Genomic DNA, 144179 nt, shown 5'->3' with positions numbered 1-144179 from the left:
TTGAAGATGGATTAAAGTGGTGAAAATAAAATATGAAGTGTAAAAGGAAAAATGCAATTTGAATCAAGAAAAGTCAGGTTTTTGACAACTCTGACACGTTTTGACTATATCTGGAGCTACACAGATTGGATTGAGGTGATCATTATACCCTTTTGAAGCTAAGAGATGTATCTACATTTGGTATGAGGACATCAAAGTCCAATTTAGCTGTTTTCATAGTCCAAAAGTTGGAATACCGAAATTCAACTCAGCTGTCCAAAGTGGAAAACAGAGCTCTGACCAGTGTTTAGTATTTCGATCATATCTCAGGCTACAAAGCTCAGATTTGGATGATTCTTGAAGCATTGGAAAGCTAACTCAAAGGGTTACAACTTTGGTGTTTTACAAAAAATCCATTTCAGCCTTTATGATAGAGAAAATCGCAGCTGAAGTAAGGACAAAGTGAATACGCGAGTACACAAAACGTGACTTGTAACCGCGTTTTGTGTAGGCGCGTTTTCCGGCCGCAATTCTGCAATTTTGCTCAGTCAATTCTCTTGTGTTCTGACTACTTTCCAGCCCTACATCCTGCAAGAGAATGGTGCACATGCTAGAAGACAATAGGCAAGACAGTTGCATATTTTCAAGTCAAAAACAATGGCTATTGACTATCTTAACAATTTCAGATTTGGAATCAAATGCAGCAAGTTTGGACCAATGGAAAAGGAGCTTTTTGGAGCAGTTTTTATATAGGGAGCAACCAGGACATGCAGAAAATATACGGGAGAAGCTTGAAGAGTGCAGAAATGTAGTTCTTCCATTTCCTTAGTGTAGGATAGTGTAGTAAGTGTAGTTCATCCATTCTTGTATAATGACTAGATTAGGATGAAAATGGAGATGAAGAAAGAGAAGTTGAAGCTCAAGTGACATGGTTATCTCTTCTCCAACTCTTTATCTTTTGTATTGGATTCTTAAATATAGTTAATATGCAAGTTCTGGAATTTATGTCTATTTGTGTCTCTAAAGTTTATGCCTTGGTTTGGTTGAACTTTCTATGATTGTTAGTGTTTATCATTTGGCTATTTAACTGCTATGATTTGAGCAAGTTATTTAGCACTTTAGCTTTTAAATCATGATTAAATCTGGTACCATTAATTTGTGATTATCTAAGGTGTTATTTTCTGCAATGAAAATTGAGATTTAACATTTAGTTCAAAAGCTGCTAACATAGGGAGTACACTCACGAGAGTAGAGGTGCACCTATGTGGTTTTTAGTGATTCATTCATGTAATTTCACTGAAGAAATGAACCTTGTAGCTAATTTCATAACCATGAGAATAGGTATGGATTAGTTATAAGTATAATGATTCACTACGAAAGTAGGATTCAAATGCATTAGGAAATTACACCATAATTAGCCTAGATGTAGTACTCAATGATCCAAATATAACACTTGCATGAGTAGTTAGGGATACCACAACCTAAGGAGCTTTTATTTGTTAATTTCTTGTATAAGTGCAGTAGGTTAAATTTCTATTATTCATTGATAGTCTAAATAATAAAGAAACTTTAGTAATACCGGTAATTGTTCACTCTTCCTTGTGGGATCGACCCGATATATACCCTAAACTACTAGTTGATCTGTATACTTGCAGTGAACGGGTGTAATTCGGTATTTTTTAGCTTGCACGTATGTAAAATACCCGTCAACTATTTGGCCTTGGTTTTTTTTTTTCCTAAAAAACCCTTACTGATACATTATGAGGTTTCTTGGGGCTGAACTCAGTTTTTCTGGTCATTCCACCATGTAATAAAAAAAATTGCTGCAATTGATGCCAACGCCCACCAATGACCTTTACTGAATTTAAAGATATTTTGGCTATAAATTATGAGATTTTTGCTGTAAACGAACCATGAAGCATCGAGGTTTAAACTCCAACCCATAGATTAGCCTTCTAGTCATGATAGTAGAGAATAACCGTATCTTAAAATCAACAAAAATAAAAAGATAAAAGGTGTGGAGGCAACAAAGCCTTGCAAAAGAAATTATGTGTTTATGGTTGAAACCTGAAAAGAAAATTAAAAAAACTCAAAAAGCTCGAGCCCTTGGGCATTCGCCATATTGCACGGGCGAACATCCAATAGCCAATTTCATCCTATTCAATCTCACCCCTATAGGCTTTAGAAGAACACCCTATTCCAAGTCTCGCCTCAAAAATACCATCTAAACTACTAGGGAGGGATGCCAAAGAATAGCATCGATCAATTTATTTACAATATGATCCTGCCCTTTTTCTTTGAAAAATGCTCCTCTCTATGACAAACAACTCTACGAAATAGGAACAAAGTAAATGACAGTCTACCCCCTTTATTTTAGGTATTCTCATATTTATATTTATCATTTAGACATGTCGTTATTTTCAGTCATTTTTTTTGCATGTGAACTATTTTACTTTTTTATTTTTTTTGTGATACTGCAAAATAGGACAATAACACAATATACTTTGTTTAAGAACTAATTAATGGTAATTAATGGTAAATACAGATCAATCAGCAATTAATGGTAAATACAGATCAATCATTGACATAATATCAACGATTTGTTTAAGATATCAATCAATTAATCGTATAGATCACATATGACTCTAAGGTAGAAATTCTTACAAGAGAATGCTACTATAAAGATTGCAACTTATATGTAATACATTGCTTAATTAGATATTTCATGGATAGTATTTTTAAAGTTTCTCGAATTTGTTTTTTAGTCCTTAGGATAAATATTGAAAAGGCCTTTTTCTCATGCCCGTTGATTAGTTTTAAAATCACTTTCTAGTTAGAACCAAGGACCACACCAACAAAGTTTTCCCACACGCTTTTTGGCTCCGTAAGAAGGAATTTGGTGGAGAAGTTTCGAGTACCAAGTTATTTTTTATATGAAAATACCTCTTTTAATATATAAACGCACATATACAGTGGAGCTCTCAAACTCGAGATCTTTTACTTACATTTCCTTTGTCTGTATCACCCAATCTATCTTTTTCCCCTCTCTTCCACCCCTCCGCCCTTCTCTCTCTCTCTCTCACACACACACACAAACACACACAAACATGTATGTCAGAAATTTTTTAAATTGTATTATAGATGTTGTAATTTGTCATTTTTTACCTATAAAAGTTTTGAAGTTCCAGCTTCTATTAGACTAATCGGTTGAATAAGCAAGTAGCAGCAGCTTCTAAAGTAGCACTTCGAAGAAAGCGCATCATTGCTGATTGGAAAGCGTGCAACAAATCAATTTGAATTATACAAAAGGGTTAATTGCAAAGTACAGCCCCAAACTTTCTTCTAGTCGTAAAGTGCCCCCTAAGCAAATAATTTCATCAATATGCATCCTTAAACTTATAATTTTTGGTAATGTACTCTAATCAACTAACCCTTGGCAAATTGAAATATTGAAAGACAAAGCTACCCTACATCTCTAGTTAAACTTCCAAATATACCCCGCAAACCTAATCACCATGCTTGAAACGCCTCCCTCACGCCCCAACTAGACATCATCTTGGTTCTCAACTCTACTTCTTCATCTTTATCATCGAAGTCCACTTCATCAGACGACTCACACTAAACCCACCATCTCCTTCAATCAACAACTTTACCCATAGCCAACTCTGAACCTATTTGAGGTTGTAGTTACTTATTAAAAAAACACTTCATCAATGGAGATTTTAATAAAAGAACTTATTATGTGTTTAAATGTTTTTAGTATATTGTTTAGATGTATAGTTCAATAAGTACTTTAAATAGTGTATTGGATAATGTGTAATTTAAAAGTTTTTAAATGTCTTTATCTCTTTATTTAGTCCATAAAATACGATAATGACTAAATATAATGCTTTATTTTTTAAAATATGAAAGCTATTTTAAAAGCACTTTTGTTAAAATTTTAATTTTTGTTGAAAGTGCTTTTAGCATAAAAAATTTCACTTCTAATTTTATGGAATGATGTTCACCAAATGCCTCAAAAATACAAACTTATATGTATGTATGAAATGATGTTAATATATTGACTTATATATATGTATAGAATGATGTTATATTTTATGGAATGACTTATATACTGACTTATATTTTGTGGAATGATGTTAACCATGCATTTGACTAGTTTGATTAGAATCGACTGATTTGACTGAGCTGACCATATTTTGACTAGAGTTGATCAAAGTTGGCTTTGGTAAAAAAATTTTGTATAACTTTTGTAATTTTAAATTTGAATATTGGTATGATTATCTATATATATTTTGAAATAAATTAATTGAAACAATATACCACCAAAGTGACCTCTTTTTATGAAAATTAATTTATTCTAAAATATAACTAGTTGGATATTTGTAATTTTGCGAATATTGATCGACTCAAAGAAAGGTCAATGTTTAACAAAATTGTATGTGCACCAACTTTTAACATGAACAACTTTTAAATCCAATTAATGTGATCAATGGAAGTTTTTTGGATCGATGCGTGGGTTGGATCTCAATGTAGAACATGTACGAGTGTGTATAGGTAGTTGGTGGCTTAAGCCTGTCAAATCGGAGAGGCTTAAGTTTGTGTTCTGGCTCTTATCTAGTCTGATCTGTTGGCACATTTGGAAGGTTAGAAATAAAGCGGTCTTCCCCAGGATCATTCAGAACTCCGCTGTTGTATGCCAGGCATCATTCAGGATTTAAAGATGCTTATGGGCTTCAATTTGCGGAGTTGTAGCGAGTGTTGGAGTAGCCTACGTTCTTGGAAATGGTGGAGCATCGACCTAATGCCTTCCAAATGCGACAAATCCAGTGGCACTCTCCACGTTCTAAAGTTGTAAAGCTGAATATAGATGGCTGCTCGAAAGATAACCCAGGGGTGAGTGGTGGAGGGGGGATTCTTTGAAACTCTGCAGGAAATATGATATTTGTGTTCTCCGGGTATCTTGGAAAGTGTACCAGTTTGCAAGCGGAAGCCAAAGCATTGCTAATTGGGCTGCAGTTATGTGTGCAAAGAGGTTTCATTGAAAATTTGGTTGTTGAGTCGGGTTCTTTGATGTTAATACGAATTCTTTTGAAGATTTACCAGTGTCTGTGGTCCATCAGTGGGGAGGTGGAGAAGATTGTGCAAGTGGCTCAGGTTGGATTTTAGTTCACACACTGCTATAGGGAAGCAAACAAGGTGACGGATGTATTGTCAAATGAAGGTTATGCCTATCCTGATCAATTGGTTTGCGTTTATGAAAGTATTGCAGACTTGCCAACAATGGCCAGGGATGAATATCGCTTGGACAAGTTTGCATTTCCTTTCTTTCACAGATTTAGGATCACATGTAATATCTCCTAAATTTAATATCCTTCCTTTAAATTGAATAAAAGATCTAATTTCAGAAAAAAAAAAACAATCAAGTAAGACAAGCACGCGAATCATGTGTACTTGAACCATGTGCCAACTAATCATAACAAATAAAGTTAGTATGTGTGCTTGATTGTGCATCTTGTTTAATGATTTCGGCAAATCCATGTATTCATATGTAACCAAAAGCAATGAATTGGACTGTGCAAATTTACCAAATACATAAGCAAACAAATTACATTAAAATCACAATTCAAGATTGTCAACTGCCGCACAATCAAAACAAAAATAATTCTAGTTAAAAAAACTTAAAAACTATGAATTATCAAAAATAAATTATTTCATAATAATCAACTATATCCTGCTTTTATACCACTTGTTAGTGGTTGTTTGTATTAACCTTTGGTGAAAACCATTACCTATTAGACCCAAAATCTTTATGACAATTATTTAGAAATAAATTAACAGCAAAATTGCGGAAGCATACTTGGATTGATGTTGACAAACAAATACTTGAATCCTCAAAGATTTTTTAGGTGGTTTTCCAATGTCAGCACATATTTGCTATGCCCTTGAGAGATGCCATTAGTTTCTCTCTGGTATCTTTCTTGATAATGAGATATCAGGAAAGAATTATTTTGTGGTACTAAAACTACGACAATAACAATATGTGTGACCGGGGGACCATAACCCTATTTATAGATAACTTTCCTGTTATGTTTTGGATTCCTATTTCAATCCATCATAGAAATAGAAAGTACCTTTAAATTTCTACACATTAAGAACCCATATTCTATTAGCTATATTAAAGCCCAAACCGTAATTGATCACTTTAATTGAATTTAACATTATTTGACAGTTTGCAACACATAATAATTTACATATAAGTTCAACATTGGATTAAGAATCCAACAGTTTAGCCTCATCTATACCACTAGTCATAGACATATGGTAGGGTGGAGGAGGGTGGCGATTTTCGACGGCTGAAAAAGGTTCATGAGGGATCCAACAGATCGCACATTTCTACTCACTGTCACATGATAAAAATACTCCAAAACTTTCCAACAGCCATACTGATAATTCCTTAATATGTTCTATATTTTGTGGCTATTTTAGTGGTTTTGAGTAATTTTTTTTTATTAGAATTAAGGGTTGAAGAGGCACTTTTTTTTTAAGAATTTATGCTTGAGTGTGATTGATTAATATTACTATCTTTATCCCAGTTTACTTGTGTTGCGTGGTTGTTTCTGTACAGAATGGGGCAAGAAGTAGGAATATATTGAGTAACCGAATTGAAGATAGAAGCAAGAAGTGCTTAAGCAAGGTAATCATCGTGGCATAGAACAAGATAGAATCGACGCTCAAATCGCTTCTTAAGCTAGTTTTGAGAAGAAAACTGGCTAGGGTTTGGTGGTGCATTGCCGGTTCCTCAACTCGTACATGGACCAGTTTCTTAGCTAAAATTTTGAGTGCACAACTTGTGCAACTTAATTCCTTTTGAGCCACCATTCCTTGCTTGTATTTGAGGTTTGACAACACATTTTGGTGGCTAGAACAAAGTTCAAGCATCACCAAGAAAGTTCATTTTGTCACTTCAATTTTTTAAGATTCCGTTGGAGCAACAAATGTGAGATCCCGATTCGTTCTTAATTTTGAATAAGGATTATTAGTGCTAAATTTTGCTATAAAATTTGATTTTAAGGATGATGGTAATTTTTTACATGTGATTTTGCTTTTAGAATCGAAAAACCTTAATTTGGAATTTTATTAAAACCCTAATGGATTTACACCTTTGATATTTTTACACAAAACCCTAGTTTACGTATTAATCATAAGTTTATGTGGTAGTAAATATTATGCATGCTAATGTATGTTTTCGTATGAGTAGATACCGGATTCGATTTCTTTTATATAGGTTAAGTAGAATTAGAAAGCTACAAAGTCTTACACTAGTAAATTCCCTAGTGTTTTGCTAATTGAACAACCTTAAGTTGGGTTTAAAACCCTTAATTTAGCTAATGTAAAAAGATTGTGGTTTAGTTGCTCTTATGTGGAATAAGGAATAATTAAGGATGGGTGATTAAGATAATAAGGTGATTAGTGAAATGATTAAGTGTGACAAAGTATTTTGGATTAGAATAAGTTGTATCCTATGGAGTTAAGTGCAAGAGTTCCAAACATTTGTGGGCAAGAGTGTGAGAAAACAAAAAGGAAGTTGCAAGGACTAGGAAGTGAATAATCATCTTTTATGTGATTGGTTGGTGGAAAATATCTACTAATGGTCTTGACTAAGTATTAATTCTAGAACATCCAAGAGAACACAAGACATAAACCAAATCAAAAACTAAAGAGAGAGAGAGAGGGAAGGCCGAGAGAGCGAGAGAGCAAGAGAGGGGGGAGATTTCTTCCACAATTTTTCAAGTTTCACCATTAATCTTGAGCTTGGAGCCTAGAACAACAACTTTGGAACTTGATTGGAGTGGTTTGATCATCCACAAAGCTTATTTGAAAGGTAAATCATCTCTCTTTGAAAGGTAAAGTTGGGTGCTTGAGTTATGAAGCCATGAAAGTGATGTTTCTTGTTGAGGATATTAACTTGTATGGTTTGTATGGTGTTTATGGTGCGGTTTAATGGTTTATGTTGTTGATTTCTGGTTGCTTAAATTTCGGTTGAGCTATGTAGAATTAGGGCTTTTGGTCTCATGAGCAATTAAGTTGATTTGGTTGGTTTTGAGCTTGTAAATGGAATCCTTGATATCTTAAATGCACTTGTATGTTGGTTTTTAGCAAAAATCAGATTTGGTTATGAAACCCTAATGAAAAGAAAAATTAGTTTGGTTTAGTTGGAACATGGAAAGTTAAGGTTTGATTGATTAGGGTTTTGAAGTTAGTAAAGAACTAGTGGAATTGGAATCTAAATGGTGGTTAGTATTTGGTAATTTTATGATAATTTGCGGAGAAAATTTTGGACCATTGTTAGGTATTTTAGAATCTGATATATGTAATATTATTTGGTATGAAATTGGTTAGAAGACTTGTATAAGAATTAGAGAAACGGATCACACGGTTGCAATATACAAAACCGGCAAAACTGGAAACAGGGCAGTCCACAAATCCGAATTGGGCTCTATTTTTATTTATGCTGCGTGCTGATTTGGAAGCTGCTCAAAACACGAAAGTTGTAGCTTCTTAAGTCCTTGTTATTCCTGCAAAATTTCAGGTCAAACGGAGGTGTGTAGGCTGAGTTATATCCAAAACCCTCTCTCAGCTTTCAAATTCTTGTTTGGTCACATTTTGTAAATTAGCTTCTGACCATGCTCAGTTCGCATGGACAACGATGGAACTGGGTGTTGGTGTCTTCATAAGAAATGTAGAGCTCTGTTTCAGATTCAAAACGGTATAAAGTGCGTCCAAATCCGAGCTTCGTAGCTCCCGTTATAGCCAAAACAAGATCATGAGTCAGAACTGCCTTGAGCACTGGACAGTTCTGACAGGTAATTTGGCACTCATTTTTCGTTCTGTTCTGAATTGATCCAGTCTTGGCCAGAACATAAACATTTAGCCTTATGTCTTAGCTTTCCAATGCCTTTGAAATTTCTTGATTTGGGTTTGTGAGCTGTGAGTTATGGTCCGGCAAACATACCCTGTCTGTCACCCTAAAGTGCGAACTTCTGGCACTGTTTTCCATACTTTCGACCTATTTCTGTTCAGATCCGGATTTAGGTGTCTTCACGAAAGTTGTAGACTTTTCTTTTAGCTTCGAAATGGTATCTAATACACTTTAATCCGACATTCCTAGCCCAACTTATGGTCAAAACAGTTTGGGACAGTAACTATGCCCATTTCCGTTTGCCGGCCATTTCCATTTCCGTTTGCCGATTCCGCACATGCACGTGCCAATTTTGCCGTTTTGCTTAATTTACGCACTTTAGTAGTTGTTTGTGTGATAATATGGCTCAACCTTCTGCTACAGGCGGTGACGGGCTAGACGGAGCCGGTGGGGCCCACTAGCTGGCGACTTGAATTCATTTCCGTACTTTCTCTCGTTATACTTGCTCTTTAGGTGAGTAATCAGGGTTTCTGTGTAACTCAATACTAATATGAGTTTACTATGAAAAATGGGTACTTAGGCGAGGGTGTACTTTATCGCACTCGATCTAAACCCCAATAGTTGCTCTTGATACCTGTGAAATATGTTTTTGTGATTTGTTATGGAGCATCTATTGCTTGTGAAACATTTGCGGAGCATTTATTGCTTGTGACGCAATTTGGGAGCATTTATTGCTTGAACTACGATTTTAGAGCATTTATTGCTTGAAAAATATTTTAGAGCATTTATTGCTCGTGACTTGAGTTGAGGCTCATGGTCTCTCTATGTGGGACCCTTTAAGAGAAGCGAGCTGTGTGGCTCCGGATCTCAAGGGTCAACCAGTGATCAAGCTCGACAAATGAGTTGGCTTGGGAGCCACCCGTATCCTTACCATGTGGTGTTACTTTTCTGCTTTTGCTTTGCTCTCACTGTGCAAATGTTGACATGTAAAAATTACATTTTTACCCCTGGTTAGTCACTAAGCTTCTAGCTTACCCCCTTTTCTTTTGTTTTCTTTAGCAGGGCCGACGCGGGGAAATTTTGGCACCATCACTAGTATAGTTGGGTTTTGTTTGTAATCACTGAATAGTTAATATGTTTTTCCCTATTTTAGTGATCCGTGTAAGGGCCCTTCTTAGGGTCTACTCTTTGGTTTTGGTTATAATCATAAGGATGTAATGGTATGGGTAGTTACTTTTGGGGATGTAAATAGAACTCTTTTGCCGTGGGAATAGCTTTTATTTTCTTTTGCCTTCGAGTCCTGACGCGAGCTGGGCAAGCGACCCGCTAAGCCCTCTGGTTCGCCTTAAGGGGAGGTGGGGTCGTCACAACAAAAATTTTGATTGTTTGGAACTATGTTCACATTGCTGAAGAAAGAGACAAGTAAGAGGCTTTAAGACTTCTCGATAGAGGATAGTTTTGGGAGTTTGGCGGGAAGAAGAAAATCACTAAAATGTAGCTCTAAATCCATAAGCTCCTTGTATCTTGGGTAGTGTAGTCTGTATATATTCTTGTACTTGTAGCTATACTTGGAAAAAGAATTGAGGAGCAAATATGGAGAGTTTAAAATTTCATGTGACAAGAGTGACCTTTGTCGTACTATTTTCTCTCTTGTATTTAATTTCATGGTTTAGTTATAAAAGAAGTTTGGTATTTTCCTTAATTTTTTCTTATGTTGTTCTAAAGTTTCATACCTAAGTAGGTTTAGTCTCTTCTTTATTTAATGAAATAAACGTGGTGGTTGTGTTTATCTTTTGAGCAAGTATTTAGCACTTTTGTTTGTAAAATCATGATTAATTGGCCATTAATTATGATTATTTGAAGATGTTAGATCATCAACAAGGAAGTGTTAAATCTAATGAGTAAATGTGTTAATTATAATTATCTAAAGGTTTTAGATCATCACAAAAGGATAGAATCACCTTTGTAACTTTTTATCATGTAATTTCATAGAATCTATTAAGTTTATAACTAATTTCATAATTATGAGAGTATATATGTATTAGTTATAGGTATAGTTGATTCACTACCAGATTACGTTTTAGCCGTGCAAATTTGAGTGTAATTAAAACTATTCATTGCATGGTATAACCGGCCTAACATCGCTGCTAAGATTTCATAGCGACACCACTGTTAAGCCAAACATCACTGTTCATCATGGTATACTCTTCATCACTATTGGTTCTTCATAGAGACTTTTATGTAGTGATTTTTTTTTAGAGAAATTCAAGCCTAAACATTTTATTAAAAAAATGTTACAAGTACTAAGACAAAATAATTTACACCAACACAACCTGCAACGGCATTCCCGATCATGCATACAAAATGAGTTTGTTTGGATAGGTAGTTGTTTGAAATATTTATTTGAGAGAATTACTGTAATATTTTTTGTAATGTGATGTATGTGAGGTAAAAAGGTGATTAGAAATTGTATATATGATGTAAGCAAAATAAAATATGAAATTTTTTTAAAAAATCTTGAAATTACAACAAACAATATTCCCAGATGATGGTACCGAGTTGTATTACATTAATATGATTCTACGTCTGAAACTACGAAGTACATAATGAACTATTTGGTGATAAGATTGAAAACAAGATATGGACCCATGTAGGTTAGAGTAACGAAGCAATATGTGCACCACTATAGTTTATAGAGTCAAGATGACTATGCACACCATAACTTTCTTGTTTTCTTTTTTTTTTCCAACTATGATTTCTGCCTCAAAGAATCATACTTTTTTTTCAAAAAAAAAGAAAAGAAAAAAGTGCTTTGCCTTCTTTGGTGGTTACGCTCTTTTTGCAACCAAACATATCTTGAAGGCTATCAAACATGCTCAAAATAGAATTACCTTGACAACCAGAAGGCTATCGTAATTTACTGTTTAGCGTATGTCACGCTTATTCACTACAACGGACTTACGACTACTATATAAAGGCTAGGTTGAACAATTTTAGTTACCGAAACAGTTCTTAATTGCCAAAATGGGCTACACAAATAAAATCCTTTTTGGCATTCTTTTATGCTGATTTTGCTTTGCAAACATTAGCTCAGTTTCTGGCAGTATCATCCATGGTCCACATTATGAAGTTCATGTGGTTAATTTGATGCCAAATCAAGCATGGATACACTGCTTGATGTATTTTCTGTCATTAGTACAGATTTAATGTAACAAAGATATGATGTTTATATAGGAAAAACAACAAAAGGTTGAAATATTCCTTTTCCCCAATTACTTGGGCTTAATTTTCTACTATTACATTGAAATTCTATGTACGGCTGGTTTGGCAATATGGATTTTCACTCTTAACTGCCAAGGACACTCCAGAAATTGAATTTTATTTAGTTAGAGGAAAGATTACGATTTCTAATCTAGTTATATTTCTAAATTGTTCCTTCAATTTAAATGTGCTAGTTCTGAAATTTGTGTTTTCATTCATTCTTTTTGATAATGTGGAAAGCTATTAATAGTTAATAGAAGGAACATTGAAATTATGATTTTCATGAAACGTATATGTACTGCTCCACAAGTTGTGGCAAGTCTTCAAGAAGATAGTTCTTGTTTGATACATTTTGCTCATGCACTATTTGGCCTTGGTTTTTTTTTTTTCTTAAAAAACCCTTGCTGATACATTTTGAGGTTTCTTGGGGCTGGACTCAGTTTTTCTGGTCATTCCACCATGTAATAAAAAAAAATTGATGGAATTGATGCCAACGCCCACCAATGACCTTTACTAAATTTTAAGATATTTTGGCTATATATTATGAGATTTTTGCTGTAAACGAACCATGAAGCATCGAGTTTTAAACTCCAACCCATAGATTAGCCTTCTAGTCATGATAGTAGAGAATAACCGTCTCTTAAAATCAACAAAAATAAAAAGATAAAAGGTGTGGAGGCAACGAAGCCTTGCAAAAGAAATTATGTGTTTATGGTTGAAACCTGAAAAAAAATTAAAAAAAACTCAAAAAGCTCGAGCCCTTGGGCATTCGCCATATTGCACGGGCGAACATCTAATAGCCAATTTCTTCCTATTCAATCTCACCCCTATAGGCATTAGAAGAACACCCTATTCCAAGATTCGCCTCAAAAATACCATCTAAAATACTAGGGAGAGATGCCGAAGAAGAGCATCGAACAATTTATTTACAATATGATCTTGCCCTTTTTTCTTTGAAAAATGCTCCTCTCTATGACAAACAACTCTACGAAATAGGAACAAAGTAAAAGACAGTCTACTCCCTTGATTTTAGGTATTCTCATATTTATATTTATCATTTAGATATGTCGTAATTTTCAGTCATTTTTTTTGCATGTGAACTATTTTTCTTTTTTTCTTTTTTTTGTGATACTACAAAATAGGACAATAACACAATATACTTTGTTTAAGAACTAATTAATGGTAATTAATGGTAAATACAGATCAATCATTGACATAATATCAATGATTTGTTTAAGATATCAATCAATTAATCGTATAGATCACATATGACTCTAAGGTAGAATTCTTACAAGATAATGCTGCTATAAAGATTGCAACTTATATGTAATACATTGCTTAATTAGATATTTCATGGACAATATTTTTAATGTTTGTCGTACTTTTTTTTCAGTCCTTAGGATAGATATTGAAAAGGCCTTTTTCTCATGCCCATTGATTTGTTTTAAAATCACTTTCTAGTTAGAACCAAGGACCACACCAACAAAAGTTTTCCCACACGCTTTTTGGCACCGTAAGAAGGAATTTGGTGGAGAAGTTTCGTATACCAAGTTATTTTTTATATGAAAATACCTCTTTTAATATATAAACGCACATATATAGTGGAGCTCTCAAACTCGAGATCTTTTACTTACATTTCCTTTGTCTGTATCACCCAATCTATCTTTCTCTCCTCTCTTCCACCCCTCCGCCCTTCTCTCTCTCTCTCACACACACACACAAACACACACAAACATATATGTCAGCAATTTTTTAAATTGTATTATAGTTGTTGTCATTTGTCATTTTTTACCTAAAAAAGTTTCGAAGTTCCAGCTTCTATTAAACTAATCGGTTGAATAAGCAAGTAGCAGCAGCTTCTAAAGTAGCACTTCGAAGAAAGGGCATCATTGCTGATTGGAAAGCGTGCAACAGATCAATTTTAATTATACAAAAGGGTTAATTGCAAAGTACAGCCCCAAACTTTCTTCTAGTCGTAAAGTGCCCCCTAAGCAAATAATTTCATCAATATGCATCCTTAAACTTATAATTTTTGGTAATGTACTCTAATCAACTAACCCTTGGCAAATTGAAATATTGAAAGACAAAGCTACCCTACATCTCTAGTTAAACTTCCAAATATACCCCGCAAACCTAATCACCATGCTTGAAACGCCTCCCTCACGCCCCAACTAGACATCATCTTGGTTCTCAACTCTACTTCTTCATCTTTATGATTGAAGTCCTCTTCATCAGACGACTCATACTAAACCCACCATGTGACAGCCCCACCTTCCCTTAAGGCGAACCAAAGGGTTCGGCGGACCGCTTGTCCAGCTCTTGCCGGGACTCAGTCGTTCACTACAGTCCTCAATTCAAACCAGAATAAAACCACAGGAATAAGTATAATGACATTCCAGAACTTAAAGCGAAACTTATATACATTTCTATCTCAAAAGGGAGTACAAACATCGAATATACAAAAGTTCTCAATTCTTCATGCATCCAGCCCGTGCCAAGCGCTAGGGCGAGAACCATTACAAAAGAAATCAAAGAACTAGACTAGGCTAGTCTATACCGAGCTCTCGTCCTTACTCGCCTTCCCCTGTTAAGGAAAATAAAACTAAAGGAATGAGTTAAAACTCAGTGAGATTCCGAACACATAATCAAACAAGAAAGCCAATGCATTAACCATAGATAACCAATAATTCAAGAAACATTTACAATGGAAAGCGATAATAACACATTCATTAAAAGGATACGTGCGCACAGGGAGCCGTTCATTTATTCATTCTCCTTTCATTCTCTTATTCCTCCAATCATTTGAAAATGCATTTTTGATAAGTAAAACCCCTCATTTGCATTGACATTCGTTCGTTCATTTCGTTCACCCCCTCCTAGACGTTGGTCAGGCTCTACCCGACAACAAGGTAATACTCGAGTATACCAAATATTCACCCAGGATTACCAAATCGCCTGACCGAGTCCGCTTCTGGCTCGAGTCTATCAGTAACGACGGGCAGGGTCCAATTCAGCCAAAAGACTTACATACATGCACAAGTAACGTTTCAATTCTTAAATCATTGAAAATTTCACCTTCATTTAGGTCGAGTGCAATAAAGTACACACTCGCCTAGAAAACTCGTTTTGGAAATCATTGAGAGCACTTAACATATTGTCAAACAATTACAACAAGCCATGAAGTCAAGGAAAATATAACAAACAAGAAACACTCACCTATTTATGCAAAATAACGTCCAAAATATCCCTCCGAATAAAACCCTCAGTCACCGATGAAACCTAAGATTAAACGAGAAATAAGATTACAGTTTATCTAGCAAAACAATTAAATGAAATCAAAGAAACCCGACTAATTACGAGTAAAACGTATAAAGATGACTTTCAAGTGAAAAGAGGGTATTTGGATCTGTGGATGGAAATAACTAGGGTTTCATAAACCAAACGCAAAACTAAACTCGAAAGGGTTTTAAAATTTCCAACGGAAAACACTTGGGCCAAAGACAATCAGTATCCAAATAGATAGGCTAAGGAAATATTCTTTTTGAATCGTTTACGTGACTCAAAATCAACTTATAATCAAGTAAACATTATATACAAATGTCGTGATGAAAATCACGTGAGAAGGAGGACAAGATACCTTAATTTCACATTTAAAACCTCACTTGAAAGTAGTTTTCTCGTAGTCGAGAAAACCCTAATTCATACCTCTTTATTTTGGGAAGGAGTAAATAAACATTTGAAGTTTCAAATTGAAGAGGTATCATGTTTTAAAATGGTAAAACAGTCATGATATTCACCAAGCGGAAATATAGGAGTTCAAATAGAAAGTAGCTTCTCGAACACCCTTCGAGAGCACCAATGTAGTTTTCCATGAAATACGCCCAACTTGACACAAAACAGATTTCCAAAACCACTTTAACTCACTCACATTACAAGAAAATAAACGGACGGCATTTCCCCTTAAATTCTTCACTTTCACCCTACAATCCAAAAACCAATTCTCACAGCAATTTAACCACAATCACACATACGGTTAACAAGCAATAAAATACATCCAATTAGGCCACAATATCCTTCAATCAAAGCTAATTAGAAGCTTAAGAGCCAACCACAGGAAAACCCCCAAATTAAACCCTAAAACCAGAATTTATCCCCACAAGCGGAAATTTTCCGAAATCAATCGCAATTAACGCACAAAAGCTTCATCTAACACCATTTTAATCCATCAATCCAGGACCACCCCATGACTATCATATAAAATCAGAAAATCCCCTAAGAAATCAGAAATTCATCATAAACTCCTTCAACCCATGAAATTTTCCAACAAAACAACATATTTAACCACTGCGAAGCACTACTATACCATTATTAAAACAAAAGGGAACTTCCATAGCAACTCACCTTAGAACTCAAGAAAGATAGCACCTTAATGCTTCCCTTTCAAAAATGACTCCGTCAAAAGCTTTAAACCCACTTAGTACACACTTGTATGGAGTGGATTGAAAATCCAACAGTGAAATCTTAAGATTCAAGTAAAAATTGAAACTAGGAACTAAAGAGCTTTCTTTCTTCTCTCTATGGCACACGGTTGAGCAAGGGAAGAAATGAAGATATTTCGGGCCAAAAACAGTATAAAAAGGAAGGAAACAGGCGGGTCAAAGTTGGTGGCCGCCTGTGCCACGTCACAATCCGGCCGGAATCTAGCCGGATTTCCAGCCAGATTCCAGGCCGGATTCCGGGCAAAGGAGAATTAATTTTTTTTCAAAACCCTTCAACAATCCGGCCAGCAATCAGGCCAAGAACTGGCCGGATTTTCGGCCAGATTTGGCCCTTCCTCTTTTGCACAAAATTTTTTTTTCTTTCCAAGCCTAAACGTTGCGCTCATTCGTTCTACCAACAAAGATATATATATAAATACATATAATCTCACACAACTATACGTAATATACACAATCACACGTTCATATATATGCAATGAAACCCTCCTTAGAAATGGATAGCAAATTCTTTTCATTTTCAAAAGGAAAGTGAGAGTAAACCAAAATGCTGAAACAATTGTGAAAATTTTAGGGTTCTCACACTCTCTCCCACTTAAGAAATTTCGTCCTCGAAATTTTTTTACCTTCATTTGTCTCAGACGAGTCCGAAACTGTTTGGTTGTCTAACGCATAAACTTTTGCCGGTACACTTGTTCGGTTCCCTTTTTCATTCGCTTGTTTTGATTTGGCTCCCTCCAGTTGCGGAGTACTACTTTCACGTAACTGTCTCCTCGGACAGTTGCTAACTTGATGATCACCACTTCCGCAAATCAAACACTCTGCCCTTTCCGCCAACAATCATTCTCGATATGATTGGCCTATCCACAGTAGCCACAAGTTAAGGTTCTGGAAAAGGTTTAACTCCACTCTGCATTTTCAAACTTGTACCACTTTAACAAGGTTCCGAACATATACTCAGTAGATAAATTAATGTTGACTTTTGATTTTTTTGCATATAAATGGTTTAAATGAAATAGGATTGCATTTGAAAGAGTTAGGTAGAGCATAAAAAGTTTTAAAAGAGAATTAAACCTCAATGGGTGGCCACCTATCATCGTAGGTTAGTGTAGAATGGCGTGGTATACACGGCAGATATATCATTCAAAATTCATAATTAAGAATTTTTTTAGTGATGGTAATCTAGGAGGGTGCCCGCGGGCAAACGGGGCCGGTGGGGAGGGATAATTTTTTGCCCCATTAAAAAATGGGGTAGCCGGAGAGGGAGTTTGCCCCCACCCCATCCCCTGCCCCGTCACCCGTTAAAAACAATTAAATTTATATGTATATAATTATATATGTGATATTTAATTTAATTAGTTACAAATTTATAATAATGATATTATTAGTTATAAGTATTATATAATGTATATTAGTATTTATAATATAATTGATATTATCAAATTCTAATAATTATACATGTCTACTAATAGAAATTGTTAATTAGTTATATCAAATTTACTAATACATTTATACTAAATTCCTAATTATACTTAACACAATAACACTTTTTTTCTCAAAAAATCACACAACAATGATTTAGTGATTGTATTTGTATCAAAAGTGAAAACTTGACTACTTTAGTTGTGTTTGTTTCATCATATTGGATTGTATTTAAATAACATTTGTTTGATTGTTTTTATGACTTACAATTGTGGAATTACAATGGATAATGATTTGGTGATGTGTTGGCATTTAAGTATTTGATTCTTTGGTCAAATTTGACTACAATGAAGTTGTATGACAAATTTTTATTCACCCTGTGGGTGTGCCCATAGGGAAGCGGGGCAGGGGAGCAGTCCCCCGTCTAACCCCCGCCCCATTGCCATTCCTAATTTTGTTTGCTCTATAGTGTAATAATGGAAACCTTGAAAACTTGAAACAGATTTACCAAAAAAAAAAATGAAATACATTTAATAGGGCTCCGAAAAATGACTAACTCCACTTTGCACCTTCGAATTTGTACCGATTTAACAATGTTCCAAACTTATACACAGGAGATAAATCAAACTTGACTTAATGGTTCAAATGAAATAAGATTACTTTTCAAGGAGTTTGGTAGAGCATAAAAAGTTTTAAAAGAGAATTAAACCTCAATGGATGGCCACCTATCAAAGTAGCTTTGTGTAGAATGGTGTGGTATACATAGCAGATATATCATTCAAAGTTCAGAGTCAAGAATTTCTTTTGCTATATAAATAGTGAGATAATGGAAAGCCTTGAAATCTTGAAACACTTTTGCCTAAAAAACAAATTACAAAACAATGAAACACATTTCACAAGGTTCTGGAAAGAATTAACTCCGCTTTGCACCTTCGAACTTCTACCACTTTAATAAGGTTCCGAATTTACATTGAGTAGCTAAATCAATCTTGATTTTTGATTTTTCTCCATATAAATGGTTTGAATGAAATGTGATTACATTTGTAAGAGTTAGGTAGAGCGTAAAAAGTTTTAAGAGAGAATTCAATATAAATGGGTAGCCACCTATGAAAATAGGTTTGTATAGAATGGTGTACTTAGCAGATGTATCATTCAAAGTTGATAGTCAAGCATTTCTTCTGTTGTATTGTGGGATAATGGAAAAACTTAAAAACTTGAAACAAAATTACCTGAAAAAAAAAACAAGGAAACACATTTAATAAGGTTCTAGAAAAGGATTAACTTAACTTTGCATCTTCGAACTTATCCCACTTTTCATTTTATACTCTAAATTTTAATTTTGAACACTTTGCACCCTAAGTTTTACTTTCACCTTTTAGTCTAGGGCCATTCATGTTTGCAAATTGCATAAGAGCCGCTCATTTTCTTGTTAGTTACGTGTAGTAATAGGCTTTTAGCATCCTCTCATTAAAAAATTAATTTAAAAAATGTCCAAGCATAGGTTTCAATTTTGTAGTTGAAATTGAAAATGTTCACGCATGTTTGGCTATTTACACGCCATATAGGCTTTCAACCTCCTAACCCTAAAATTTAGGGGGTTTGGGGGGAAGGGGAGGGTTGGATGAAGAACAGAGATTGAAATAATAAATCTTTTGTAGCCTTCATTAAGACATTGATCGAATAAGAGAATGTCTGAAGAGAAATTGGAATGAAACAAATATCTTAATTGCACTAGAGAAGTGCAATTGAATATAGTTCTCGAGAATGTAATTTCCGTTGATTTCTATGTAGCAGATTGTTGTAAAATTTGTCTGAAGAGACAATCGAATACCCCCAAAACTCGCCAAATTCCTAACAGTTCACATATCTTTTGGAGTCGAATTACATGTCCACGTATGTTTCTCCCCTATTTAGCGGTAAAGATAATTAAAAAAAAAACTCAAACGTTGACTTTCCTGGTAATATGTTTTTGCTCCGTCCAATCCACATATGTTTATACACGATTCAGCAGTAAAATTGAAGAAAAGCGCGAAAGTTGACTTTCCTGATAACTAACCATTCTTCCCGTTTTATAAGGAATTAACTAAGCATTTTGTGGCCAAACCATTATCCATCTTCACCATCTAAATGGTGAATTGCACTTTAAGCTTAATGCTCAATAAAATAGAAGTTCTTAACCATGTTAAGAAAAAATAGATGAAAAGGTCTTTTGTCACCTTTTATTAGTTGTGGTAGTTATATAGGAGAAGGATTACCATTTGTTAAACTGAGTAAAAGATTATTTTTCATAAAGCAAGTTGGATGTACATCATATGTAAAACAAAAATTATGAAAAATAAAGACTACCTTACAATTAGACTTGGTGTACAATTATCAGTTCAAGCAAATTCCACAATTAGGTGTAGATTTTATCTAAGTTTCAATACACATCTTTATTAGCAAATGCACATATCTTAGTTTAACACATTCACAAGCTTACGTAATTGAAGAACACCAATAGTGTAATTCACAAGCTTACGTAATGCGAAGCCACGTGTAATTGAAGAACACCAATAGTGTTTTTATTAAGATGGACATATTGACGAAACAAGAAGTGCACGACGAAACATCATACATTGATCACCGAGTACATATAATTCCTCAACAAAGATAAAAATCTATACTTGGTTTCCTTAATTATTATTTTTCTTTTATTAGTTATTTTTTCCCATCCTCCTAGATGGATTTCTTAGTAAGATAGTCGAGTGAACAAGTAGTACATAAGAAACATAGACCACCAAGTACGTATATATATGGTCTGTAATTGGCTTTCTTTATTATTGGTTTTTCCTTTATTGTTCAAACTTTCCCTCCTCCTGGGCATTGGATTACGGTAATATCGCCCCTTATAACCGTTTTATTCTGTGCCGGATTTTGCAGAACTGTCTGAAAATATCCATATCCCCGAGCAAGCCTAAACGTTTTGGTGCCACCAACTATTGGAACTTCTCTCGCCGTACCACCTACTTGTAAGTTATATCCTGGTCCGTCGAATTCCAATGTGCTCCCGTTGTATTGGGGGTTGGAGAAAATGAGGGAAAATATGCCCAGTGAGCTTGATCCATCACGGGATGAAGCTATATAAATGCCTTGGGCCCGACCAATAGTTGGAGAATTGTTGCTGATGCCTTGTGTCATGTTAGCATCATTAACAATAATGGTTCCAAAATTGGTGGGAGTTCTCGGCATACCAGGGGCGCCGGCAACTGCAACACTGGTGGTTTTTGGTCCGCCCGTAAACACTTGAAGGTACACAGTAGTATTTGTTTCCTTTCCACGGCAGCAACCGTAAGGTCCAAGAAGATCAGCTTCTGAACAAACAAAGATTGCTAGTAATAGCACAAGGGAAATTTGGATGGATGCTAAAGCTGAACCTTTTGCCATTTTGTATGTTGAAAGGCTAGCTGAACAACAAAGAAGGAAGAAACAAATTAGTTAGATGGTGAAGATAATTTGTTCAATGACCGTATTTATAGGATGGAGGAGGTAGCAGTTGCAAATGGTTATAGTAGAACAATTAAATCAATCTTGACTTTTGATTTTTCCACATACAAATGGTTTAAATGAAATAATATTACATTACAAAGAGTTAGGTATAGCACAAAAAGTTTTAAAAGACAATTAAACATCAATGGGTGGCGACCTATCACAATAGGTATGTGCAAGAATTTCAGAGCCAAGAATTTCTTTTGATATATAGTGGGATAATGGAAAACATGAAACACAATTCCCTAAAAAAAAATGAAACACATTCAATAAGGTTCTGGAAAAGGTTTAACTCCACTCTGCATTTTCAAACTTGTACCACTTTAACAAGGTTCCGAACATATACTCAGTAGATAAATTAATGTTGACTTTTGATTTTTCTGCATATAAATGGTTTAAATGAAATAGGATTGCATTTGAAAGAGTTAGGTAGAGCATAAAAAGTTTTAAAAGAGAATTAAACCTCAATGGGTGGCCACCTATCATCGTAGGTTAGTGTAGAATGGCGTGGTATACACGGCAGATATATCATTCAAAATTCATAATTAAGAATTTTTTTAGTGATGGTAATCTAGGAGGGTGCCCGCGGGCAAACGGGGCCGGGGGGGAGGGATAATTTTTTGCCCCATTAAAAAATGGGGTAGCCGGAGAGGGAGTTTGCCCCCACCCCATCCCCTGCCCCGTCACCCGTTAAAAACAATTAAATTTATATGTATATAATTATATATGTGATATTTAATTTAATTAGTTACAAATTTATAATAATGATATTATTAGTTATAAGTATTATATAATGTATATTAGTATTTATAATATAATTGATATTATCAAATTCTAATAATTATACATGTCTACTAATAGAAATTGTTAATTAGTTATATCAAATTTACTAATACATTTATACTAAATTCCTAATTATACTTAACACAATAACACTTTTTTTCTCAAAAAATCACACAACAATGATTTAGTGATTGTATTTGTATCAAAAGTGAAAACTTGACTACTTTAGTTGTGTTTGTTTCATCATATTGGATTGTATTTAAATAACATTTGTTTGATTGTTTTTATGACTTACAATTGTGGAATTACAATGGATAATGATTTGGTGATGTGTTGGCATTTAAGTATTTGATTCTTTGGTCAAATTTGACTACAATGAAGTTGTATGACAAATTTTTATTCACCCTGTGGGTGTGCCCATAGGGAAGCGGGGCAAGGCGGGGACGGGGCAGGGGAGCAGTCCCCCGTCTAACCCCCGCCCCATTGCCATTCCTAATTTCGTTTGCTCTATAGTGTAATAATGGAAACCTTGAAAACTTGAAACAGATTTACCAAAAAAAAAAATGAAATACATTTAATAGGGCTCCGAAAAATGACTAACTCCACTTTGCACCTTCGAATTTGTACCGATTTAACAATGTTCCAAACTTATACACAGGAGATAAATCAAACTTGACTTAATGGTTCAAATGAAATAAGATTACTTTTCAAGGAGTTTGGTAGAGCATAAAAAGTTTTAAAAGAGAATTAAACCTCAATGGATGGCCACCTATCAAAGTAGCTTTGTGTAGAATGGTGTGGTATACATAGCAGATATATCATTCAAAGTTCAGAGTCAAGAATTTCTTTTGCTATATAAATAGTGAGATAATGGAAAGCCTTGAAATCTTGAAACACTTTTGCCTAAAAAACAAATTACAAAACAATGAAACACATTTCACAAGGTTCTGGAAAGAATTAACTCCGCTTTGCACCTTCGAACTTCTACCACTTTAATAAGGTTCCGAATTTACATTGAGTAGCTAAATCAATCTTGATTTTTGATTTTTCTCCATATAAATGGTTTGAATGAAATGTGATTACATTTGTAAGAGTTAGGTAGAGCGTAAAAAGTTTTAAGAGAGAATTCAATATAAATGGGTAGCCACCTATGAAAATAGGTTTGTATAGAATGGTGTACTTAGCAGATGTATCATTCAAAGTTGATAGTCAAGCATTTCTTCTGTTGTATTGTGGGATAATGGAAAAACTTAAAAACTTGAAACAAAATTACCTGAAAAAAAAAAACAAGGAAACACATTTAATAAGGTTCTAGAAAAGGATTAACTTAACTTTGCATCTTCGAACTTATCCCACTTTTCATTTTATACTCTAAATTTTAATTTTGAACACTTTGCACCCTAAGCTTTACTTTCACCTTTTAGTCTAGGGCCATTCATGTTTGCAAATTGCATAAGAGCCGCTCATTTTCTTGTTAGTTACGTGTAGTAATAGGCTTTTAGCATCCTCTCATTAAAAAATTAATTTAAAAAAATGTCCAAGCATAGGTTTCAATTTTGTAGTTGAAATTGAAAATGTTCACGCATGTTTGGCTATTTACACGCCATATAGGCTTTCAACCTCCTAACCCTAAAATTTAGGGGGTTTGGGGGGAAGGGGAGGGTTGGATGAAGAACAGAGATTGAAATAATAAATCTTTTGTAGCCTTCATTAAGACATTGATCGAATAAGAGAATGTCTGAAGAGAAATTGGAATGAAACAAATATCTTAATTGCACTAGAGAAGTGCAATTGAATATAGTTCTCGAGAATGTAATTTCCGTTGATTTCTATGTAGCAGATTGTTGTAAAATTTGTCTGAAGAGACAATCGAATACCCCCAAAACTCGCCAAATTCCTAACAGTTCACATATCTTTTGGAGTCGAATTACATGTCCACGTATGTTTCTCCCCTATTTAGCGGTAAAGATAATTAAAAAAAAAACTCAAACGTTGACTTTCCTGGTAATATGTTTTTGCTCCGTCCAATCCACATATGTTTATACACGATTCAGCAGTAAAATTGAAGAAAAGCGCGAAAGTTGACTTTCCTGATAACTAACCATTCTTCCCGTTTTATAAGGAATTAACTAAGCATTTTGTGGCCAAACCATTATCCATCTTCACCATCTAAATGGTGAATTGCACTTTAAGCTTAATGCTCAATAAAACAGAAGTTCTTAACCATGTTAAGAAAAAATAGATGAAAAGGTCTTTTGTCACCTTTTATTAGTTGTGGTAGTTATATAGGAGAAGGATTACCATTTGTTAAACTGAGTAAAAGATTATTTTTCATAAAGCAAGTTGGATGTACATCATATGTAAAACAAAAATTATGAAAAATAAAGACTACCTTACAATTAGACTTGGTGTACAATTATCAGTTCAAGCAAATTCCACAATTAGGTGTAGATTTTATCTAAGTTTCAATACACATCTTTATTAGCAAATGCACATATCTTAGTTTAACACATTCACAAGCTTACGTAATTGAAGAACACCAATAGTGTAATTCACAAGCTTACGTAATGCGAAGCCACGTGTAATTGAAGAACACCAATAGTGTTTTTATTAAGATGGACATATTGACGAAACAAGAAGTGCACGACGAAACATCATACATTGATCACCGAGTACATATAATTCCTCAACAAAGATAAAAATCTATACTTGGTTTCCTTAATTATTATTTTTCTTTTATTAGTTATTTTTTCCCATCCTCCTAGATGGATTTCTTAGTAAGATAGTCGAGTGAACAAGTAGTACATAAGAAACATAGACCACCAAGTACGTATATATATGGTCTGTAATTGGCTTTCTTTATTATTGGTTTTTCCTTTATTGTTCAAACTTTCCCTCCTCCTGGGCATTGGATTACGGTAATATCGCCCCTTATAACCGTTTTATTCTGTGCCGGATTTTGCAGAACTGTCTGAAAATATCCATATCCCCGAGCAAGCCTAAACGTTTTGGTGCCACCAACTATTGGAACTTCTCTCGCCGTACCACCTACTTGTAAGTTATATCCTGGTCCGTCGAATTCCAATGTGCTCCCGTTGTATTGGGGGTTGGAGAAAATGAGAGAAAATATGCCCAGTGAGCTTGATCCATCACGGGATGAAGCTATATAAATGCCTTGGGCCCGACCAATAGTTGGAGAATTGTTGCTGATGCCTTGTGTCATGTTAGCATCATTAACAATAATGGTTCCAAAATTGGTGGGAGTTCTCGGCATACCAGGGGCGCCGGCAACTGCAACACTGGTGGTTTTTGGTCCGCCCGTAAACACTTGAAGGTACACAGTAGTATTTGTTTCCTTTCCACGGCAGCAACCGTAAGGTCCAAGAAGATCAGCTTCTGAACAAACAAAGATTGCTAGTAATAGCACAAGGGAAATTTGGATGGATGCTAAAGCTGAACCTTTTGCCATTTTGTATGTTGAAAGGCTAGCTGAACAACAAAGAAGGAAGAAACAAATTAGTTAGATGGTGAAGATAATTTGTTCAATGACCGTATTTATAGGATGGAGGAGGTAGCAGTTGCAAATGGTTATAGTAGAACAATTAAATCAATCTTGACTTTTGATTTTTCCACATACAAATGGTTTAAATGAAATAATATTACATTACAAAGAGTTAGGTATAGCACAAAAAGTTTTAAAAGACAATTAAACATCAATGGGTGGCGACCTATCACAATAGGTATGTGCAAGAATTTCAGAGCCAAGAATTTCTTTTGATATATAGTGGGATAATGGAAAACATGAAACACAATTCCCTAAAAAAAAATGAAACACATTCAATAAGGTTCTGGAAAAGGTTTAACTCCACTCTGCATTTTCAAACTTGTACCACTTTAACAAGGTTCCGAACATATACTCAGTAGATAAATTAATGTTGACTTTTGATTTTTCTGCATATAAATGGTTTAAATGAAATAGGATTGCATTTGAAAGAGTTAGGTAGAGCATAAAAAGTTTTAAAAGAGAATTAAACCTCAATGGGTGGCCACCTATCATCGTAGGTTAGTGTAGAATGGCGTGGTATACACGGCAGATATATCATTCAAAATTCATAATTAAGAATTTTTTTAGTGATGGTAATCTAGGAGGGTGCCCGCGGGCAAACGGGGCCGGGGGGGAGGGATAATTTTTTGCCCCATTAAAAAATGGGGTAGCCGGAGAGGGAGTTTGCCCCCACCCCATCCCCTGCCCCGTCACCCGTTAAAAACAATTAAATTTATATGTATATAATTATATATGTGATATTTAATTTAATTAGTTACAAATTTATAATAATGATATTATTAGTTATAAGTATTATATAATGTATATTAGTATTTATAATATAATTGATATTATCAAATTCTAATAATTATACATGTCTACTAATAGAAATTGTTAATTAGTTATATCAAATTTACTAATACATTTATACTAAATTCCTAATTATACTTAACACAATAACACTTTTTTTCTCAAAAAATCACACAACAATGATTTAGTGATTGTATTTGTATCAAAAGTGAAAACTTGACTACTTTAGTTGTGTTTGTTTCATCATATTGGATTGTATTTAAATAACATTTGTTTGATTGTTTTTATGACTTACAATTGTGGAATTACAATGGATAATGATTTGGTGATGTGTTGGCATTTAAGTATTTGATTCTTTGGTCAAATTTGACTACAATGAAGTTGTATGACAAATTTTTATTCACCCTGTGGGTGTGCCCATAAGGAAGCGGGGCAAGGCGGGGACGGGGCAGGGGAGCAGTCCCCCGTCTAACCCCCGCCCCATTGCCATTCCTAATTTCGTTTGCTCTATAGTGTAATAATGGAAACCTTGAAAACTTGAAACAGATTTACCAAAAAAAAAAATGAAATACATTTAATAGGGCTCCGAAAAATGACTAACTCCACTTTGCACCTTCGAATTTGTACCGATTTAACAATGTTCCAAACTTATACACAGGAGATAAATCAAACTTGACTTAATGGTTCAAATGAAATAAGATTACTTTTCAAGGAGTTTGGTAGAGCATAAAAAGTTTTAAAAGAGAATTAAACCTCAATGGATGGCCACCTATCAAAGTAGCTTTGTGTAGAATGGTGTGGTATACATAGCAGATATATCATTCAAAGTTCAGAGTCAAGAATTTCTTTTGCTATATAAATAGTGAGATAATGGAAAGCCTTGAAATCTTGAAACACTTTTGCCTAAAAAACAAATTACAAAACAATGAAACACATTTCACAAGGTTCTGGAAAGAATTAACTCCGCTTTGCACCTTCGAACTTCTACCACTTTAATAAGGTTCCGAATTTACATTGAGTAGCTAAATCAATCTTGATTTTTGATTTTTCTCCATATAAATGGTTTGAATGAAATGTGATTACATTTGTAAGAGTTAGGTAGAGCGTAAAAAGTTTTAAGAGAGAATTCAATATAAATGGGTAGCCACCTATGAAAATAGGTTTGTATAGAATGGTGTACTTAGCAGATGTATCATTCAAAGTTGATAGTCAAGCATTTCTTCTGTTGTATTGTGGGATAATGGAAAAACTTAAAAACTTGAAACAAAATTACCTGAAAAAAAAAAACAAGGAAACACATTTAATAAGGTTCTAGAAAAGGATTAACTTAACTTTGCATCTTCGAACTTATCCCACTTTTCATTTTATACTCTAAATTTTAATTTTGAACACTTTGCACCCTAAGCTTTACTTTCACCTTTTAGTCTAGGGCCATTCATGTTTGCAAATTGCATAAGAGCCGCTCATTTTCTTGTTAGTTACGTGTAGTAATAGGCTTTTAGCATCCTCTCATTAAAAAATTAATTTAAAAAAATGTCCAAGCATAGGTTTCAATTTTGTAGTTGAAATTGAAAATGTTCACGCATGTTTGGCTATTTACACGCCATATAGGCTTTCAACCTCCTAACCCTAAAATTTAGGGGGTTTGGGGGGAAGGGGAGGGTTGGATGAAGAACAGAGATTGAAATAATAAATCTTTTGTAGCCTTCATTAAGACATTGATCGAATAAGAGAATGTCTGAAGAGAAATTGGAATGAAACAAATATCTTAATTGCACTAGAGAAGTGCAATTGAATATAGTTCTCGAGAATGTAATTTCCGTTGATTTCTATGTAGCAGATTGTTGTAAAATTTGTCTGAAGAGACAATCGAATACCCCCAAAACTCGCCAAATTCCTAACAGTTCACATATCTTTTGGAGTCGAATTACAAAAAGTCCGCGTATGTCCTCCTTACTTGTAGAGGTGAAAAATAAACAACAAAAAAACAACAAAAGTTGACTTTCCTGATAATATGTTTTTGCTCCGTCCAATCCACATATGTTTATATACGATTCAGCAGTAAAATTGAAGAAAAGCTCGAAAGTTGACTTTCCCGTTTTATAAGGAATTGACTAACTATTTTGTGGCCAAACCATTATCCATCTTGACCATCTAAATGGTGAATTGCACTTTAAGCTTAATGCTCAATAAAACAGAAGTTCTTAACCATGTTAAGAAAAAATAGATGGAAAGGTCTTTTGTCACCTTTTATTAGTTGTGGTAGTTATATAGCAGAAGGATTACCATTTGTTAAACTGAGTAAAAGATTATTTTTCATAAAGCAAGTTGGATGTACATCATATGTAAAACAAAAGTTATGAAAAATAAAGACTACCTTACAATTAGACTTGGTGTACAATTATCAGTTCAAGCGAATTCCACAATTAGGTGAAGATTTTATTTAAGTTTCAATACACATCTTTATTAGTAAACGCACATATCTTATTTTAACACATTCACGAGCATACGTAATTGAAGAACAGCAATAGTGTAATTCACAAGCTTATGTAATGCGAAGCCAAGTGTAATTGAGGAACATCGATAGTGTTTTTATTTAGATGGACATATTGACGAAACAAGAAGTGCACGAAGAAACGTCATACATTGATTACCAAGTACACATAAGTCCACAATAACGATAAAAATCTATACTTGGTTTTCTTATTTATTATTTTTCTTTTATTAGTTATTTTTTCCCATCCTCATAGATGGATTTCTTAGTAAGATAGTCGAGTGAACAAGTAGTTCATAAGAAACATATATCACCAAGTACGTATATGGTCTGTAATTGGCTTTCCTTATTATTAGCTTTTCCTTTATTATTCAAACTTTCCCTCCTCCTGGGCATGGGGTTACGATAATATCGCCCCTTATAACGGTATTATTCCGTGCCGGCCTTTGTAGAACTGTCTGAAAAAATGCATATCCCCGAGCAAACCTAAATGTTTTGGTGCCACCAAATATTGGAACTTCTCTCGCCGTACCACCAACTTGTAAGTTATATCCTGGTCCTTGGAATTCCAATGTGCTACCGTTGTATTGTGAGTTGGAGAAAAGGAGGGAAAATATGCCCTGTGAGGTTGATCCATCACGGGATGAAGCTATATAAATGCCTTAGGCCCGGCCAATAGTTGGAGAATTGTTGCTGATGCCTTGTGTCATGTTAGCATCATTAACAATAATGGTTCCAAAATTGGAGAGAGTTCTCGGCATACCAGGGGCGCCGGCAACTGCAACACTGGTGGTATTTGGTCCGCCCGTAAACACTTGAAGGTACACAGTAATATTTGTTTCCTTTCCACGGCAGCAACCGTAAGGTCCAAGAAGATCAGCTTCTAAACAAACAAAGATTGCTAGTAATAGCACAAGGGTAATTTGGATGGATGCTAAAGCTGAACCTTTTGCCATTTTGTATGTTGAAAGGCTAGCTGAAAAACAAAGAAGGAAGAAACAAAATAGTTAGATGGTGAAGATAATTTGTTCAATGACCGTATTTATAGGATGGAGGAGGTAGCAGTTGCAAATGGTTATAGTAGAACAATTAAATCAATCTTGACTTTTGATTTTTCCACATACAAATGGTTTAAATGAAATAATATTACATTACAAAGAGTTAGGTATAGCACAAAAAGTTTTAAAAGACAATTAAACATCAATGGGTCGCCACCTATCACAATAGGTTTGTGTAATGGTGTGGTGTACTCAGCAGATATATCATTTAAAGTTCAGAGCCAAGAATTTCTTTTGATATATAGTGGGATAATGGAGAACCTTGAAAACATGAAACACATTTCCCTAAAAAAAAATGAAACACATTCAATAAGATTCTGGAAAAGGATTAACTCCACTCTGCATTTTCAAACCTGTACCACTTTAACAAGGTTCCAAACATATACTCAGTAGATAAATTAATGCCGACTTTTGATTTTTCTGCATATAAATGTTTTAAATGAAATAGGATTGCATTTGAAAGAGTTAGGTAGAGCCTATAAAGTTTTAAAAGAGAATTAAACCTCAATGGGTGGCCAACTATCATAGTAGGTTAGTGTAGAATGGTGTGGTATATGATAGGGTATAATTTGTTAGTAAATTTATTATTGATTTCCCCTTCTATCCCTGACAAATATTGTGTTAATTGCTGATATTTACTCATATTTGGTATTTGGAATCAATTTCAGGAGTGAAGCAGAAAATTACCAAAAAGGAGGGACTTGTATGGAAAAATGCAGACTTCTAAGGGCTTCAACCTTTAGGTCCTTGAATTGGTGGGGACCACAAGCTAGTGCAAGGCATTTAGTCATTTGGGCTTTTCAAAGAAAGCAACGTAGAGAGACTTGGAACAACAAGTACTTTGGAGGCTTTGTTCACATGTGCGGGGACCACGGATAAGAAGCATGAGTCATTTGGACTCTAGGAAAAGAAACGTACAAGACTTTGAATTTGGTGTGGGGACAACTAGAGATAGCATTAGACTTCCTTTTGGCTTTAAAAAGGGAGAAACGTACGAGAGGTTGATAAATCAATAGTTTTAGCTTAGTTTTTAGCATAGTTTAGTTTGATTCTTTCTTGGTTTCTCTTATGGCCTGGACCTCAGTGGAATTACTTGAAGATTTTCTCATGAGGCGTGGCTAAGTTTGTCTAGTCAAGAACAACGGAGGATTTGGTTCTACTAAATTTGTGAGATCGAATTAGTTTTTATTTATTCCCATTATTCACTGGTATTTGTCTATCTTCTGCTTTATGTTCATATGGTTGTTTTATTATTCGATTATCCAGGGCCCGGATTCTAGATTAATTCAATAACCTGAAGCCAATTAGGGTAGTTAAATCCGTAATTGTTTAATTATTCTAAACTGGTGGCAACTGGCATGATTGGGTTTGTGTCAGGGAGATAGACAGGCTAACTTAAAGAGACCCTCGTAGCGTGTTGATTGGTTAGAATTAGGCTCTTCTAATTATTCATGCAATTAGGGAATTGAACTTCTATGGTCGTACCTAGGGTTATTTCCTGATTAGAGAAATAGTCAACGGTCGTACCTTGGCTATCGACAAATTGAGGAAGAGTTGGTTGTTTATCGCGTGTATGACAACTATAACTAATTTATCAGATAGTAACTGGAATAATCCTTGCATCTGTGATCGAATTAAGTGAACCATCTCCGAAGTTGTCTCTTGGCTAGAGTTCGTCCATTATTATTTTTATTGTGATAATTAGTTATTTGAGTTGTAGTTATTTTATTTTATTTAATTTATTCCAAGTAATTTAGTTACTATCATTTTCAAAACCCCCCATATCTGGAACTTGAGAAGAAATTAAATTATCCCCAGTCCCTGTGGATTCGACCCTGCTTACCGCTATATACAGAATTTGTATTTTATTTAAGCAGGTATTTATTATTGCACAGGTTTGACGCCTGTCAATTTTTGGCGCCGTTGCCGGGGACTGGTGCCAGATTAATTTGTTTCTTTTTGAGTTCATCTTGTTTTTATTTTTTATTTATTTTTCTCTTATTTTTTTTATTATAGTTTATGGCTTCTAACACTCCGTATTTTGGTGATAGACTGGATTTTGTTTCCGGGGAAGGCGATGAGACTAGTTTTTTTGCTAAGTTTGCATATTCAGAGGCAGTAAACTCTATTAGAGAAAGAATGGCTGCTGCAACCTGTGAAATTTGTTATGCCAGGGATCATTCGACCGGTATGTGCCCCGAATATCAGGATAATCTGAGTGTCCCACTCAATACTTTTGGAAATTTTTCACCTCAATATCAAACATGGTATGACCCTATTTCACACGGGTATGATCAAGGATGGTTGGATGATTCCAATTTTAATTATGAACAAAGGCCAATAGATTTTCAACAGCTAGAGTTTCAAGAACCGTCATCCATGTCAGGTATGTCTCTTGAAGAAATAGTTGAATCACTAGCTACTAACACATATCAAATTCAACAGGAGGTACATCAACTTCAACAGGAGACACAAAAGATGAGTGAAGAGATGAAAGAAGGAAGGCGTGAATGGGCATCTAAAATAAGCAAATTGATTTCTCCAGTTTATGAAGAATTGCCCTCACCGACTATTATCGACCATGAGGAAGATGAGAGTGCAATTATTCTGACAAATGACATGGTACTGCAAGGGTCTCAAGAAGAAGAATCTAAAGATGCAGATGAAAAGAAAGTTGAAGCACAAGAATTGAGACCCCAACATCAAATGGTTCAAGTGAATGAATCCAGTGAACAATCTCCAAATGCGGTGACATCTCCTCCATTCCTTAATGAATATTTTCCTGACTCTTATTCTTTAATTCCTGTTAGTGAGATTGATTTTATTATACCAAAAAATTTTGAGTTTCATGACAGGAACAATTTAAGAGTCACGATGGCAAAATATCTCAAACCAGCAAGTGCTTGTGATGGAGGAGTGAATGAAGATTTAAGGTCATTACTTGGTTGTTTGGTGCCATTTACTAGTCCATGGAAGCCCGTAGCTCGTGTGCTCAAGAATTACTCTATTTACGAGGGCTATCAGGATTACATAGAAGATGAAGCACTGAAGCGAGTTACGCGATTTTATCCTCCATGAATAAACAGGACAATGTCTAGCCAAAGACATTAAAGAAAGGCGCTGCTTGGGAGGCAACCCAAGGCTTTTGTTTTAATTTTCTTATGTTTTTGGAGTTTTTGTTAAGTGTCAGTTGCATTTAGTGATTTGTTGCTTGGTGGCAGGAAAGTGGCAATTAGACGTGCCCACGCCAGGTGGTCACGCCTGAGGGAAAGAAATTTTCGTTCAGAATCTGCGGACTCTATAGCAGTTAGACGTGCCCACGCCAGGTGGTCACGCCTGAGGGAAAGAAATTTTTGTTCAGGATCTGCGGACTCTATAGCAGCTAGACGTGCCCACGCCTAAGCCAAAGGTTCCAAAAAAAAAAAAAAATTCTTTTCCTTTTTCTTCTCTTCTTTCTTTCTTCTTCTTTCCTTTCTTTCTTCCCCGCTGCTTTCCCTTTTTTTTCCCTTTTCTTTTCTTCTTCACCCGCCGCCGCCAAGAGCTCCACCAATCTCCCCGTAGCTCGTCGCCGAACTGCCATCGCCGCGCGCCGCCCTCACCATGGCACCAGAGCAACACCAGCGCCGCCGTCCAGCCCTGAGCTCCACCGCACGGTCGCTCCCACTACTGCAGCAGATCCAGCTCAGCCGCCTGCCCAAGCTCCACAGCCCAGCGCCGCCACAGCTTGCTGCTGCCTCCAACCCCACACGACGCACAGCGCCCGAACTGTCACCACCGCTCCGTCGTCCAACAGCAAGCTCGCGCGCAGCCGGAGCAGCTTTCCCCCTCGCAGCGAGCCACCAGCGCGCGCGAGCAGTGCCGTTCGCAGCCTTCCAGCGCAAGGGCTCCAGCGCGAACCCCAGCCCAGGCCAGCTCTTAAGCAACACCGGCGTGCACTCCGCGCGCGTGACCAGAGCAGCGAGCAGCAGCTGCAGTCGCGGACTGCAGCCCGCGCGTGCAGGCAGAGCGAGCAGCTTTCCCCCTTGCGCCCGACCTCCAGTCCGCCAGCAGTTTCCTGCAGTGGGCGTGCGACCAGCAGCGCAGGAGCACCTGCGCGCCTGTCATCCCAGCAGCAGACCAGGCCAGGCCCCCACACGCCAGCCGTCACCTCTGCCCTAGCGCCAGCCGTCACCCACTGCCAGTCAAAGACTCTGTGAGATCAAGGTTTCTTCTAGGTCCAGAACCTCTTGACCTTAGCCTACTCCAACCCAACTCAACCATTCCCCGCCTCACTCACTGCTGTGGCCCCGCCATGGTCCCCGTGATTTCAGGGAAGTACCGTTGCTCTTTTGCTTACTATTATTGTTTATTTATCACATTGAGGGCAATGTGTGATTTAGGTGTGGGGGGGTCAGTTTTGGGTGCTAGTATTTTTATTTTTAGTTTCTAAAGGTTTTTCCTTTATTTTTAGTTTGATATTTATCTCCCTTTTCATTTATTTTCTTTTCCTAGTGGTCAGTCCTTAAATGAATACCAAGTTTTGATGCTGGATTGTTGCCTCTAATTATGCTATTGCTAAGTTTTATTAACAAAAGGGTATTAAATTAATGTGGTTGAGTTCATGAACATCTCTCTAGTGAATATCGGTAATTGCTTGACTTTTTCAGTTTTTGGTTAACTTTTCTAGGCATAGGGAATGATAGTTGGCATTTTTTTATGTGAATTGGTCCAGTTATTAATTTTAGTTCTCCATATTTGGAAATTTGAGGCTGGCTGCTGTTATTTTTGTGTTATTTTTAGTTATTGTGCTGTATGATTGTAAATAAGAGCTGACTGTACTCTGCTAGTAGTTACTACTGAGTAACCGGGGATCTTCACCTAAAGTGTCGATTTTCGCGTCAAAAGGTAGTAGTTGCTATGAGTGCGTGGTCCTGTAGCGATTGGAGCTGAGTAACCGGGCTCCTCCATCTATCAAATGTTGGAGTTCGCGTCAAAAGGCTCTAAGGGCTATAGACTAAGTCTTTTGTTACTAAAAAAAACAAAAAAAACAAAAAAAAAACAAAAAAAAAGGGGAAAAAAATAAAATAAAGATTGTGTTAGTATGTGAATAAGTCAGCTCGCCGGTTTGTGATCTTAATGTCGAGATTTTGGTTAATAGCTAGACCATTTACTGATAAATGTGAGCAACCATTCCTTTTTCTTAGATTAGTTTGCTTTAAATTGGAAAAGTTGGTGGTTGGGAAGCTAACTGGGGGGATGCTTCTTGGATTTTAATTACTAATGCCCGATATATGGTTCTCTCTTGAATATCTTGGCAATTTGGTAGATAGAGCAATGACCATTATCAAATTTTGGTGTCTGTATACTTTCCCCATGCTTGAGGGCAAGCATGATTCAGGTGTGGGGGGAATTGATAGAGTATAATTTGTTAGTAAATTTATTATTGATTTCCCCTTCTATCCCTGACAAATATTGTGTTAATTGCTGATATTTACTCATATTTGGTATTTGGAATCAATTTCAGGAGTGAAGCAGAAAATTACCAAAAAGGAGGGACTTGTATGGAAAAATGCAGACTTCTAAGGGCTTCAACCTTTAGGTCCTTGAATTGGTGGGGACCACAAGCTAGTGCAAGGCATTTAGTCATTTGGGCTTTTCAAAGAAAGCAACGTAGAGAGACTTGGAACAACAAGTACTTTGGAGGCTTTGTTCACATGTGCGGGGACCACGGATAAGAAGCATGAGTCATTTGGACTCTAGGAAAAGAAACGTACAAGACTTTGAATTTGGTGTGGGGACCACTAGAGATAGCATTAGACTTCCTTTTGGCTTTAAAAAGGGAGAAACGTACGAGAGGTTGATAAATCAATAGTTTTAGCTTAGTTTTTAGCATAGTTTAGTTTGATTCTTTCTTGGTTTCTCTTATGGCCTGGACCTCAGTGGAATTACTTGAAGATTTTCTCATGAGGCGTGGCTAAGTTTGTCTAGTCAAGAACAACGGAGGATTTGGTTCTACTAAATTTGTGAGATCGAATTAGTTTTTATTTATTCCCATTATTCACTGGTATTTGTCTGTCTTCTGCTTTATGTTCATATGGTTGTTTTATTATTCGATTATCCAGGGCCCGGATTCTAGATTAATTCAATAACCTGAAGCCAATTAGGGTAGTTAAATCCGTAATTGTTTAATTATTCTAAACTGGTGGCAACTGGCATGATTGGGTTTGTGTCAAGGAGATAGGCAGGCTAACTTGAAGAGACCCTCGTAGCGTGTTGATTGGTTAGAATTAGGCTCTTCTAATTATTCATGCAATTAGGGAATTGAACTGCTATGGTCGTACCTAGGGTTATTTCCTGATTAGAGAAATAGTCAACGGTCGTACCTTGGCTATCGACAAATTGAGGAAGAGTTGGTTGTTTATCGCGTGTATGGCAACTATAACTAATTTATCAGATAGTAACTGGAATAATCCTTGCATCTGTGATCGAATTAAGTGAACCATCTCCGAAGTTGTCTCTTGGCTAGAGTTCGTCCATTATTATTTTTATTGTGATAATTAGTTATTTGAGTTGTAGTTATTTTATTTTATTTAATTTATTCCAAGTAATTTAGTTACTATCATTTTCAAAACCCCCCATATCTGGAACTTGAGAAGAAATTAAATTATCCCCAGTCCCTGTGGATTCGACCCTGCTTACCGCTATATACAGAATTTGTATTTTATTTAAGCAGGTATTTATTATTGCACAGGTTTGACGCCTTCAGTATACACGCAGATACATTCAAAATTCATAGTTAGAATTCCTTTTGTGATGGTAACCAGGAGGGTCCGCGGGCAAATGGGGTGGGAGGGAGATTTCCCCCATTAAAAAACAGCAGCGGCGAGTTTGAGTATACCCCCACCCCATTCTCCCCCGCCCATCACTCGTTATAAACAATTTAAATTTATATGTATATTAATATGATATGTGGATATTTATTAAATAGTTACAAATTTACAATAATGATACTTATTAGTTATAAGTATTACATAATGTATATTAGTATTCGTACTATAATGATATTATCAATTATACTACTAATTATACATGTCTATTAATAAAAATTATTAATTATTTATACTAAATTTATTAATACATTTATGTTAAATTCCTAACTACACTTAATATAATAACACTTTTTACTAAAAAAATACAATATTAATTTAGTGATTGTATTTGTATCAAAAGTGAAAACTTGACTACTTTAACTGTGTTTGTTTCATCATATTGGGCTGTATTTAAATAACTCTTGTTTGATTGTTTTTATGACACACAATTGTGAAATTACAATGAATAATGATTTGGTGATGTGTTGGCATTTAAGTATTTGATCCTTTGTTCAAATTTGACTACAATGAAATTGTATGACAAATTTTTATTCGCCCTGTGGGTGTGCCCATAGGGGAAGCGAGGCAAGGCGGGGACGGGGTTGGGGAGGAGTCCCCTGTCTAACCCCCACCCCATTGCCATTCCTAATTTCTTTTGCTATATAGTGTAATAATGGAAACCTTGAAAACTTGAAACACATTTACCAAAAAAAAAATGAAATACATTTAACAGGGCTCCGAAAAATGACTAACTCCACTTTGCACCTTCGAATTTGTACCGGTTTAACAATGTTCCAAACTTATACTCAGGAGATAAATCAAACTTGACTGTTGATTTTTCTGCATATGAATGGTTTAAATGAAATAAGATTACATTTCAAAGAGTTTGGTAGAGCATAAAAAAGTTTTAAAAGAGAGTTAAACCTCAATGGGTGGCCACCTATCAAAGTAGGTTTGTGTAGAATGGTGTGGTATACATAGCAGATATGTCATTCAAAGTTCAGAGTCAAGAATTTCTTTTGCTAAATATATAGTGAGATAATGAAAAACCTTGAAATCTTGAAACACTTTTACCTAAAAAACAAATTACAAAACAATGAAACACATTTCACAAGGTTCTGGAAAAGAATTAACTCCGCTTTGCACCTTCGAACTTCTACCACCTTAATAAGGTTCCGAACTTACATTGAGTAGCTAAATCAATCTTGACTTTTCATTTTTCTGCATATAAATGGTTGAAATGAAATATGATTACATTTCTAAGAGTTAGGTAGAGCGTAAAAAGTTTAAAGAGAGAGTTCAATATAAATGGGTAGCCACCTATGAAAATTGGTTTGTATACAGTGGTATACTCAGCAGATGTATCATTCAAAGTTGATAGTCAAGAATTTCTTCTATTGTATTGTGGGATAATGGAAAACCTTAAAAACTTGAAACAAAATTACCTGAAAAAAAAACAAGGAAACACATTTAATAAGGTTCTAGAAAAGGATTAACTTGACTTTGCATCTTTGAACTTATCCCACCTTTTCATTTTGTACCCCAAATTTTAATTTTGAACACTTTACACCCTAAGCTTTAATTTCACCTTTTAGTCTGGGGCCATTCATGTTTGCAAATTGCATAAGAGCCACTCATTTTCTTGTTAGTTACGTGTTGTAATAGGCTTTTAGCATCCTCTCATTAAAAAATTAATTTAAAAAAATGTCCAAGTATAGGTTTCAATTTTGTAGTTGAAATTGAAAATGTTCACGAATGTTTAGCTATTTACACGCCATATAGGCTTCCAACCTCCTAACCCTAAAATTTAGGGGGTTTGGGGGGAAGGGGAGGGTTGGATGAAGAACAGAGATTGAAATAATAAATCTTTTGTAGCCTTCATTAAGACATTGATCGAACAAAAGAATGTCTGAAGAGAAATTAGAATGAAACAAATATCTTAATTGCACTAGAGATCCATGTATTTGTAAATCCTTCTGATCCACTTCATTTCTCTCGTATTTTCTGCATTATTGTATTCTCTACTCCAGGCAGCCCAATAGTGAATGATGTAAACATTCCCTCCTCTATGAGGGAAAGATGTCGCAGATTCTAAGATTTCACTCAGCCTTCCTCCATAAGGACTGAACTGTAGCGAACGATATGCATTAGTACTATCTTCTTCCAAAATTCTTTGGAGCATTCCTTTTAGACCATTTACTGAAATGGGATGCCTAACAAAGTCGGATTTCCCCTTGAAGTACAGCCTATACACTGGAGTCCTGCTTAGAAGAACATCAATGGATTCGTCTCTGGGTAATGATGCAAAGAAGAGTGTGGACTCAATCCAGCTCATCTCGCTGCAATCTTCTTTTACCAAGCCCATCTCGCGGAAGCTTTGCTGCATCAAATAAAGGAGATCATCAACTCCGCCAAGAAATAAAGCAAGAAACGATACTCTGATCGTTCTGTTTCCATCTTGGGGAGAAGATACAGCATTAAATTCAAGCCTGATTGATAGGTTTGGATCAATCTTGTCAGCAATGTATTGCCACTTGTGTACTAGCTCAATTGCATTTTGATCCATTGTCTTGGTTACGTTAAAAATTGTCACATTTTCTGGAACCGAAACTAGGCTTATTTTCCATGCAACAATAATCCCAAAACTTGCTCCTCCACCGCCTCTAATGGCCCAAAAGAGATCCTCTCCCATGGAGTTTCTATCCAAAATTTGACCATTAACATCAATGATTTTGGCATCAATGATGTGATCAACAGCCATCCCGAATTTGCGCGACATCATGCTGTATCCTCCTCCACTGAAGTGCCCTCCCACACCTACCGTGTGACAAGTACCGCCGACAACAGCTAGTCTCCTACTTTTTTCAGCAACCCTGTGATAGAGTTCGCCCAAAGTTGCACCAGCTTGAACCCATGCAGCATAGTTTTCTGTGTCAACAGATATCGAGCTGAGGTTTCTGAGATCCACAATGACAAATGGGATTCTTGAAATGTAAGAAAGACCTTCATAGTCATGTCCACCACTTCGGACTCGAATTTGAATGCCCAGTTTCTTGGCACAATAAATTGCTGCCTGAATCTGGGATTCAACACATGGTGTAAGAATGTAAGCTGGCTCTGAGGATGAGATTGATGCGGATCGCAAATTCTGCGCTGAGGATTGCAAAATGGACAGATATGATGAGTTTTCTGGGGTGTAAATAATGTCAGATATTGAGCTTGAGTTTTGTGATGCAAGGCATTGGACAAAACCATCATGAATTTGAACTGAACCAGCCTGTATGGTGACCAGCAGAAGAATGAGCAAGGAAAGAAGTGAAGGCAACGAGGAGTAGCTTGAAGCCTCCATAGTCCATAACTCCATGTCCCTTTCTGGTTCAAGACAAAACCCGAACTTGTTAATCTCCTATTCATAAAAACTCGAGGGAAGGTTTCAATATCAGGAATTGCATAATACCTACACAATGTTCTAGGTGAACCAATCAAATAAACACTTTCCCAAGAAATGTGAAAGTACATGAAACCCAAACGGCAAGCTTTATCTTGGTCAATGACCAACTAGTGGGCAAGCCTAATAGTTGTTCTTTTTTTTTTTTTTTTCTCGATACGATAGCTTCTTACACTATAGGGGAGGGGGAGGACCCTAAAGAGATCCAAGAATAATCCGGAAGGGACTGAACCACCACCGGACCAAACGGATGCACTACGTACCCGTCTGGATTTTTTAAACAAGACCACGTTTAATTATGACAAATTAGTGTGAGGCAAGGGTCACCGAGTTTTAATGCTTTGGTGGTAGGCACCAGCCTTGGGCTGGTGGTTGCCTAATAGTTGATCAATGACCAATAAAACAGCTCCAATTAGAATTGAACACTTTAACTCTCTCCACATCATATGCATTTAATGATTTACTAATAACTAAATACTACCATTTTAACCATTTTTTTTACACCATCATATCTGAGAAAGGATTCAAAAAAAAAAAAAAGATAGGATTCAAAATTAGGATACAGTGCTTTAGATTCCGGAAGGAAAATATGATATAAAAACTGTAGTGAGAGTTGAGGATCTTGTAGTCCTCAACTACAAGATGATGGTTTTGTTATTATCTTGGATTTTATATATTATTATTGTTTAGAAAATATAGAATATATATGCAAACGTATGGGATTCTCACCAAGTTATATGGAATAGACTTGCATATATATTGTCTCATGAAGTTGTAATTTTTATAAAAAATCAACTGTTATATCTTGTTTAAGTTAATTTTGTGTTAATGTAGATGTGGTTTCGTACTCATGGTTTCTATTCTATATTGTTGTTAACATAATTGAGATGACAAATTATTGAGCCTATTAAGTGTTTGATAAAATGCCGAAAAAAAGGCGATCCTTTGTTTTTTATTTTTATTTTTATTTTTTTGGCTCATTGAAGTTAGAATTAGAGTCAACTAAGTTGGAAGAATTGGTCATCCATTTGGCAAGTTGTGCTTGGTCTTTGAACAACTTCTATGAAACTAGTTGAGATTTGCTGTGCCTACTCAAAAGCATTTAATTACAATCATATTTTTGAGAAAATACAATGAATTGTTTCTGACCTTCTATTTTTACATTTAGCGTATAAATAGTTTTATAATTTTGGAGTTGATAATGTAGTTAGTGTTTAAAAGTAAAAAGAACAATGTGTATAATCCAATGATGAAAATGGCCAAAACTATTCCGATTTGTTAGAAGTTAGAATAAAAATTTTAGATTAACTTTTTGCATTCTTGATAGGTGCCATTTAACATTTGGAGATAGATATTCGTTAAACATTCAACAATAAGTTATGGTTGTTCAGAGAAACTTAGAAAATAAAATAAAGTGCTTCTTCTAAAATATCTCCAAGAAAAAAAGGCGGAAAAAAGGTAACAGCCCATGTTAAAAAATAAAAAAGAATATAATTCAGAAAAATAGTACTACCATTGGTTGGGCTCACATATTCCTCACCTCAAAGGATTGAATACAGAAGCAAATTTTGTATCTGTTTCAAATTGAAAATTTTGTATAATTGTTAAAAATGAAAAATCAAATTTAAAAAATGTACTGAGTTGAATGTTCAACTCATGATGTTATGAAATAGAAAAAAATCCGACTCCTTTCAGAATCCTTGTCGATTATAACTTGTAAAAAAACTGCAATTGAGGGGGAAAAAAGATATCTAGTATATTCTTGGCCAAAATTTGTAGCACTCATAAGGAAAATACAAAAACGTCTATCCACAATTTATAAAAAATAAAAAGAAATTTGCATCAATTTCTATGATGGCTGAAGAAATTGCGAGCTTACCAGAGCTACTTTTTTCGTCCGTTAATAAGAACTACTTTTTTTTTTTTCCATTGAGAGCTAGACCTACCATTTGAAGACATTCTATGATGCCTAGAGCAAAATACATTCAAGCAAAGTAATTTCTAGTTGGAAAAAAAATTATAGAAAGAATTTCAGAAGAGAGGTAGAGACTTATGCTTGACAAAAATCGAGCAAAGAAGGTGAGTTGCAATTCTTGCACCGATCTATTTCTTACCTACAGGCAAGTAGGTGGTTCAAACTGAAACAACAACTAATAAATGAAGGATTAAAAAAAACAAGGAGAGAAAGAAAACAGTAGGCATAGTCATCTCAAAATCATAAAAACATCAACTCATCTACAAAAATAAATAAATAAAAGAATCAATTTATAGAGCAATTTGGTAGAAATCAAACATAAGAACGTAACAAAAGAAAACAATTTGGCTGATTTACATAAAAATCGCAAAAAGGAAAAACTGAAAAAGGGTAAAATATCCCAGCAAATCTGATTCCTCAAACATGCAAATAAAAGAGTTAAACATAAAATATATGTCAATTACTTCTTTAGCTTCAAAATAAGAAAATGCAAGAAGAGCTTACCGAAACAAAAGCACTAAGAAGAACCAAATGACCAGAAGGCTCAAATAATTGGGCATTCTCTCTTATGTATAAGAAAATTTTTGATTAAAAAAAAGTAAACATCACATCTAATGAATTTTTGGAAAAAAATTGGATGGCGTGTGACAATCGAGACACATAGTCATCCGTGACCATGCAGGTTAGGTAGACAAAGATGGCTTTAGGTAGAGGAAACACATGGAAACAGTAAACTACACTATACCGGCTACTGCTCTTATCTTTCATCATTTGCGTGGCCATTAATTAAAAACCTTCCAATGAAATTGTGCCACTTGTACCAAGAATGACACTAATGGAAACTTGCACATAGATTGTCTCACCATAACTTCTTAAGCACAAGTACTACGTTTGAAGGATGACTGAAGTGTAAATTCTACTTTACAGTCGTAAATTATAGATGCATTCTCTTAAATTTCAATTTTGAATTCTTTACCCCATAAAGTATGAAATATATTCCACTTTAATACTTAAGATTCAATTTTTAGATACCTTACCGTCTAAACCATGAAATCTATTTTACTTTAGTCTCCACTTTAAATTTTGAGCAATACTTACCTGCTACTCTGTTAGTTTTGATAATTCTATGGATAGATTTTATATTTTACGGGTAAATTGTTCAAAACTAAAATGGGAAGAATTTCATACTTTAGGGAATAAATTGTTCAAAAATTAAAATGTAAGGACTAAGGTGGGACTGCGTCTATAATTAAGGATTTGAAGTAAAATTTAGCGGATGATTAAACATAATAGTCAAATGTAGTTCTATTTCTTAATTGTCATGTGAAATGTGAACTCTCAAACTTGGAATATATTTTTATGCTTTACGAGATAACGAAGATTTGCACGACTACAACTAACAAATTAATATTTTTTAATAATTTATTTGTGAAATTGGGTGTTTTAATACCAAAAAAAAATGCTGGGCAATGAGGGATTGCACAAGATGATTGCATTCTTCGACTCCCTTCAATTATTTCTCCTCAGTCCCTTTAATAATTGACTGTCAAATACAACGTTTCATTACTAAACTCGTCCTTTTACATTTTTCACAAGTTAAATTGCCATTTAAACAAATTTGGCTTATTTGTTTACCATAAGCAACGTTGGTAAGTCAAAGTCTGCTTGAATCTATATCATTAATATAATACAGTCGATGATGAAAAGAGCTAGCCCCAAAATGACTTTTTTTTTAAAAAAAAAAAAAATTTATAATATAAATGGGAACACCCGAATCTGAAATTTCTCACTTACATCCCTTCCTTTCAAACCACCAACCCATCCCTCCCCTCTAAACAACTTGATGTTCGACTAAACTACTCCAAAGTTCACATCTCTTGTCGCAAGACACTAGTAGCATTATCTATTATGTATTACAATATATATATATATATATCACCTAATATATCAATAATAAAATCATTATATGCCTAAAACACCCTTAAGTACTCTGCTACTACGTACTTATTGTGACTTCTGTCAATTAGAGTCCTATATCTTCTTAACGAGTCTTTACGTCTAAATCCCGTGCTCCTAAATTTTTGTTGAGCACAAGGAAGTCAATTATGATGGTCTTCATAAGTCCATGACGCGTAGAAGAGTGAAACAATCCTAGTTGCCAAGTTTCAATCAAATTTGACAACTTCGTTAACAATCACATACACATATGAAGCTGAATATCGTGTTTCCTTTTTTTTTTTTTTTTTTCTGGGCAAAGCTAAACATTGTGTTACACGTTCCTCTCCTAATTTGTCTATTTACCCGAAATAAGAGAAACTTGGTTGTTTAATTTTCCACGTAACTTCTAAGCGCGGCTCCTGTTAGTAGCAAAAACAAAACTGAGGTCATTTTCAGACTATAACTGGAAATGGTCACACGCCATTGACGCCAAGATCAAAGAGAGAAGGATAACATTAATTTGTTGTCCTTTATGACATTATCAAGGCTACAATGCCTCCTATTATTTTCAAGGCTTCAATTCGCATCATGATGATAAGACTTGAAAGACACTGCTAATTGCTATTGATGAAATGTTGCATTATTCCACTTGTCCTTAAAAGCTTATCTAATAAATGTAAAACTTGCCTTCTAAGACATTACTAATACTCCTACAAAAATTTGGAGGCCACATGTATACAAACGACCATGCACAATTTTCACTTGGATGGATGGTTGATCTGACATGCAATTGTCATACAGTTGAATTCGATAGTGGCAGTAATTAGCTAGTGTTTTGATGCATGCAAAGCAATGATTCTGACTATCTGAGTTTAGAAAGAGCCGGAAGATAAAAGCGGGTAGTTCATCCACTACATCATTTAACACCGAATTACTAGTAAAATTAGCCAAGTGTTAGAGAGAAGTACCGACAAGTAGGCCATTAGCAAGTAGCCTTCAACCTTTCGGCACCAGTCTAACAAGACCAAACTGAACATCCAACCAAACCAACTTGTTTTTAGCAAGTTCGCCACCAAAGGGGACCCATTATTGGATGTGGGTTGTGAGTTCAAATCTTGCATCCTGCAATTAAAAATGTTAAAGAGTGTGCTGGATAGGCTTGTCAATGGTTTGGAATATTGAATTCCGACTTGCATCCTACTCAGACCCATTTAAATGAATAAATAGTTATAAAATATATACAAATATTAATATATAATTTTGGATAGGATATACCAGACCCGTATTCGGACTCGATCGGATTTGGATTCGGAGAGATTAAGTGTAAGACCCATCGAGTATACGGATCGAATCTGGAGCAAGTATAAATAAATAAGTTCGGGTCTGGAACATTCAATTTCTGACCCGAACCTGATCCGTTGACATGTCTAGTGCCAATGCATGCCTTTAATTAATGAGTGTACCAGAGCACCCTTTTGATCTAAATGAATCTGTCTTTCCTCTAACCCTTTATATAACCCAGTTAAGTTCCCCTCGTAGCATAACATCGTATAGGTGTTGCCAATTGATAAAAGAAAAATTTGCATATCACTATTTGATTATGAGTACCCACCTAAAAATCCCCGTTTCTAGCAAAGCTCAAGAATCAACACATAGTTTTACACCTCTAAGAAACTATCAGTCAAGTTGATGCCTGTACTAAAGATACAGCCGCGTGATGAACTCAGGCAATAAGTTTAAGCAGATATACTCCATGATGGTTAATAACTTCGCGAGATTCTGCACTGCAGTAGGCAATTTTCAATGCATTGAAATTTGAAAGTAACGAATGCCCATTGTAGCTTTGTTGAACACGGCATGTATGTTCCGGACAATGTTGAGCTGCCGTTCAAGGTGCCAAAGTACTGCGACATGAATGGTTATATTTGTTGGCTAGTAAGCTTTTTTCAAAATTATACTTGTTATTAATTGAGCCAACTTGTATTGGTCCATATATCTTCTCCTAATTTATTTGGGTTGCTGTAGAATAAACAAGGGCCGCTTTGCAATTACAGTTAATCAATTGCACCATATAATGTAAGTACTATCACAATAAATGTATGTACGAGAACAACAAAGGAAGATGATAAGATTTGTAATATATAAAAAAAACACAACAAATTTTGTCACTAATTGAAAGTTATGTAAAAGGGCTATTTCCATTTGTCAAAATTCAAATTAAATCTTTTGGATCATCAATTGTTTGGTATAATTACTACTATGTTTTCAGACTCGGACCGGGTATCGACTCGGTCGCAATGGGTTCTATCGGATTCGATCGGAGTTGAATCGGATGACGTCATAAACAAAAATTATTTAAAAACTAAACTATTGTATGTAAAATACCTAAGAGCATGTTAATATTAATAAAGGTATATTCATATATATTTGATGTTTCAAATATATTTAACAAGAAAATACAAAGAAATTAAAACAATCAAGTAGCAATTTATATTATTTAATGAACATTAACAAGTTTAGAATTAAAATTATGGACTTAATTGAAAAATAACACCAAACTTTAAGACAATATTTATAAAGTATGAAATATTTGAGGTATATTAATAATTTTTAACAACATAGGGGTCAAAATATAATATTAAAAATGCTTTGACCTTTTAAAAAAAAAGAACTTTGACAGCCGCCGGTTCTTCCCGATTCTTCAATTTTTTCCAGTCAAATCCGGTTTTTGACCTGGTTTGATCGAGTTTTTATTTGTTCGGTTTTTAGGGATAACTCGGACCGTACAGTTGGCCGGTTCCTGGTTCGATCGGTCGGACCAGCCGATCTGGTTCGAATTTAAAAACTTAGAATTACTATTGTCATTGTAGAGAACTTTGTCTGATAAATAAGACTTGAACTTGACTTGTCCTTCAGTCTTTCTTCTTATTGGCAGGACTAAAGTCCCAGGAATCCTGAATTTGGATTTTTTGTTTGGGAGAACTGCACAAATAATCCCTCACATATTGCAAATGTGAAAATTTAGTCCCTCAGATCGAAAATGATCAATTTTAGTCCTTATCAAATAAAAAAGGATCAATTTGAGTCCCTTTTCACTTTTCCGACTGATTTTTGCTCGGAATATCTCACGCGCACACCACGTGGCCAACTTTTCAAGGGTAAAAATGCCAAACCACTTATATGTTGACCAAAACCAAAATGTAAAGGGCGAATACTTCCTAAAATTCTTGATGCTCGAAGACTTGACTGAGTCCAAGAATCCTCTATTCCGTAGTCCTTCATTACCCAAATCCCCGCGCTAAAAGAAGCAAGAGAAGAAGGAAGAGGAAATTCTTTAGGAAACAAGCAAAGGCAACCATCCAAGGACCCCAGATAAGTGGTTTGGCATTTTGGTAAGGACTAAAATTGAGATAAGGAAGAAGAAGAAAAGCTCTGCGTAGCTATGGCGTCCATGGCTAGTGCAAGCGTAGCTCCTGCTGGATTCTCATACGGCAGGCCTCCATTTTCTGCTTCAGAGAAGCTGAGGAGAACGGTGGTGGTGAGGGCTGAAGCCATAAACCCAGGTATCAGGAAGACCGAAGACAAAGTGGTGGACTCTGTTGTTATCGCCGAACTGAACAAGCCTCTCACTGCTTACTGCAGGTTTTTCATTTACCATCTCTTGCGTACTTGATCACTTCCAACTTTTCTGATTACCTTGTTGGATCATGGAAGGGAAACATGTTTTCTTTTTCCCTTGTTTTGGGAATTAATCTGTCTGGAAGCCTTGTAGATTCATTCTTTGCTCAAAGTAAAATATGAACTTAACAGGCCTTTGTATTCAGACACTACCCTCTAGGCATTAAGCCTAAAACACTGATAGAAGTCAATTTTAGCGTGAATGCCTAACATTTAATTATGTTAAGTGCGAATTCAGGCCATAGCCAGGGGTTTTTGATGACACAGTAAAAGTAAACATTCTTTTGAGCGGTGACGGATTGGTTGACTTGTTGGAGCAGGTGTTGGCGGTCTGGGACTTTCCCTTTATGCGATGGAAGCCATGTGAAGCACAATAAGGCTACTGGAGACAATGTTGGGCCTCTGCTAGTGAAGAAGCAGTGACTAGTAAATGATATAGCACTATTATACATTCTTGAATATTCCAAACTTGGTGCAGCATAGTATATCGTGTTCTGATGGGGAAATCCTTGTATGTTCTTAATGCAATATGATGATCTCTATCTGGAGTTGTAATAAAGTGATAGTTTTCTACTCCTGTAGTGGAAATTCCTTCTGATTTCAACTAGTTCAATCAGAACCAGAAAAGTGGTTTTGGTCCTTTACATTTTGGTTTTGGTCAACAGATAAATGGTTTGGCATTTTTACCCTTGAAAAGTTGGCCACGTGGTGTGCGCGTGAGATATTCCGGGTAAAAATCAGTCGGAAAAGTGAAAAGGGACTCAAATTGATCCTTTTTTATTTGATAAGGACTAAAATTGATCATTTTCGATCTGAGGGACTAAATTTTCACATTTGCAATATATGAGGGACTATTTGTGCAGTTCTCCCTTTTTGTTTTATTGACTGTTGTGATGAATTAGAAAAACCAACTCCAAAAATGTAGAATTGTTGGTTTTAAGTAAGTAATTGAATTCTTACATTATACAGGTATCAAAACAAGTATTTAGGCTTTTGGTATTGCATATGATGTATTTTAAATAAAGGAAAGAGAAGAAAAACAAAAGGAAAGTGAAATGAAAAATAAGGGACATTTTAATTTTAAATAAGGAAAAGCAATAATTGTTAGTTCAACAGCATGAAGTACCTCGTGCCACACACATTTGGAAGTATCAGCAGTAAGAATTAGACCAAATGGCATTCTCACCAGCTTCTGTTCACAATTTCCCAGTATGGTAAATCAATACTGCTCCAAATGAAATAATACAATTTCTAAGTTTCATCATAAAAAAACAACACTGAGTATGTGCACTCTTAACTTTGTGTTTGAAATTTATGATATAGTTTTTTTTTTAACCTTATAAGATTACAAGAAACCATAGTGGAGGTAATACAATCAACAAATTAACAAAAAAAAAGAAAAGGTAATTATAGGGCTGCAAACGAGCCGAGCCGAGTCGAGCTTTGAGCTAATCGAGCCGAGCCTCGACTAAATTTTACCGAGCTCGAGCTCGAGCTCGACGAGCCGGCAAATTTCGAGCTTGAGCTCGAAAAAAAATAAAAAATAAATATTTTTTTTAAAAAAAATAAATAAAATAATATTTTTTTCTTAATAAATAATAAAATATTAAGGATATATACGTAATTTTACTATAAAAATAAAAAATAAAAAAAATAAATATATAATATACGTAATTTTATTATTAAATAAGAATAAATAAAAAAATATATATATATATACCCAAGCTCGCGAGTTAACGAGCTTAATATTCTGAGCTCGAGTTTGACTCGAGCCGGCTCGAGCCGACTCGAGCTCGACTCAAGCTCGATTAATAACGAGCTCGACTCGAGCTTGACTCGAGCGGCTCGCGAGCGGCTCGATTCGTTTGCAGCCCTAGGTAATTACACTTACAATTGAACCCACAAATATTGAGAGATAAACGCCCGTGTAGTGAAACTTTATTAGATAGCCTATACATCTTAAAAGTATGATTTTTTTTTTGTTCAAAGGAGATTTCAAGCTTTATAAAACCAACGGCCTTTTTGCTGTTAGCCACCACCAAGACTTGGTGGGATGAGAGGTCAAGGGTTCAAACCTTACCTCCCATCAATTATCATAATATGTGATTTTCTCAAAAAATCTATACAGGTATGTGGTGCACTAGTTTAATCTGATGGTGGTTGAGTTCCCATCAGTCCCCTAGACCCAGTTGGGTCACCCTTCTTAGATTAGGTTTGAAGGGTCAAACTAGAGATCTAACAGTCACCTATCCGATATCCTTGCTAGTTGAGTATTGCGTACAAAGTTTGATATTTATGAGGTTGTGATATTTAAGTTTCACAAATGTAACACCAATTTTTCTCATTAAATGCATTTATTATAGTACTAGAGTGCAGAAATTACGAGCAGCCCATCGCTCAAAATATTTCTCCAATATTATTCCAAAAAACAACGCACCATCAAAGAGATCAATTAAAGTTCAATTTAGATTTTTTTTTAAAAAAGGAATGAGCAAAATAAAATAAATAAAAAAGGAAGTATTTTCAAATACGGACAAGTTTTGGAGCAATCGTAATATGAACTGTACAACAAATTACGTAACAGGGTGACTCATTTTATTATTGTCATCGACGCCAGATAACGTGTATGTGTTTTCCTTTGTTTTCTTATTCTCTGTTTTGCCGTTGCGTACAAGAAGAAAAAGAAGGAATCCTTTGTTTTCTGCTCCCCCGAGGATTTCCGGGAGAGAAATCTGATCATATTTTCCTCCGCGAAAACCAAGAAGATATAAAGGGTCAAGGCTGATTAACCACGATTTCCATCAACAAGTAATATATTTGATCAAGAAGGCAGAGTCATGTGTGACTGCTGTGGTGAAGGCGGTGAATGTCACCCTCTCGGCTTTCTCCTGGGCCTTCCCTTCGCATTGATTTCTTGCCTCCTCTCAATCGTCGGCGTTGTCATCTGGATTGTCGGGTCAGTACATCTTTTCCTCCCTGATCATCACTATCACCCCCTTCTATGTTTTAACTCTCGATACACATCTAATCCTTCACCCTAGAAAAAACTGTGTAGCATGTCTAGGATTAAGGTAAATTCTTTTCAAAATTTTGTTTTCTGGGCTTGAATTAGAGTTGAGCCATTGCCCTCAGTTCTCTGATAATATGTTATCACAAAAATTTGTGTTGTAGCATGTTTAATGTTACGGTAAATTCTTCCTTAAATTTTTTTTGGTTTTCTGGGCTTGAATTAGAGTTGAGTTTTATTAATTATAGCCATTGCCCTCAATTCTTTGGGTTTTTGTCATAAGAATTATTGTAGGATTTAAAATTTTTTCTTTCTTTGTACCAATTGCTTATTGGAAATTTTGTGATGCAGAATATGCATAAGTTGCATATGTCCATGCTGCATCTGTGTAACTGTGGTGATAGAGCTGGCGCTTGGGCTGATCAAAGCTCCATTCTCCATCATGAAGTGGTTCACGAAGCAAATCCCTTGTTAGAGGCTTGAATCTCCTCAACCTGGCCCTGATTTTTAGTAGGTTTTGAAAGTTGAAACTCATCTAAGATTCTGTCTTTCTTGGTTTCAGTGTACGATAACTTTATTGATTTTTCGACTTCTTGATTGAATTCTTTAAACTCAGATCAACTGGACACAGACATCAGTTAGATGCTCATGAATTTCTTGAACCTCATCCTTTAGTTTTACCCCATTTTCTTTTTATGATTCTTTGTCAATTATCAATGTACAATTTTTTTCTTTTACTATAATTTGTGGTGTATAAAAATTTATCTCTTAGTCAATGTGGTGAGCTGTGACATGACGCGTGTGACCCCGACAAATTTTATCTTGAATTCATGATGTGATCACATGGGACATGAAACTTGTCCACGCTATTCGCGGGGGACCATCCTGTCGATCTACAACTAATAATTATTGACAACGGCCGGTGTTCGTTTTCTGAGATGAGTGTGGTTTTATTTCTTGAGGATAAGGGGTAGGAAGCTGCTAAAGAAAACTTGAGGTAACCCCTGTTTCTTGCTGTGCAGACAACTGAACAAATAAAGAAGAAGAATTGCCTAACAACTAGATATAAACTTGAATCTTTTGGCTTGAAGAACTTAGTGTAAATTAAGCTTGATCCCCATGAACTTGGAGAGGAAATCAATTTGCAACCCTAGGCTTTTCCTAGAGGCAATTGCTTCCATTGACTGAATCAAGTTGTAATTTTTAATGGTCAAAATTTTTTTTTAAGAGCTAATGTTATATAGATTATTAGTGTATATACTAGCACAATTGCATACATAATATATATATAAAATTTATATTTCAAATTCTATTTAAAAAAAAAATAGACCGAAGGGAAAGCCACCTAACTCGTTTTAAAGCTCAGTTGGCCTCCCTCCTGGGGCATAGGTCAGCTGGTTGAATCTTCTTAACTGCATTTTCTCTCCAAAATTTTCTGAAACATGGTCGAATGTTATTTAGGATGCGTTTGATAAAATTGAAATCTAAAGTATGAATCCATTAAATTATTAAATTATTAAGTACTAAATTTGAAATTATTGAATTGTTATGTACTGACACTGAGATCTGAAGTCTTAATATATTAAGTTATTGAGTTGTTAAGTACTAAATTTGATATATTTAAGTGTATATCACATTAAGTGATAAGTGAATAGTTTTTCATTTATTTTTTGGAGCAAGTGCCACTTAGCTAATTCATATGTTCAATTTCTTATTATCAAACGCGTCTAAACATAATGACATCTCAATCGATTAAATTTAAGTGCTGAATTGAGTGATCAAACAAAGTCTTAGCTCCTTTCGAGCCCATCAATAGATTAGATAGGTCCATCTTCCTCCCCTTTCCTCCAATATAGGACCAATTGTAATAATGTTGGGCTAAAAAAAAATGCCGTTTTTAACAATATCGTATTCTTGTATAATTCTTTAAACATCAGGCAGTCAAAGTTATTCATCGACCTCCTGTATCAAATTGGAAGCCGTATTTTGCAAGTGATCGTAAGCCATTTGTTGGGCACATCGAAGATGAATAGATACTAGGCGATTTAGTTCAGTATTTAAGGTTCTCCCTTGCGTCTTTGATATTTGATGATTTCATTGAAACATTCTCTAATATCTTATTGTTTGTCTTCTCTGAAATGAAAAACAGAAAAGATGAAAGGGAAAAAAAAGCTGCCTTTCTTAATTTTTTTTTTAAGAGTGAGGTTTTTAGTATAAATTGCCTAGAAAAGTTGTTGCCAATTTTTTTGAACTATGTTTCAAGGACTTGGGATAAATTACCATCTCTACTATCACTTGGGATCCTCAGTGACATATTTCCAATGCCACCGCAGCTCTGGTTTTGATCTCGTGGATCAAATGCCTTTTCTTTACGTTCGTGTCACCAAGGTGAAGCTTACTAATCCACCAGCAAATTCTTCAGCATTTGTAAAACTCGTGATTGGAACCCACGCGATCAAAACAAAATCCCAGGCCTCCAGATATGGAAGAGTAACGGTGCGGCAGGGTTATCTTTTTCTTTTTCCCCAGTGGTTGCCGTACAAAAGCAACCCAAGTGAAATTAGACCGGTTAGTTAAATTTTGGTTCAAAGGTTTAGAGGGTTAAGAAAATTTTGTTAAACCAAACCAATTTGAATTATAAAAAAATAAAGTACAAATAATAACAGGACACTTGGCACAATGCTATAAGTGGCATTGGATTGGCATTGGAAATATGTCACCGAGGATCCCAAGTGAAACTATAGGCCTATAGAGCTCTAGCGTTTTAAAACTACAAAGTAAAAATCGTCATGGGCTGGAATAAAGGTTTGGTGACTCGCAAAGCATGTGCGCTGAAGAAACTTTACAGGCCTTGGAATCCAATGTCCAGAAATCTAGCCAGCCACGAGGCCCAAGGAAATGACAAGATTAGTTTACAAGGGCAACTATGAACCATCATGCCAAAACCAACTAGAGTTACCAACAGTTATCCAAGTGTTGAGAGTTGAGGGAAAATTACTTAGATGATCATTTCTGAACTCAGAATTGTATGCCTTAAATCTCATGACCCTGCTACAAAACTAACAAGAAACCAAGAATTTGGATGCCTTCAGAATGGTATATAAGGAACGGATATAGGCTATGATATAAGAAGGAAATGAGATGGTAAAGAATGTTTCGTTGATGATCAAGACAATCCAATCAGATCAAAATTTGACAAAATCTTGGCAAATCAAATTGATTCAAATCTACAATTTACAATTATGGTAAGAACCCGTAAGAAAAGCATGTATCATCATGGATGAAAACATGAAAGTTTCTTATACATAAATTAGGACGTGGACACCCAAAATCTAGTCATGCTAAAGGCCTAAAACAAACATATGGCTTGGCAATTGCAATAATTACTTGAGAATTGAAATTGAATTTTATCTAGAGACATTCCTCTGAAATCTTCCTCAAACGCTCTGGGAAAAAAAAATCATGTATACGAGTAAATGGTAAAAGCGCAAGAGAAACATCGCATATTTAACAAGAAACACATGTTTATTAATTTCATGATATACTACGATTCGATCATACGAGGATGGAAAATATTAAGGGACTAGACCCTAATTCCTTTCGCCTTAACGATGTTTATTGAAGCTCTCTGCTGCATACAATTATTTAGACGAGTGCACCAATGCAATTATTTTTGTGTAACCCATCTTGGCTGCATGTGCGAGACAGAGAAAATATAGCGACCCTTGATAAATTTGACTTATCCCCGGTGAATTCTTTCTTTATTTTTCATAATATATATTTGAATGTATGACATATATTTTTCTTTTACTAAAAAGAGACATAATCATTTTAAATTTAATTAATTTTAAATTTTATTAATAAATAAAAATATGTATCACGCATTCATTCATACGTGTATTACAAAAAATGGAGAGAAAATCCATGGGGGAGAAGAGCCAAATCCGCCCTTCACAAGATCCTACCGTCCCAATAGCTATTTCTGGGAAGGCTTAAAGGAATCTGTCTCCGACTATTCCACAATACAAAAATCCTGCAATCCCATTGGCTATTTCTGATGGAGACCTCTTGTCTTGTCATACTGACAAGGGGTGTGAGAGAAATTTTCAAAATTATAGATGTGGTAAGTGCTATTACGGAAAACTGCTGGGGAGGTTTCTAAAATTATCTCCCCAAATATACGACATTCCAACCGTAAAAGGGATGTACGTGGAAGACCACTCAACCTCGGCAGACAATTATAGAGAATTTGGTCAATATTATAGAGATTTTGTCATATTATAGGGATTGTGGTCAGTAGTCAACACCAAGAATCTATGCAGCCCACTTGATTACAGCATCTATACCAAAACCTCTTGCCAGAAATTCTTAAAACCATCAAGTGAACCAAATCCAATGAACCATGGCTGCCTCAGGTTTTCAAACCACTTTAACGTTCACATTCCTCTAAAGTCCAGCTCTATACACCTATTCCTAAATTATGAACAATTATTTCATCAAATCACGAACCTGCCTTTTTGTCGCCTCCAGAATCACTACTACTATAACAAAGATGTGTAATATTAGGTTAATTCATAGGCGTCAATACGGACTAGATACTACAACTATTTGACAGCATTCAAATACAATCCAATCCTCTTGTGCAGCTGACTTCCTGCCTACCATTGCCCATAGTCTTTCAAAAGCACCAAAACTTACAAACACAACACACGGTCACGCACTCCCCAGTCTCCAGTCTCCAGTTTCAAATTTCAACACCCCCCCCCCCATCCCACCGCCCACAAACAAAGACGCTGCTATGATGCCAAGCTATAAATACATGATCATCCCATGATCATGCGACCTAAAACCAGAAAGCTCTTTTAAACCGAAAACCCCGAAAGTTTATAACAATTTCTTGAAAAAAAAAAAAGTCCAGAAACGTGACAGAAATGGAAATTCAAGCTATTCATGGAAGTGGCATCACGGCTTGCTCAGCTCAGGCTCCAGCGGGAGGAAGTCTTGGGAGCCACTTGGCTAAGCGGCTGGTGCAGATTGGCGTGAAGGACGTGTTCTCAGTTCCTGGGGACTTCAACCTAGCGCTGTTGGATCATCTCATAGCCGAGCCGGAGTTGAATCTGATCGGCTGCTGTAATGAGCTGAACGCTGGATACGCAGCTGGCGGCTACGCACGCGCCAAGGGAGTCGGAGCGTGTGTGGTGACGTTCACTGTGGGTGGGCTGAGTGTGTTGAATGCAATCGCTGGGGCTTATAGTGAGAATTTGCCAGTCATATGTATCGTTGGTGGGCCCAATTCCAATGACTATGGGACCAACCGGATCTTGCATCACACTATTGGGTTACCCGATTTCTCTCAGGAGCTCCGGTGCTTTCAGACAGTTACTTGTATTCAGGTGAAGATGTCTTTACATTTTTTCTTATTTTCCTCATGAGTCACTTTTTACTTAAAATGTAGAACTATTAATTTTTGTTTGCATATCATTATTCGAAAAATAAGATATATTACAGATAAGCCGGTAATTTGTGACATTGTGATCTTGAAACTGTTATTAAATTGAAAAGAGATACAAAGATTGATAATTCAAGAAAAACAAAATGTTAAAAACCTTGATTATTGCCATGCTGAGATGTAATTCAGGCGGGGAAAGAATTTAAGGAAGAATCTTATGATAGATTATGCTTAAAATGTGATAGGTGATTGAAAGAGGCAAGGGGCGAGCGCAGTTGGTAATATAATGTAATGTATTTTGTGACTTGGCTATGAAGGTTTCGTTCACCTTGAAAGTAAAACAACTATTGATATAAATTGGGTTCTAGCAAAATACATTTAAAATTCATAGAGGTCCCAATTATCACCCATTCAAGTCCAATAGAATTATTAACACAAGATTGAAGTACCCTAATATTTGATGGTATGGTGGCTTTATGCAATTGATTTGTAGAGAGTTGTACATATCTTGTTGGAACAATGGTATACCCAATTTGAGCTATCGAGTTGACATGTTGAAAGTATCTGCTATTTTTCCACTTGGGTTGGGTGTTATTGCAGTGTTCAATCAGCTGAAATATGTTAATGTGGACTGGTGTTTTTATTGCTATACTGCCAATTGAGATTGATAAACTGTAATGTGACAGGCAGTGGTGAACAACCTGGATGATGCTCATGAGTTGATTGACACAGCAATTTCAACTGCTTTGAAGGAAAGTAAACCAGCTTACATTAGCATTAGTTGTAATTTGCCTGGACTTTCTCATCCTACCTTTGCAAGAGAGCCAGTCCCATTCTTTCTTGCACCAAAGTATGTTATTCTTCTGTAGTTCCTCATTTCATGGAGTTTAATGTCATTGAGTTTTCTGACAGCGTTTTTATTTGCTTAGTCTTGGAGAATGAACATTTTCACTTGATCCGAAGTAGATAATTTGTTATATGTGTTTGCGTAGGAAAAACAACTAAATCAGATAAGCTGCTAATGCTTCAGATTGGTGGCACTTTGTCCTTTGAGATTTTCAGGTCTTTTGGATATCATCTGTCTGTTTCTGTGACAGTTAATTTTCGACTTTTGGCAACTAGACTTCATCATATTCAAGGAAGAACGCATGGAAACTGTCTTTTTTTGTTGTTTTGTCTGCACTTTGCATTTTGTAATTTCGTTGACTATAAACTTTTCTGTTTATAAAACTTAAAACAGCTTTGAATGCAAAATATAGTTGCTATCTTTGTAATATCGCTTAAAAGTATGTTGGTATTTCTTTGCAAGTCTTTCTACTCTTTTTGATTTTAAGAAGTTGTAATACTTATCTACTGCATGAATCTCTCTCCTTGCAGGGTTAGCAATCAGCTGGGATTGGAAGCAGCAGTTGATGCAACAGCTGAATTTCTGAACAAAGCTGTGAAACCTGTCATCGTTGGAGGCCCAAAGCTAAGGGTGGCAAAGGCACAGCAGGCATTTTTGGAGTTCGCTAATGCTTCTGGCTACCCTGTGGCTGTTATGCCATCAGCCAAGGGGCTGGTGCCAGAGCACCATCCCCATTTTATTGGAACATACTGGGGAGCAGTCAGCAGTAGCTTCTGTGGGGAGATAGTAGAATCTGCTGATGCATATGTCTTTGTTGGCCCTATCTTCAATGACTACAGTTCAGTTGGGTATTCTTTGTTGATCAAAAAAGAGAAATTAATTAGTGTACAACCCAATCGTGTTACTATATGTAATGGGCCTTCATTTGGCTGGGTTTTCATGACGGAATTCTTGTCTGCACTGGCCAAAAAGCTGAAGAAAAACAGCACTGCCATGGAGAATTTTCGCAGGATATATGTCCCTCCAGGAGTTGCTCTCACATGCGGGAAGGATGAACCTCTTAGAGTAAACATCCTCTTCAAGCACATTCAGGTACAAATACTATGCACAACTCTCTACTTCTTTTCATGTGCATCTATTATTTGTGCAGTTCTGAAGAAGATCCAATTCTTGCATAATCAAACTCATGAGAAGCACACAATTAAGAATCAATAATTACCGAACGATGATTAAGAAGAATGCTAAATTAGATTTTCTGTTGATTGTGATACAGATTTTGTTGATATCATACTCATGCAAATCCATCTACAATAATTTTGCTTTTTTAGGTTATGCAAGAAGCTCCAATCTTAAATGTCAAATGCTAGAATATGTAGGCATTCATCTCAAAGAATTTTAACAATGTTAGCATCAGCAGGACACTGGCATGCACTAGCTCAGTTTGCTGGAAAGTTAGTGCATGATGTAGAATGGGAACAAAATTTCCCAATATGGCTGATAGACAGCACAGAAGGAAATGAGGGCAGTGGCCCCTTTTTGTAATTAACTCTTGTACTATCAAGTGTTAATACCTATATATAAAACTGTTAATGTTTGTTGGAAAAGAGGACACTGGCATGCCTCTTGCATTGACTTAACCAAGCTCATTTACAGGAAATGTTGAGTCAAGAAACTGCGGTAATTGCAGAGACAGGAGATTCATGGTTCAATTGTCAAAAGCTTCGGCTGCCTGAGAATTGTGGGTAAGTTTGACTCTGTTGCAAAGTTGGATTCAGCATCTACTCTACAGTACTGTGTTTCAAGACATTTTCACAACTTAGAGGAGTTTTTGGTTAGATTTAGGTTTACTGTCTTTAAAACAGTTTTTTTATGTGATTATGTCTGTTCAGGTATGAATTCCAGATGCAATATGGATCCATTGGGTGGTCGGTGGGTGCAACTCTAGGTTATGCTCAGGCTGCTAGAAACAAACGTGTTATTGCTTGCATTGGAGATGGGAGCTTCCAGGTCAGAGAAAGATTGATTTTAGTTCAAATGACATAACAAACTGAATTTATGAACTTAAGGCATGGCACTATACAATTAGTCTTCATAGTCAGCTTCTTGGGCACTTGAGGCCTTAGGTTTAGTGCAATGACATTTCCATCTAAAAGTGTGCTCATCTTGTCAAATTCCAAATATACAAAAAGCTTTAGACCAATGCGAAAAACAGAATGCTGAGTCAATTTTTTTTTTAATTCATTTCACAGGTGACAGCTCAGGATGTTTCAACCATGTTGCGATGTGGGCAAAATAGCATAATATTTTTAATCAACAATGGAGGGTATACAATTGAAGTAGAGATTCATGATGGCCCCTACAATGTCATAAAAAACTGGGACTACACGGGTCTTGTGAATGCTATCCACAATGGTGAAGGCAAATGCTGGACTGCCAAGGTTAGCTTTAACAGACAAATACCTACTGCCTTACTTTTTGAGTTAAAATTATGATCAACATTAACTGAACATTCAACATTAGTATAATTTCTAGTTAATGGTGAGCAACAGCTTGATGAAATTAATGTGATTCTTAGAATGATTTTACATCTACTCTCTAAACTAGTGGAAGTGGTATTCCATATCCTTGTACTCACGGATGGTCTCTTTGGTAACAGGTGAGAACTGAGGATGAGCTGACAGAAGCAATTGCAACGGCAACAGGCACACATAAGGACTCCTTATGCTTTATTGAGGTTCTGGTTCACAAAGATGACACCAGCAAAGAATTGCTTGAATGGGGATCCCGTGTTTCTAATGCAAATAGCCGCCCTCCTAATCCTCAATAGCGGCATGAAACTTGTAGTAATGGCAAAAGACTTAACAATGGCATCCGAATTGCCATTACCTTTGGTCCATGGAGATGCTGGAGAAGTAGAAATAAGAACTTTAGCAATTCCAATTGCTATGTTGTGCTTAACAAGAATGTTTAAGCGCCTGTATATGCAATATTGTAATTTTATTGTACATTAGCGGCGGAGTTTTTGATGTTTCTGAAATTGTATTTCGAACTGAAGCAAAATGAGTATTTGCGTTTAGTACATCAAATTGTGGTGCATTGATAACATGTTGATTCAAGTGAATAACAGTTTGGGTTCTGAGAGAATCCTTTTAGGCCTCAGTCTTGTTGATCACTTCGTTGTCTACTTCTACTATTTTGTTCCAAAACCAGTGTTTCCTCCAAACTCTTTCCATCTGCTCGATCGGCACATTCTTGGTTTCTGGCAATAAGAGGTAAACAAATGCGGTCATGAGCGCAACCCAGCCTCCAAAGAAGAAGAAAAGCCCACACTTGAAATGGCAAAGCATTGATAGAAAAGTTTGTCCAACAATGAAAGTGAACAAAAAGTTGACTGCAACATTGATACTTTGTCCAGCTGATCGTATCTCAAGAGGAAAAATTTCACTGGGAATTAACCATCCTAACGGACCCCATGACAATCCAAATCCAGCAACATATAAGCAGATCAACACCAAAACTAGAAAGGCATGCCCTTTGCTCAATCCACCATGATCCCCCAGCTTTGCCGCCATAACTCCCCCCACTAAAATTTGCATGACAAACATACAAATGCCACCGTTTATCAGCAGAAACCTTCGGCCAACTTTGTCAACGACCAACATTGATATGAAGGTGGTGCAAATACCTACAGATCCAGTCACTGCAGCGGACAAGAGTGATGCACTTTCTTTCAAGCCAATTGTGCGAAAAAGTATTGGAGCGTAGAAAGCGATCACATTAATCCCCGTCACTTGCTGGAAGAATGGTATCGCTACTGACATGACAAGTTGAGGCCTGTATCTCCTCTGAATGATGTTTTTGAAAGGATGCTTAATGGTTTTAGAAATCTCACCAGCTTTTATAAGATCATCAAATTCTGCTTGGACATCTTCGGTGCCTCTGACTCTTTGCAGTATCCTCTTGGCCTTTTCATGATTGTTGCTGTGCTGAAGTATACTATTCGGAGTTTCTGGAAGAAAAAGGGCACCTAGAGTCAGAATAAATGCTGGGACCGCAGCCAGAGCAAGCGAGATTCGCCATCCCCGTCCATCTTTTATCTTTTCAGTGCCATAGTTAATCAAATTGGCTATTAAGGCTCCAATGCCGATGCTTAGTTGAAAGCTGTTGTTGATTGCTCCCCTGAATTTGGCTGGCGCCATTTCTGACAGGTATAGTGGAACAGCCTGAAGATTGGTAGAGGACAACGTATACGTGTAAGCTGAAAAGAAATTAAGATTGATAAATTGAACTAGACCCATTCATAAGCTCATTTGTTTCCTTTATTATTATGCGGAAGGACTGACAGCTGATGCATCCCACCTGGTTTGCAAAACCAACACCTATTCCAAGCAAAATTCTTCCAAATATAATCATGTACACATTGTATGCAGCGCCACCAAGAGCTGCTCCAGAAAGGAAAGCAGCTCCTCCAGTAAGGATCGATGCCTTGCGCCCAAAAGCTCGAGTGAGTGATGAAGCACAGAATGAAGCAACGAGGCCAGCTAGATAGAGTGAAGAGGTGAATAACGTCAAGAGTTGGCTGTCGAATTTACAATAGTTGCTTGTTTTGGTGTCCTCTTTCATTTTAGTGTAGACATCTGGGAAGAATTTCTTTAGAAATGGCTCCATAGAGGTCACCCCGCCTTCAAAATTGCCAAAACAAGTTAGGACTTCTGATCACTCAACAAGTTCATAGCAATGATTAACAAATACACATTTATTCCTTCACAGAATTTGGGGATCAAATTAGTTTATCAGTTATCAACAAAACTTCCTTCACAGAATTTTACTCTTTGCATCTCTAAGAAGACTCGAAACTTACCAGAAATTAACGAAAAATATAGGAAATTCTTATGTTGGAACTATAAAAGTTGGAATATAACTCAACACCTGTATGCCTACTTCACTCAACACTTGTTCATGCATCATTTCATCAAAGATTTTTTTGTTCTCGACGATGAAACATTGAAACAAAATTGCTACTGAAGAAACCTGAAATTCCAATATCATAGCCAAATATGACTCCTCCCATGGCAGCCATCATGCAAGACAAGACCACGAACGGTGTCATCCTGCCATTGTAGTTTCCTCCATCACTTGTAATTGCCAACCCCACAGCCATAGCCTCTTCCAAAATTATCTGCAGCAGAACAAGTTCCGGCAGGTGCTTCTGCCACTGCCTTATTCTCAAGGGATTGAAAGGAGTACTGTTGTACTCAAGCGTTCCAACTTGAAATAGAGCCAGAGAAGGACACAGCAACAAGTCCAACTTGCTTGCTTGCTTGCTTGAGATGAGTATAGTATTTTTCCAATCCACAATTTCAAAATTTATTATCTTTTCTTGACTTTTTGGTAACCATGTGATGTTGGAATGCTGGTTGTCATTATTGGAGGCTTATATGGCCATCATTGTCAGCTATGAGGAATTGAGGAATATTCAGCACAAGCAAGGTAACCCGAGGAATCAATTCACTAAACGTTATCTAAAAGAATGGACATGCAGGATTCTTGACTATAATATCTTTGCCAATTAAATGCACCAATTAGGGAAGATTTCCATCCATTATTGGTAAGAGAAATCCCCGCATTTGATATTTAGTCATCCATTCCATACATGATCTTCCCTCCTATCATCAGCCAATATAGTGAAAAATTAGTAGTTTGAAAAGTTTCATACGATTAGTTATGGCACATGGTACAAGTACAACAACGAAAATCTCTTATTGGAAAGACAGTCATTAGCTACCTAATTGAAGAACATTATCCTTTCTCCTGCTTACGGCTCTGAGCATTATCTTGAGTTCAAGGCAATTAATATAGTATAACAAATATGTATTTCAAATATATAACGGAGAAAGAAAGTACTAACAAATATGCTTTTATTTCAAGCTTTATTAATTATTAATGATTAAAAGATATATCAATTGATTATTATAAAATTAAAGTTACGTAGAAAAAGTATTATAAATGCAAGAGACGCAATGAAAATGAGAAAATATTGTAACCATTTATTAGAAAGAATCTAAAATATTTTTCCCCCTTAAACTTGGGATTATTTAGGTATCATCCCGTTTAAAACTTCTCCTAATCCTTTCTGTTTTTCTTCTAGCAAACAAACAAAAGAACTAGAATCCAAATTTTGCGTAGTTTTTCTTGACCTGTTGAATCTACCTATCCCATCAGTTTTAAGACTCTGACAAGTTGCTAGGTTAGATGTGTTCGTAGAACCTGGGAGTTGAGTTTAACACCCCTACTGCTGCATATTCTCATGGCCGACACATTCGTTGCATTATGCTGGATAAATTGTTTGGGCTTAAGAGCTAAATGTACATACTGTTGATGGAATTAGCGTGCTCAATGCAATTGTGCAGCAACCAGAATAATGTCAAAATGTGCGAAATTCAAAACCCCGATCCTATCAAGCTCGAATTTCCCACCAAAAGATTGTAACTACCTTTTGAGCCCTTTAACATCATCCACTTCTCTCTCCTCTGTCCTGCAACACTACATCAACTCAGACCACCCTTCTCATGGCCAAAAGATTCATTCCCACATCATTAAAACTGGGTTCAAGCCCAATCGCAACATCTCCATCAAGATCATCATACTTCACCTGAAATCATCTAGCTTGTCATATGCGCAGAAAGTGTTTGATGAATTGCCTCAGCCAACTCTTAGTTCTTATAACTACATGCTATCAGGTTATATAAAACATGGGCTCGTTGAGAAGTCTTTTGATTTGTTTAGAAAATTGACGTTTTCGGGTGAAAAGTCTGACGGGTTTACATTTTCAATGATATTGAAGGGGTCTAGTTTTGAAAGTGTATTGTCGCGATCCAAGACTGTGGGCAGAGAAGTACATGCCCAGATAATAAAATCTGGTGTTGATGGTGATGATGTGCTTTACACGGCTTTAGTTGACTCGTACGTGAAGAGTAGGAGATTGGACTATGCAAGGAGAGTGTTTGATTTGATGTTGGAGAAGAATGTAGTTTGTTCTACATCTATGATCACTGGTTACATGAACCAGGGTCTTATCGAAGATGCTGAGCACGTCTTCAACAAAACAGTGGAAAAAGACGTGGTGGTTTTCAATGCAATGATTGAGGGTTACAGTAAATTGATTGAAACTGCCAAGAAAGCAATTCAGGTTTTCATTGCCATGCAAAGGATAGGATTTAAGCCCACAATATCAACCTTTGCAAGCATTATTGGGGCTTGTTCTGTAATATCTGCATTTGAAGTTGGTCAGCAGGTTCAGGGGCAACTTATGAAGACTGAATTGTTTACTGATATAAAAATGGGGAGCGCTCTTCTTGATATGTATTCAAAATGTGGAAGAACTGTGGACGCAAGAAAAATTTTTGATCATATGCCTGAAAAGAATGTGTTTTCATGGACTTCCATGATTGATGGTTATGGGAAAAATGGTGCTCCAAATGAAGCACTTCAGCTGTTCAATAGGATGCTGTTAGATCCCTTGGTCAAGCCTAACTATGTTACATTTCTCAGTGCTCTTACTGCATGTGCACATGCCGGACTAGTTGCAACAGGATGGGAGATCTTTTACCGCATGGAGAGAGACTACTCGATGAAACCAAGGATGGAGCACTATGCCTGCATGGTTGATCTCTTAGGCCGTGCAGGAACTCTTAATCGGGCCTTGGAATTTATTATGGAGATGCCTCAAAATCCTAATTCTGATGTTTGGGCTGCTCTGCTGAGTTGTTCTAGGCTGCATGGAGATGTGGACATGGCAAATTTAGCTGCCAATGAACTTTTCAAATTAAATGCTGAGAGTCGACCTGGGGCATATGTTGCATTATCTAATACCTTGGCAGAAGCTGGGAGGTGGAGCAATGTAACTGAGCTTAGGGAGTTAATGAAGACAAGAGGAATATCTAAAGGCACTGGGTTTAGTTGGTTTGGCAGTGATAGTCTAGAAGCTTTATATGCTGGACAATAGATGTAAATGAAGGTAAAAGGTTTTCAAATGTTGTCTTAAACTTCATGCTTATGCATTTCGTTGATCTGCTAGATTATGCATGATTCTGAGATCTCTAAATTGAAAACTAACTGACCATGGATGCTTTTTAACTTGCTTTAGGGACAGACTTACTGATAGTTTTCAACCATAAACATGTCCTAGTCCTCCCTTTGCTTGTCCTGACATATGATAACAGGAAAATACAAGGAAAAAAGCACAACCTAAAAATTGAAAAGCTTATGCACTCTGAGTTCATTTGTAGAGAACCTGAAACCTATAGCCTTATTGCCCAGCATTGAACAAGTGACAGGAAACCAATTCCTTCAATATTTGTTCAATCATGCAATTTTCCTGGATAGGGAAGACATATCTGATGATGCTGGACAAGTTTGAACCTAGCTTGAATCATGTCAATGTTTTCATGTTGACCTCTGCCATTTGGTGGTACAAATCAGTGGTTGCCTTCATTGATGCAAACTTAAATCCCAGATGCAAATCATTTTCACACTGTGGTGAAAACCTACTTACATCACTGAACTGGTCGTTGTAGATGCTATGATGGTCCACTGACGTTAGATATCTATATTCTTGTACTTTCTTGTCTCAAAGGAACATACGTCTTGTGCTTTGCATATCATGTTTTCATGTGAAGCAATTGATTTTTACTGGATTGCTTTTCCAACAGAGCGTTCTGAACTTCCACTTGTACCAACATGTTTTGGTAGCAGGGACGCAAGAAGAAATTTTTTTTTACTTTTGGAATCCAGTATTTGATGTTGCAACCCATGTACGTGTAGATAGGGAAATTTAATACACATTATTTGGTAACTCTTCAACTGATCAACTAGAGTGGTTTAGAAATTTGTTCCAATCTTTTGCATGGGTTTCAAGTTAAAAAGGTTAAGCATGTGCCTTTTGAGACACAAGTTTGATAATACCGGAGTTAGGTTCTGCCGGGTTTGAGGCAATCCTGGTTTTTGTGTCATGAAAATCTTTGCCATGACATTTGTGAGATTAACTAATGAGGTGATTAATGATCCGTTTGCAGGCTGTGATGAATTTTCACAATTACTCATTCTTTGTTTCTAGGCCAGTTGGACTGATTATAAACAGGAAAACAATCAAGGAAGAACCTACAAAAAACTTAGCGCATGGGCTTGCCTACTTTTGATTCAATGCCTTGGCTAACAGTTGGAGAATATGAAGAACTTGGTTCATGGACGTTGCTGCTCTGTGATTGTTGTCAAGAATGATATTCAAGTAAGACATGAATTTTCTTTTTCTTGAGAGGGGATGATGGGGAAAGCAAGAATGGTGCAATAAGAATCCATATCTGGTCAAAGCAAGGTCTGTGTTCACTGCACAATATTTAATTCCAAGGGAAGGCTATGTTTAGCAATTTTTACAACAATAACATGGTCCTCTTTTCAGCGTTTTCTTCTTCTTGGAGGAGATTCTTCGTTGTCATTCAAAAATTTCCAATGTCATGATATGCATGGGTGATTTAGTTATCGCTTCTTATGTACAGGAATCATCATTCCGTCTTATTCTGGTTTATATTTGGTGTGGCAACTTCTTAGCAACAAAGTGATATAATTTAATTCCACTTTGGAAAGGAAATAATAGGAGAACTCTTTTTGTACCTTCACTGAGAAACAAAAAAGTTATTGCTCGGAGTGATATTCAAATTGGCTATTCATTTAATCAATACCTACTTGTAGTCAATCAAGTTGCTTACCACATCTACTGTTTATTGAATTGATACAGGTGCTGGCTGAACTTAGCATGGTGAGGATCATGGTTCCATGGTTGGTTCCAGATCGGTCATTTTCATCAATTCAATGGTCAACACAGTTTTTAAGTGTAAATATACATCCTATAATGACTTCATTATATGGTTAGACAAGCTTAGTGAGTACCAAAGCAAAAATGCTTTAAGAAGAGTTGATTGAAAATTGAAAGTTTCATCTTCATGCAGTTTATCTTCCGTCCAGATTATTATAATGCTGAACACAGCTTCATCATCATTGGCAACATATGGGTCTTCTTTGTAAAGTTTTGTTTATTGTACTTGTAGCTAGGGCAAGAGACAAATGTAGCAGGGAATAAAAAATTAGCTGATTACCTCTCCGAAAATTTGTAGTTTCTTGTACGTTATACTCAAGATTGGGTGATTTGGATTTGTTTAGTTACTCTTGAATCGCGAAATCTTTCTTTTCATGACCTTCTTAATGCTAACATATTTTCCTTCCTTAAATTCACCAATTAGTTTCTTACCTTTTAAAACTTTTGTCTCTGTATACCGCCAAATACAAAGGATACTTTTATATTTGTCCTGGTATTGCAATTTAATATTACTTTGTTTTTCTCTTTTATTATCAGTAAGCTGGACCGGAAAGAGGGACCAAAGGGAGGAGCATCTGATGTTTGCTATTTAGTCAACTGTTTAGTTCCAAACACAATATTGCATAGAGAAGACTGCAATGGAGGAGAAATTAGTGTATTATCCAAAATCATATTCGGTCATATAATACAAAAATGGAAGAAAGTTCTCACTCCTAAATCATTGAAATTGTTCCATGAATGGATACTCTATTCCCCAATGATACCTGTGCATCGAAACTTGTTTAAAACTAGTTTCTAAATATTCTTGAAGTGTGAACCAAAATTTAAACATCATTAATAATCCAGAGTTTGGCATTTATTTGACAAATTAACCAAACATTTTGTTGGAGGAAATGAAAAGGACTAAATCTTGATGTCTACAACAATCTTGGCGAGATATATTTCATTGTTTCAAAACTAGAGAAATACAAAATATCTAGTAACACATATTTGGAAAGGCAATCATTGTCAATAGTAACACATTAAAACTATGTTTGAAGTGGATATAGTCATGTCCTAAATCAAATTGTTTGAAGTGAAATTAACCCTCTACACTTCTTTCAGTATTAACAAGGCCATTAAAAATGGTCAAATCAAGAAAAAATGCAGTGAATATATTTCTCTACGATTCATCCTCTCCAAGTTCTTTCCTAAGAACATTTTGTTCGTTTGTACTTCTCGCATTATTGTCTTCAACTCAGCATGCGATAGGATGCTATACATCAATCTTTGCCTTTGGCGATTCACTGACTGATGCTGGAAACTATCTGGAGCTATATCCACATTTAGTCCCACATCATAAACCTCCCCATTTTTTCTTTCCACCCAATGGAGAGACCTACTTTCATTACCCTACTGGCAGATGCTGTGATGGTCGTCTCATGATAGATTTCTTTGGTCTGTATCATCTAATTAATGTATAGATTCAACACATATGCTATATACGTTGTGCACTAGAATTGAAGCCCATGTTTTTTTTTTTTTTGGTTTTGCTTTTTAATATTTTTGTTACCATTAATCTATTGCTTTGCAATGGTTTGTTTGCATATCGGTCTGTTTTGTAGCTGAATATTTTGGACTTCCACTCCTACCAACATATTTTGGTGGTAAGAACAATGAAAGCAACAGAAATTTCGACTCTGGTGTGAATTTTGCAGTTGTAGGGTCTCCAGTACTAAATATTTCATTCTATGAACAAAAAGGACTAGTCTACCTTACTCCATGAAGGATCAGCTGAATTGGTTCAAAGATTTGCTGCCAATTCTTTGCAGATCTTCAAGTAAGTTTTTCCCTGACTATTAGTGTAAAGATTTCTTGACATCAACGGATTTGGATGCAGGATACTTAATCTATATTCAAATTCCTGTATACCCGCACAAATTATATATTAAAAAAACAATGCAAGAAAGATTAATCAATATATTTATTGGAAAAATGGTTCTCCAGTTTTGGAATGAAATCAACATAAAATTCCACCATTATGGCTAACAATGATTTCAGTGCTCCTAAACTAGTATTGATTAATTGCGTTCACCAAGTTCAGCAAAAAGTCTTGACATCTACGAGAATCAAAGGACAGTAAATTAATGCGATTCTCTAAAGATATTGAATTAATGCGATTCTATAGAGGGGTTAATGTCTATTAATGTTCATAGTTGGGTAGAAGCAAAAGTCAAATGCAATGTGTACAGTGTACTGAGCTCAATTATCCACTTACCTTAAAGAGGGAATTTAGTTTGATTTTGCTTTGACATTAAAAAAAAATAAATGTAGATCTTGCAAGAAACGCATTTTTCCTCCCTAATTGATTGTAATGAAAAAGTGATAAAAACAAAAGTTTTAGGGATTGTCGAATGAGACATACAACTCACTACAAATTTAATACACGTTTTGTATATTTGATAAGATCGCGTTTCAGACATAAGATTTCTCGTCCCACTTAGAACAATACTGATGATCGGGGATTCAAAATGTCTAAATTTTCTTCCTTCCTTTCTTTCTTTTTATTTTTACTCCAATTTTATTAATAAGCAAAACAAAACTTGTACAAGGGATAAAACCCCCAAACATAGTGACATATGAACAACAAAGGCTATACTAGATGTCTAAATTTTCCTAAGGCATATCTATGTAATTAAGTTACCACATCTCTAAGGCACATAGGAACATGTTTCTCTTTTTTTTTTTGGGGGGGGAGGGTGGAACAGGAACACGTTTCTTTGCTAATCTGAGTACAAGAAAGAAGCTCCTGGCAATGGATTCTGTCATCTAGTCTGTTTCATACCCACCTATTCTTTGTTTCATCGTATATTCCTTTTATGGTTAAATATTGAATAACAATTTGCTCTCGATTTGAGCAATTAATTGCTTGATTCTCTTTCTTTGCTTTATTCTTTGGGGCTTGATTGATTCTCGTCCCTAAGTAGTCTCTCATTGTCTTGTGTCGTTGGCAATTTTCTTACACTAGCTCCAACGCAGTCAATATATCAAGACATCGGTCTTCCAGAAATTGAGGGAGCCAATATATCAAGAAATTAGAATTTGTTTCAAATTTCTAGAATTTGATTTTTTTTTCCCTTTTACGCTCAAGAGTATCATGTTATTCCATCACGAAGATTTAGTTTAGTAGATAATTTCAAAATCTTTATTAATTAGTTTAGTTGATCTTTGCTGACCCATGTGGGATTTACTTGTTTAAGAGATATTTTGCTCAATCGATCAAAGTTTAGCAACTGTATGACAAAAGTGGTACAAGTAGAAATTTCTATCACACACAATTGTAATTCTTTTCCTCAAAACGTTTGAATTATCTTACATAGTTTGACCAATACTAAGGTTATCAAAATCCATTTGCAGGCTGCAATGACCTTATGCAACGCTCATTAATTAGTTATTTTTGGACCATTTGGAGCAAATGATTATAACCATCAATACTTTGGAGGAATAAGCAGGGAAGAAATTCAATCGGTGGTACCCCTAGTTGTTCAAGGCATGGTCTCGGCTGTCATTGTGAGAATCCATCATAGAACTGCTTAAATTACATCACTATTCAGTCATATGGAAAAATATTACCTCCTATCAAATATTTTCTCTGTTTAAACACAATTACATGCATTTAACTCTTCATGTTTTTTTGAAACTGAGCTGATATAGACGTTAACTCCAAACCTATGTTTTATATGTCACACCAAAACGATTTGAAAAGGCCAATGAATAAGCCATCATAATAGTATTCTATTCAACTTGTATAACATTCACTAACCATCTCTCACAGGAATACGTTGCATTTAATGCATGGGCTATTAAACCTTGATGCAAGAAGTAATTAGTAGAGTTTCTAAAAGCAGGTTAACTGTGTTTTTTGGCCAGATTATGTCGGGTGCTATTGGGTCTTCTCACCCTAAAAGCTAGTTCATTGGGTGAGACTTTCCTTTACATTTACAACCAAGCATCCTATCCCTTCTACAACTGATGTGAGATAACCTTCAAAAATCTCTCTCTCAGACATTAAGTCCTAGGTTGGAACAGCATCATCCTTTCATCCAACAGACATAGGTTAAGTTGGGACAATATCAACCTTTCATCTAATGGATAACATTTCATTGGGAGGAGTTATCATAATTGAATTTTGATACCCGTGCTGGGTGCTCTAAATCAGTAGGGTAGCAATTTGCATTTTACTCTTCTATTCCTCAGTTGAATTTTCATTATGCAGGAGCTCATCGAGCTCGGAATGACGACAATAATGGTCCCGGGAATGATCCCAGCTGGTTGCTTACCTCAACCTTTGAGTTTCAATAGAGATCACCCTTCAATAGCAGGATGCGTTGGATGGTTGAATGAGCTTATGATCTACCACAATGATATGCTTCAAAAGGAGTTGAATAGAATTCGAGATCACCATCCTCATGCATCTATAATCTATGCAGATTATTACAATTCCACCGTGCAACTCTATCATTCGGCACAAGAATATGGTATTTAATTCATTCTTCTCTGTTCATTTCATTGATTTTTTTTCGGGTCTTTAAAACACGTTCCTGAATATTGAGTACATGACCCTTTTTGAGATATTTGACTTTACAGATATCACCAAAAATTTGGAGATGTTATTAGCCATATATTCTTCCTGAATGCTTAGTAATGTGAAGGAGCTTGATTCAGGTTTCAATGGGAAAAACTTCGTAGCCTGTTGTGGAGGTGGAGGCCCTTACAATTATAACTTTACAGCTGAATGTGGCGATCCATTGACAACCTCTTGTCCATATTCTTCGGTGTTTGTGAACTGGGATGGGAATCATTTCACCGAAGCTGCAAATAGATGGATGACCAGGGCAATTTTAGAAGGACGATACACCTTTCCTCAAATTAACACCTCCTGCATTAGCTCGGTAGATGGAGATGATGGAACACACCTTAGCTCTGGCTAGATTTGATTTTTTTTTTCTGGTTTATTTTTTAGATGCATCTACTTAATGAAGTAAATTGATGGGTTTATGGCCCATTTTAGATCAATACAGGTTGGGGTTGTCCAATTCAAACCGATTAATGTAATTTTAACACATTTCAGTGTCTAATTGTACAAATTGGGTATCACTTTGAATTTGTTAACTAGTATAATTAAAAGAGATAAAAAATTTTCGATGGTAAATTGACATAAGAAAGTTCAATAGGCAAACCAGAAGATTTGAATTGTTTAACGCGGTCGCTTGAGATCTTTTTTTTTTTCCTTTATAAACTAAATGTGTCCTCTCAAACATATTCCATGAACAATCATCAATTTGACAAGGACTAAGATATTGAGGACAACAATTTTTTTAGTCATCATCCGACATATGAAGCTTGAGAAAAGCTGAGTTTCCCCATATATACACTAAGCACCTAGGTTTAAACCCTCAACATGATGTCCGAGAGGGACTTTAAGATGTCCTTCCTAATCGACTTGGCTAAGCTGCGTTGGCTAAGACTTTGGAAAGGTCACTCTACAAAAATTGATGACTCTAATTTGGGACTTGGTTAGCTTGTCTTGCATATCAGTTTCCCTTATAAATGCTCCTTTCTTCATTTTATTTCTTTCTAGTTCCCTCTTTGTTGTCCAACACTAGCGTTTTAGCCGATCAGAACTGACATTAGCGTCACCACATCCACCCCATCACCACTCACATCAAGAACATGTTTTGTTTTTACTACATTTGAAAGTAAATAGTAATATTTTATGTGTTTTGCACGTGATTGTGTTCTCCCAAAATTTTATATTTCTTTTTTTGTAAGGTTTTTTGTGAAATGTTGATTGTTAATATCACAATTTTTTCTTTAAAAGTGGCTTTTTGAAAATATTATTTACATTGAAACCATTGCTCTAATATTTTAAAAATATTTTTTGAATTATTTTAGATAATTTATAACTCAAAATCTGAAGAATTTAGCCAAAATTTTTGAATAATCTTAATTTCATTATAGAAAAAGCATAATATTGTAATATTTTATGCACAGAAGGTGTTAAAGAGAGAACAATATATCTAGACATCGAGCATTGGAGCAGCCAATAGAATTAAATCAATATGAATTCTTCGAATATGAATTTTTTTATATTTTTTAAGGTGTTTATTTTTGTTGGTGGTGGGATTTAAATATTCCATCATAATTATTCCTAGCTGGCTATTTATCTTCATAATTTCAATTTCCAGAGATGGTGGGCATATCCTTTTTTATTTTTTTTTATTCCTATTTGTAATTTTATTTTTCTTTTCTTTTATGTTATTTTGTAGTTTTTAATTTTCTTTTATTTTCTTTGTATTTTTTTATTAGTAATCCATCTCAATAGTATTAATATTTTTTTAACCAACGTGTAGATAAAGAATTTTGGTTAGGAAGTTTTCATATTTATTGCCATCATAATACAAATATACTTAAAGTTAATAGAAGGTTGTTATATATATGTATGTGTGTGTATCACCGTAAATGAAATACAATGAATTACACAATAAAAGAATGAGGGCTTATTAGGAAGTACAAAACTAAAAGATAACATTATACTCACTCCAAAACACTAAAGATTCACCATAGATAGATAGACAGACAGACAAATAGATAGATAGAGAGATAGCATATATAATCTTTTAGTGGAAGGCTGTAGACCGGAACGAAATGATTTGCTATGGGTTCGCCTTGATGTGACGAGGACTCCAACTTTTTTCTTTTCAATTGAGAGCTTGTGCTCTACTTTTTTTTTTTTTTTTTTTTTTTTTTTTTGTCGACGGAGTGGGGTGTCCGGGTCAAGTCCGTAAAGGCGGCCCGACTAATCCCCACTCCGGCCCGGTCCAGCGCCCCAACCAGACCTAGCACGTTAAATGCACGGCGAACTGATGTTGCTGTTGAGGTTCGACCCCAGGACCTAACGGTCCCGAGGAGGAGGCGCCAACCACCAGCCCATTCACGTGGGGGCGAGCTTGTGCTCTACTTGATATTGTGAAAGTACACAACGAAAAAAGTGGATTGGCAGTTACATTTTTGGGGCTAAATTTCTTCCATCAAAGTGGTGTGCTATCATCTTTACAGCAACAATTTTAAAGTATTGATTGTAAGTCCACTTTTTTTATTTTTATTTTATAATTCAAAGGTTCTCTAACCTTACAAACGAGAAGGGATAAAAGGGAAGGGTCCAGAATTGACTTAGAAATCTCATGATCACCTATTTTTATTCCCACACTCTTCATTTTTTGACGTGCATATCATGTGCTCTTGGGTACCAAATAAAAAGTTTTTTTTTTTTAAAAAAAAACATCATATGAAATTGTCATGAGAGGAGAAGTCTTTTGCATTTGGTTGTGAAGTATTCCAAGATTGGGCCGTGTTGGCCCGATTCAATTTCAACCATTTATTTCAAAATTGGGATAATTTTATATGCCTCCCCTGATGTTTATCCTAGTTACAGCTACCTCCCCTAGTGTTTCAATAATTACAGTTACCTCCCTTGATTGGTTGAAAAGACTTTAGTATCCTTTGACTTTTCAAGACTTTCAAAAAGATAAAAGCCACAAAAAATCAAAAGTAACCAGATAATGAAAGAACCACATGTCACCTAACAAGGAAGCTACTAACAAGAACACGGCTCAAATGGAAATTGAGATATAGGGATACTCCACAATCTCTTCTATTTGGATTTGAGTCTCCAAACCTTTTTTTTTCTTTGAGTCTATATACTTGGTTGCGTAAAGTTTCTAGAATCTAATGGTTGTCTCTATTTGTTGGTAGTTTTTTGACAAGGGATATTCGTCTCTAATTAATGGAAATTTTAAAATATAAATAAAAAATATAATCCTTTAACCTATAAACTTATGAAAAGCTTTAAAATTCTTTCCATAGTTGGTTAAAGACTTTTCCCATTCACTGATGAATTTTGGTGCGACAATTGCTGTACCATAAGTAACCCGACTTGATGTAGACAATACGATACGAGCCATGCATCTTAGTTGTCACTTCCGGCCGCCACCACAAGTAACCTGTAAGCCTGTAAATGAATCTATAATTGGCACCATGACCATGCAAGGATCTTTGCATGTGCCCATCTTTAATGCTTATCCACAAATTACAAGTCTACGTGCTCGTACTCTAGTGGCGGCGGTGTCTGCAAGTGGGAGCCTGGGTGGGATGGGGACGGGGCATATTTTTCTTCCCTCAGTTTTAAATGGGCCGACAAACGATGCTCCTGCTGATTTGCTCTGTCTCCCCACGTCACCCGCTTGAGTTGGCTTTCGACAATTGAAATTAGGGTTCGAAGTTTTGGCACCAGAAATAAAGTTGTCAATTTTAATCCAAGAAATAATAGCCCAAGTTCTAGGTTGCATGCTAGTCAATACAATTACTCCATTAATGTCACCAAAAAAAAAAAAAGAATAGAAAAAAAGACCTGCCAGGTTTCAGAAAACCTCTTGATACACACTATTAAGTAGTTTTATCTTGATACACATAATTAAGAAATAGATCCGAGGTGAGGTTAAAAATAGAGTGAGTGGATGCTAATTAATGCTTAGTAGAAGCTCCCTGTTCCCTCTCCCTGAGTCCTCACATCGTCTTGTGAGGGTGTAAGTGTCTAGGATTTAGATTTCATAAGTATTGCCAAACTTCAGCAATTGCCTTTTGGTTGAGCTTGTGGGATATAAAAAAAAAAAAAAGTAGTTTTATCTCGTGGTAGCAGTGGCTGCTGAAGAATGTCCGGATTCCTCGGTAATTAAACTGCAAGAAGAGTTGATGTGAGGAGCGGTGTACGGCCCTTCTACTAAACTTTTGGTGATAAATTTGTTTGCAGCTTCAGTACAGTGAGCCCCATCCCAGCTGATAGATAAAGATGGCTGAGCACAAGCTGTCGAGGGCGGGTCGCCACACACAGCATCGGAGTCATAATTGTAGGGGATGCCTCCCGCACCACAGCAGGCCATTAGAGGTTCTCCCCCAAACCCTTAAAAAGAACGTTCACAAGAAATGCTTCTCTCAGAATTATGAGAGTCCTGCATATCATGATGATGCTTATTTGGGAGATTACGTACACACACACACACACAAGGATTTCAAACAAATTCACATTGAGTTAATTTTGTTAAGTAAGGTAATTAGTGATGGAAACATATATCTAGACGTGTTATACATGGTTCGACCGAGGCCTCTCAGACTTGGCAGACCAGAACGTTAGTTCCAAAAAACGAAAGGAAAAAAAGAACAATATAGGAACTTCAAATGTGGTTATCACCAAAGCTTAACTTCTTTATTTCCTTTTGTTCTATAGAATAAATTCCCTTTCATGATTAAACATAGACAGCTTTATAGCAGATGTAATAACCTTACACCTATTAACACTAGTTCTATACCCTCCAATCAAAGTTGCCGAAACAATGCTTGATTTGATTTTGATAGTTGTGATTTAGACAATGGTTTGTGTAAAAAGAAACGAACAGAGATATAGAAGATCATACAACTAATATACATAAATAAAGAAGAAAAAAACAGAGAGAGAGAGAGAGAGAGAGAGAGAGAGCATTACCATGTTGCTCTGGAGAGAGATAAAGCTGGATGAGAGCATCGTAATAATTGGCATACATTACTACTGCATTACGATGCCTTTGCCGAATTCGAGTTAACTCTGCTTGAAGTAGTTCATTGTGATACTTGGAGAAATCGTTTAACCAAATGAGACAACCTGTTATTGGATCATAATCTTCTTTCTTATAGCCCTTGAACATTGTTAACGAAATTGGCATACATCCATCTGGCACCAATCCTGGAACCATGATGTTCTTCACTCCAAGATTGATCAATTCCTACATCAGGAAGATGCAAACTACAGATTTTCGGACTTACACTGATATTCTTAAGAATGGAAGCATGCAAGACCATAATCCAAAACATTTGTAAATCTTCAAAGGAAATTATTTTTTGATTTTTTTTTTGTTGACACAATAGTTTCTATTTCATACCTACTCTTACTCTATTACTCTATACTAAGGGAGATGGAGTGGGCTCAAATTAGCCAATGGAGAACCTATTCAAAAAAAATTGCTTTTAGGCCAATGGAAAATTTATTTGTGTATTGAGGTGCTTCCTTTTTGGGAATCTGAAATATCTACTGCTACTTATTGCCCCATTAAAATTTCGAGTCAATATATGAAACAATACAATATCTAATTAAGTGGTTACAATTATCATATCTATTCTTTGGATTAACGTTTTGGTTAGGCTATTAACTCAAGGACATGAGTTAGCAGCTGCAAAGTTCTTGACTTGACTCTCAAATCCTTCCTCCTTCCTCCTTTTCCTTTGTCGCGAGCCTCCCTTGAACAAAAAAAATCTTGTGGTACCCAAAAGGCTTTAGTACTATTCATTGGCATATATAACATAAGGATGAGCCATGTACAGAGAGATTCTTCTTTTGTCCCTGGCGTTAGAAAGAGGGTCCAACCTCAATGTCTTTAGTTCCCCCCTCCCTCTCCTAACCTCCCCTGCCTTCCATGCATTTTTTTTTTCTCTCTCTCTGGATAGCTACAACTGCCCCTTCGTTTCCATCAAAAAGAGAGAAAAAAAAAAGAGAGTTTTACGAGCATCATTTTTTACACCAAAACTTTATATTCGATTAGTCAAATTTTAATTTGTTTCAGTTGGGTCATTTCAATATATGGAATTGGAAAATTGTGAAAGTGAAAATGCTACTTGGCACTTTGGTGAGAAACAATTTCTCTCTCTTTTTTTTTTTTATTCATTTCAAGAAAACCAACCTAAGACACAAAAAATATCAGATTCTTACTTGAATAGAAATGCTAATGGCATTAATAACCAGAGGAACCAAAGTTTTTGTCTCCTCCAAACTTCTTCCTTGAAGGAAGGAATGGCCATAGTCGTTGCCACCGAAAGGTCCCATAACAATCAGTGAGCTATTAAAAAGTTCCCTACAGCCTGCAAAGAGTGATAGCATACCGATATACTCGAATAGCTTAGCTAAGTTCAATTTTTCAGACAAATAAACCTTCCAATTGAAGGAGCATTGAATTAAAGCTTGTTCAATAGAACTTTGAAAAAAAAAAAGGCATAGTATGTCATCAGCATGTTGTCAAATATCTAAACCCCTCTAAGGTAAACACTAGAGTCAATTTCAACATATATAATTGCAAAAGTATTCTTATGATTGGCCCGTGATACATGGGGTCTGTGGTTTCCCCTTTTAGCCTTTGAGGTGGTAGAACAAGATTGCAAAGATATAGGTGCTTATGACTTGAGCACCTGGTATTGGATGAGGCAAAAATTTGGGTAGAGCCGATTTTAAAGACCTAGTGATCCAAATTTTATCATATCTTTAATACTTAAATTGATAAAATAGTGCAATAAATTTTGAACCACTAAATTTACATAAATCGGGTCTATTCACCTTTGGATGTATCTCCCAAGTTATCCCATATTTCAAAATTATACTTGTCCCTATGAACCTATTAAGTTTAGATGAATGGACGAGTGTAACCTAATACATTATTTAACACAAAGTGTAATATATGGTTTGGTGGAATCTCTTCTTGAAATTTAACGCCAACATGAAAACCTACTTTCGCTTGAAAAGTGTAAGCAAATCAGTTTCGGACTAATAATAACTAGTATTAGTTAGTTTAGTATGTCGCTAACTATTTTCTCGCCAAGAAGTCTTACTTGATGATCTACAAAGAGAGGGCAGTACTCCTTTGAACCAGCTCAGTTGAGTTCTCATGGAGATATTAGACGTAGTAAAATGGATTCCTCTTTCTTCATAAAAACCAACATCAAGTGCTGGAGCTCCCACAACTGCAAAATTGATGCCGGCACCAAAGTTTGAGCTACTTTGGTTCACGCCCCTAATATATGGTGGTATGAGTGGAAGCCCATAATACTCAGCTGCGAAAGAGAATGCCGGCGTTAAATATCCGGCAATGATCTAGACTCTTTACCTGTGTTTTCAAACTCGGACCGGACCGGCCGGTCCGACCGGTTGAACCAGGAATCGGCCAAGTGTCCGGTCCGAGTTGATCATCAGAACCGGGAGATTTAAAATCCGGTCAACTCCGGTCAAAAATCGGGTTTGACCGGATTTGAGAACTGAAAAAACCGGTCCAACATGAGATTTTGTAAAAAAAGTTCAAACTTTTTTAATATTATATTTTGACCCCCTAAATTGTGAAAACTTATTAATATATCTCAAATATTTCATACTTTATAAATATTGTCCTAAAATTTGATGTTATTTTTCAATTAAATCCATAATTTTAATTCTAAACTTGTTAATGTTTATTAAATAATATAAATTATTACTTGATTGTTCTAATTTCTTTGTATTTTCTTGTTAAATATATTTGAAATATCAAATATATATAAATATATCTTTATTAATATCAATATTTTATTGGATATTTTATATACAATAATTTAATTTTTAAATAATTTTTATTTATGACGTCATCCGGTTCGACCCCTATCAACCCCGGCCGAACCCATTGACCCCTGACCCCTGACCTCGACCGAGTCGATATCCGGTCCGGTTCTGAAAACATAGCTCTTTACCACACGAATTTTGTATTGGAACCGAAAACTTATGTGTATGAAGACTGACGATATTGACACTCCACAAGAAAAATGCTAAGCACTCCACGCTTACTCATTATTGTTGGAAATGTCAGGAGGACCGGTAACCAGCTGGAATCTCTAATAATGTCTTGGGACCAAAAATGAAATGTATGACAATGATGGCTACCGAGTTCCATAATCTTAAGTTTGGGGGCAGAAGTTTAACGAAGGATACAGTTTATGAACAAAACAAAGGAAAAACAATGGATCCGTTTGGATAGTAATTTTGGTTAGCGGAATTTACTACAGCAAGTTAATTTTTGAAATTCTTGTTTGGACACGTCAGATTACAAGTTTTGGTTAGCGGCGTTGGTTGACCCCACAAAAGCCATAAAAGGAAGAGAAATTCTTTCATTCACGTGAAATGGTCAGATAAACGAATTTAATATCCCATCAAGGGCCAGACACCGATGCTTTGTCTGGCCCGTGATCCGTCCGTTGGTCTTTCTAACAAAACGACTGCAAAACCTTCGTTTAACTCTTTTCGGCCCCAAAACAACTCTATGCAGCTCTGTCCTCCTGCAGAAGCATTTCACCCCAAAATCTTAAATTGCCTAACTTGCTTGTGCGACCAAGTACCGAAGAGGAAGATTTGCAGAAATCGGTTGGCTGTCAAAGTGGGTTGATTAAGCGCTTGGTTTGTTCTAAAGGGTTTTAACGAAGAAGGAGATCGTCTGGGTTTTGGCAAGCCATAGGAGCAGACGGCGTTGTCAATACCGAACGCAGAAATCAGAAATCCAGAAATCTTTTGCGGAAAATCGGAAGGCTAGATTTGTATAAAGTTAAAATCAGATTTGGCAGGTATAATTTTGATATTATCATTTCCTGTCTGAGATTGGTAATATGGTTTAACTACTCAATTTCATGATTTGGCCGGGATTCTTAAGTGTGTATTTTGTAGGTCTCTATCCCAAAGCCCCTCCCTCGTTTGCCCAATATATATTCACCCGCCCTTCAAAATCCTTTTTGGTTTACGCATATATATCTACATTCCCTAATATTGACAGATTACGTGTAATTTGGAAACCAATCCCAATTCAGTTTTCTTCTTAATCATTCGGCCCTTTTTTCTTTAATTTATATCAGGCCATTCACTAGATTTGCAAAATGCTGAAAATGTTGGTGCTATTGCTGGTATCCGTACTAATAGTCTACAAAATTATGCTCTTCCGATTTCATATATGTGGTCAAATAGGTTTCCTTTATATAATTCAGATGAATATATTGGATCTACTAATCATGTTAAAATTTCATATTTTAAAATTAAATCCCCGATCACCTAGAAGTACCAGTGAGCATATTCAATTCTGCCATGCTCGTTACTTTTTGGTTGAAGCTGCTGGTACAACCTTTTCAATGAATAAAAGGAGCTCCTCTTTTCAATTAATGTCTGCATTAAGAATATATTAATTTGCCCTGGTTTAGAATATTATTATCTTACATCATTAAATATAATTCTAAGGGATCAATTCTGTATACAGAAAAGTATCCAACCAATTCTAGTCATAGATTACCATCCGGCAATTAATTAGGTAATTGAGCAAATAAGGGGACTATGATCAGAAAAATCAAAAACATGGAGTCGAAACCCTAAATCCATGTAGTAATCTGGCAATTTGTAGCATAATTTGTTTCTTAAAAGATCAAAGGCTTATAAATAGGAACCTCTTTGCATAAGTTTTATAGAAAGTTTGGACTATATCCTTTTAACGTTTTGAAGACTTTGCCTTCTATTGCCGGCCATATTCATCAGCTTACAAAGCGACAAAATGGTTTCCCAACTGATCCAAAATATCGAATGGATGCATAGGGAAATATTTTATAACCCAGTAGTAGTTCTGTCGCGCCCCATTTTTTGATAAAATGAATAAATGGTTTAAAATGTATTTTCCGATTCAATTTGTGATTGGAAAATGAATTGTGATTTAAAAGAAAAATGGGTCTAAATGGGGGTTTGAGAATGCGACGATTTGACCCAAAATTATAGTTTAAAAAGGGTTTTTAAAACTAAATACGGAGTCGCCACTTGGTAATGAGTTAAGGTGTACCAAGTCACCTAAAAAATGTATTTTTAAAAAAAATAGGAAAAAGTAGTGAGAAACCCTTTTTAAACGACTCCTAGTCTACGTAAACCAAAGAAAAAGGTTCGGGAGTCACATTTGACAAAGGGGAAGGCAAGGATAAAAATCCAAGGCACCCCTTTGACCTAGCCAAGGCTAGTTGCATGATTTAATCAAAGATTTTCTTGTTTTAACCAAAGAATTTATTACATTTGGATGTACTACATGAATGCAAACCCTAGACCTAGGGGTATTGGGGGAAATTTCTCTTCAAAGGTTGAGTGGTGCCAATCACATTAATTGTGAAGCCCAATAACGATCCTTTGAAGAAGTCACGAATAATGCGAGTGGGATGCAAATGAATGGAATGCATGTATGCAATGTGAGGACATGAGTTTGAAAAAGTAATAATAAACAATAAAAAATGTAAAGGAAAATGTGCACGTGAGTGGGCAAGGTACGGTATGTGAAATGATAATATGAAGTGCATGTGTGCAAGTGATGATAAAAGTGTTCGTGTGCAAGTGAAGAAACACAAAGGTGCTCGCGTGCAAAATGAGAGGAAAAATGAAAGTGTGATGAGGGTATAAAATGGTAGAGTGGATTTAAAAATGCATGAGCCTAGGGAATTCATGCACATTGGGTACGGGGAGACCTAAATCGTGACTCAATTTGCCCTTTTATAGAGGGAATACAAGCGTGCTAAGGCTTATAAAAAGCCACACTCGTCTATATCCCATATTTAAGGGGATTCTCAAGCAAATGAACCCTTATAAACTAGCATGAAATGCAAAACCTAAATTGAGAGGGAAGGGATTAGAGGGGTATGCGAAATGATAAAACTAAGAAAAATGCATGACATGTAATGAACATGCAAACATGTACTAACGAGGGGAAATTCCTAAGAGTCTAGCATTGGACTAGCCCATTCTATGAATTCCGACTAGCGTTGGACTAGTGGAAACGTTCATTCATTCATCACATTCTTTCATGGCCATGGAAAGCGAGTAGACATGCCAAACACTCGTAAGCACATAGCACATAACACTTAGCATGCTCGACTAGATGCAAGGCCCTAATAAAGCAAATTAACACGTAACAACTAAGCATGCAAGACACATAAGACAATTAAAGCCCTAACTATTACATTTGCTAGCTAGGCATACGTCTTCGATAGGTCTTCATTGAATGCTCCTCCAAGCCCTATCTATTACAAGCCAAGAGGTGTACACATACCCCATAAAGAATAACTTAAGTAAAAAGCAAAAGTAAATGACATAAATAAAAGGAATCAAGGAAAGGCTAAGAAAGCAAAGTAGACATGCATATTCACATAACACATAGGAGCACGCAGGGTCAAATGAAGTGCAAATGAGGGATAGAGTGTACCTCCCTTGAATTGACGCCCTAATGAGGTGAAGTTACTAATTTACCCTCCAAAATAATAAAAAGGTCAAGGTACCACTTAAATTATCAAATAAATCAAAGAAAATGGAAACCGACGTCAAATTGAATTACTCGAAGCATTCCAAGGAAAGTAAACTACTCGTACTTAACCAATTAAGACAAACAAAGACCCCATTGAAAGAATTAAAGAGGTCTAAAGGGCCAATTTATTATTATTATAAACACTAAGGGACTAAAAACATAAAATAAAATTAAGAATCTAAGGTGAAACTTACCAAATCAAACTAGAAAATTCACAAAAGGTAAACAAGGAGCAATTTACTAGTAGCTAAACAACCAAATGCCAAATGCCCAAGAATCCAAAAAAATCAAATTAACTACAAGTCTAGGAAAAAGAAATTATTAGACCCTTGAAATTCATTCTACAACTCTTTAAGTATCTACCCAAAATAAATCAAGATGAATTAAAGAGGGAATGGCATGTTAGGAGGACAAAATTAATTAAGTTTTCCAATTAATTGGGCCATGGATGCATTAGATAGAAGTCAAGGGGTGGGAGTGCAATTTTAGAAAATTTCCATGCAAGTTCATGCAATCTACGTGAAGAACAACATGAGAAACAACATTCTGCAGCAGAAATTTCTGCTGAAAGCTTTCGGCAACCCAGCATTTTACAAAGACAGCCTTCGAACATAGCCAAATCCAAACACAACTATCACACAATTCTCTCACTTTGCATCATGAAGCTTGTAGGCTTAAACACCCAAAATCGGACAACAAGCATGCAAAAATTTGAACAGCTCAAGCAGCCTCATGCAAAGTTTTACAAATTTTTCTGCAACATCTCTTGTCAAACCATTAGCAACTCGAAACTTCAACAAGAGAAACAGCACACACAACTTGCTTTTAAGTTAAGGTCTCAAACCCAAATGTGAAGGCTTTGAACTAAGCGTCTAACTACACAATCACCATCATCTAAACAGGAGGAGCATTTAGAAAAATCTCATGCAAAAAGTCTGGAAAAGCTTTTGATGACAAGAAAACTGCTGCAACCCTCCAGCCGCAGCCCTCTATTCATTTCAGCATGTCAAACAGGTTTATTCATACCAAAATTCAACCTATCCGTCATCAACTAAACATACAACTTCATTGCATGATTGAATCAAAAAGATGGAGCTGATCAAGGATAGAATGAAGACCAAAACAGCAAAAGAAGAAAGAGTGCAGCAAGCTTTTTTTTCAATTTGCTTCCTAAGCTTTCCAAGTTTGCTGCAATTTCCAGCCGCAGCTTTCTATTCATGCGAACCAGATTTTTGATTCAAATGCACAACCTTGATCAAATACTTTTTAGCCCAGCATCACGACTCTAAACCCAGCAACAAACTACCTAGTGACCACAATTCAAATGACCAGAAAAACTTGGGAAGACATCATACAAGATTCTGGAAAATGCATGCAGAAAAAGAGAAACAAAAACTCTCTTATCATCTCATCAACATAGGCTGAATACCAGAATTTTGGCTTGGGCATGCATATGGTGTATGAACTGAGCAACAAACCACATCATTACCATCATCCAAGCAGGCAGAAAGCTTAGAAAAATCCCATGCAAAATTCTGGGCAAGTATGCAAACATTTGATGAACAAAACTGATGCAATTTTTTTTACCCACTCAGCCGAGAAAGCATTCATGAAAACGACTCAACGCATTTCCCATCATTCAAACCCAACATACAAAGACTTGAAACAACATTCTTCATGCATTTCCAAGCATTATTTTCCAGAGAAAAATTCCCAAAAACAATTGCAAATTCCAGTTTCACTCCCTCGGCAAATCACATAAATTTTCCAGCACTTGGTTGGTCTTAAATCCGAATTTACCTCGGTTGAATCATTGTGTTAAGTACCCAAGACTAACATGCAAGGCTACTTAATGAAATTACTATCATTTCTAGTTCAGATCAAGTTCGGACAGCAACTATAAACATCCACAAATCCAGAAATTCATTCGGCTATTCTCGGATGATCTTGCATGCAGCAGATTTTTTTTGTTCATTTTTATTTCTTGCTTAACCGAGCTAATGAGCTGCATGCAAAGCTTAATCATCTTGTCTTAAGTTAGTTAATCACATTTATAAGCTCAGATTGCCTCAGGGAAACAAAATTAAAGCTGCATTATTCAAGTTAAGCTCTCGGCAGTCCCAAATTCTTATGCATAACAGATTTCTTTTTCTTCAAATCATCAAGTTTTCACTCGGCTAAATCACTAGATTATGCACTCAAAACCAACATGCATACCTAATAAATGGAATTGTTATCCATTCTAGTCCAAAACAGAGTCAAACACCAGCAACGTTCATAAAAAAAAATCCAGAACCTGTTCAGCTAATTTTCGGACAACTTGCATGCAGCAGATTTTGTTTTCCCTTCAAATTCTGGCTTAAACACAGCTAATAAATCCCATACAAGTTTAATCATCCATCTACTAATTAGCTAATCATACAACTAAGCTCAGATCATCACAACTTAGCAAATTAAAACTGAGATTACCATCTCAAGCTCTCGGACAGTACCAATTTTTTTTTCAATCAAATTTCTGGTAACTTAATCCTTTATCCAAACATACAACCCTCACATGCATGCCTCCAACAGCCTCAACTACCCAAAATCAACTAGTTCAAGTCTATATATTACCTCAACCTGGAGTTTACACACACGGCTGGCAGCAGAAATAGTTTTCCTCCCTTCAACAGCCCAGAAATTGCAGACCGCTATCTCTCTCTCTCTCCCTTGCTCTGGCTTGCGGCTGGATGAAAGAAATTTGGTCTCAAGCTCTTCACCAGCTCACGGATGGAAGGCAGAATGGGTCGCAAGTCACTCTCTTCCCTCTCTAAGTTACGGATAGGAAGAAAAGAAACAAGAAGCTCGGCTCCCTCTTGCTCACTCTTGTCGATGGAACCGAGGCTACAGCTCTCACTCCCTCCTGCTCTCGGTCCAAAGCAGAAACTGAAATCTGTCGTGGAGTTTGGGTGCTTAGTGGTTGATATGAAGATGAATCGCGGATGGAGGAGGTTGAGTGTTTTTTTTTTTTTTTTTTTTAACTTTCAACTTAATAAATACAGAAATGATAAAATATAAATAATAATAATAATAACAAATTGCCAAAAACCAGGTAATAATAATAATAATAATAATGAAAATAATTTAAAAACTAAACAACTAAAAACAACAAAAATGGCCATTTTTCCATCTTTTTTGTTTCATTTTTCATTTTTCATATTTTTCATTTTTTCCTTTCAAGAAAGCATTGAATTTAAATTACAAACGACTAAATCATATTTTTTTTGAATGCTTTTCTTTTTTTCTTTTTTTCTCTTTTTCAACAAATTCTATGATAAAACTTAAAAATAAAAATAAAACTGGAAACTAAAAACTAAAAATGAACACAACAAATAAAAAACTAAAAATGAAATTTCACCAAAAATTTGGTGTCTACAAGTTCCCCATCCTTTCTTTATAATAATTTGGCATTCTCGGATATTACCTCCACATGTAACAAAAGCATATCTGCCTGCTGCAATAAATATTCCTCAGGTGGTTTATGATCTAGTCCGAGGTCCGTGCGTGCCATGACCTTTTGGCCGAAGTAGAGCACCAGTAAATGCCCAACAAGCGGAGGAGATCACTGTCCGGCCCTACTACTCCACCCCGTCTTTCTGAACCTTCATCCGTCCACTCCGTCACAGACTCGAACGACTACATCCAGTCCCTCGTCAACTATTTCAGAGTAAGTTTGGACTCTATCCAAGTTAACTGGCCTCTGTTCTCAAATCAGTCCATTCATCAATCCCCAAATAAAAATTTTGCATGATTAAAAGCTAATTACCTGCGCTCTTATATTCTTAGGCAGACCAGATTTTATCTCGAACCATTCCCGAGTCCATGGATAAGTATTTGCTATTTGGTTTATACGACCATGATCTCTATAATTGTTACCGTATAATATAGTTTGTATGAGTACTTGTACACCAGCTTTTTTAAGCCTTAATATTCTTATCATTTTGTCCCATATTTAAAACACGTCTATGAATTATAATGGGAGCCAATTATATAGAGATCGTGTCACTATATAAATCGTATTTCTGATTCCAAATATAGCATTGAAATTCGTGGATCCAAGCTTTGCACTTGCTTTGCTGCAGTGGCTTTGATAAATAGGATTTTAGCCGTACAATGAATTGCCATGATCTTCCTTCAACCAGATTGGTTTTTTAGCCGTACAATGAATTGTTATTAATGCTTAGCAATCCGTTTGGTTTCCTTGTTTCAGATGCCACGAGACCACACCACGGCAAAGGCCCATTGGGATGAAAATATGGAGATTCATTTCTGTATGACATTCGTCGAGTGGAAAAGGAGCGGGGAGTGGAATCCAAACGTTGCATCAGAGGCCAATTGGATGAAGCTTGCTGCGCACTTGAATGCCGCCTGGGGGAAGCAATATGCGTGGACAGTGTACCATTCTAAACTCGCACGGTTGAAGAAGATTTGGCGCTGCTTTGCCAAGTTAAAGGGTCTGCGACAAACTTCCGAAACTGGTATTGGTTGGGACGAGAATAGGAGGTGCTTCTTGGGAGAACCGTCTCAATGGAACAATTTGTGCCTGGTATTTTTTAATTTCGACCCGAAGATTCAGTTCCAAAGCAGAACTAAAAACTTTGGCCTTATCTTTTTGCCATCATTCACTATTCGGTTACCTGTTCATGACATATTTTTTTGCGTATCGATGCATGTTAGACTGCATATTCCATAATAGGCTATAAAAGAATAAAGCCACGACAGAATCATCTTCGAATTCTGCTCAAAAGAAGTCGTGACCATGCATTTTTTTCTGAGTATTCGTCACCTAATCTATAATAGTATTCTTAAAAGTGGCAACTCTTACTTCTTGACAGTGTAGGTGCATACGTGCACATCATAAGTTAAAGCTGGATGAAGCACGATTTTGTCTACAATTCAGTTGATTCTAAAAAAGGGTTTTTGTCGAACTCAAATTCTATCTATATATTGATTAAGGGAACATATACTACTCTTGAAATGTACTCTTGAATTTACATCAGATTTGTATACTCTTGTTTCTCAGTCCTTGTTTTGTCTTTGATTCAGGAGAATAAGGATTATGGATACTTTAGATCCGGCCAATGTGTCGACAAATACGCAATCTTGCACGAGGTCTTTGAAGCAGAAACCGCCACAGGGAGTCAAGCTCAGGCATCTTCAGTACCGCCTTCAATTTACAATCCACGCAACCGAGCTGGCCAAAGTTCTGGGCAGGTTTTCTCATCGCCCCTGGGAGATGAAATGTACAATGCCGGGCAGGGGACTGGTTTCGATGAAGATGCTCCAATTGCTGGAGTGAAGCGAGGTTCAAGCAGCCAGGGGATAACGAGCTCGGGCCCGAGTGCATCCCGGGGAAGCAAGTCAAGTAGAACTTCGTCTGATCCATTCGTCGAGTGTGCCAACTCACTATCCACCCTAGCGAATTCTAAGCTGCATATCAGGAGTCGCCGAGAATCTGAAAAGGAGAAATTTGGACCGGAAATGGCAGCCCAGGTCGTGGAATCGTTCTAAGAACTGGACAAAGAGGTGAAGCTCGCTGCAGTTTTGGCACTCCAAGACGACAAGTGGCGGAAGACTTTCCTGAGTCTCAGTCGCGAGATGCAGGAGTTTTGGTTGCAGACTCTACAGAAAGCCCCTCCTAAGGGACCCGATGGAAAGTAGACTTCACTTGGCCTTGCTTGTGTCCCTTCGGCTTAGCTTACTTTCGACTGATAGACTGGAATGAAATTGCGCTATTTCATTTGACTCTTCTGGACATTGAAAAATGATTTGTATTGGGACTTTTGGTACCTTTAGCAATTTGGCTACTGCAATTGATTTTCTATGTACTGCCAATATGTATTATTTAGTTTGCATACGCTTGTCGATGTTGAGTTGTCTTTTTCCCGGTGGAATGAATTGGAACTGTTTCATTTGTCATTTTGGCTTGGACATATATATTATCGTTACTCCTGTATTAAACATTCAATAAGTAGCTAGTAGTTGCGGGTTGATTGCTATGTACAGGAGTAAACCACGAGAGCTTGCCGGACTTGCCGTCTGACATATATATACTTGGTTCGCATATGTAGAGAAGTCCAAACGCAGAAAACATATCATGCCTCTGGCATTCATCAGGAATGAATTATATTCATTACTCAATTGCCGGTTACATTCTTTGGCGGTTACATATCATGGTTACTCAATTATTCACGTGAAACATATACTCAATTACTCAATTCTTTGCCAATTTTCATATACTACTCTTGTACTGCCAAATATAGATGCCACCAGATTTCGTTCCTGTCCTGGTTGGAAAAAATAACTCTTCAAATGTCAGGACTTGGTACGCAGGAGAAAATAGACGTACAATGAAGCACGACTGATTTGGACCAAAAGCAAATGAAGTCATGTGTTATTTTTTTTAATTGATTTTTCATATAAATGAAAAGATCTTCAACATATAAGTCAAGCATATGTAGAGAAGCTCTACCATTATGCAAGGCCACCATCTACACAAAACTCCAAAAGGGAGGAGCAAGAAAGTAGATACTCCCAGAACGCACGTCAATATGTACCTGGCAAAAGCTGCCCACAGGTCATTTGTTTTGGCATCCAAAGATGACCTATCGACACGGCCCAAATAATTGCAGACAATTATTCACGTGATGTCAGGCCATTGGACCCCATGCAAAAAAATCTATCATAGTCCGATAATATGCTATGCCTTTAAAAGGAACTTAAGAATAACAAAAACGAAAGAGAGCATGTGATAACTCAGACCTCACACAGCTCTCATATAGCATCCTCTATTTGGGCTAAACACTACTTGTTCCTGGCAACATATTTGGTGGGAAAGGTTCCAAATGAGCGACTGCGGAGATGAGCAGGGGACCAGCTCGTCTTCGGACGAAGAGGATGTTCTGTTTGCTGCGGGTGCTGCGCTGCTATTTGGACCAAATGCAGAACCATACGGAGGTCCACTCCAGAAGGTGCCATGCAGGACGTCTGCGCTGTCAGGACGACACTGGGTTGAGGAAGTGCTGTCAGGCCACCATACCCGGATCATGGATGCAACAAGGCTAAACGTTGATTCTTTCATGAGGTTGTGCCAGCTTTTGGCCGAATGCGGATTTGTTCCCCAAAATCATCAGAAAAGGGTTACAATAGAGGAGGCACTTGCGATGACATTGGTCATGATGAGCCACAACATGAGAATGCGTATGATTGCTGATCGATTTAACCATTCGACGGAGACAGTGCATCGAAATATTCACGAAGTCATTCGGGGCCTATGCACCTTCGCGCAATTCGCAATTACTCCAAGATGGCAGGATGAAATTCATCCGAAAATTCTTAATGACACGAGGTTTTATCCTTGGTTTGAAGTACGGTGACATTCAAAATCCTATCTCGTTGATTCAAAAATCCTTTGTTCCAAATGCTTTGTCCTGTATATATAAAATTCTTTTTTTCAAGTATGCTGACATTTTAATATGCCAACTATTTTATTTATTCATGTTCATAGCTTATAAATAGACATGAATATTTTAATTTACGTCAAGGGTTACCTCCACATGTTGTTGTTAAGAATTTCTACTTGTTATTGGTTGGATTTGTAATTCTGTGCTTAATATTTTAGGTCATCAAATAATTAACAAAATAAGGAAATGCCATATCTTTTCTTGTTTTCGGCAAAAGAAAAAATTTTTGGCTTGTTTTTTGTCTAACAACACTAGGAGGATGAGCACATCATTTTAAAACCAAATGGGGGCTACTAGTTGGCCCTATTATCGTAATTACACTCAACCGTAGCTATTATCCTTTTTGATGACTTTACTTCTCTATCCAAGTATATGCCTTATTTTTTACTCTATGAATGTACTCCAAGAATTGTGTCTATAGCCTTTTTTTTTGTGTTAAATGCCTTTTTTTTTCCACACGTAATAGAACTAAATGGCAATTTTTCACACTGTATACCCTTCTTTTTCCCGGTGTACATCCGCATAGCTTTCTCACTTGTCCCTCTTTAAACCTGAACTTTTTTCTTCTTTAGCCCTTTCACCTATTCCCATGCGTTTGATGAACTTTGGCCAGAAAAGAAAACAAAAAAGTATGCCACTGGGTAGATTATTGATGTCAAAAACCAATTGGGTAGATTTGTCATGACGTTGCAGTAGAGATAAGTCTTCTGTCAGAAATTTTGGGTGTGACATGGACGAAGAGTATGCCACTGGAGTGTTTTTTTTTAATGACATTTTAATGCAGATCCATTTCAGAATCACGAGAATATGTCCATTTTAATAATTTATAATTTCAGGACTGCGTCGGAGCTATTGATGGGACACATATACCTGTTTGTGCCCCAAGAGGACAGCAAGTGGCATACACTAATCGACACGGTGTACAATCACAAAATGTTTTGGCTGTGTGCGACCATGATATGCGATTTGTGTACGTGTATGCCGGTTGGGAAGGAAGTGCACATGATGCCCGAGTCTTAGATGGGGCTTTGACCGGCCCAAATCACTTCCCCATGCCTCCTACAGGTAATACAAGTAATCCCTCCCTTCACGTAAATTTGGAAAGCAATTGCATATTTTTATCCCATTCCTTAGCAGACCGAATGATATATATATTGGATCTCTTAAATTGCTGTCTTAAATTTGGCTTAGCAAGTATATTTGTTTGGCCTTTTTCAATTTATGAAATTCTGGCATAAATGGACGCTTCAAATTGTTTATCAAATTGTACCGATATTCAATAAATTGTACGAAAGATCCGAAAGTTCGAAATGGTCAAAGCTAATTCGTTCCTATCTCATAATTGACTTAGGAAAATATTATTTGGTTGACTCCGCGTATCGAAACTTGCCCGGTTTCTTACCACCATATAGGGGACGCCAAGCTGATGTTAGTGGTCGCAGGAGGGGGAGATTTGCAACTGCGAAAGAGCTGTTTAATTACCGGCACTCTGCACTACGGAATGTCATAGAGCGAAGTTTCGGTGTCCTAAAAAGGAGATTTGCCATTTTAAGGGGAGCCGTTCCGAACTACATGATGACAACACAGATAAATGTAGTTATTGCTTGTTGTGCCGTGCATAACTTCATTAGGGATCAACAACCGAATGACATGTACTTTGCTGACGCGGAGGAGGGAGATCTAGATATTCATGGTGCAATTCCTCCTTATCCCGAGATACAGCCATTGCATTCTCCGCCTGAAGTTGTTGAGCAATGGATTGGCATGAGAGACACACTGGCTACGCATATGTTCAATGCCTATAGAAATAGGCGATAAAATGCATGAAACAGGTGAACCCATGATTTGATATTCGCTAGAGGCGCCTACAAGAATGACCAAGTACCTTTAATAATTTGTCATGCCCGACTATATATCTTGTGACCCTAAATATGGACGTTGCTACTCGTTGTAATTCTATATTTGTAATTCTTCTATATCCTGTATGTGCCTCATATATTCTTGTTGCATGTCGTTTGCTATTTCTATCAGCAAGTCAGGAGTTTTATTTTGTAGGTCTCTAGACAAGCCTTGCTGCAAAACTTAGGGCTAATTTTCCTCGACTTAGACACCTTTCCTAATTCTCCTCCTGCAGTTTAATAGTTAAAAATTAAATAAAACAACGCATCAATTACAGGTGATTACAGGTGATTGCAAACAGGATTACAGGTGATTGCAAACAGAATTCCAGCATTCTCCTCCATAGATGGTGGACAGACTTGCCCGAACGTGCAAATCCTATGCAGTCTCGTCCAATTTCCATGTTACTCGTAGTACATATCGTCCTTCAATAGCTTGATGGGTTCCCCCCAGAACAAAAACAGTTTGCATTTGACCACTGCAATGTAGCTGGCCAAAAATTCATCAGGTGCCAATTCATCAGCTCTTTAATTGCCGTGAATTGTCCTCCCACGTTCCTAAAGTGAATTGAAACTGTGGGACCCGGTCAATTTCATATGTTTGGCCCATACACACCACTCTCTGGTGAAGTGCCAAAAGAAAAAAAGAATCCGTCTCTCTCCTGCAGTGGGACCGCACACCAACAAATTTGACTAAGGAACCGTAATCTGTTTCATTCCTGACAATTTCATAATTACGCTCTGAATTCTTCCCTCCGGACTGCCACAATTCAAATTACAAACATCCAAAACAAAACATCTTCACATATTACAAATCATACAAAACAAATTTGCAATCCAAATCACACAAATTCTTCCTATCCAAACAAACCCAATGTAGTAGTATTTCTTATGCAGGTCTTTCTAGCACAAAGTGGTGGCGGATATGCATATTAGTCTGATCACGTCCCATTGGAACGTAGGTAACAGTAGGTAGTAACAATTTTACAGACAACGAAATCTTTAGAATTTTGTCTTTTATTTTGGGAAAGTTAGAATAGAAAAGACATATAATTTGAGGGCAATGCGATAATTAAAGAGTGAATTGCTTGTGTATATATGAAGCACTAACCCATGAAGTCTATGATTGTTCGACCGTCAGAAGTTCGACCAGTGGGATGATGAAAGTAGGTCTCTCCATAAGGGGGTGAGGCTTAGCGGGGAAGTTTATGGGTCCCTGGAAACATTTGTTGATAAATGTGGATGTAATTTCCAGCATCTGAGAGAGAATCACCAAAGGCATAGATGGATGTGTAACAGGCCGAAGCAATTTGAAGGGGAGTCAATAATAATACTACGAGAATGGCGAAACAGAATGGGAGGGTTTTCAGAAGAGCTGATGAGGAAGTTGCCATGTCTACCTATTTTTGTGACTGAAACCACCTTACTTATAGTGCCCCGGAAAGCACTTAAAATAAAGTTTTTACGCTTTTTTTCTTTTTGAATGAAAGGTCGCTTTTTACAATCCTTTTCTAAATTTTGCACTCTTGTGTAGCCATTTCCCTGTTGATGGTTGCAGGACGACCCGCTGGCCGCTAGTGCTATTGATAGTTTGTGATGGGGCCATGTTGGCCCGATTCGACTTCAACTATTCATTTCAAAATTGAGATAATTTCACGTACCTCCTTGAGAGTTATTCTAATTATATGCAGGTGCCTCTCGTCATGTTTTAATAATTATATTTACCTTCTTTGATTGATTGAAAAGACTTTAGTAACCTTTGACTTGCCAAAAGATAAAGGAGATAAAAGAAAAATGGAAAAAAAATAATAAGTGACGAGATAATGAGAGAACCAAACGTCACCGACAAACTCCAGCCCTCTTCTCCACTTTTCTTCGTCGGCCTCCTCTCGCCCCCCAATTCCTAACTCTACCTTCCATCCCTCTGTTGCGCCTCTCCTCCTTCCTTGATTGCTACCTTTCTTTTACCCTTTTTCTTAGCTGATAACTAGAGCTATCAATGGGGTTGGGCGAACTCACAACCTCTTATATTTGGTTTGAGTCTGTAAACTTGATTGTTAAAGTTTTTAGAATCTAATGGTAGTCTCTGCTTGTTGGTAGTTTTGATATGAGATATTTTGATGGGAATAATATCTGCATCTTGAGCAAAACAAAACAAAGTACGATGGTGATTGGTGGTTGTTGGACTTGGGTGAACTTGACCATGTGTGTTTCTTTTTTTAATTTTTGTCAGGTCTGTGTGGGTAGGTTGGTGTGATAAATAGTTGCTCCATTATGGAAGCCGTGGAAACTTGGCTGCAATGAGTCCACACAGCCTCAAGTACCAGTTTGAAAGGGACTAATGCAATCCTTTTCGTGGTTTGTTTTGCGGGACAACAATAATACTAACCGGCGAGACAACAATAATAATAACTGATGGCAATTGGCAGCCAATGGAAAAAGTTGGTGGTCAAACGCGCTCATCTCTTGTACAGCGACCCTGATATTCCCCAGAAATGGAGCAAATATTTTTTTTTGGCCTCTTCCATTCTTCTGTGATGGTTGGCTTGTTGCCTCCAATTTTCTGTCGTTAGAACTGCAAAGCTCAAAAGAAATTCCACACGATTTTTGAGAGGCAAGGACTAATTTTAGTACATTTATACCTCAGACGTGTATATGATGGTGAGATTATGTTAAGATTTTTTTGTTAGCAAGGTGGGAAGCAATAACCAACAAAAATTAAGTATGAATAGCCGAACTGAATCTTTACCAAATTTCATACGCGGAGATGTATAGAAATCAAATAGACATAACTTAGGAGGAGTTTTTATAATTAACTTCAAATAATATTTCAAATCATACCCTATCGAGACACATTCATAGCTTTAAACCTACCCTTGAAGCACCACCCACTCGGACGTGACTCGCACTCTTATCTGCTCTGGGTTTGGTTTCACAAGTGTCTACCATGACAACGCTCCAATTAACTTGCTTTGTTTCTAGCTGAATTAATTCCACTTTACACTTTCGAACTTGTATCATTTTTTGACTTTGCATTCTAACTTCAACTTTGAACACTTTGCACTTGAAACTCACAATTTTGAAAATTTTACAACTTAAACTCTCAAATTTGTTTCATTAAAATCCAATCAATGATAATATTAACAAAATTAATAGTACAGAGAACTCTACAAATCAATGGTAATATGTTAAAACTAGTAAGAAATGAGCCAAGGTATCACAACTAGAACAAAACCATTTATTGTAGTTAATTTACGCTATCTTTTATCTTTGTTAATTTTATTAATAATACTAGTGATTGCGACCATGCAAATCAATGACAACATGCTAAAAGTGGTAAAAAACAGTCGAAAGATTATAGATAGAATAAAACGATACATTTTATAATGAGAAAGTGAAAAGGTGATACACATACAAAATATACAAAATGGAATTAGTCCCATTTTAAACAGAAACATGGCCCTCAAATCTCAATACAAGATTTCCTCTTTGGTGGGCATAATTTAATACTGGATTTTACATGGCACAAAGTAGTACTAGTTTTCTTTCAAATTATTTTAACTTGCAAAATTCCATAGTTGGATAGGATTTAATTCTTGATTGTCACGATGCTAAGAATATCATGGTCCCAGGAATGCCGTCCGATGGATGCTTACCGGTTTTTTTTTTTTTTTTTGGTAGGAAAGACTTGCATAAAATAAAAAAGGAAAGAGCGAATTGCGCGAAATGTCACTAAACTATTTCAAAGTGCCGGTTCTGGTCACTAAACTTTTTTATTAGCGCGAAATGTCACTGAACTAGTAAATATGTACCGTTTTGGTCACTCCGTATATTTGTGCCGTCAGGAGAGACGGAAATCAACTTTTTGAGGGGCAAATTCGTCTGCACAGCCTTAGTGGGAAGAGTTTCATCTGGTAAGTGAAAGGTTTAACTGTGGGGCTTTGGAATGTTGGTAAAATTTTTGGGAATGTGGACAATGACAGTGAAAAGTATCAAAATTGATCCATTCTTCTCACAGTAATCAGTGACAAGATTCAAAGAACCGGCAAAAGACGAAGATTAGCAGTGAAGAATCGGTCATCGATGACAGCGAAATGGGTGAAAAGGCAAAGGGATGAATTCATTGATCCGTACACATTATACGGTAAGAAATATTACAATCCGTACACATTTTGCTTGATTAATGGTGTTGTTTGTGTTTTGAGTATAAAGAAGTATTTAGTGAGAGTTTTTATTGGGTTTAGGGTTTGCTGAAGTGATCCAGTTGTTTAGAAAATGACATAAGAACGATTGACTTCGCTTTTTGTCGTATAAGTGGGTTGCAAAGGGTCCTACAAGAACCCTCTATCTTGTAATTTAATCATAAAAAATAAACTTTTCAAAATGCAGTTGTCTGATTCGGGTTAATTAACAAATGGGGGTTAAGTATTTTTATAAGAAGAACAGCATGTATGACAATAAAAAATGGTGATTAACAAGAATCATGTTGTTTGCCTTTGTCGTTGTTGTTGCAGTTCCTGATAGACCTGCATTTTCGATTAAACTCCACCACGGCGGTAAAATTGAGGGAGAGAAATACAAGAGTTATGTGGGTGGAGAGATTGATTATTTCGATCTTTGCCATGCTGATTTTATGTCGATTCATGAAATAAATAAAATGGTGGAAAAGTGTGGGCACAACGATACTATGTTATATTATTACATTGACCCTAGAGGGGATTTGAACCATGGACTGATGGAACTTCAAACGGATGAAGACATTATGCAATTCTGTGGTTGGGTTAATGAGTACAAGTTGATGGAAGTATACTGTCATCATTTAACAGTTGAGGAAATATATGAGTTGCAGAAGAAAAAGGAATTGGAACAGTTATCACAGACAAAGAGTTCAGTGGTAATAGAGGAGATCTTGGATGATGGTGAAATTCTTACACAACAGGCAGCAATACCTCATAGACAACGAAAAGGAGTCCAAGCTAGTAGATCAGTTGCAGCTTTAGAGTGGACACATGACCATGCTGGTGAAGATGAAGATGCATACCAAAATTCTTCTAGGAGATGTGAACAGGCCAACAACAATACACAGGAGTCCGAGCCACAAATGCATAGCCAAGTTGATAATGACCCAACTCCATCAAGTCAGAATAGGAGGGACAATGACAGTTCCAGAAATAGAAGAAACAGAGATAGGAGAAAATCTCGTACGTCGGAGGCCCTTTGTGGTGCTACAAAAAGAGTTAGAAAAGGAGGTGTAGCAAATGAAGGTGTATCAAATAATGGTGCTGCAACTGAAGGTGCATCAAATGGAGGGGCAGCAGGTCAAGGTCCATCAAATGGAGGTGCAGTAGGTGAAGGTGCAACAAATGAAGGTGCAGCAACTGAACCTGTAACAGAAACTGGGGCAGCAACTGAAGCTGAAGCATGTGAAAATAGAGAAGGTGCAGCAACTGAAGCTGAAACAGAAGCTGGTCCTGAAACTGAAGCTGAAGCATTTGAAAATAGAGCGGAACACAACCCACTATTGGATGATATTGTGGAAGGGGAATTAAATAGTGATCCAGATTCAGAAGATGAAGATGTTCCTGTGAGATACACTAGTTTCAATGCTAGCAGAGATGGAACAGATCCCCATTTTCATGTTGGGCAAAAATTTGGAACCAAAAAACAGTTCAGAGATGCTCTCAGAAATTATGCAATTATAAGTGGAAGACCTGTATATATGTATACAAGTGACAAAACAAGAATGAGAGCTAAATGTGCAGATCCGTGTAAGTGGTACATTTATGCTAGCCACGTTCCTGCTTTGGGTACTGAAGACTTTGTAGTTAAAACAATTTACGATGTCCACACCAATTGCAGCCATGCTTGGAGAAACAAAAACATGACATCCAATTGGGTAGCAGACAAGTTTGAAGAGTCTGTTAGATCCAACATGAACATGCCTGTTAGGCAATTGTTACAGAGTATAGATGAGCAATATAGTTGCGAGATCACAAGAAACAAAGGTTACAAAGCACTTGCAATGGCTAAGGCTGCTATCAAAGGGTCAGCATCTCAGCAGTATATTGATGTTGGGAGGTATGCAGCAGAACTACAAAAAACTCACCCTGACACCACCATAGACATCAAGTATTCACCAAGAGCTGATCCTGAAAGTAATCCCAGATTCATGAGATTTTACTGCTGTTTGGGACCAATGAAAAAGGGATTTAGAGAGGGATGTAGGCCCCTTATTGCTCTTGATGGCTGTCACACTAAGGGGGCATATCTAGGGCAGTTGTTGATTGCTATTGGGGCAGATCCAAATAGTGGCTGGTGGCCATTAGCTTGGGCAGTTGTTGAGAAGGAGGCTCGGGAACAATGGCTTTGGTTTTTGAGTTTACTGATTGGTGATCTAGAAATACCAGCAACTAGCAGTGAATACACTTTTATTTCAGACCAACAGAAGGTTAGGAGTACTGTTCTTTATCCTTATAGCATGTATTGTATAGGATAATATTTGCAAGTGACTAAACTTAGAACTCTTTTATAGGGTCTTGATAGTGCACTGCTGGAGTTATTACCAGAAGCTGGCCATAGATATTGTGTACAGCATATGTACAGAAATTTCAAGAAAAAGCACCCTGGTGAAGTGCTTAAAGAAAAATTCTGGAGCATTGCAGCAGCATCAACAATGGAGTTCTATGAGGCAGCTTTGGAAGAGCTTAGAGCATATGACCAGCAAGCTCACGCGTGGGTCAAGAGAGCTGCACCACCTCATCACTGGTGTAAGGCTTTTTTTCCACTTCACGTGAAATCTGACATGCTGGTTAATAATTTATCAGAGACATTTAATTCTCATATATTAAATGCTAGAGAGTTGCCAGTGATTGGGATGGTTGAGTGGATTAGACAATTCATAACGGAAAGGATATCAAATAGGGTATATTGGATGAGAAAATGTAGTGGTCCTGTGGGACCAGCAATAAAGGCTTTGATTGAGGAGAGGGAAAAGTTTTCTAGAAAGTGGAAGCCAATATCAAATGGGAAGGGGGGATATCAGGTTAGGGGACCTAAGGGGGAACAATTTGCTGTGTACTTAAGAGACAGAACCTGTACATGCAGGTTGTGGCAAATTAGTGGGCTCCCCTGCTGCCATGCAATTTCTGCCATTTTAAAGATTGGTAGGAACCCAAATGACTATGCCGATCAGTGTTATAGTAGAGATCTATTCTTTCAAATATATGAGAATGTACTATATCCAATTAGTGGAAAGTCTCTATGGCCTCAGAGTGATATTCCCATATTAGATCCTCCACTTGCATGTGTCCAACCTGGTAGGCCCAAGAAAGCAAGAAGAAAAGGTAGTTCTGAAAATAGAAGTGGTGTTCATGTGGGAACGAATAATGTGCAAAAATTTAAAAAGCATGTGATCATGCACTGTAGAAGATGTGGTCAGGCAGGCCACAATGCTGCTACCTGCAAAAGTGTTCCAGAAAATAATGGAGGTGAAGGCTGCAGTCAACCTGCTCCAACTCCTAAACATGCTAGAAAGTCAAAGGGCACCAACAATGGCTCAAGCACAACACATGGAGCTAATTCTCAGGAGCCTGATTTTGCTCATGTGGAAGTTCAAGGATATTCTTCAAGTTGTGTCAATTCTCAGCCACATGGAGCTGAAGAGCAAACTACTTCCCATAATGACATTGGTTCACATGCTGAACGTAATGCACAAGCTGCCAGTAGTAGTACGAAAAAGCAGCAGATTAGAAAGACTAAGACACCTGTAGGTGCAAAAATTTATTTCTAATTTTATTTTTAATTTTACTATGGTAAATAGCTATTGTTAATATTTATTGTACTTGTGTACAGGTGAGGAGAGTTAGGCCTGTCAATGATACCGACCAGTCTACTACAGCGGCCAACAAACAGTCTCTCCATTCAAAGAGAAAGCTGTCTGAAATTGACAAGATAAGGATCAACACCAACTATGAGTACTTGGGCAAAGAGCCTCCATTCAAGATTGGTAGATGGGCTGGAACATCAAGGAGCAGTAGAAGTAGAAGTGGAAGATCAGATTAAAGGACTTGTTTGCATAGCTTTTGTTTGGATGTATTCTATGTCTAGGACAATTCCAGATTATTTATATGTGAAACATGGCTAACTTTGTTGGCAGTTGTTTGGAATGATAGTGACAATTATCTCTTTTGTAAAGCAGCTGTTTGGAATGATAGTGATAATTATCTCTTTTGTTGTATTTGGCTTTATGTTTTCTGCATTTGTGAGCTACTTTTCTTTTGCACCACCCATATGTTGGAACTAATACTTCAGTCTTTTATTCATAAATTACAATTTCAAACATCCATGGTGTAAACAACACCAACCAAAATGAGGTGTATATAAAAACACTACAACCTCAACAAAAACGAGCTGTGTATTAAAACATTTGACAACACTGGTTTAGGATTTGAAGTACAACAATACTCTAGTAGCCATCAATTTGCAGCCTTCCAAACTTCTGTCCCTTGTTAGGCCCCCAAATCCACATTGATGCATTAACAATTGTCCAGGCTATAACAAAAAGAACAATGACCATTTTTTTCACATTCTTTCTTCCAAGCTTCTCCTTCAGATTTTTTACTTTATCCTCCATTTTCTCAGCTTTCTTTTGCAACTTGAGAATTTGTTGCCGCAAAGTTTCATTCTCGATTTCCACCCTATTTATTCTTCTTAAAAGACCGGGTATGACTTGTTTCGAACGCTCACACATTTCTTCATCATACCAATTCCAATAACCACAGCCATCAACCTACAAAAAAATTATCCAAATTCTTTTTAGCCGATAAATGTCTAAACAATTAAACATTAACCTAATTTAACGAATTTCCTATATCTTCACACACTTACCTTGCCATTAGCACATTCAACATATCTCCTTGCCGGGTTCCTATCAGTCCATGAAGTCTTCAAATTGGTTTTACTGCCACAAGAGCAGGTCGGAGTTGTTTCCTTGCCTTTTCCTCTCATGAAGCTTCAACACATTCCCAGCAAATTGCAAGTCGGAGTTCTTTTCTTAGGTATTCCTCCAATGAAGCTTCAACACATTCCCAGCAAATTGCAACTTCGTATATTGTCCCTCCTACTCCATATTTGCAGAAGAAATCTATTACAGGATAAGGGTTTGCACTTCCTAATTGAACTTACGAGTTGTCTGAAGCTTTAGAGTGATTTATGGTGGAGAGTTTCAAGGAAAAGACTGTGCAGACGAATTTGCCCCTCAAAAAGTTGATTTCCGTCTCTCCTGACGGCACAAATACACGGAGTGACCAAAACGGTACAGATTTACTAGTTCAGTGACATTTCGCGCTAATAAAAAAGTTTAGTGACCAGAACCGGCACTTTGAAATAGTTTAGTGACATTTCGCGCAATTTGCTCAAAAGGAAATGTTACAACTTAGCAATGTATCTGGGGAAACAGACTCCCCTCAAATCATCAGACAAAATAGATCCTAAGCTAAGAGGACAGGAATCTAGAAGTGAAAAGGGGCACAAAAGCTTTTCACCTAACTTTGCTAGTGCATCTGCTCCTCTATTCGCCTCTCTATAGATGTGTTTTACTTGCACTTGCTGGAAATTAGAAAGAAGGTACCTGCAATCATTTAAGATAGGAGCAAGGTCATGACCTTCAGGGATTGTAGTGTTTAGCATTTTAAGGACAACTTCACAGTCACATTCAACAATCAAACATTGGATATTCAATGATCTTGCGATTTTGAGTCCATCTCTAATGGCCCAACATTCTGCAATCAGATTGTTGGTGTGGCCGAGCTTCCGAATCGACCCTTTAATCCAAGTACCAAGATGGTCTCTTATTAGGGTCTCGCATCCACTGAGACCAGGGTTGCGAGAGCAGGATCCGTCAGAATTCAATTTAAGCCATCCTCTGGGTGGTGGAGTCCATCCAATGAGGACCTGGCTTGACAGCTGCCTTGACATATTTCAATGATTCTGCTAAAGATGATTGTGATACAGAAACAGGCTGCTTTAGGGTAAATTATTTGGATGGTCATCAAATTTTTGAAATCGTCAAGTTTTGATCATTAAACTATTAAAAATCTGATTTTGATCATTGAACTATCTAAAATTTAGATTTCGAACCATTCCGTTAGATTTCATCGTTAAACATAACAAATATAAGTGCTCGCATACTTTACGAGACAAAAGAAAAGGGCATAGTTAATAATTAAATTTGACGGAATGATTCAAAATCTAAACTTTGAATAATTTAGTGGCCAAAACTAGATTTTTAATAATTTAATGGATAAAATTTGATGATTTAAAAAATTTAGTGGCTCTCCGGATAATTTACCCGCTGTCTGATTGGTTAAACGACTTTTGTCAGTCTCACAATCAAGGACTTAAAAGCAGGGTGCCAGAGTTGAGTCAAATTCGATAACGTTATCTTGACACATTTATTGTCTATGCCAATTACTTCAATGCTCTTATGCAACTTTATCGTTTTCCACAACAATTTGGTACTTCGTTTCACCCTCGTTGTAGATCATTTGTGTTATTTTCTTCTTCTAGGTAATGTTATTTACACTTCTATTATATTATTTGTATTTTTATTATTTTATTTTCAGTTGAACGAGATCATATTTTTCCTGCACTAATTTCTTGTTCTTGTTCATGAGCTAACTTTATCAGATTTAATCATCTAATTAGGGTAGAAAAAGAAATTAGGATAGAAATTATATATAGTTTTATCCAAATGAAAAACAGATAATGAGAGTGCAAATAACCTAATAAAAGTGTAAATAACATCACCCTTCATCTATCATCTTCTTTAGAAGTTAAAAGCATTAGTTTTATTTTTTTTTGAAATATTAGTTTTATTTTTTTTAATAAATACAAAATGAAGTTCCCAAATGTGTAAGTGAGACGTCATGCTTATCCCCAAAAAAAAAAAAATTTGCTTCATTTTTTCCTATGGACTTCTGAATTCTAATTTCATATTACTACTTAACAAATTCACATGTGTCCCGTGTAGTTTTGCAACCTGGATCATGACAAAATTGAGTCCAGGTTGATCAATAACGTGTTAAAGATATTCAAGATTTTTTTTTATTCAGCTGCATTTCAAGATTTGAAGTCTTGGTTCTAATTAAGCTCCTCAAGTGGAACGTGCTCGTAACGTTGAGAATTGGTCAAATTAGACGAAAGTGTAAGAAAAAAAAAATTTTAGACCTCACTTTTATACTTTAACACCATTTGAATTTTTGATTGTTTTGACAGACTGGGCTATAATAATCCTTCCGACCAATAACAAGAATAGATTTTTTTTGAAATCAGAATAGCTTTAGTCCTAAAATATTCGAAGATTAAACCTCCAAGTTGTCATGGAAACCAACATCAGTTCTTTCCAAGAATCTAACTAATATTCCGAAAAATTATTCAACTCACACATGAATACCAAAAGAATTTTGTTGAACCATGAACAAACACGTTGTTTTGGGATGTAAGCCCAGATTCTTTAACCACTTGATCTCTTTTGCTCAATTACTATTAAGCTTTTTAAACACGGTTGATCTGGTCACACACATTTAGAGTGTGCAATTCTTAAAGATGCTTTTTAAGCTCTTTAGACTTAATGCTATTTTCTCTTTCATCTCATAATTTCTTCAATAAAGTGGTTCAAACAGGTTTCCTGTAAAGATGCAGTTTACCAAAGGACAAAGCACGTAAAGTCAGCACTTTCTTGATTAATTTTTGCCCAGGAAACTGGTCATAATTTGTGGATTTTGTGTAATTCTATTGAATAGCGTTCAATCTAGAACCTCCGTTTATTATTTCTTGCGTTGAAATTGAGAACTTTGTTTGCGGTGTTTAGAGATAATGATCTAGTATTGGATTATTGAAATTCTCTTCGTTAAGTTCATTGCCTGAGAAAATTTATCTTAGATTGTAAGAGCTAGCAGTGTGTTTGGATTGTAAGTTATTTGAGATATTTTTACTGTAGCACTTTTTGTGATGTGATGTATGTGAGATAAAAAGGTAATTGAGAAGATAAAAAGGTGTATTGGAAATTGTAATAGTGATGTCAGCAAATATATTTGGGCAAATAACTTGCAATCCAAACACACAAGGGTATGTTGTTGAAGTCATTCCTAAATGTAGGGTCGTTTGCGGTTGCGGTAGTTTAGTAAAAAGTAATTCATGTAAGAGAGTTTTTATTAAAAATACTTATTAAGTGCTTAAGTGATTTTAACTATATTGTTTGGATACATAAATTCAATAAATACTCATTATATTGGATAATGTAAAATTTGAAAATTTTTAAATGTATTTATTCAATTAGTTAGTTCATAATACATGATAAAATGATTAAATTTAATATTTTATTTTTTTAAATACAAAAGTTATTGTATGGGTGTGCGTGTTTCTCTCTCTCTATATATATATATATATATGGACTCGGGGCACGGACGGTTGCAGGTGCAACCGTCCAGGGCAATTTTGGTCATTATCAACTGCGCGTAACTTTCTTTGTACATCGTGTAACTTTTTTTTCACAGGATGTATTTTCACAACAGATAGTGGTGGGTCCCACACTTGGCGCGAAAATCGAGTTACATGGTGTAATCTCAGCCGCACAAAATTTTGAGGGCAAATCTTGGCCTGGGTAGGGTCGAGAAAAATACAGATTTTGTATATAGCGGTGAGTAGGGTCGAATCCACAGGGACTGGGGATAATTTGTTTCTTCTAAAGTCCAAAGTATGGGGGGTTTTGGATTAAATGCTAACTAAATAAATTAACTGCAGAAAATAATTAATTAAAAGAAATGATTGGGGAAACTCTAGCCAAGGGTACACATCAGAAATGGTTCATGCACTGATCATTGATGCAGAAATAATTCCAACATTTAGCAATAGATTATTTATAGTTGTCATGCACGCGATAAACAACCAACCCTTCCTTAATTTCTCGATAGCTAAGGTACGACCGTTAGCTATTTCCTCTAACCCAAAAATAACCCTAGGTACGACCGTAGGATTTAATTTCTAGATTGCATTAATAATTAGAAGGCCAATCCTAACCAACAAACACGCTACGAGGGTTTGTTTAAATTAGATCATATGCTCCCTGACATAAACCCAATTACGCCAGTTGCTACTGAGGTAGAGATAACGCAACAATTACGGATTCAATTACCCTATTTAGCAAAAAATAGCCTATATGAATAATTAATTATTGCGCACTAATCAATCATACACAAGGCCATAGCAATTAAAATCAAGGAACATATAAATACAATAAATGAAGAAAATAATTAAAACAGATTCGATCTCACAGTAATTGTCGAATCAAATCGTCAGTTGTTCCCTTGACTAGAAAAGCTTAACCACGCCTCATGAGAAAATCTCCCCGTTGGGGAATATTGTCGAATACCTGGTGTGTGTCAGAGGCCAGTCCAAAGAAAGAAAACTAGAACTAAACTAAAAAACTAAAACTAAAGCCCTAGATATCTCTTGCTTCTGTACGTTGTCCCCTTTTAAAGCAACAAAAGAAAGATGACTAAAAGTTATCTAGGTGGTCCCCACACATGTGGACAAAGCCTCCCAAGTACTTCTTGTTTCAAGTCTCTCTACGTTGCTTTCTTTTGAAGCCCAAATGACCAAATGCCTTTCACTAGCTTGTGGTCCCCCCACCAATTCAAGGGCCCAAGGATTGAAGCCCTTAGAAGTCTCCATTATTTTTCACAAAGTCCCTCCTTTTTGGTAGTTTTCTGCTTCATTCCTGAAATTGATTCCAAATACCAAATATGAGTAAATATCAGCAATTAACACAATATTTGTCAGGGATAGAAGGGAAAATTAATAATAAAAATACTAACAAATTATACCCTATCATACATGATGTAATCTCAGCCGCACAAAATTTTGAGGGCAAATCTTGGCCCTTAACCGTGCAGGGACGGTCATGACCGTCCCTGCCCCAAATCCATATATATATATATATATATATATACATATTTATGACATTATCCGGACCGCTGAACTCGGCTGGGTCTATGCCCAATCTGTGTCTAAAAACATAGGTGTACGCTACTCTGAAAAAGCTTCTTAAATAGTTAATGATGCTAGCTTTTTTTCCCTTTCATCTCCCAATTTCTTTAATAAATATGCAGTTTGCAAAAGGACAGAACCACGTTTATTACGGGTCAATCAGAAGAACACCTTTACAGTTATGTTGAAATCGACGCCGGTGTTGCCTTCAAATGGAGTAATCTAAGGGTGTGATTACATGTACCTGTCACGTGCTTGTCAAGTGCTTTATAGAGAACGCTACAGAAGTTCCACTAGTATAGTATGTGGGACTCGTTAATTAATGGCTGCTGCTGCTGCAAGAAAATCCGCACAAAGGGCCATCTGAAAGACTCGTAGCCTTTGGCTTCATATTGCGGAATATTTTGACTTCTTTAACCTTCAGATCCTTCCTTCACCATTATTACTAGTAAAACATGGCCGCTTCATCTTCTATCCAATTACTAACACCTGCATTAGCAATACCCATTCTTTCTTTCTTGAAATTATCTACTTCAGCAAGAGCATCAGCTGGATCATGCTACAAATCCATCATCGGCTTTGGGGATTCCCTCACTGATACCGGCAACTTAGTCCAGCTCTTCCCACCCGGTAATCCTACCCACTGTTATCGACCACCGTATGGGGAAACCTTCTTTAAACACCCTACCGGTCGTTGCTCCGATGGCCGTCTCATCATTGATTTTATTGGTACGAACGCAGAGAAAAAGAGAGAGATAAGCGCATCACACATTTAAGTTATAAAGATGTACTATTTATACAGATTTTGCTCTCGTTTTTTTTTTTTTCCATCAGATAGATTTTGCTTTAGTGTTTCTAAACAAGTCTTCAATTCTCATCATCTCAGACCCTAAAGCAACCTTAAATTCATGTACGTTTCATCATTTTGATTGCACGTTAATTCATTGATCAAATGTTCTGGCCTTTTAGCTGAGAGTTTTGGGCTTCCGTTAGTACCAGCATACCTTTGGAGAGATGAAAGTACGGATTTTCGACAAGGCGTGAATTTCGCTGTATCAGGAGCTACAGCACTTAACAATTCATTTTTCTTGGAAATGGGACTGCATGATCTTTCAACGAATGTGTCACTGGGAACACAGTTAAGGTGGTTCAAAGATATATTGCCGTCTCTATGCAGCAGCAACTCTTCAGGTAAGTAAATTAATGAGTCGTACATACCGTAGAGCGGGCAAAATGGAGTGTGAATATATTAGTGGAAATTTTGTAGTGTTTTCTGTGCCATTAGAATATAAACAAACGAACGAACAGGTGTGAGGTAAACTACCGGACCATTGCCTCAATAGTCACCAAGAAAGCCTTTAAGTCCCTCTTAGGGTGTTGGTTGAGGGATCAACTACCCTTGCTAGCATTAAATGCCAAGGACCTCTAGCTTCTCAAATCCAATGGTGCCTTGGTGTAGAGGCAGTTTAGTTCTTTTTGAATTCTTCTTAATGACCCTGAGATGGTTTAGTCCTATCTGGATTCTTAATGATCCCTTTGAACCTATTTTCTTTTTCCCATACTATAGGAGTAACGCCCCATTTCGGGTTGCGATGCTTATAGTGAAAAAATATTTTTAGATACTAAAAGTACTTTTAAAGTGTTGGTAAATATCATCTCATAAAATAAGGAGTAGAGCTTTTGGTGTTAAAAATACAAGTTCAAATTTGATGCTTTTAAAGTTACTTTTGTGATTTAACAAATAAAATATTAAATTTAATCATCTTATCCTATATTATATTATGAACCAAATAAAAAAATAAACACTTTTAAAAACTTTCAAATTACACATTATCTAATACAATAAGTACTTATTGAATTATGTTACTAAATAATATATTTAAAAGCATTTAAACAGTTGATAAGTACTTTCGTTAAAAACTCTATTAGAGAAATACTTTTCAATAAATTACCGCAATCCCAAACGGACCCTAAGTATAGTTGTAAACCAGCAACTGTTAAATGTGAAATGTCCAATCTTTTTCTTTTCTTCAATTTTTCCTTTTAGTTGGGAAAAGATGGAATTTAAGAAGTCGGAGGGAGAATGGGGAATAGAACTCATAATCTGTAAGTCCTGAAATCTCAACTTAAGAAAAAAAAAAAAAGAAGAAAAAGCAAGGTAGTAGTAATAACATGTATGATTCTAAATCAAATATGTACATGATGAACAGATTGCAGCAGCGAATTTCTTCAAAGCTCGTTTGTTCTTATGGGAGAGATTGGGGGCGATGATTACAACCATGCGCTTCTTAATGGAATAAAACTAGATGAGGTCAAATCATATGTTCCCGCTGTTGTGCGCGAAATCGCTTCAGCTGTCATAGGTAAAAAACAACCTGAAATTCGTTGACCACTGGTCTAATAGTCTCCTTCTTCTTGACAACTACATTACATGTATTTCAAAAAAAAGAAATTACTCCAGCGATGTTATTTTAAAATTCATCCGTTAATTTTTTTTATTTTTGTTGTAAAAGCTTAGTGAATGAGCAATTTCATGGTAATAATGCAGGAAATGATTAAGCTTGGAGCTGTGACATTGGTGGTTCCTGGGAACTTACCAATTGGATGCTTGGCTGCCTATCTGACTGATTTTCAAAGTTCCAACCAGCATGACTACGACACGGCTACTGGTTGCATAAACTGGTTAAATGATTTAGCCAAATATCATAACAGATTGCTGCAGAAAGAACTTAATCGCATCAGAACACTTCATCCTCATGCCACCATAATCTATGCCGATTACTACAATGCTGCAATGAGATTATATCGTTCCCCAATCACATATGGTATTTCTCCATTTTTTCAACTTGATTTACATTTTACTTTTGCCTTGGATTCTTTTTCTCCTTCCTATCCAATGCTAGTCTCGAAACATAATATATGAAGATGGGGAATGAAGGCAAAAGAATCCTTGGCCCTACAATTTGGATGAATTACCACAAAGTTCAGTGATAATATATGGTAACTAAATGTAGTCAATGGAGTTTGTCAAAGCTGCAATTTTAGTCAAATATTTTATCCTTGATACAGCCTTTTTTCCTTTTTCTTGTTTTCTTTTCAATCTAATCTGTACCGTAAAATTCTAAACTTTTACAAATAATTATTAAAAAATTTAAAATGGACAGTACATATCTGAGCCACGTTAGGTTGAGCAATTCGGGTCGATCACGGTAAAAACGGTAATAGAATGTTGGTTCTACTAATTCTGATAAGCCATTTCTTTTTCTTTTAATTTTTAATATAATTATCATAAACAAAGCTAATACTTTGCTCTTTTGCTTTTATGGTCCCCAAAACTGGAACATATATTGATATCTCAATCGTTGTTGCAGGATTTAGAGGAGAAGCTCTAAGGGCTTGCTGCGGAGCTGGAGGCCCGTACAATTATATTTCCTCAATTCATTGTGGCGACCTACCAACAACTCCTTGTGACGATCCGTCTTTGTATGTTAACTGGGACGGTTTGCACTTGACCGAAGCTGCCTACCAACTGGTAGCTCAGGGCATGCTTCAAGGACCATATTCTACTACTCCTATCAATACAATCTGTCCTCTTGCATCCACTAGTTCAGGAGGACTTCTGCTTTAAGATTAGCTTAGATTTTGTGAGATGTCCCTTTTTATCACTTGGTAGCAAAATTTTAAACCAAATTAAATTGTTATTTTATTTAGTTTATGTGGTTTGTGGTTGGCGTTTCTAGTTTTTGATTGGTTGGATAAGCCTATGCATAAATATGTGGTTTGTAAGAGCCTTCAATTTGGGAGGCAAAATGATACCTAAAGGCTCCATATTTCCTTTTCATTCCCAATCAAAAGGCTCCATATTTTACTCAACAAGTGGTGTGGAATTGTTTGTGCTTCTGCTGCATATTTTTGAGCCAACATCACTTAATTTTTTAGGGCTTCCTCTTTTTTTTTTTCCAACTTATGTACTGTTCATTGTCAGATCATTAGTTCTATTATTTTTGTTGGCAAGTGTTTTATCATTTGCTCAGTTGCAAGTGAAGTAGATTTATGTGTTAGGGCGGTTATTTATATTTAACCTTTGGTGAAAACTATCACCTATGAAACCCCAAGATCTTTATGGCGATTATTAAGAAATAATTAGCACAAAATTGCGGAAGCGTACCTTGATTCATGTTGACAAACTGGTGCTTGAATCCCTAGAGATTTTGGGGTGACCTTTCAGGTCAACACGTATTTACAGATCCTTGAGAGAGCCCTTTAGTATCTCTCTGGTATCTTTCCTGACGATGGGATATCAGGAAAGGGCTGTATATTGTGGTACTAGAAAATACGACAAAAAAGATACGTGTGACCTGGGGACCATAACCCTATTTATAAGTAACATTCTTGTTATCTTTTGGAGCCCTATTTCATCCCATCATAGAAATAGGAGCCCACTCAATGCTAAATCATGTTTTTTTTTCCGAAGAGCCCTTAAGTTTCTACACATTAAAGGCACACATCCTATTAGATACATTAAATCCAAACCATATTTGATCATTTTAATTGAATTTAACCTTATTTGACAGTTTGCAACCCATAATTATTCACATATAAGTCCAATGTTGGATTAAGGATCCAACATTATGTATATATGTTACTATACGAGCTCTTGTAATAGCACTTTTTTTCAATAAATTTTTGTTGAATTGCTTTGTCCGTCATATATGCATTTTTCAACGTGCGAATTTTAATACCAAGTGAAATTAGTAAGTTTAATCAATTAGCTGGTAAATTTAAAGATGCTATTCTGGTTTGACCAATCAATTAGCTGGTGTTTTAGCTAGTAGCCTTACATAGGTTTAACACGGTAGAGTTGAGTGCTTAGTGCACGAGAATTTTGTCCATGTATAATGATTGAATCCACTTGCCAATTATTCTCTTCATCCCAGTTTGATAGTTTTAATTTTTTTTCTCACACAGCTTTAAAAAGTTAGTTAATTTTGTTGGAAAAACAAATCTATTTTAATGTTTTCTAAAATACCTTTACATTAATATTAGGAGTATCCCCAATTACTATATCATTGCATTAATTATAACAATAATAATGTTGGTATATTGTACCATTCAAGACATATATCAAATCAATTATTGGTAAAAAAGTTGACTGTATTAAATAAGATAGGTTATATTTACTAATAACGAAGTATATTAAATAAGGATATTGTAGAGAAGTTAAAAGTTAACTATATTCTTGAATTGGAAGGTAAACTATAATTTGAGATAGATGAAAAAGAAAAACATCTTCATCAAAGTGGGATGGAGGAAATAACATCTTAATGAGCATTGCATTTTTTCACCAGTCCCTGAAATCTCTGTTTTGAAACTCGGACTGGACCGGCCGGTCGAATCGGGAACCTGCCAAGTGTCCGGTTCGAGTCATGGTAAAAAACCGGAAATTTAAAGCCTGGTCAAAGCCGATAAAAAACTGAGTTTGACCGGGAAAAACCGGTTTTTCCGGTTCAATGGGCATTTTTTTAAAAAAAAACTCAATCTTTTCAATATTATGTTTTGGCCCCCTAAATTGTTAAAACTTATTAATATACCTCAAATATTTCATACTTTATAAATATTGTCCTAAAATTTGATGTTATTTTTCAATTAAATTCATAATTTTAATTCTAAACTTGTCAATATTTATTAAATAACATAAATTGCTACTTGATTGTTCTAATTTCTTTGTATTTTCTTGTTAAATATATTTGAAACATCAAATGTATATGAATATACCTTTATTAATATTAATATATTATTAGATATTTTATATATAATATTTTAATTTTTAAATAATTTTTATTTATGATGTCATCCGGTTCGACCCCCTATCGACTCCCGATCGAACCCATTGACCCCTGACCCCTGATCTCGGCCGAGTCGATACCCGGTCCGGTTCTGAAAACATAGCCTGAAATGTCTGGAGATTTCTCGTTTTCTTTTGCCTTTTCCAGAGCCTTAATGGGGAGACTACTAATAACTTCCTCAATTGCTAGACAACTGCGTCTGAATATGATCCTCGACTACCATTAAGACGAATTTAATTAGTTATCTTTGTGCCTCAAAAACATTTGGTAAGTAAATGTAATTTTCAAATCCCCGCCCCCCCCCCCTCCCAAAAAAAATAAAAATGAGCAGTAATACTGAGGCCACGTTACAGTCAATAATTTTGGAAGTTCATGCCAATTTCCGCTCCAACCGCGCGTTTATCAAAGGATCCTTGTAGTGTGGTATGCTCGGTTGTGAAAATGTTTGACACCATGATGTCGAGTGCCTTCATGTTGAAATTAATATGATGATTGATGACCGATGTCCATAATATGCATAAATCTCAACCTCTATCCAACGTGATGGCCCTACTTTTTTTTATGAAGATTATACTTGATAGAACAACATTTTTGTGAACATTCTGCTTTGGTTCTCCAAGAAGCAAAGACCCAGATGGATTTCCAGTAGAATTTTTACCACAAATTGGGCTATCGTATAGTCTCATGTCAATAAAGGCTTTAAGCACTGTTTTGATACTGAGTTTTTACACCCTCCTTTGAGTAGTACCATTATCTCTTTGATTCCAGAAGTCCAAAATCCTTCCACTATGCATGATCACAGACCAATATCCTTCTGCAACGTCATCAGACAAGCTCTATTCTAAAATTAATTTTGACAGCGAGAACGAAGAAGGTGCTGCCTCAATTAATTAGTAGTAGGCAGAATGCACGCCTCAAAGGTAGAGCCATTACAGATAATATATTATTGATGCATGATATTGTTGCATGGTTATCACAAAAAAGAAATTGAAAATGATTAAGAGTGATCTACAACTTTCACAACGTGTGTCATACTGTCATATTCCTATATTCCGAACTAGTATTCCAAACAGTATGAGCATACATCTTTTCTCAGAAGAACTTCCTTTTGTATTTTTCATCTCGTCAAAGCTATGTGTTTATGCTAAAAGCGTGTTGTTCGTTAGAACAAGTAGGTTATGCTTTTCGGTTCCCTCATTGTTTGCATCTCTGAAATTTTCTTTTGTTAAGATAGGTAGAACACCGTACCAATCTCAAGAACCATTTCTCTACAATAGAAAAATATCAAATAACACACGTAAAACCCTTATTTATTACAATGTTTCATTTGTTTCAGCACCATTACAATGTTTCGAAACTTATATTACGTCTGCCTAAGTGCTCATTAGGTAAAGCCTAAGATGGGCTTCAGCTTTGGATCTTTATAAAGTGAAGGGGAATCTGGGGGAGGGAATTGATATTTAACACTTCCATATTTGTGGTTGGCACTCTCATTGGTTTTTTTTAAGTCATGTAAAGAGATGAAAATACTTTTTAACTCTCATTCATTTATAGCCACGATATGTCTTCCCATATAAGATTAAGGTAAAATATTGGAGTACTTTGTATGTTGTTTTAGATTTGGGTTTGTTTTTCTCTTTTTAGTAGGCGTGTATAGAGCAGTAGCTTCTGCTTGTGTGACGTTAATTTGTTTTTTTCCCTTCATAAAAGTTTTATATTTACCTAAAAATACAAATATTGGTGTAATTTGTCTTTTATATCATTAGAAAAGGTGAAAACAGTGCCATTAATTAATGTGAAAGTGCCAATATCACCTCCCTAAAGGATATTGAGTTGCAGTATCAATTTGATGAATAGCAGACCATAAGTTGCGCAACTTGCCCAATTTATGAAAATTTCCCGTTCGAGTATCCGATTCAGTATCTGATGTAATTTTCACTATTCGGTGCCATATAATGCTCAATACCCTTTTCTTCTAAACTTTCATATGAGTATCTAGTGTACTACCGGGATTGACTCCCTTTATTTAGTGTCGTATATTTTTTCCTATATCAAGTGTCCAGCATCATATATTTTGCCTTTCTGTCACAAAAAATACCAAAAAACTCTTTGCTATTTGTTAAATGTTCAATTTAATTTTCTCTGGTATGGAAACCTATATTATAATTCCCTATAGTTTCAACTAAATTGAAAATTAGACGGAAAGTATCCAATCTAATGGTTATACATAAAATGTCAATATTGCCTCTATATAAATGAACTCCCTATGGTTCGTCAAATGTTCAATTTAACTTTCTTTTATTTGAAAAACTACACTATATCTCTATGTGATTTCGACTAAATTGAAAATTGAATGAAAAATATTTCACGTATAGTAGGAGCAATATTGATATTTCACGCAAACCGTTAGATTGGATGTTTTCTATCCAATTTTTAATTTAGTCAAAATCATAGACAGTTATAGTGTAGATTTCCAAACTAAAATGAGTTAAATTAAACATTTGTCAAATCACAGGGAGTTTTTTTTGATATTTTACCCATTTAATAAATAAATCTGCCCACTTTCACACAATTTTTCACACTTTGTTTACCACATCAATTAGTTATCACCTAATCATCAAGATAAGCATTGCCATCATCATTTTAAGCCTAATTCCATCACAATCCATCCAAAATATATACAAAATATTAGGCAAAATACATACTTGGCACATATTAATGGGGATGCCAGTCACTTAATTGAGATGGATATCCAAGTGCTTACTACAAGAAGTATTCAAGTTTCCTCATATCAGAACCATCTCTCTTTCCATACATGATCGCGAGAACTAAATCTTTCCTAATTGGCTAGGCAAACCAACTCAGCTACTGAATTATATAATTGATTATAGTAAGTGTGTTTGAGTGATAAAGTTGAAGATTTTCAGTCAAGTCGACCTCGATGATGGAGATTTTTGGCCTTGAAGTGGATTCACATGCGGATCCGAAGCGATCCATTCGTGGATCTTCAATACTTTGCGCCGATGCTCATGCTGGAGTTGTTCTGGTCAAGCCATCCAAAAGAACTCCGGCGCCAGTGTTTAGGCCGATATTTGGGCCAATGTTCATCTGAAAAATGCATGAAATTGACGTTTTTCAGCTTCAATAAGCCCAATCCTACCCCGTTTCAGATACTACTTTAAGAAACTGTAAAGATATCTTAGGTGGGTGAAAATATTAGTATAGGTTAGTTTTTATATCTTTTCATAGTTTCGTCTTGAGAGATCAAGATCAAACGAAGGTGAATTGAGGAGCACACAAAGAGAGAAGATTGGAACAAGCAGTTGAGAAGTTTTCTTACTCTTTTGCTTATCTTTGTAGCAACTCTTTGAATTCGTGGTTTTAATTTCCAAATCACGTTGAACTAAATTATCTCTAGGGTTAGGGTTCGTATGAAGGATTGATTAATTCTTCTAATTTAGTTTCTTGCCTTGTGCTATTGTTTATTTATCTTAATTTAGTTACATGTTTGTGATTGGCTATCATAAACATGCTTTTAGGATTTGTATTGAACTGAGAAGGGATATATAACTGTGCACTAGATAAATAAACATATTTACTCTAATCATGAGAGTAAGTTAGGATTTGTATAACGCACTTAAATCACCAAAATTCTTAAAGGGTTTAATTGAATACTTGCGATCTTGAGAGAGACGTAGGATTTAATTAAACATATTTTAGATGCATCGAGAGGTGGTCTAAAATATAGTCGTGTGATGTGTTCATGGTTTATTGAGAAATTAACTAGATAATTGATTCAAATTATGGATTAAAATCTAAAACCCTAAGCTCGCGTCTATTATTTTCTCACTACTACTTTATTTGCATTGATTATTCTTTTATTTCTTATTTAGAAAATACAATTTTTTGAATTTAAATTTTGTTACTTTGTTAGAATAATTAAAGTAGAAAATTAACTTGTCCCTGTGGATTCGACCCTGAAATACTCCAAATAAATTATTACTACGATTGACCCTGTGCGCTTGCAAGAATTCGTCGATCAGCATGTAATTCTTTTCCACAAAACGTTTGCAAATGTTGAGGCCCTAGCATAATTATGCAAAAGTTAGGGGATAAATTATAATTATATTTTATGGACTTAGATGAAAATCAGTGAACATAAGAACACAATCACATTTTCAGAAAATTAAAGAATGCCTAAAATACATAAAATATCTAAAACTACATATTAAAAGAAAAACAAAGGACAGATAAAAACAAAAGCTTGGTCCATATTCTTTAACCCATCGAGTTCCATAACAAAATTGGACAGTTGGCTGAGGCGTCTGATCCAAACAGAAATTACCTACATGACTCTAACACAATGAATGTAAGTCCAAATGAAATATACGTCTAATACAATGTTGTTAATTTGAAATACTAAAATTAGTCATTTTTTGCTATAAACTTGCAAAACGAACTTCGTATGCCTTGAAAGAAAGATACAAAATCACGCAATCCATAACTTATATTCAACTATATTGCACAGCAAAAACCCTAAACCTAAACCCTAAAACCTAAAACCCTAACTCTAAAACATTAACGCAAAAATCCAAACCCAAAAATCCTAAACCCTAACTTTAAAAACCAAGTTCCGTCAAAACTTTTTTTTTTCCAATGTCAGCCGCTGCCGTGCTGACTATGCACGGCAGCAGCTGCTCAAATTGCACAACATGTCGGCCTTTGTCAGCCTTTGGCAAGAGGCTGTCAAAGGCTGACAAAGGCCCCTGACCCTTTTGTTTTTTTTTGACCGCCTGTCCCCTGTCGTGCCTAGTAGCGTGGCTGGGGACAGGCTGATTTTTTTTAAAAAAAATTGCGCGCTGACCGCACTGAAATTTTTGTAGAGGTTCTGATCGGCTGACACCATCTGGTGGGGAAGGGAAAAATTCATTCTGCTGCCGTGCTGAGTCAGCACGGCAGGTATAGATTGAGAAATACCCTGTGTCAGAGTTACATTTGACGGATGTTTTTTTTTTACACATATATTCTAAGAAATTAGCTGATGAGAACATAAAGATTTGGATTCCTTTCAAATTCAAGGAAATTCAATTGGTGGTTGATGGTGTAATCGGGTTCAAAAATCATTGAAGATTTGTCATGCTTATTTCTTGTTATTTATTTAAGTAGGTTTCCAGCAATACTTGTTAGTTATTCTTGAGTTATTAAGGGAAATAAAGGCTAAGGTCATGTTGACCATAATTAAGCCAATTGAGTCAGTTAGTTTCCTATTCTAATTGAATTAGAGTTTTAGGAAAGTAGTTAATTGTTTCCAAATTTATTTAGGAAGTTGTGTCAAGTCAAATAAAGAAACTTGTATTGTTTCCAATTTAGATTAGGATTTTGAGTCTTGTAAGGCTATAAATAGCCAACTTTATTTAACTATTCAGGATATGATATTGAAGATGAATTAATAAAAAGAGAGTTGTCTCCTTTTATGGAGTTCCTTGATGGAACTTGAGTTTCTTCTTGAACAGTATCAAGTATTTAGTTTGGATGCTTGTGGTGTTCAAGACAAGATGATCACATTATCTTGTTCTTTCAAACCAATAACCAATCCACTAGGTTTTTAGAGACGGATTCTCTTTAGATCTAGCAAGGTAGTTATTGTTCCATAACCAATAACCAATCCACTAGGTTTTGAGAGACGGGTTCTTTTTAGGTCTAGTAAGGTAGTTATTGTTCCATAACCTGGTCAAGATAGATGTTTCTGCTGCCTGATCGATTTGATTTCTTCTCAAGTGGTCCTTGGAGAATCATGTTCATATCATCTGGTATCAGAGTTTCGGCTCTTGATTCAGGTTAATATCCTTTTCTTTTCTTTTTTTTTCTATTTATTTTTCGACTAAAACCCTAGCCGCCTTTTGATTTAAAAGAAACAAAAAAAAATTTTAATTCTTATTTTTTTGATTTTATCACTTGAGTCTAACCTATCCTGTGATTAATCGAGATTGAAATTTTTTGGTGTGATTACGTTCTTAAAAATAGGTTTTTCAAGGGTTTAACTCCCATTAAATTTCTTCCAAGTGAAGTCGTAACCTTATGTTGAGTCGTCAAAAGCAAAAAAAAAAAAAAATTCGGAACTGTTGTACTATTCATCGGCATGGTACTATTCATCCGAAATTTTTTTTTTTTTTTTTACCTTGTGTTTGTTTCTTGTAGTTGGTTTGGTAATTTTTGAAATTCTTGGATTGCATAGTGGGTTCTTGAAAAAAAAAATCTTGATACTTTGAAAACCCTAAAAATCATCCTTTGAATCTTGAAGTGCGGCTACCTTATTTTCTTGAATTGGCAAGTTAGAAAAACAAAAAAAGAAAGAAAGAAGGAAAAAAAAAGGCAGCCTTGCCTTGAATGGTTTCCAAATCTTGATTGATTTCCAAATCTTGATTGATATCTTGATTGATTTTCAAATCTTGTTTGGTTTCCAAATCTTGATTGATTGCCAAATCTTGATTGATTTTCAAATATTGGTTGACTTCCAAATTCTAGCCAAGTACAATTGGGTGAAGATATTCTTGACAAATGGAGCATGTGCAATGGTTCGTGTTCATAATCAAGTTGAGTTGGCGACATGGTTCTTGGATTGCATTTATCAAGACATTCTCCGAGTTACTCCTTTGTAAACAAGCACTCGATTTGAGGACAAATCGTCTTTCAAGAGGAGGGGAATGATGAGAACATGAAGATTTGGATTCCCTTCAAATTCAAGGAAATTCAATTGATGGTTGATGGTGCAATCGGGTTCAAGAATCATTGAAGATTTGTCATGCTTATTTCTTGTTATTTATTTAAGTAAGTTTCCAGCAATACTTGTTAGTTAGTCTTGAGTTATTAAGGGAAATAAAGGCTAAGGTCATGTTGACCATAGTTAAGCCAATTGAGTCAGTTAGTTTCCTATTCTAATTGAATTAGAGTTTTAGGAAAGTAGTTAATTGCTTCCAAATTTATTTAGGAAGTTGTGTCAAGTCAAATAAAGAAACTTGTATTGTTTCCAATTTAGATTAGGGTTTTGAGTCTTCTAAGGCTATAAATAGCCAACTTTATTTAACTATTCAGGATATGATATTGAAGATGAATTAATAAAAAGAAAATTGTCTCCTTTTATGGAGTTCGTTGATGGAACTTGAGTTTCTTCTTGAACAGTATCAAGTATTTAGCTTGGATGCTTGTGGTGTTCAAGGCAAGATGATCACATCATCTTGTTCTTTCAAGCCAATAACCAATCCACTAGGTTTTTAGAGACGAGTTCTCTTTAGATCTAGCAAGATAGTTATTGTTCCATAACCAATAACCAATCCACTAGGTTTTGAGAGACGGGTTCTCTTTAGATCTAGTAAGATAGTTATCGTTCCATAACCTGGTCAACATAGATGTTTCTGCTGCCTGATCGATTTGATTTCTTCTCGAGTGGTCCTTGGAGAATCGGGTTCATATCATCTGGTATCAGAGTTTCGGCTCTTGATTCAGGTTATTATCCTTTTTTTTCTATTTATTTTTCTACCAAAACCCTAGCTACCTTTTGATTTAAAAGAAACAAAAAAAAAATTTAATTCTTGTTTTTTTGATTTTATCACTTGAGTCTAACCTATCCTGTGATTGATCGAGATTGAAAATTTTTGGTGTGATTACGTTCTTAAAAATAGGTTTTTCAAAGGTTTAACTCCCATTAAATTTCTTCCAAGTGAAGTCGTAATCTTGTGTTGAGTCATCAAAAGCAAAAAAAAAAAAAAAATATTCGGAACTGTTCACGGCGGTACTATTCATCGGCACTGATCATGACTGTAGCAGTACTGTTCATCCGAAATTTTTTTTTTTTTTTTTACCTTGTGTTTGTTTCTTGTAGTTGTTTGGTAATTTCTTGAAGTTCTTGGATTGCATAGTGGGTTCTTGAAAAAAAAAATCTTGATACTTTGAAAACCCTAAAAATCATCCTCTTGAATCTTGAAGTGCGGCTACCTTATTTTCTTGAATTGGCAAGTTAGAAAAACAAAAAAAGGAAGAAAGAAGGAAAAAAAAAGAGGCAGCCTTGCCTTGAATGGTTTCCAAATCTTGATTGATATCTTGATTGATTTTCAAATCTTGATTGGTTTCCAAATCTTGATTGATATCTTGATTGATTGCCAAATATTGGTTGACTTCTAAATTCTAGCCAAGTACAATTGGGTGAAGATATTCTTGACAAATGGAGCATGTGCAATGGTTCGTGTTCATAATCAAGTTGAGCTGGCGACATGGTTCTTGGATTGCATTTATCAAAACATTCTCCGAGTTACTCCTTTGTAAGCAAGCACTCGATTTGAGGACAAATTGTCTTTCAAGAGGAGGGGAATGATGAGAACATGAAGATTTGGATTCCCTTCAAATTCAAGGAAATTCAATTGATGGTTGTTGGTGCAATCGGGTTCAAAAATCATTGAAAATTTGTCATACTTATTTCTTGTTATTTGTTTAAGTAAGTTTCCAGCAATACTTGTTAGTTAGTCTTGAGTTATTAAGGGAAATAAAGGCTAAGGTCATGTTGACCATAGTTAAGCCAATTGAGTCAGTTAGTTTCCTATTCTAATTGAATTAGAGTTTTAGGAAAGTAGTTAATTGCTTCCAAATTTATTTAGGAAGTTGTGTCAAGTCAAATAAAGAAACTTGTATTGTTTCCAATTTAGATTAGGGTTTTGAGTCTTGTAAGGCTATAAATAGCCAACTTTATTTAACTATTCAGGATATGATATTGAAGATGAATTAATAAAAAGAGAGTTGTCTCCTTTTATGGAGTTTCTTAATGGAACTTGAGTTTCTTCTTGAATAGTATCAAGTATTTAGCTTGGATACTTGTGGTGTTCAAGGCAAGATGATCACATCATCTTGTTCTTTCAAGTCAATAACCAATCCACTAGGTTTTTAGAGATGTGTTCTCTTTAGATCTAGTAAGGTAGTTATTGTTCCATAACCAATAACCAATCCACTAGGTTTTGAGAGACGGGTTCTCTTTAGGTCTATAAGGTAGTTATTGTTCTATAACCTGGTCAAGATAGATCTTTTTGCTGCCTGGTCGATTCGATTTCTTCTCGAGTGGTCCTTAGAAAATCAGGTTCATATCATTAGCCTACCACCTCAGTTCTCTTCCGCACACTGTTCACTGATTTTTTGACCTTGTACAACCTTCCTTAAAGACCCCTAACAAGGAAGCTACTAACAAGAACACGGCTCTAATAGAAATTGAGATATGGAGATACTCCACAATCTCTTCTATTTGGATTTGAGTCTCTAAACTTTTTTTTTCTCTCTCTCTTTGAGTCTATAAACTAGATTGTGTAAAGTTTCTAGAATCTAATGGTTGTCTCAATTTTGTTGGTAGTTTTTTTATAAGGGATATTTGTCTCTATTTAATGAATTTTTTTAAAATGCAAAAAAGGAATTTGAACTCTTAACTTACACTAAAAAAAAGCTTTAAACCTTTGCAGCCAATTAAAGAAGAGCTTTGATCTGTCCTTAATGGAGAACTACGCCAAGAGTAGTTGGTTAAAGATTTTCCCATTCATTCATGAATTTTGGTGCGACAATTATTGTAGACAATGATCCGTGCATCTTAGTTGCCACCACAAGTAACCTCTGCAAGCCTGTAAATAAATCTATAATTATAGTTGGCACGATGACCACGCAAGGCTCTTTGCATGTGCTCATCTTTAATCCATATCCACATATTACAAGCTTGTATTCTAGTACGCATATGAAAGGGGTCGGTATCTGCGCATGGGAGACCAGACGGGCACGAGGTTCACCACAACAGGCCATTAGAGGTTCTCCCCCAAACCCTTGGAAAAAACATTCACAAGAAATGCTTCTTTCAGAATTATGAAGAAAAATTAAGAATCCTGCATATCATGATGCTCATCTGGGAGATTAGGTAAACACACACACAAAAGGATTTCAAACAAATTCACATTGAGTTAATTTTGTTAAATAAGGTAATTAGCGATGGAAACATATCTAGATGTGTTGTAGAAGCTTTGACAGAGGCCACTCAGAATTAGCAAACCAGAACATTAGCTCCAAAAAAAAAGAAGAATATAGGAACTTCAAATGTCGTTATCATCAAAACTTAGCTTCTTTATTTAGACAGCTTCATTTTTTTTCCACTAACACTTAAAACTTAACTTATTTATTTGATTGTTAAATAAATTAAGCTTCATCAATGTCATGAAGCAAGAAGCACATATTCTTTTGTTCCCTTTTTCTACAAAACAATAATAACAGGAAAAGCAAATAAGAAACTTGTGTCAAAGTAGCAGGTGCTGCTTTTGACATCTATTCTACTTCTTTAGAAGTGAAACCCCAAATTTGAATATGGACTACGAGTAAGGAAATTGAGACCCACTGCTCGGATTTGTTTCCTTTGTATTGCTTGGAAAATGAATCGCTAGTATTCGTTTATTACTTTAATTGGACCTTTTCATAATTTAGAACGAAACCAATAAAAATCCTCTACTCTATGTGAAGACATAGTAATTATCCCTAAAAGATATTTCCCTTCATTCACGAATTTTGGTGCCAACAATTTGAAGTTTTTCACTACTTTAATAGACTATAATAAATTTTTTTAAACTTAAGGGATTAGCTTGAACCTTATGGTTTGTATTTTATTGGCCCAATAAGAAATTTTGTAGGGTAGCAAAGACACAAAGAAAAAAACTAAAAAATAAAACAAAAAAGGAATGAGAATGTATTGTATAAAAAGTAAGACATAGTATAATTTTTTCTTCTTATATTCAAGACCAGAAAAATGAAAAGGCAACTTATTTTTTATTTCTTTTTTAACTGGGCTAGCTAATACTTCAATGAGGTTATACAACGGTTCCCATATTCATTAAAAGGGGTTTTAGGTGTTAGTTTTTTTAATTCTAAGTTAAGCCCAAGAAATGTTTATATCAACAGGGCAACTATGAGTGTCTACGGTAAAGGGTACGTTAGGCATATTAAATAGTGCCAACCTTTGGAAGTATTCAACTGCATTTTTTTTTTTTTTTTTGCCTCTCCTCATTAATTTAGACCTTTTATTTATCAGTTTAGCTAATGAGTGCCTATTGGCACCAATTAAGAGGGGCTTCAGGTGCCAATGTTTTAGAAAGCGTAATTAATTTGAAAAAGAATATCTAAATATAGAAAGTGCAATAAATGTGTTTGTGTATATTAACATGGTATTTTAGATATAATTTAAGTGGGTTAAGAAGTCCCCATTAGATACTTGTTTAAAAAAATCTTTATTTATTTAGACTGAGCACACACTTTCCTTTCCTACAAGTTTCTCCCTCGCTGACTATTTTTTATTTTTTCACATTGACTTAGGCAACAAATTCTCTTCATTTTTTTTATTTCCGTTCCACATTTTGGTTCTTTTACAACTATTGCTTGTTTGACTAATTGTGATTTTTAAGACAATTTAAAATTTCAAAAGACTATTTGTTTCAAAGCGTGCCTATGCCCGAGATTGAGAAGTTGAAAATTGGAGATGGGATCGTTCAAAAAAAAAAAGATTGGAGATGGGACCGAAAAATTATCTCTGAAATTTGGAACTATCTTTTGGACATTTTGTTCAGAGTTTTTATTAGAGTAGGGAACTTGTTCAGCTAGCATTCTATTTTAGAATAAGTTAGTTTCAAATAAGTTTTTGGAAGTTGATTAGGATAGGAAATAAAGGAAATGTCAAGTTTTTAGAAGTTGATTAGGATAGGAAATAGAGGAAAAGTCAATTTACGGTTGGAGAAAAAAAAAGGAAGATAAGATATAATCAATCACTCGGGGTGGAAAGACGTGGAGGACGTATCCTTTATAATCTCCTTTGTGACTTGACTGAAAGGATAGAGAAATGTGACCAGCAGTTTGATTTTTCTTTTCGTACTTTTGGAATAACAGTAGATAAGCTTCCTTTCATACGTACTTTCAAATGACACTTAGTTGGGGTTTCTTTCTAGCTTACAAGCTTTACAAAACAAGACTTGTAAGATGAATTTCATGGAGATTTTTAGCTGCGTTTTCTTCGTGGAGTGAAGCTAAATTTATAATTAGTTGAGGAGTAATCAATGCACGATTTCATGATCAATTATGAGATCATTTCATTTTTTCTGTGCCTAATTTTATATGTTCATGAGTATTTAATTATTTTCTATATTTCACTGGTTACTATTATTTGGATTTAGTTGAATAATTTGGCCAACTATTCAATTGTCTGAATGATTTAATGCCAATTAAGACATCAAGTTTGTAATACTTGATAGTTTAATATTAGTGGCAGATAATACAATTTCATTACTTTACGAATAGTCTAATTTGTGCTATGGAAATAATTAATTTAGTTTAAATGAACTTGCATGTGTAGTTGTTAACTAAAATTGGGTCTCTCTACTATTTAATGCTGATATATAAAGATGGTTGAGCACAAGCTATCAAGGGTGGGTCGCCACACACAGCATCGAAGCCATAATTGTAGGGGGATGCCTCCCGCACCACAACAGGCCATTAGAGGTTCTCCCCCAAACCCTTGAAAAAAACGTTCACAAGAAATGCTTCTCTCAGAATTATGAAGAAAAATCAAGAATCCTGCATATCATGATGCTCATTTGGGAGATTAGGTAAACACACACACACACACACAAAAGGATTTCAAACAAATTCACATTGAGTTAATTTTGTTAAATGAGGTAATTAGTGATGGAAACATATCTAGATGTGTTATAGAAGGTTTGACAGAGGGAAAAAAAGAAAGAAAGAAGAATATATAGGAACTTCAAATGTGGTTATCATCAAAACTTAACTTCAAACACCAGCACAAGATATAAAATAAAATACACATGTATAGTGTGGCTTAATTTATTTTTACAACATTATCATGTCGTTGACTCAATTATTCACTTTACTCAATTATGACCAACTCGTTCGAGTAACCATTTTGACACCTCTAGATTTGGGTACAGTCAGTATAGATTTTACAAGTCAGGATTCAAATATGCCAGTTTTTTTTCCTTAATATTATAGCTTGGGGCATGATTTGAATGTGTTCGCAGTTTTGGTTTCCCATTCAACCCTGTCACCCACCCTTTACTCACCTAGTTTTGTCGTTTGGCCAAATTTTTTTGTGTTACAATTATTCAAGATGACTTTGTCTATTGATGTTCCATCTTTAACAGCTGTCGCCTACGCTTGACTCATCTAGTTTGGTCGTTTGGCCAAATTTTTGTGTTACAATTATTCAAGATGACTTTGTCTATTGATGTTCCGTGTACAAAAGTTCCACTAGTATGTAGGATTCGTTAATGGCTGCTGCTGCAAGAAAATCCGCACAAAGGGCTATCTAAAAGACTCGTAGCCTTTGGCTTCATATTGCAGAATATTTTAACTTCTTTAACTTTCAGATCCTTCCTTCACCATTATTACTATTAAAACATGGCCGCTTCATCTTCTATCCAATTACTAACACCTGCATTAGCAATACTCATACTTTCTTTATTGAAATTATCTACTTCACCAAGAGCATCAGCTGGATCATGCTACAAATCCATCATCAGCTTTGGGGATTCCCTTACTGATACTGGCAACTTAGTCCAGCTCTTCCCACCCGATAATACTACCCACTGTCATCGACCACCGTATGGGGAAACCTTCTTTAACCACCCTACCGGTCGTTGCTCCAATGGCCGTCTCATCATTGATTTCTTTGGTACGTACGCAGAGAGAGAGATAAGCGCATCACACAATTTAAGTTATAAAGATGTATTATTTATACAGATTTTGCTCTCGTTTTCTTTTTCTATCAGATAGATTTTGCTTTCGTGTTTCTGAACAAGTCTTCAATTCTCACATCATCTCAGACCCTAAAACAACCTTAAATTCATGTACGTTTCATCATTTTGATTGCACGTTAATTCATTGATCAAATGTTCTGGCCGTGTAGCTGAGAGTTTTGGGCTTCCGTTAGTACCACCATACCTCTGGAGAGATGACAGTGCGGATTTTCGACAAGGCGTGAATTTCGCTGTATCAGGAGCTACAGCACTTAACAATGCATTTTTCCTGGAAATGGGACTGCATGATCTTGCAACGAATGTGTCACTGGGAACACAGTTAAGGTGGTTCAAAGATATATTGCCGTCTCTATGCAGCAGCAACTCTTCAGGTAAGTAAATTAATGAGTCGTACATACCGTATAGCGGGCAAAATGGAGCGTGAATATATTAGTGGAAATTTTGTAGTGCTTTCTGTGCCATTAGAATATAAACAAACGAACGAACAGGTGTGAGGTAAACTACCGGACCATTGCTTCAATAGTCATCAAGAAAGCCTTTAAGTCCCTCTTAGGGTGTTGGTTGAGGGATCAAATACCCTTGCTAGCATTAAATGCCAAGGACCTCTAGCTTCTCAAATCCAATGGTGCCTTGGTGTAGAGGCAGTTTAGTTCTTTTTGAATTCTTCTTAATGACCCCTGAGATGGTTTAGTCCAATCTGGATTCCTAATGATCCCTTCGGACCTATTTTCTTTTTCCCATAGTATAGGAGTAATGCCCCGTTTCGGGTTGCGATGCTTTTGGTAAAAAAATACTCTTAGGTGCTAAAAGTACTTTTAAAGTGTTGGTAAATATCATTCCATAAAGCAAGGAGTAGAACTTTTGGTGTTAAAACATAAGTTCAAATTTGATGCTTTTAAAGTAGTTTTTGTGATTTAAAAAATAAAATATTAAATTTAATCATCTTATCCTATATTATGAACCAAATAAAAAGATAAACACTGGTGGGTGTCAAACCACCAAAAATAAAATTTATATTAGACCTACTACCAAAACTGAATGAATATAGTGGTGAGTAGGGTCGTCTCCTCAGGGAACAGGTAGGCAAATCACACAGGAAAATGGGGGGGGATTTTTAGCAGTAGTACCAACTAATTAAAAAGGAATAAAAACTGAAATTTAAAGTTGATTAAGATAGCAGGAACCAAACTACACAAATAACAATTAATTAAAACAACCTAGTCAAGGAATTAATCTTGGCACCGAAGCACACAACTGATCACAGATACAAGGGACAATTCATATACTCACGAATAAACTGGTTATAGTGGTCAAGCGACGCACCCAACCACCAATCTTTCCTTAATTTTATGGTAGTCAAGAGACGCTCATAAACTACCCTCTTGTGATTAGACAACCCCAGGAATGCTCACAGGATTTAATGTAGCCACAGCATTAGGAATTAGAAAGACCCAATTCTAGATGACAAACACACATGCGGGTTTATTTAGGCTAGATTAATTATCCCCACGATCCAAATTAAACCGCTTGCGAGGCGGTGAAATTGTCTCGTTTGCCACTAATCAAGATACTTAAAGGCGACGCGCCAACATCCTAATTGGCTATCAATTATTTAGACAATCGAATAACAGGCCTAATTATCCAATAAATCTAAACAGTAATAACTCAGGGAAAAATAGAGAATAATCAAATACCCATGAACATATAAATCAAAAATAAAACAATTAAAACGATCTCACAGTTATGGTGCTCCAATCCTTGATTTATTCCTCAACTAGATAAAAGATTCAGCCTTGCCACATAACGACGAAGCAATTCATAGTTTTCATGAAGTTTTTGCTGAACCCCAAGACGAAATGAAAAACAATGCGGCCGCTAAGCCACTCACAATGATAAAGCAAAAGCCGAGAGAAGAAAAATCCAAGACCAAGTGCGAAAACGAAAAGGTCTCCCGACGTCTGACGGCTAGGGAACAAAAATAAGAAAACTAGAGCTAATCTCCCCAAATCACAAAACGTCAATCCCCTTTTCTTTTGGTCTTTTTCGCCTTTTGTAGCCGCCAGTCGTCTTCAAAGGGTTAGGAGGCCCACAACTTTTGTTTCAAGGTTCCAATCCAGCGCTTCGGGTTCACGTGGACCATGGTCCGTCTTTCGGTTTCGTCCACCTTCTAAGGCGTGGCCACGCCTTAGAGGCAAGAGTCTTCTGGATTTTGTCTCCCTTTCGTCACTTTCAACACTAATTGCCTGTAATTAACACAAATACTAATTATGAGCAGAAATCCAATACTTTGTATACTAAACTGTCAAAATTAAGACCAAATAACCACAAATAAAATGCATAATTATATCCCTATCAAACACTTTTAAAAACTTTCAAATTACACATTATCCAATACAATAAGTACTTATTGAATTATGTTACTAAATAATATATTTAAAAGCACTTAAACAATTGATAAGTACTTTTGTTAAAAACTCTATTAGGGAAATACTTTTCAATAAATTACCGCAACCCCAAACGGACCCTAAGTATAGTTGTAAATCAGCAACTGTTAAACATGAAATGTCCAATCTTTTTCTTTTCTTCAATTTTTCCTTTAGTTGGGAAAGGATGGAATTTAAGAAGTTGGAGGGAAAATGGGGAATAGAACTCATAATCTGTAAGTCTTGAAATCTCAACTTAAGAAAAAAAAAAGAAAAAGCAAGGTAGTAGTAATTTTTTTTTTGTCGAAACGATAGGAGAATTTCATTATCATAAAGAAACTACATGTGCGAGCAACGGCTCGAGAGAACTTTACAAAAAGTGTTCAAAGACACTGAGGAAAAATTCTTTCCTCATCCACAATAATGCCTAAGGCATTAGCATTAAGTTTTCTGCTATCTATCATATTTTCTTCCCTATCCAATCCAAAGGAGCACATGCAAAACAGTCTCTGCAGCTTAGAGATATTTTCCAGCAATGTAGCCATTTTTCTATCCGTGGGTCGTTGCTGTGTTATTTGTTTCCACAGCTCCTTGTTACATAAGTTGAGCCTGACTTTGCTCCATTGATGTTGCACAGCTTTGCACAAAACCAGTTTTAATACCATTGCATTACCTAGGACTTTGTTCCCCAGGCTTCTCTCTTTCTGCACCCTATCTGCAATTCTAGTGCTTGCATTTTCTTTTACTGTGACTCCAATGCCAAGAGTGTTCTGTCCTTTCTTCGTTGTTGTTGTCACATCCATAACTATAGTTCCTTCAGCTTCATTGCCTTGGCTTTGTTGTTCGTGCATGAAGGCTGCTTCTTCTGTACTCTTTCTATCCTTCGATTTCTCCACTTCCATTTGCTCCAACCATTCTTTATGTGCTCTTTCTAATGTTCTTATTGGTGTGGATCTATTTGAGCTCTCAAATTCCTTTTTATTTCTATCTTTTCACACCTGCCACAAAATATTTGCAGTCAGACCAATATGTTCCTTCCCTTCTGGTCTTTTCCTTGCTTCTGAAATTCTGAGCCACCATCGTTTGAAGTCTCTCTGCTGGTCCTTAGCTCCATCCCACTGAATAGGAGCTACCTTCCATATGTCCACCGTGTGAGGACGGTTTAGCAATAGGTGTTCTATTGTTTCCTATGCCTCTCTACATGTTGTGCACATAGGATCACCCACTCCTGTTCTTCTACTCACTGCTTCCCTTACTGGCAAAGCTCCTTTAATGCATTTCCAGATGAAGAACTTGATTTTGTGTTTAATGTTGAGCTTCCAGAGTGTGTTCCACATCTGTGCCACTTGTTGACTTCCTTCTGCATAACTTGAGCCAGCTCCCTCAGAGTTGCACCTCCTTGCACTTCTGTTTTTCTTCATCAGAAATTTGTAGCATGAATTGACTGTATGCATGAATTGACTGTATACATCCCTCCAGCCTGTGGTTGCCAATAGTAGCTGTCTTCCCTCCCTGATAGGCTTAAAGGGATATTTAGAATTCTCTCAGCATCATTTCTATTGAAAGTTCTGAAAATAATGTTCATGTTCCATCTGTTATGACATATAAGCTCATCCACCATTTCCAGCTCACTGTTACTAGATCTACAGGTAGTTGGCTTACCTGTGATTGTCTCTGGTATCCATTTATGTTCCCAAATTCTTGTATTTCTACCATTTCCAATTCTCCTGATTAGACCTTCATCAAGTAAATTTCTTGCTCCCATTAATCCTTGTCAAATCCAGGATGCATTCTTGGGGGGATTACATTGTAGGATGGACTCCTTAGGGAAATATTTCGCTTGCTGACAAGAAGGTGTTTTCATCACCTTGCTGACAAGAAGGTTTGGCTTGGTAAGGAGCCTCTATACCTGCTTCCCTAACAGTGCTTTATTGAAGGCTTCAAGGTCCTTGAAGCCTAGTCCTCCTACATTTCTCTGCAGTGTCATTCTTTCCCAAGCAATCCAGTGCATTTTGTTCCTACCATTGGTTTCTCCCCACCAGAAATTGGCCATCAAAGCACTAATGTCTTTGCAAAGTTTTCTTGGTAGCTTAAAACATGACATAACGTACATTGGCATGGCTATTGCAACTGCCTTCAACATTACCTCTTTCCCTGCTGAGCTCAGAAATTTGTTTTTCCAATTCTGAAGTCTTCTTTTTATGTTTTCTTTTACGAAGCCAAATATTTGATCCGTGGTTCTTGAAATCACCATTGGAAGTCCCAAGTATTTTCCTTGCTTTGCTTCAGCCATCCCTCCTAGAGTTTGGCATACCTCTTTCCTTTGCTCACAGTTCATGTTTCTACTAAAAAAACTACAGAATTGGTCCTTGCCTGCTAATTTTCAGTCCTTTGATCCTTTTTCTTTCTTCAGCTTTCCTCAGTAAATTGGAGAATCCTTCTAAGCATATTAAGAATAGATAAGGAGACAAGGGATCTCCTTGTTATATTCCCCTTCCTGGTGACACAAAACCTTTGATCTCTCCATTGCAGTTGAAAGAGTAGTTTACTGTTTTCAAGCAACTAGTGATCCAATTGATCCATGTAGAACAGAAACCCATTTTTTCCATTATAGCCTGCAAAAATTGCCACTCTACCCTATCATAAGCTTTTGTCATATCTAACTTAATTGTCATGTATCCATCTTTCTCTTGTCTTTTGTTTTTGAGGTAGTGCATGCACTCATGAGCTACAATCACATTGTCTAAAATCTGTCTATCAGGAATAAAAGCTGATTGAGTTTTGCTTATGTATTTGTCCAGGACATACTTCAAATGATTTGCTAGAATTTTAGAGATGATTTTGTATAGCACACTGCAAAGACTGATAGGACTATAGTTTTTCAAACTGGTTGGGTGCAAGATTTTAGGAATAAGAAAGATGACAGTATGGTTTACAGATTTAAGCATGAATCCTGAGTTAAAAAATGCTTTGATTGCTGGGATAATGTCACTCTTAATGGTGCTCCAGAACCTCTGAAAAAACAGTGGAGACATCCCATCTTGTCCTGGAGTTTTTTTAGGATTCATGGAAAATAATGCATCATGAATTTCGTCCTCCTCCACTGCTTTGGTCAGCTTGTCATTCATCTCCTGAGATATGGAGTGTTGAATGCCATCTAGAATTTCTGACATATCACTCCTCCCTCCACTTTTAAACAACTCCTTAAAGAAATCTAAAATTTCTGTCACCACCTCATCCTCATTTTCTGTCCAAGAATCATTTTCTCTCTGTAAATTTCTGATTCTATTGCTCACTCTCCTTCCCTTGACGTAGGTATGGAAATACTTAGTGTTCTTATCACCCTCCCTTAGCCAACAGATTCTAGCTTTTTGACTCCAAAAGTTTTCTTCCTCCTTATATGCAGTCTTCAACTGATCTTATTGTCAGTTAGTTTACCTTTCCTGTTTTCAAAACCTGAGTCCTTAATTCTCTCTAGTTCCTTCTTCAAATCAGTGATTCTACTCCTAGAGTTAGCTTGGAAAGTATCCCTCCACTTCAAGAGTTCAATTCTACAGTTTTTTTATCTTCTTTGTGATTTTAAACATTCTTAATCCTTGCTCCTCCTTATTCCAAGCTTTCTCTATCACCTGTTGCACCCCCTCCCTATGAAGCCATATCTTATCAAAATAAAACCTCTTCTTTTTCCTTTCTTTCCCCGAGGCTGTATCTAACAAAAGCATATAGTGATCAGAAGCAAAGGTGTCAATGTGCTGACATCTTGCCTTCTCAAATTCTTGGAACCATTCAACACTACATAGACATCTGTCCAGTCTTTGTCTGACCTCTCCTTCATTATCCCAGTGATTGCTCCAGGTTCAAGGTTGTCATTCAAAACCAACATCAATTAAGCTATTCTGATCTATGAAGTCTTGGAAGTCCATAAAGCTCCTCTCCTCCCTTACTACTCCTCCCCACTTTTCTTCATTAGACAGAATATCATTGAAGTTCCCAGCTATCATGTATCTAGATCCCCACAGTCTTTTCCTATTACTCAGCACCCTCCATTGTTCGTTCCTGATCATATGGTCACAACTAGCATATACTCCAATAAACCACCAGACAACCTGAGAGTCAGTGTCTTCTATTTTAGCTTCTATCGTGAAGGCAGTTCTGTCTACCTCCAAGATTTGCGTTTCCTTAGTCCAAAACAAAGCCATGCCACATGCTTTATTCATAGTTTCAACTGCCACATTATTGTCAAATCTTAACCCTATAGCTAATCTATCTATAACTGGTTTCCTAGTTTTAGTCTCACTTAAGAAAATCAAACTTGGAGAGGAGAGGTTGTTCACCTCCCTCAAATGGGGAACTGTCAAGGGGCTCCCCACTCATTGACAGTTCCACACCAGAACTCTCATCTTCCTTTGGGGGTCCCTTTAAGGAAGGACCCCACCTCCTCTCCCCTCACCTCAGCAGAATATAACTTTTCCATAGGTTTGGTTTTTTTCCACTGAACTATCTCATGATTAACTTTCTCCATCTCTTCATCCCTGATCAGAACCTTTCTTTTTCCAACGTTCAACTGGCTATTTCCATTACCATTTAAATCCCTCAATGGTCTTCTGGTTCTGGTTGGGGACTTTAATCTTCTAAACGTCCTCTTGGCTTGCTTATCTATAGCCTCCAAAACCTTCTCAGTTCTTTGGGATTCATAGTGGATCACTAGCACCCCTGCAGTTTCCTCATTGACCACAAGACCTTGATTCTAGTTTTGCAACTCTACCTCTCTATCCTCCTCCATCTCTTCTACTATAGTTAGGGTTTGAATTTCTTCCTCAACCTAGATCACTAGAGGGAGGTCAGGTTTCCCTTTTTCAAGGTTCATGTGGCCCTCCTTACAGCCTTGGTTATCTTCCTTGTTTTCTATAACACTTATTGAGGCTCTTGCATCCTTCCCTGTCCTAGCATCCTCCATTCCCTTCCTCAAGTCCTGAGTGTTGTTTCCTCCCTTGCCATTGGACTTAAGAGATTCCAACAGACTCTTATTCAGTTGGGTCCTATTTCTCTCCTGCTCAACCAGTTCTCCTTTCTGGAAGGTCCAATACCTTTTTTAGCTTGACTCTTCAGGTCTAGCTGATTTTTTCTGAGGTGAACTTCTATTATTTCCAGGGACCAAACTGGTTTTCTGCAGTACATCCCCCTTAGACTCTCTTCTCTTTGCAGGACCTCTCACTGTGCCCTACTATCCCACAGCTATAGCAGAAGTCAGGACACCTTTCGTATTTAAATGCTATCCACTTAAGAGCTCCTGCAATTTTAACCACGGTACCTCTAAGAAGAGGTTTAGACAAGTCTACCAGAACTAAAATTTTCAGATGTCTGCCCTCTTTTCCTCCAGACTGAGGGACTAACACCTCTCTAACTTCTTTAAAAACTACCCCAATCTTTTTTCCAACCTCTTTAGAAAGCCAGTGTACTGGCAAATTCCAGAGTTGCACCCAAAGGGGTGCGATCACAAAATCTCTATAGTCTTCTTCTATTCCTTCTGCCCACCTATTCAGAACTAACACTTGGTTATCTATCACCCAAGGTCCACCATAAACAATTCTTTCCTTGTCATCAGAGCTAGGGATGTTGAACTAAAACACATTAGGTCCCAGCTCCATCACTGTTATATTCCTTAGATATCCCCATGCCATAGCCACGAAATTTTAATCCCTGTAAAGTTAGCAACTTTCTCTCCTATAACTCTTCCTATAAGACTACCTTCACATGCTCTAACTCTATTATGAAGGTCTTCCACCTCTAGCGTGGCTCCTGAGAGCTCATTCCTCTCCAGTGAAAATTTTTGTAGAAGCTCCGACAGGTCTCCCTCCATGGATAGGATTAGACACTTCTGGGCGGTATTTCCACTCCACACTCAGGAGACATAAGGTATTACAGGGTAGAGACAGAAATATTAAACAAAAAGACAAAGAAGACCACAAGATGCACTATACGGAACTACTGACTGAGAAGTAAAGTGAAGAAAGAAGATGTAGAAAGGTGCTTTGGTCGCAATTACCTCTAAATAAAGACAAAGGAAAGATAAAACACAGAACCTCGTTATACCTGACGTTAACTTACCGTAGGTTTAGAGCTTGTGACGCTTGATCTACTACCCTTCATGCATTAATTAAGTCGTCGTGATTCTGCTTTCGTTAGCCTTAATTCCAGACAGGATTGAGCAAGGATATGGCTTGGAAGTTCATGTTGATAAAAGTACGGGAGTTTGGTAGTTTGAAAAAGTTTGAGTTTCCTGACTTTCCCACCAAAGAGATGAGGAGCTCTTATCCCAAGAAAGAGCACTTCTACTTAGAGTGAGAAACACCTCTACTTAGTGAGAGGACATCTGTATAAGGTAGTAGTAATAACATGTATGATTCTAAATCAAATATGTACATGATGAACAGATTGCAGCAGCGAATTTCTTCAAAGCTCGTTTGTTCTTATGGGAGAGATTGGGGGCGATGATTACAACCATGCGCTTCTTAATGGAATAAAACTAGATGAGGTCAAATCATATGTTCCCGCTGTTGTGCGCGAAATCGCTTCAGCTATCGAGGTAAAAAACAACCTGAAATTCGTTGACCACTGGTCTAATAGTCTCCTTCTTCTTGACAACTACATTACATGTATTTCAAAAAAAAAGAAATTACTCCAGCGATGTTATTTTAAAATTCATCCGTTAATTTTTTTTATTTTTGTTGTAAAAGCTTAGTGAATGAGCAATTTCATGGTAATAATGCAGGAAATGATTAAGCTTGGAGCTGTGACATTGGTGGTTCCTGGGAACTTACCAATTGGATGCTTGGCTGCCTATCTGACTGATTTTCAAAGTTCCAACCAGCATGACTACGACACGGCTACTGGTTGCATAAACTGGTTAAATGATTTAGCCAAATATCATAACAGATTGCTGCAGAAAGAACTTAATCGCATCAGAACACTTCATCCTCATGCCACCATAATCTATGCCGATTACTACAATGCTGCAATGAGATTATATCGTTCCCCAATCACATATGGTATTTCTCCATTTTTTCAACTTGATTTACATTTTACTTTTGCCTTGGATTATTTTTCTCCTTCCTATCCAATGCTAGTCTCGAATCATAATATATGAAGATGGGGAATGAAGGCAAAAGAATCCTTGGCCCTACAATTTGGATGAATTACCACAAAGTTCAGTGATAATATATGGTAACTAAATGTAGTCAATGGAGTTTGTCAAAGCTGCAATTTTAGTCAAATATTTTATCCTTGATACAGCCTTTTTTCCTTTTTCTTGTTTTCTTTTCAATCTAATCTGTACCGTAAAATTCTAAACTTTTACAAATAATTATTAAAAATTTTAAAATGGACAGTACATATCTGAGCCACGTTAGGTTGAGCAATTCGGGTCGATCACGGTAAAAACGGTAATAGAATGTTGGTTCTTCTAATTCTGATAAGCCATTTCTTTTTCTTTTAATTTTTAATATAATTATCATAAACAAAGCTAATACTTTGCTCTTTTGCTTTTATGGTCCCCAAAACTGGAACATATATTAATATCTCAATCGTTGTTGCAGGATTTAGAGGAGAAACTCTAAGGGCTTGCTGCGGAGCTGGAGGCCCGTACAATTATATTTCCTCAATTCATTGTGGCGACCTACCAACAACTCCTTGTGACGATCCGTCTTTGTATGTTAACTGGGACGGTTTGCACTTGACCGAAGCTGCCTACCAATTGGTAGCTCAGGGCATGCTTCAAGGACCATATTCTAATCCTCCTATCAATACAATCTGCCCTCTTGCATCCACGAGTTCAGGACTTCTGCTTTAAGATTAGCTTAGATTTTGTGAGATGTCCCTATCACTTGGTAGCAAAATTTTAAACCAAATTAAATTGTTATTTATTTAGTTGATGTGGTTTGTGGTTGGCGTTTCTAGTTTTTGATTGGTTGGATAAGCCTATCTATAAATATGTGGTTTGCAAGAGCACAAAGCCTTCAATTTGGGAGGCAAAATGATACCTAAAGGCTCCATATTTCCTTTTCATTCCCAATCAAAAGGCTTCATATTTTACTCAACAAGTGGTGTGGAATTATTTATGTTTCTGCTGCGTATTTTTGAGCCAACATCACTTAATTTTTTAGGGCTTCCTCTTTTTTTTTTCAACTTCTGTACCGTTCATTGTCAGATCATTAGTTCTATGATTTTTTTTGGCAAGTGTTGTAGACACCAAATTTTGAGTAATTTTATGTAGCATCTATTTCATGATTTTCATTTTAGATTGCTTGCATTTTAGTTCGTTATTGTGTGTGTTGCACTATTAGTTGTTATGATATTTTAGTTTTATTCATTTTCGCCCTTTTAGTTGACCTATTTCATTTGCTATTTATTCTTGTTTACTTTTAGTTTTAGTTTTTAGTTTTAGCTTTTAAGTTTAAAGTTAAGCATAGAGTTTTTAGAAAAAAGAAAAGGAAAACATCAAAAATATGTTTTAGTCATTTTGTTTTTATTCAATGCTTTCTTGGAAGAAAAATGAAAATGAATATTTGAAAAAAAGAGAAAAGGAAAATTTGTTCACAAAAATATATTTATTCAATCTTTGGGCACTTTAGTTATTTTTATTAAGTTATTTTGAGAAAAAGAAAGTGATGAAAAATGAAAAAGTGGAAAATAAAAAAAAAATGAAAAAAAATGAAAGCGAAAAGTAGAAAATAGCAGTTTTGCCGCTTATTATTTTTAGTTTATTCATTTTCACTTGACGATTAATTAAATTACTGTTTTTTTACTTTATTTTACCATTTCATCTATTAATTTGGAAAGAAAACAAGAGAAAAAGAAAAGAAAGGAAAAAGAATAGTTAGCGTTAGCATTTCTTTTTAATTTAGCTTTTCTTCATTAGTTTTCTTTTATTATTATGTTTTTTGTTAATTAGTTGTCAATGTTAATCAATTATTTTTCTTGAAAACTAAAAAAAAAAAAAAAAAAAAAAAAAAAAAAAAAGATCGCGCCCTGCAAGCTGCATTTTTGGCAGCTTGCAAAGGGTTAGCTTCGTACGTGCCATTGAAGGGCAAGATGAAGGCAGAGGCTGGCCTTCATCCAGACCATTCAAGGGAGGGTTTAGGAGATTGGGAAGTGGATATAAAAGGCAAGAGAAAGGGGAGCCGCAAGGGGGTTTTTTCGGTGAGCAAGAGAGGATAGAGGGTTAGCGGCTAAAAGGGAAAAGTGAGAGCTGACGGAGAGAGGGACAGCGGGGAGAGATAGAGAGGGGTTTGAGGAAAAACAAAACAGAGGGACACAGCTAAAAATCAGGAGGGAATTTTATAGGGAGTGACGATTATAGACAGAAAGGGGAAGAGAGGGAATTGAAAGGAGGAGCAGGAGTTGCAGCTGCATCCGGAGGAGGAAGACCGACGTGAGGAAGAGACTAGGAGGCTTGTTTTTCCAGAAGTTCCATAGAAGTTTGATGCCGGCTCATTTCTTTTGACTTCAGCCCTGTCAAAAATCTTTATCAGGTAATCCATTGAACTAAAGGTTGCATCTTTGGTCCTCCTCTGTGTACGTAGGTTTGGCCTGGGAATTTTTGTGATTCCAAACTTCAAGATTCAATTTTGATTGTTGCCTTGGGTTGGAAATTCGGTATTTGTTTGGATTTTGGCATGAAACCCAGTGGTTGCAATTCAGGAAACCAGTTTTCTGCTAGAATGATGCATGAGTTGTCGAACCTTTTGCTGCTGGTTTATTAAGTTTGCTCCAATACATTACCATGTTTGCTCTTTGCTGTCTTTCTTACCTTTGTCGTCTTCTCCTTCTGTTCTATATATCTTAGACATGAGTTTTGAAATAGAAAAGCGTTGGTCATTTATTTTTGGCTGGGGAGAGTAGTGCACGGAAACCTGCTGCAACAAACAACAGGCTCGAGGTTGTTGGTTTGTTGCAAGCGATTGGACAAAACTGTTTTTTGGGTTAGACTGAGATCCTGTTTTGGCTTGAGTTTCATTTGGGTTTGCTTGCTAATGTTGGAGACGCTGAGCATATGCTTTGCTGTATCTTACGGCAGTAAGATGCGGTGTCACACCAGGCTGCAATATGTCAAGACCATTTGTTGCAGCTATAGAGTCACTTTGCTACACTTTATATCTAGTTGTTATGATTAGTTCTTTTAAGAATAGATGTGTGTGGTGGAGTAAGGTTCATAACATGAGTTGAAGGTCTTGCTTTCCTATTCGTTTTGCTGCATCGATAAACATCCCTTGGACTGTTCAGTTTTTGCATGCATGTTGTCCGACCATTTGATGTCTAAATTTACAAGTTTCATGGTGCAAAGTAGGAATTATTGTGTGATAGTTGTGTTAGGATTGGCACTGTTTTAATGTTAAGTTGAAAAGCTGGATGATGAATCTGATTTCGGCACTTGAGGCTACAGCTTGTGGCTAAAGAATGAAAATTGCGGCTGGGCTCTTTGAACTTACAGAGAGCCCTGCTACATCGTTTTCTTTTTCTTCTTTTGCTGTTTCATTTATACCCTTGATGCTCAGCTTCAATTCTCGTTTTAATCTTGCAATGAAGTTGCATGTTTAGTCAATGATAGATAGTGGAATTCCTGGCATTTGATGAACATATTTGCATGATAAACTGGAAGGAAATTCATGGCAGAAATGGTGCAGAAAAATGGTTCTTTACGTAGGCATGCATGAAAAACCAAAGAAAATTTGCATCTTGATCCCCCAAGTTTCCCCTTGACTCACTATGACCCAACAAATAGAATAATTTCTTCAATTGGATCCCTGTGATTTTTGCAGTAATGCTACAAAAGCCCACCAATACTCTAAATTCTTGTAATTGGGTCATGAAATAGTTGCATTTTAACTCTTGCTTGACCTTCCTTGGCTCTTGGACTTTCAAAATTCCTAAAATGTCTCAATTGACTTTATTTGATTAGATTAGTGGTTGCATTTGGGTCCTTGGTTCGCAATTGAGTCTTAAGTTTATTACAATTTGAACAGTTGTTTGGCATTCTATCGTTTGGAAATCTTTGAGACTCTTGAGCGTTTCATTTGGACTTGAATGACTTCATGTGCTTGCAATTAGGTCCTAAAACAACGGCAACGTAGCTTCCATGACTACCTTAGTTCTACCATGGCTCAATTACTTGAATTATTTGATTAACCTTGCCGTTCTAGAATCTTAATTGCTTTTGGTTTGCTTTGACATGATTTTGGGTAAGACGTTTAGTGAGTTTTAGGATGCACTTTGGGGTTCAATAAGTTTTAATAGAATTTTTTTAGCTTGGATTTGTGTTCTAATCACATTTTTGCATTTGACTTTTATGGGTCTCATCTTAAGCCATCAATTTTGGTATTTTATTTTACTCTCTTTCAGAAGTTTTCAGTCCTTCTAATTAAGTCCCTCTTGCATTAATTGCTTTGTACATGGTTGATTTGTCTATGTAAACACTTTAGTTGACTCAATTTAGTGTTTAACTTTCATTTTTCATATTTAATTTTTGTTTCATGTGATTATTTGATAATTTAAGTGGTGCCTTGACCTTTTTATTATTTTGGAGGGTAAGTTAGTAATTTCACTACGTTAGGGCGTCGCTTCAAGGGAGGTACACTCTATCCTTCATTTGCACTTCATTTGACCCTACGTGCTCCTACGTGTTATGTGAATATGCATGCCTACTCCGCTTTCCTTACCTCCTTGCATGCATTTACTTGCTTTTACTTTTATTTAAGTTTTATGGGGTATGTGTACACCTCTTGGCTTGTAATAGATAGGGCTCGGAGAGCTCTGGTCCATTTCCCCTTTCCCTTTATGTTTTTATGGGGTATGTGTACACCTCTTGGCTTGTAATAGATAGGGCTCGGAGAGCCTCTGGTCCATTTCCCCTTCCCCTTTATGTTTTATGGGGTATGTGTACACCTCTTGGCTTGTAATAGATAGGGCTCGTAGAGCATCTGGTCCATTTCCCCTTCCCCTTGGTTGCTTGCTTTTGTTGTTACATGTTAAATTGCTTTAGTAGGCTCTTGCATCTAGTCGAGCATGCTAAGTGCTACGTGCTACGTGTTTACGAGCGTTTTGGCATGTCTACTTGCTTTCATAACCATGAATGAATGGAATGGATGAATGTACGTCACCACACTAGTCCAACGCTAGTTGTGGCTCATTATTTCATTAGAAATTCATAGAAAGGGCTAGTCCAACGCTAGACCCAATAGGATTTTTCCTTTGTTTTTCATTAATGCATTATTTGCCTGTTCACTACATATCACGCATTTTCCTTAGTTTTATCATTTGGCATGCTCCTCGAACCCCTTTTCCCCTCATTTTAGGATTTTTGCATCTCATACTAGTTATAGGGTTCATTTGCCTGGAGAGTCCCCTTAAATATGGGATATAGACGAGTGTGGCTTTTTCTAAGCCTTAGCACGCTTGTATCCTCTCTATAAAAGGGTAAATTGAGTCACGACTTAGGTCTCCCGTACCCGACTTGATGCACTCCTATAGGTTCATGCATCTCATCTTATCATTTCACTCTTTCATCTACATTTTTCACTACTTATGATTTTCTCACTTCACATGCTATGTTCACACACCTCTCCTATCACTTATTTATTTTTCTACCTCACAAATTGCACCCATTTGCACACTACTATCTATGCCATATTTATATTCACTTGCACACGAGCACTTTTTTCATTTGCACCCCAACACTTTCACACTCTTTTGATTGCATATATGCATTTTGCCCACTGGCACCTAGAGTATATTTCTACATTCAAGGACATTTTCTTTGCACACTTCCACTACCACTATTGTTTTTATTACTTTTTCACACAAACTCACATTTTTCATGGCATGCATTCATTCACTCATTTTTCACATCATTTAGGTTTAGGTGTGACCTCTCCAAAAGGATCATTGTTGGGCTTCACAATTAATGTGATTGGCACCACTCAACCTTTGAAGAGAAATTTCCCCCATGTCCCCCTAGGTCTAGGTTTTTGCATTCATATAGACATATCCAACACGCGATACATACCTTGGGTAGAAAAATTAGGGAAAATTGGTTTAAGTCACGCAACTAGCCTTGGCTAGGTCGAAGGGGTGCCTTGGATTTTTATCCTTGCCTTCCCCTTCGTCAAATGTGACCCCCGATCCCTCTTTTGGTTACGTAGACCCGAAAGTTCTCTAAAAGGGTTTATTTACTTTTTTATTCAAAAACAAAAATCATTTTTGGGTGACTTGGTACACCCTAACTCTATACCAAGTGGCGACTCCATTTTTTATACAAAAAACCCTTTTTGAACTTTATATGGCCAAACCGTCGCTTTATCAAGTCCCATGGCCTTTATTTTCATTTTGCACACGTTCACACCACACTACACACACCACAACACACATTCATTCATTCAAAAAGTGGGGCGCGACAAGTGTTTTATCATTTGCTCAGTTGCAAGTGAAGTAGATTTATGTATATATGTTACTATAGAAGCTCTTGTAATATGATAGATTGCAATTTTATCATTTATTTTATTATTAATTTCCCCTATTATCTGACCTGATTTGGATTAATTGCTAGATTCTACTCACTTTTGATATTTTGCATTTATTTCATGGAGTACAACGAAAATATCATAACAAGTACCAATTTGGCAGAAAAAGAATCCAGATGATAGAGTTTAACCCAGGGGCATTTTTGGAAAAGAAGACGTTATGTCCATTTTGGTAAATTCTGCGAAGGAAGGACGGCTGAAGGGGTTCTTCTTGCTGGTAGGAGCCGCCGCACAGGGATCTTAGTTAGTAATTAGATAGAACTAGGAGGTGCTCACCGCGCGTAAGCGCGGTGTAGATTTCAAAGACTGGCATACCCGGTGTTGTAAGCGCGGTGTAGATTTCAGAGACTGGCATACCCGGTGTTGCTGAGTAAGCTAATAAAAAACTGGAAACAAGGAATTGACAAAATTGGAAATTATAATGAATAACATATCAAAGGCATAAGTAAAAAACATTACAAGTAATAAGTGCAGACTGTTGATACATGAAGGCTCGAGTAAAAATACAGAATAGGTAGATTGTCAATCATTAATGTTGAGATTGTTAATGTTGAGGTTGTCAATGTTGAGAGCTTCATTTGTAGTGTAGTAAGTGGTATATTTCATAAGTTACGCATTTCATCATCCTGGACTTTGAAGTAGAAGGCTTGATGTAGCATATAAGCATCTTTCAATGTAGAATAGTCTGGAGATGCTGAGCTATATCCATGTTCTAGTGCGGATAAAGCGAGAAAGCAATATAAGCTTTTGAAAAAATAGAGGGAAACAATTGTTTTGTAAAAAAAAAAATTGATAATTACTTCTATTTGCAAACATTAGAGCGCAGTAGTTGAAAACTGAGTTAGCCTTTCGACTTCAGAGGACATGGCAATAGGACAAAGGGTTCCAGTTAAATCCGTGATCCAACTCGAAATACAATCCTTGGAATTAATAAACAAATATACAAGTGATTGGAGGCTTAGACTGGTTAACATAAACACTGTACACTATTTATAAGTACCTATGTTGGAGGTCAACATTAGCTTGGCAGTACTTGCATATAATTTTTCACTCATCCATACAGCTATTTGGGTGATTACAATTGGGACATGCTCTATAGGTTAGTTTCTGAGGTTTATAGTCAAGCTTGATAACACCTCTAATCCATGTAGTCTATGGTTTCTATAAAATAAAAGCAATAGAAGAAGAAGATAGAAAATAGTAATTAGTAAATATAAAGAAGTTTAGATGTGTAGTTGTGTTGCAGCGTTAGCGTTTTAACAACTAAATTGAAGTTTCCCATCATAAACTTCTTACATTTTTCTTTGCTTTTTTAATAAATATATTTTCTTACATTCTCCCTGAAATACTCTTTTCATTCCATCAATCTTTTCCCACAAATGCTGCAACACATGGGGCCAGTTTCTCTTTGTGATGCTAAAAGTAGCAATAAATCTCCGTAAGTGCAGAGCTTTATTACTCAAATTAAAGAAATCAAATACAATA

The 144179-nt window shown here is 36.2% G+C and overlaps 12 protein-coding genes across 17 annotated transcripts; 7 read left to right on the top strand and 5 right to left on the bottom strand.

Moving 5' to 3' along the window:
- Window positions 1-20919: 20919 nt before the first annotated feature.
- On the bottom strand, window positions 20920-21504 carry LOC113774434 (dirigent protein 2-like). The gene has a single exon (XM_027318971.1). It carries the CDS (start codon window positions 21502-21504, stop codon window positions 20920-20922), a length of 585 nt encoding a protein of 194 aa, XP_027174772.1.
- Window positions 21505-25273: 3769 nt separating this feature from the next.
- LOC113774433 (dirigent protein 2-like) lies at window positions 25274-30193 on the bottom strand. The gene is made up of 2 exons (XM_027318970.1): window positions 30001-30193; window positions 25274-25878 (listed from the first exon to the last, which is right to left on the bottom strand). Exons 1-2 carry the CDS (start codon window positions 30191-30193, stop codon window positions 25274-25276), a joined length of 798 nt encoding a protein of 265 aa, XP_027174771.1.
- An 8898-nt stretch (window positions 30194-39091) lies between these two features.
- Window positions 39092-40507, bottom strand: LOC113774432 (berberine bridge enzyme-like 15). Its single transcript, XM_027318969.1, has one exon. It carries the CDS (start codon window positions 40505-40507, stop codon window positions 39092-39094), a length of 1416 nt encoding a protein of 471 aa, XP_027174770.1.
- Window positions 40508-47744: 7237 nt separating this feature from the next.
- Window positions 47745-48822, top strand: LOC113776137 (CDGSH iron-sulfur domain-containing protein NEET-like). Its single transcript, XM_027321233.1, has 2 exons — window positions 47745-48146; window positions 48503-48822. Exons 1-2 carry the CDS (start codon window positions 47947-47949, stop codon window positions 48603-48605), a joined length of 303 nt encoding a protein of 100 aa, XP_027177034.1. The 5' UTR covers window positions 47745-47946; the 3' UTR covers window positions 48606-48822.
- A 1960-nt stretch (window positions 48823-50782) lies between these two features.
- On the top strand, window positions 50783-51951 carry LOC113775748. Its single transcript, XM_027320743.1, has 2 exons — window positions 50783-51138; window positions 51541-51951. Exons 1-2 carry the CDS (start codon window positions 51020-51022, stop codon window positions 51662-51664), a joined length of 243 nt encoding a protein of 80 aa, XP_027176544.1. The 5' UTR covers window positions 50783-51019; the 3' UTR covers window positions 51665-51951.
- Window positions 51952-55694: 3743 nt separating this feature from the next.
- Window positions 55695-60644, top strand: LOC113775084 (pyruvate decarboxylase 1). Its single transcript, XM_027319821.1, has 7 exons — window positions 55695-56582; window positions 57325-57488; window positions 58016-58577; window positions 59139-59227; window positions 59375-59492; window positions 59735-59923; window positions 60142-60644. The coding sequence occupies exons 1-7, from the start codon at window positions 56121-56123 to the stop codon at window positions 60310-60312; spliced, it is 1755 nt and encodes a 584-aa protein (XP_027175622.1). The 5' UTR covers window positions 55695-56120; the 3' UTR covers window positions 60313-60644.
- LOC113775085 (hexose carrier protein HEX6-like) lies at window positions 60466-62788 on the bottom strand. Its single transcript, XM_027319822.1, has 3 exons — window positions 62517-62788; window positions 61845-62167; window positions 60466-61708 (listed from the first exon to the last, which is right to left on the bottom strand). The coding sequence occupies exons 1-3, from the start codon at window positions 62644-62646 to the stop codon at window positions 60635-60637; spliced, it is 1527 nt and encodes a 508-aa protein (XP_027175623.1). The 5' UTR covers window positions 62647-62788; the 3' UTR covers window positions 60466-60634.
- A 931-nt stretch (window positions 62789-63719) lies between these two features.
- On the top strand, window positions 63720-67926 carry LOC113773325 (pentatricopeptide repeat-containing protein At1g28690, mitochondrial-like). 6 transcript variants are annotated; one of them, XR_003468808.1, is made up of 3 exons: window positions 63720-65502; window positions 66560-67374; window positions 67894-67926. XR_003468808.1 is itself a non-coding variant. In XM_027317944.1 (2 exons), the coding sequence occupies exon 1, from the start codon at window positions 63907-63909 to the stop codon at window positions 65488-65490; it is 1584 nt and encodes a 527-aa protein (XP_027173745.1). In that variant the 5' UTR covers window positions 63720-63906; the 3' UTR covers window positions 65491-65502; window positions 67279-67712. The 6 variants fall into 6 exon arrangements, 3 of the variants coding, with proteins under 3 accessions (XP_027173745.1, XP_027173744.1, XP_027173743.1); XR_003468807.1 differs by lacking the exon at window positions 67894-67926 and having other exon boundaries at window positions 66560-66771; window positions 67279-67712; XR_003468806.1 differs by lacking the exon at window positions 67894-67926 and having other exon boundaries at window positions 66560-66858; window positions 67279-67712.
- On the top strand, window positions 66511-72326 carry LOC113774430 (GDSL esterase/lipase At2g27360-like). The gene is made up of 6 exons (XM_027318968.1): window positions 66511-66537; window positions 66703-66771; window positions 67279-67374; window positions 67490-67561; window positions 71612-71873; window positions 72061-72326. Exons 1-6 carry the CDS (start codon window positions 66511-66513, stop codon window positions 72324-72326), a joined length of 792 nt encoding a protein of 263 aa, XP_027174769.1.
- A 3750-nt stretch (window positions 72327-76076) lies between these two features.
- LOC113774429 (sinapine esterase-like) lies at window positions 76077-94357 on the bottom strand. Its single transcript, XM_027318967.1, has 5 exons — window positions 94088-94357; window positions 79081-79302; window positions 78191-78339; window positions 76934-77210; window positions 76077-76354 (listed from the first exon to the last, which is right to left on the bottom strand). Exons 1-5 carry the CDS (start codon window positions 94089-94091, stop codon window positions 76077-76079), a joined length of 930 nt encoding a protein of 309 aa, XP_027174768.1. The 5' UTR covers window positions 94092-94357.
- Window positions 94358-107368: 13011 nt separating this feature from the next.
- On the top strand, window positions 107369-111062 carry LOC113775702 (GDSL esterase/lipase At1g28590-like). The gene is made up of 5 exons (XM_027320685.1): window positions 107369-107751; window positions 107992-108217; window positions 109243-109379; window positions 109566-109847; window positions 110394-111062. Exons 1-5 carry the CDS (start codon window positions 107478-107480, stop codon window positions 110648-110650), a joined length of 1176 nt encoding a protein of 391 aa, XP_027176486.1. The 5' UTR covers window positions 107369-107477; the 3' UTR covers window positions 110651-111062.
- A 15276-nt stretch (window positions 111063-126338) lies between these two features.
- Window positions 126339-137234, top strand: LOC113776077 (GDSL esterase/lipase At1g28590-like). The gene is made up of 5 exons (XM_027321152.1): window positions 126339-126612; window positions 126847-127068; window positions 135555-135706; window positions 135893-136169; window positions 136716-137234. The coding sequence occupies exons 1-5, from the start codon at window positions 126339-126341 to the stop codon at window positions 136967-136969; spliced, it is 1179 nt and encodes a 392-aa protein (XP_027176953.1). The 3' UTR covers window positions 136970-137234.
- The last annotated feature ends 6945 nt before the right edge of the window (window positions 137235-144179 follow it).

This window comes from Coffea eugenioides, chromosome 6 (genome assembly GCF_003713205.1).
Source record: "Coffea eugenioides isolate CCC68of chromosome 6, Ceug_1.0, whole genome shotgun sequence".
NCBI classification, from domain to species: domain Eukaryota; kingdom Viridiplantae; phylum Streptophyta; class Magnoliopsida; order Gentianales; family Rubiaceae; genus Coffea; species Coffea eugenioides.
This window is presented reverse-complemented; position numbering and strand designations above follow the sequence as displayed.

Excerpts from the sequence above, each read along its gene's own strand:
- LOC113774432 (XM_027318969.1), bottom strand. The coding sequence starts at position 40,507 with ATGGAGTTATGGACTATGGAGGCTTCAAGCTACTCCTCGTTGCCTTCA.
- LOC113776077 (XM_027321152.1), top strand. The coding sequence starts at position 126,339 with ATGGCCGCTTCATCTTCTATCCAATTACTAACACCTGCATTAGCAATA. Across the intron at positions 126,613-126,846 it reads TCTCATCATTGATTTCTTTG|CTGAGAGTTTTGGGCTTCCG; the intron begins GTACGTACGCAG and ends CTGGCCGTGTAG. Across the intron at positions 135,707-135,892 it reads AAATCGCTTCAGCTATCGAG|GAAATGATTAAGCTTGGAGC; the intron begins GTAAAAAACAAC and ends GTAATAATGCAG.
- LOC113775084 (XM_027319821.1), top strand. The coding sequence starts at position 56,121 with ATGGAAATTCAAGCTATTCATGGAAGTGGCATCACGGCTTGCTCAGCT. Across the intron at positions 57,489-58,015 it reads CCATTCTTTCTTGCACCAAA|GGTTAGCAATCAGCTGGGAT; the intron begins GTATGTTATTCT and ends CTCTCCTTGCAG. Across the intron at positions 59,924-60,141 it reads GCAAATGCTGGACTGCCAAG|GTGAGAACTGAGGATGAGCT; the intron begins GTTAGCTTTAAC and ends CTTTGGTAACAG.
- LOC113775748 (XM_027320743.1), top strand. The coding sequence starts at position 51,020 with ATGTGTGACTGCTGTGGTGAAGGCGGTGAATGTCACCCTCTCGGCTTT. Across the intron at positions 51,139-51,540 it reads GTTGTCATCTGGATTGTCGG|AATATGCATAAGTTGCATAT; the intron begins GTCAGTACATCT and ends TTTGTGATGCAG.
- LOC113774430 (XM_027318968.1), top strand. The coding sequence starts at position 66,511 with ATGACATTTGTGAGATTAACTAATGAG. Across the intron at positions 66,772-67,278 it reads TTGTCAAGAATGATATTCAA|GTGCTGGCTGAACTTAGCAT; the intron begins GTAAGACATGAA and ends GAATTGATACAG. Across the intron at positions 71,874-72,060 it reads TCATTCGGCACAAGAATATG|GTTTCAATGGGAAAAACTTC; the intron begins GTATTTAATTCA and ends AGCTTGATTCAG.
- LOC113774429 (XM_027318967.1), bottom strand. Across the intron at positions 77,211-78,190 it reads CCATTAGCATTTCTATTCAA|GAATTGATCAATCTTGGAGT; the intron begins GTAAGAATCTGA and ends TTCCTGATGTAG. Across the intron at positions 76,355-76,933 it reads TCTCTCTCCAGAGCAACATG|GGTTTGGGGGAGAACCTCTA; the intron begins GTAATGCTCTCT and ends GTTCTTTTTAAG.
- LOC113775702 (XM_027320685.1), top strand. The coding sequence starts at position 107,478 with ATGGCCGCTTCATCTTCTATCCAATTACTAACACCTGCATTAGCAATA. Across the intron at positions 107,752-107,991 it reads TCTCATCATTGATTTTATTG|CTGAGAGTTTTGGGCTTCCG; the intron begins GTACGAACGCAG and ends CTGGCCTTTTAG. Across the intron at positions 108,218-109,242 it reads AGCAGCAACTCTTCAGGTAA|CGAATTTCTTCAAAGCTCGT; the intron begins GTAAATTAATGA and ends AGATTGCAGCAG.
- LOC113773325 (XM_027317944.1), top strand. The coding sequence starts at position 63,907 with ATGTCAAAATGTGCGAAATTCAAAACCCCGATCCTATCAAGCTCGAAT.
- LOC113774433 (XM_027318970.1), bottom strand. The coding sequence starts at position 30,193 with ATGGCAAAAGGTTCAGCTTTAGCATCCATCCAAATTACCCTTGTGCTA. Across the intron at positions 25,879-30,000 it reads TGCAGTTGCCGGCGCCCCTG|CTAGCCTTTCAACATACAAA; the intron begins GTATGCCGAGAA and ends TTTGTTGTTCAG.
- LOC113776137 (XM_027321233.1), top strand. The coding sequence starts at position 47,947 with ATGGCGTCCATGGCTAGTGCAAGCGTAGCTCCTGCTGGATTCTCATAC. Across the intron at positions 48,147-48,502 it reads CCTCTCACTGCTTACTGCAG|GTGTTGGCGGTCTGGGACTT; the intron begins GTTTTTCATTTA and ends TTGTTGGAGCAG.
- LOC113774434 (XM_027318971.1), bottom strand. The coding sequence starts at position 21,504 with ATGGCAAAAGGTTCAGCTTTAGCATCCATCCAAATTTCCCTTGTGCTA.
- LOC113775085 (XM_027319822.1), bottom strand. The coding sequence starts at position 62,646 with ATGGCTGTGGGGTTGGCAATTACAAGTGATGGAGGAAACTACAATGGC. Across the intron at positions 62,168-62,516 it reads CTATGATATTGGAATTTCAG|GCGGGGTGACCTCTATGGAG; the intron begins GTTTCTTCAGTA and ends GCAATTTTGAAG. Across the intron at positions 61,709-61,844 it reads GTGTTGGTTTTGCAAACCAG|GCTGTTCCACTATACCTGTC; the intron begins GTGGGATGCATC and ends ACCAATCTTCAG.